At 45.4% G+C, this 115,340-nt stretch overlaps 3 protein-coding genes across 14 annotated transcripts; 2 read left to right on the top strand and 1 right to left on the bottom strand.

Annotated features, from left to right (window-relative positions):
• Window positions 1-11,349: 11,349 nt before the first annotated feature.
• LOC137335751 (sodium-dependent phosphate transporter 1-like) lies at window positions 11,350-30,266 on the bottom strand. 2 transcript variants are annotated; one of them, XM_068001084.1, is made up of 11 exons: window positions 30,141-30,266; window positions 22,055-22,621; window positions 21,638-21,778; window positions 20,831-20,916; window positions 18,852-18,948; window positions 17,656-17,775; window positions 16,086-16,373; window positions 14,443-15,007; window positions 13,478-13,663; window positions 12,503-12,587; window positions 11,350-12,135 (listed from the first exon to the last, which is right to left on the bottom strand). In XM_068001084.1, exons 2-11 carry the CDS (start codon window positions 22,341-22,343, stop codon window positions 11,980-11,982), a joined length of 2,013 nt encoding a protein of 670 aa, XP_067857185.1. In that variant the 5' UTR covers window positions 22,344-22,621; window positions 30,141-30,266; the 3' UTR covers window positions 11,350-11,979. The 2 variants fall into 2 exon arrangements, with proteins under 2 accessions (XP_067857185.1, XP_067857184.1); XM_068001083.1 differs by lacking the exon at window positions 30,141-30,266 and adding an exon at window positions 26,450-26,750.
• LOC137335752 (cytosolic purine 5'-nucleotidase-like) lies at window positions 26,858-94,877 on the top strand. Of its 11 annotated transcripts, none has more exons than XM_068001087.1 (21): window positions 26,858-27,040; window positions 35,794-35,923; window positions 41,557-41,663; window positions 43,141-43,441; window positions 55,183-55,256; window positions 56,048-56,165; window positions 59,721-59,816; window positions 70,366-70,457; window positions 72,639-72,696; window positions 74,142-74,235; window positions 75,442-75,495; window positions 77,958-78,041; window positions 79,094-79,135; window positions 80,342-80,449; window positions 80,787-80,853; window positions 84,300-84,470; window positions 86,874-86,925; window positions 88,329-88,389; window positions 90,727-90,903; window positions 92,678-92,785; window positions 93,267-94,877. In XM_068001087.1, the coding sequence occupies exons 4-21, from the start codon at window positions 43,374-43,376 to the stop codon at window positions 93,348-93,350; spliced, it is 1,608 nt and encodes a 535-aa protein (XP_067857188.1). In that variant the 5' UTR covers window positions 26,858-27,040; window positions 35,794-35,923; window positions 41,557-41,663; window positions 43,141-43,373; the 3' UTR covers window positions 93,351-94,877. The 11 variants fall into 11 exon arrangements, with proteins under 11 accessions (XP_067857188.1, XP_067857187.1, XP_067857189.1 ...); XM_068001088.1 differs by lacking the exons at window positions 26,858-27,040; window positions 41,557-41,663 and adding exons at window positions 27,061-27,206; window positions 27,440-27,640; XM_068001086.1 differs by lacking the exon at window positions 41,557-41,663.
• Window positions 94,878-98,987: 4,110 nt separating this feature from the next.
• LOC137335750 (transmembrane emp24 domain-containing protein 4) lies at window positions 98,988-111,953 on the top strand. Its single transcript, XM_068001082.1, has 5 exons — window positions 98,988-99,220; window positions 102,570-102,670; window positions 105,250-105,375; window positions 106,638-106,784; window positions 109,733-111,953. Exons 1-5 carry the CDS (start codon window positions 99,085-99,087, stop codon window positions 109,880-109,882), a joined length of 660 nt encoding a protein of 219 aa, XP_067857183.1. The 5' UTR covers window positions 98,988-99,084; the 3' UTR covers window positions 109,883-111,953.
• The last annotated feature ends 3,387 nt before the right edge of the window (window positions 111,954-115,340 follow it).

The raw sequence follows: 115,340 nt of genomic DNA, 5'->3' as shown, positions 1-115,340 counted from the left end.
GGCCCGGCCGCCATTTTAGTCGCTTTCCCACCATTTGCGGCCCGGGGTATGTCTTTGGATTTCTCATGTGGCAATTTTCTACACCCAGCCCGTTAAGAATGGCACAAACAATCTGAGTAACATTGTTCATTCCGCAGACCTACCCGGATCAGCTGGAGACTTGTCCTGAGTGCAACAGTAAACATACGAGACAAATCTTTATCGATTGCAATAAGCTTCTTTTTGCCACCACCCTTGACTCCCATGTCTGTCACTGTACTGTCAGGCTACATTTCTGATATGAAATTGAATGTCAGAACTTTCTCCAACTTAAGATTGATAAGAGTTTTGCCGATTTTATTTGCCTCCTGGCAAAATTTCTGCAGTCCTGTCCCTGCCTCTTAATCTCTCTATGTTCCCCCACTTCCCTCTGCTCCAAAATTGGTGGCAAAAGTCATCAGCTCTCTGTGGTATGGTCTGAAATATTCTGCCTAAATTTCTACTTTTCTCCCCATCTGATGACTTCACTCGACATCAACTTCCTTCAGATTGTGCAACATACATTCTTCTCAGTTGATCGCTGTCTTTTGCCTCTTTCATTCCCCTTTGGGGGCAGTGAAAATCTCAGTGCCTTTCAGTTTCTTTGTGTCTTGCAAACCTAACCATTGCCTTTACCCTTGATCCTTTTTCATTTATTAATCCTGTTGGAATCAGCTTTGCTTCTCATTGCATTAAATGTTCAATGCCGAGGGCTACAGATGCTATAGGAAAGATAGAGCAGGAGGTAAGAGAGGAGGGGGAGTTGCGTTCTTGATTAGGGAGAACATCACGGCAGTAGTGAGAGGGGATATATCCGAGGGTTCGCCCACTGAGTCTATATGGGTAGAACTGAAAAATAAGAAGGGAGAGATCACTTTGATAGGATTGTACTACAGACCCCCAAATAGTCAACGGGAAATTGAGGAGCAAATATGTAAGGAGATTACAGACAGCTGCAAGAAAAATAGGGTGGTAATAGTAGGGGACTTTAACTTTCCCAACATTGACTGGGACAGCCATAGCATTAGGGGCTTGGATGGAGAGAAATTTGTTGAGTGTATTCAGGAGGAATTTCTCATTCAGTATGTGGATGGCCCGACTAGAGAGGGGGCAAAACTTGACCTCCTCTTGGGAAATAAGGAAGGGCAGGTGACAGAAGTGTTAGTGAGGGATCACTTTGGGACCAGTGATCATAATTCCATTAGTTTTAAGATAGCTATGGAGAAGGATAGGTCTGGCCCAAAAGTTAAAATTCTAAATTGGGGAAAGGCCAATTTTGATGGTATTAGACAGGAACTTTCAGAAGTTGATTGGGAGAGTCTGTTGGCAGGCAAAGGGACGTCTGGTAAGTGGGAGGCTTTCAAAAGTGTGTTAACCAGGGTTCAGGGTAAGCATATTCCTTATAAAGTGAAGGGCAAGGCTGGTAGAAGTAGGGAACCTTGGATGACTCGGGAGATTGAGGCCCTAGTCAAAAAGAAGAAGGAGGCATATGACATGCATAGGCAGCTGGGATCAAGTGGATCCCTTGAAGAGTATAGAGATTGTCGGAGTAGAGTTAAGAGAGAAATCAGGAGGGCAAAAAGGGGACATGAGATTGCTTTGGCAGATAAGGCAAAGGAGAATCCAAAGAGCTTCTACAAATACATAAAGGGCAAAAGAGTAACTAGGGAGAGAGTAGGGCCTCTTAAGGATCAACAAGGTCATCTATGTGCGGAACCACAAGAGATGGGTGAGATCCTGAATGAATATTTCACATCGGTATTTACGGTTGAGAAAGGCATGGATGTTAGGGAACTTGGGGAAATAAATAGTGATGTCTTGAGGAGTGTACATATTACAGAGAGGGAGGTGCTGGAAGTCTTAACGCGCATCAAGGTAGATAAATCTCCGGGACCTGATGAAATGTATCCCAGGACGTTATGGGAGGTTAGGGAGGAAATTGCGGGTCCCCTCGCAGAGATATTTGAATCATCCACCGCAACAGGTGAGGTGCCTGAAGATTGGAGGGTAGCAAATGTTGTGCCTTTGTTTAAGAAGGGCGGCAGGGAAAAGCCTGGGAACTACAGACCGGTGAGCCTGACATCTGTAGTGGGTAAGTTGTTAGAGGGTATTCTGAGGGACAGGATTTACAGGCATTTGGAGAGGCAGGGACTAATTAGGAACAGTCAGCATGGTTTTGTGAGAGGAAAATCATGTCTCACGAATTTGAGTTTTTTGAAGGGGTAACCAAGAAGATAGATGAGGGCTGTGCAGTAGACGTGGTCTACATGGACTTCAGCAAAGCCTTTGACAAGGTACCGCATGGTAGGTTGTTACATAAGGTTAAATCTCATGGGATCCAAGGTGAGGTAGCCAATTGGCTTGACGACAGAAGACAGAGGGTGGTTGTAGAGGGTTGTTTTTCAAACTGGATGCCTGTGTCCAGCGGTGTGCCTCAGGGATCGGTGCTGGGTCCGCTGTTATTTGTTATTTATATTAATGATTTGGATGAGAATTTAGGAGGCATGGTTAGTAAGTTTGCAGATGACACCAAGATTGGTGGCATTGTGGACAGTGAAGAAGGTTATCTAGGATTGCAACGGGATCTTGATAAATTGGGCCAGTGGACCGATGAATGGCAGATGGAGTTTAATTTAGATAAATGTGAGGTGATGCATTTTGGTAGATCGAATCGGGCCAGGACCTACTCCGTTAATGGTAGGACGTTGGGGAGAGTTAAAGAACAAAGAGATCTAGGAGTACAGGTTCATAGCTCCTTGAAAGTGGAGTCACAGGTGGATAGGGTGGTGAAGAAGGCATTCGGCATGCTTGGTTTCAGTGGTCAGAACATTGAATGCAGGAGTTGGGATGTCTTGTTGAAGTTGTACAGGGCATTGGTGAGGCCACACTTGGAGTACTGTGTACAGTTCTGGTCACCCTATTATAGAAAGGATATTATTAAACTAGAAAGAGTGCAGAAAAGATTTACTAGGATGCTACCGGGACTTGATGGTTTGACTTATAGGGAGAGGTTAGACAGACTGGGACTTTTTTCCCTGGAGAGTAGGAGGTTAAGGGGTGATCTTATAGAAGTCTATAAAATAATGAGGGGCATAGATAAGGTAGATAGTCAAAATCTTTTCCCAAAGGTAGGGGAGTCTATAACGAGGGGGCATAGATTTAAGGTGAGAGGGGAGATATACAAAAGGGTCCAGAGGGGCAATTTTTTCACTCAAAGGGTGGTGAGTGTCTGGAACGAGCTGCCAGAGGCAGTAGTAGAGGTGGGTACAATTTTGTCTTTTAAAAAGCATTTGGACAGTTACATGGGTAAGATGGGTATAGAGGGATATGGGCCAAGTGCAGGAAATTGGGACTAGCTTAGTGGTATAAACTGGGCGACATGGACATGTTGGGCCGAAGGGCCTGTTTCCATGTTGTAACTTCTATGATTCTATGAAAAGCCTTGGTTTATTTTATCAAACACCTTTCTCTTCAACAATTCTTAATTCTCTCAAGCCCAAATTCATCCAAGAGTTCGATACTACATTCTCATCTGGGTGGGGGTGGGAAAGAGAGGCTGTTTTAATACATCTCTAGCAGTCCTGGGCAGCATAGAAGATAAACAAAACATAACTGATAGGCAATTTTTCTTTAACTTCCAATCTCTCTTTTGTAACATTTATGTATCTTATTGATACTTCAAGGATCTGTGCTGCTCTTATGTTTCCTGTTTGCACTTCATTGGCTGTGAAATGCTTTGGGACACCTCAGGTTTTTTGGTGTCTCCCACTGTTTTCAACCTTTGTTGTCTTACAATTTGAACCTTGCTCCTCAACCAAGGTTTCCCAGTGTATATAGGATCAAAAAATAGTGGATGATCTTCCATATTGTGTTCACATTCACCCTGAAAATACAAAGTTTCTCTTCTTTCAGCCTCTGCAGTAGTTCTTGGAGTTTTACACAAGATATGGGCTCATTACACAAGATAAGGGTTTGTGGGGTTGGGGGTAATATATTCGTGCAGATAGGGGATTGGTTAACAGACAGAAAACAGAGTAGGGATAAACGGGTCATTTTCAGGTTGGCGGGCTCTAACTCGGGGGGTGCCGCAAGGATTGGTGCTTGGGCCTCAGCTATTTGCAATCTGTGTTGATGACTCAGATGAAGGGACCAAGTGTAATGTATCCAAGTTTGCTGACGATACAAAGTTAGGTGGAAAAGTAAGCTGTGAGGAGGGCACAAAGAGTCTGCAAAGCGATATAGACAGGTTAAGTGAGTGGGCAAGAAGGTGGCAGCTGGAGTATAATGTGGGGAAATGTGAGGTTATTCACTTTGGTACGAAGAATAGAAAAAGTGTATTTTTTAAATGGTGAGAAACTATTAAATGTTGGCGTTCAGAGATTTGGGTGCCCTCGTACACAGAAACACAAAAAGTTAGCATGCAGGTGCAGCAAGCAATTCGGAAGGCAAATGGCATGTTGGCCTTTATTGCAAGGGGGTTGGAGTACAAGAGTAAGGAAGTCTTGCTACAGTTGTACACGGCTTTGTTGAGACCTCACCTGGAGTACTGTGTAGTTTTGGTCTCCTTATCTAAGGAAGGATATACTTGCCTTAGAGGTGGTGCAACAAAGGTTCACTAGATTGATTCCTTGGATGAGTTTTCCTTAGGAGAGATTAAGTAGAATGGGCCTATACTCTCTGGAGTTTAGAAGAATGAGAGGTGATCTCATTGAAACATAAGATCCTGAGGGGCTTGACAGGGTAGATGCTGAGAGGGATGAGGGACTTTAGTTACATGGATAGACTGGAGAAACTGGGGTTGTTCTCCTTGGAACAGAGACATTTGCGAGGAGATTTGATAGAGATATTCAAAATCATGAAGTGTCTATACAGAGTAGACAGAGAGAAACTGTTCCTATTGGCGGAAGGGTCAAGAACCGGAGGGCATAGATTTCAGGTGATTGGCAAAACAACCAAAGGTGACATGAGGAAAATCTTTTTTACACAGCGAGTGGTTGGATCTGGAATGCACTGCCTGAGGGAGTACAGATTCAATCATGGCCTTCAAAAGGGAACTGGATAAGTATTTGAAAGGAAAAAATTTGCAGGGCCACGGGGATAGGGCGGGGAAGTGGGACTAGCTGGATTCCTCTTGCATAGAGCCGGCACGGTCTCGATGGGCCGAATGGCCTCCTTCCGTGCTGTAACCTTTCTATGATTCGAGGTTGTTTCCCCTGGTTCGAGAGTCTAGAACTAGAGGGCATAGTCTCAGGGTAAGGCGTCAACCATTTAAGACAGATGAGGAGGAATTTCTACTCTCAGAGGTTGTGAATCTTTGGAATTCTCTACCCCAGAGGGCTATGGATGCTCAGTTGTTGAATATGTTCAAGGCTAAGACAGATAGATTTTTGGACTCTGGGGGAATCAAGGGATATGGGGATCAGGCAGGAAAGTGGAGTTGAGGTCGAAGGTCAGCCATGATCTTACTGAATGGCAAAGCAGGCTCGAGGGGCTGTGTGGCCTAATCCTGCTCCTATTTCTTATGTTCTTATGAGTTTTATATTTTAAAACCTGATTATTTGTGGTCATGTTTACTTACCGCCTGCCTCACTGAAAGAACTGGTATAAATCCAAGTAATGCCTTGAGATTACATCATCTATGCTTTGCTACAGAGTTTGAAGTCTTATATGAACAATGTTCCATAAGTTTGGAACAGAATGCCAATGGTGGCTAAACTTATTTCTCCACACTAAGTGAAATTAGGTTGAATTGCAGGTGGCCTTGTGCTTTGGAAATCCATGGCACTGGGAACAGGGTTGATTAACCAAACTTTTCACATTCAGCCATTAAAGGCAGTGTAAGGAGAATCTTCCATCAACTTGGGCTGGAGTTGTTCATAGGTGTCTTCAACTTTCTACATCACCTCGTCTCCTAAGTATAACGCTTACATCTCTTATATTTTGATTTGCTACATGCAATCCAGTTACTCATAGTCTAAAGGAGGCTAATGGATGGTTAGCCAAAACTGGTCTTAAAATTTGTTTGTTGATTGTATCAAGTAAAGCAGGCTATAACGATGAATGCTATGCATATTGTATCTGATGAGAGCTGGATGTGTTCAAATGCATGTCAGCCCAAGATGTGATCATCAACGTGAATAAAGCTGAGGCACGTGGTGATAATCCTTAATTCTGCTCTGCTTAGTAATTGTAAAGTTGTATGTACAACTGATATAAAAGTCTTAATTGTGATTAGTAATTCACATTATAATGCCATTGATTCCTGTGTTATGTGAGTAACCGGTTTTCCACAGTCTGGTGTTTGAATGGAGTGAAGTTGGAGCTAAAATTTTGAGGAAATACAAAACACATTTTCAAGTTTTACCTCAGCAATGAGTTGCTTGCCATTCAATATAATTCACGATTCATATCATGGAAAACTGCTGCTACAATATAACTACAAAATCATCTAATCTTAAAGTCAGAGTTAACCACAAATATAATTCTACAAATTATGTATTCTCTGTGGCATTAACGAAGGATGGAAAATGCAGAAGAGTGCATTCTTGCAAGGTGGTGAAAGTTGGGCCCTGAACATACCTGACTGCGTGAGCATCAGAAAACATTGGATGTACTTAGGGAGAAGTGGGGGAAAAAAGCTGTATTGCTTTAAAAATAAGGCGGGAGTGGAGAAATAAGGAGATTTTCTTTGTAATGGGAACACGTGCAGGTATCCCAAGGTTTGGCTCAGTTATGCAAGCATGATTGGACCTGATTATTGTAAAGGGATGGGGTAAGAAATCAAACTGCAGGTTAAGAGATAAGAGTGGTGAGCACCTGAGTCACATGGTTTCTATTAGTTAATGTGGAATATCAAAGTATGGATAGCTCATTCTTAGGATGTGTATATTAAAATTGAGTTGATAGTATTATCAATAAATATATTAAACTGGGTGAGAAACAAATATTGGCCAATGGGGAAAAAAAAACCAAATGTTGCAATGTGGTTGAAATTTAGTCTTTGTGGGATATTTGCTGATCTATATTCCAGAAAACCAGTGATTAAATTGCTTAGGAATTTAATGTCCTACTTCTATAAATCTTAACCATGTACAAGATGTAATTTCATTTAATGTTTTATTCCACAGTTTAGCTTTTATTTGAGTCGAAAGCTTAAGAAACATGTTTATGACCTACTCAGCTAAGCTGTAATTAACTAAATTAGTATGTGATACACTGACAGACCTGTAATCACACTTATGACAAGTTGCAGTTTGTTTAATTATCCAGTATCAAATTTGCTTAAAGGTCAGTCTAGTTTCTCGAAATATACGCTACTAGTCAGTAATGGTGTGTTGATAAAACTGGTGTACAATTTTACTATAACAATTTACTCCGCAGCAGCATCCAGTAACCGAAGACAGTTCCTGATGAAAATTGTAATGAAGAGAGCATCTTACAATCACAACACACCAAAGCTTTATAGTTGGAGTAATGGGACCACGGCTGTTATCTTGGCAGCGCTGGTTCAAATTCATCCAAGCATTTATATTTTTGTAGACAATTTTTGTTTCTCAGTTATGATCTACTTCTGCTATGCAATATTTGTGGCTGAGGGTAGGCAGTCAGCCAAGTTCCATTTGCTCTCAATGTTTCTCAGCAATGGAACGCAAGAGTAAGCCATAGGCCCATTGAGGCCTCTTTCATCAGCAACGGCAGTTCTTCATTTATTATCTGTGCTGTACAATTCTATGATAATTCTCAAGTCTCCACTCTTCATACCTTCATTTCTCTTTTAAACAGCTCAATTGTCATCTATGCATCCACCCTCACACCTTATGAAGAAAACTTTTTTTTGTATTTACTTTTAAGTGCTTAATTCTAATTTTTAGAACCTTAAAATTAGAATTAAGCACCCCATTCCCTACTTTAAACCCTTCAATATTTCACTCCTGAACCTCAATCTCTGGGAAATAAGGAAGTAAAATAATGAGGCCACGGAAAAGTACAGGAAAGAAGCAAGAGGCTGATGCCTATTATGATAGGACAGTTAGAAAAGATTAAAACAGAATTGAACTTCAGCCTTGGAAAAAAGGCAAGAGGGAGGCACGAATGATACTACAAGACTTGCAAAGAAAAACTTGGAGTTATAAAGTGCCTTTCACAACCACAATGTCCTAAAGCACTTGCCAGCCAATGAAGTACTTTTGAAGTGTAATCACTGTTGCAATTTCGGAAATACACTTGTACTTGTACTAAGTGGAATAGAAAAGTTCACTCCTGAGTACTACCTCAAGTTCAACCACAACTACAGGACAAGGGAAATTGGAACTGGTAAAACAAACATTCAGGACTTAAACCAGAAACAAAGAATGAGAGCATTAGAGGGAAAAACTCTGAACTAATTCAAGAGACAGTTGGACCCGGTGATGTATCCAGGAAATGACAGGCTGAGCGAGCTCACTCACCTGTATTTACTTTTGTGATCCGAGGTATCATTGTTCTGAATTGTTGTTGAGTTCTAAGACGAATCTATCCTTCAAAAGGCAGGTTGCCCAAAAATGCGCACACTAACGCAAATGAGTTCTAACCAGTGCTGTTAAGGATAAGGAAGGAACTATCCTAACAGATTTGTAAATTTAGAGTCAGTAATATGTCTGGCAATTAACTTCATTTATTGTTTCAAAACATTCATCTTATAACTTCATACAGAATAGTACACATTTAGCCTTATGTCTATAACAGGTAGAGAAATTCTAGCATGAAATCGTGAGCGTTGCTTATCCAAAGCTGTTCACAGCACCTGGTCTTGAAGGTAGTCAAAAAAGTTTCTACCGAATGAAACGTTGTATCTCTTTTTATCCTATTTTCTTTAGTTCTTGCTGGCTTCAATTCTACTAGGAGTTTTATGATCCTTAGATTATTGAACAGATTGTTGGACAATTATGGGGGAGCTTAAGTCCTGTCACACCATATCACCACTTCCTAACTTTGCTCCTCCCAAACCATATAGTGTAGTTGTATATGCCTTTGATGTCTTATTCCTTGCACTCTAAAGTATATACTGCAATAATTTCTTTCTTTTACATTCCCCCGTGATAAAAAACCCATGTTGTAGTCTAACAACTGTTTTAGCTCTGTATTATATTAATGCCAACTAGCTTATTTAATAATCTATACGATCAGTTCCATTCGCAACCGCTCAGATAATGAAGCAGTCCTTGCCCGCACGCAAGACCTGGACAACGTCCAGGCTTCGGCTGATAAGTTGCAAGTAACATTCGCACCAGACAAGTGCCAGGCAGTGACCATCTCCAACAAAATTGAGTCTAACCATCTCCCTATGCCATTCAACGGCATTACCATCGCCGAATCCCCCACCATCAACATTCTGGGGGTCACTATTGACGAGAAACTTAACTGAACCAGCCACATAAATACAAGAGCAGGTCAGAGGCTGGGTATACTGCGGTGAGTGACTCACCTCCCGACTCTCCAAATCCTTTCCACCATCGACAAGGCACAAGTCAGGAGCGTGATGGAATACTCTCCAGTTGCCTGGATGAATGCAGCTCCAACAACTCAAGACGCTCAACACCATCCAGGACAAAGCAGCCCGCTTGATTGGCAACCCATTCACCACCCTAAACATTCACTCCCTTCACCACCAGTGCATCATGGCTGCAGTGTGCACCATCTACAGGATGCACTGCATTAACTTGCCAAGGCTTCTTCGATAGCCCCTCCCAAATCAGTGAGCTCTACCACCTAGGACAAGGGCAGCAGGGACATGGGAACACCACCAGCTGCACGTTCCCCTCCAGGTCACACACCATCCCGACTTGGAAATATATCGCCATTCCTTCATCATTGCTGGGTCAAAATCCTGGAACTCCCTAACATCACCGTGGGAAAACATTCAGCACACTGACTGCACCACCACCTCAAGGGCAATTCGGGATGGGTAATAAATACTGGCCTTGCCATGCGATGCCCACATCCCATGAATGAATAATATTTTTAAAAAGTGCCTATCATTATATTTCAATGTCAGCAACATTGAAATTTACCCTCAAAAACCGAAGGAAAAAATAGGGCAGAGTTGTGATTAGTCCCTCTCCTTGTGTGAGGTACTGAGTTAACAGCCAGATAGGAATCCAGCATTGGCCACTTCAACACCATGCAAGTCAGTTTAAAAATATGAATCAACAATTAGACAAAGTAGAAATAAGTCAGACAAATTGAGGATGGGCAGAGAGAGAAAAAAAAACTCACACTTAAATACAATTAAGAGATACGTTTAACAAGATTACAGAATGAGATTATAGATGCCTTTCAGCTCCAGGTATCCCCCCACCCAACCCCCAAATTAATCTGAATGAGCTCCTTGTGGACAACCTATCAAAATATTTCGATTTGCTGCTCACATTCCTAGGGTACAAGAGGAAACTACATCATGCTTCATTGCTGAGATCAGAATGTCAAACTTGTTCCTGCACTCAATTATTTTGATATGTATGGAACCAAAACATGAAGAAACATATAAGCAAGTTGGTTGTGCAGTGTATTGCAGCTCCATGATGTTACTTCTCCACCAAACAGAAAAGTTAGTTAAATCCAGTCCTACAGTGATCTCTCAGGTTGATCTGCAAAGACTTGGAATATCTTAACACCTATTCAGGAAGAGAGGTAGTACAACAGCACCTGAAGTGTAGACACTAAACTCTACCATGCTTCCCATTCGCTTAAAAGGAGGCAGAGTTTCCTCATTTTAGAAAACTTCAACCATATTGAAAGTGTCCTTTTGACCTGGTTGTGGTGTGCGAGTTTTATTTTCCATCATCTTTTATGCTGTCGTCTATTTATATTGTATATGCCTGATGGCAGGGATGTCCAACTTATCACCGCCAGGCCATGTAAATCTGGCTGTCAAAGCCCAGTCAACTCAATTTTGAGCCTGAAGTGTTATCATCTCATTGGCAGATAGATCCAAAATCAAGATTTATTTCAGTAAATTGGGAAATGCAAATTAACTAATCCACAACAAATTTGAAAAAGTGCAGCACAACAGGCCATTCAACCCAACTAATCTATGGCAGTGTTTGTGCTCCACACGAGCCTCCTCCCTACCTACTTCATCTAACCCCAATAAGATCACCTTCTTTTCCTTTCTCCCTCATATGCTTATCTAGCTTCCCTTTAAATGCATCTTTGTCCAGAAGTGTTATTTCCTCCCCACCCTTCCATGAACTTATGGTAAATACAATATACCTTCCTTACATTTTCTGCTCAGGATACTACCTCCACTTTTTGCTTTCATAAATGTTTTAAAAAATACAAAAAACAATAGTGCAAGGCGTGCTAATCTTTAATGAACATTTAACTTCACTTTAATTACAAGGAGTAATTTTCTCTAATTTGTTAGGTTTAAATGGAAATGGAAGACTTAGTAAAATAACTGTGCATGTTTGAATCTTGCACTTGATTGGCCCACTCTTTGGGTAATGTAGAGGTACCAAAGTGGACATGTAAGTGGCTCACCATGTGGCCCAATCAGAATCCTAGTGCTTTCTGCATACTTATTTCAAGTGTTAAATGTCAAAAAGAAGCTCATCCAGCTCATCATTCACAGTGTTAAACAGCAAACCGCCTTCTTAATTTAAAAACATGCAGTAATAAACTCAAACACTATACAGAAAATTTACAATGGTTCTCAAATTGAAAGTATTTAAGCAGCACAAAGCTCAAAACAAAAAAAAAAAGTTAAAAATGAAATTTTACAATTTCTACAGCACACATTCAGCCAAGTTGGACTCCATTTAAACACATACTGATGTTAAAGACTCAAGGGATAGCTTTGACTTTCATAATACAGTTTTCACATTAAACAATCTGAATAAACTGCTCTACTGAAGCACAGGGTCACATCCATAGCAATGCTGCTCTGAAGATAGGTGGTGCTCAGGTAGTTGCTCAGCACATTTACAAGATAGCATACTTGAATAAAGCCATGATGGCAGCACTAATAAGACCAGAGATTGGGACTGTAACGAACCACGCCATGAAGATGTTTCGGAAGAGGCGCCAGTCAACAGCTTTTTTTGCACGCATCCAGCCAACGGCTACAACCGAGCCAACCTGCAGAAGCAAGTGGTAGTGTTAATCAGTGCTTTTGTTAACGTGCAGTTTGACAGATTTCCTTAAGGATGCATTTTATGTACCATGGTAATGGTAGTTTAAGTTTAATCACATAAATTCTATCATGAATATGGTGCCCTATGTGCAGAATGTCATGACCTGGTCTTAAATCCACACCGTATGTCTTAAAATCTACTGTGGTGATAATTGAAACTTGGGACCGTCCCATGCAACCTCTCAACACTAATTCCACACTTCAGAAAAGTCCAAGAACATTGTCTACCATTTAAAAAAAAAAATTATACATTTTGCTTCAAATCCCTGTAGATTTGGAGGCCACAACAGAGATGCAGCTGATGACACTCACCTTGCAGTGTGTTGTACTAACAGGAAGACCAATGTTTGAAGCAATCACTACTGTCAGAGCTGAGGCCAATTCTATACTGAAGCCACTGTAAAAGTAAAAACAAATTGTCATAACACCCATCCACCTACTTAATCATTGGTCCATTCATGTTGGAACAGAATATCCTACTGGCAATTCTTCAACTACATCAAATGCTTTGATATTGGATAATGAATCCAATAATGCTCAGCCAGGTGTTTCTGGTTTGCCAGATGTAGTCACTTCATGCGTGAATATTAGTTAATCCTGCAGAAGATCACAGTGGCAAACAGGACAATGATAAGGGATCAGTGTCTGAAATATTACTGCCTTCATTCCTTTTGTTATGGTAGCTGCAGGGTTACCCAAAGGAATTAACCTGCACCAGGACCACAGCCAGCTTCAACCCACATTTTAGGGGCATGGGCCCACAGCACAAAACAGACAGCTATTGTAAAAAGAAGTCACTCTGGTGCAGGGAGTATACTTCTCAGGCTGTACTAGAGACCTACCTCTGGAAATAGAGCAGAAGGAACTTTACTCTTTACTTAACTATACCTGACCTGGGAGAGCTCAATGCCAATACTGGATTCCTGAAATGGGAAAGTGCCATCTCAATGCCATTGCTCATCTCAAGCACAGTTTAAAAGACAGCTAATCTTGAACTTAACCAAGAAAAAGTTTTAAGCAATTAAACTTCATATTATATCCAGATGTTCAATGTTCATACTCAACAAAAAAAACCTCCCTCAGAGACCAATTATACAATTCTTGGATGAGGAAACAGCCAGATTAAGTTCCAAACCAGGAAGTACCATATGAAAAGGTCACAGATACAATTTCAGCCAATTTATGGGAGCCCATCAACCATACCACACATGAATTTGGATCAGCTCAACTTCAGTATACTCAACACATTCAAATCCGAGCGAACAGTTAAAGAGACTGATTGCTCACCTTGAGGGAGTGATTGGTGTCAGATCCTTGCCCATGGTCTGAATAACTCTCCGCCCCCAGACCCACAGACCAAGACATATTCCCACACCTCCGTACAACAGAAGCCAGATTGGAGTGTCAGCATTCGAATTAACATCTCCCGTGTAGTAAACCATCCACAAAGCAACCAAAGGACCAATTGCATTGCTGAAAAACAAATGAGAGTTTAATGGGCTGTGAAGTAAAGGCAAGTTGAAATGCCCAAGCATTATATAGTTTTACCATGATACATCATTTGTCTTCCCACATAGAATTTATCGTACAGTAGGCCAGCCAATACTAGTTCCACAACTGGAAATGTCTACTTCAATCCCACTTCTTTATATTCATCCTTTTCAAATACTAATCCAATTCCCTTGTAAACATGTTACTTTCTGCCTCAATAACCACTTGGTGATAAACATTCCATGTTCATAGCCCCAAGATGTTTCCAACTTCCCCTTACATTCCACTGGTCATAAATGAGCCCAAACTCCCTCATTACAAATTCACCAACTAGTTGACAATCTTTTACTTTTTGTCTTCCCAAATCCTCAACTTTAAAAACTTCACAGTATCCCTGAACCTCTTGTTTGTAAGAAAAAGCCCCACCATTGAACCCTAAACTATAACCTCTCATTCCAAATATCATTCTCATGAATCTTAGTTGTACGCTGTCCATGCCTCAAATATCCTTCCTACAATAGGGCACCAAAAACAGCAAGCAACAGGTCATCTGGCCTAACCACTAACGTGTACAATTTCATCATTTCCTTGCTTTCACATCATAAATGTTGGGTGTTTTCCTGACAGAAAAAAAAATTATAAAATCCTTAGATAATGAAGGAGTTCCCTACCACATCAAGCAGCCATTTGAAACTGAATGTTCTGAGAACTGAAGACCATATATTAATTTCTGTTGTCAGAAACCAAACAAAACTTCTCACCTGACATCATTGCCACCATGAGCAAAGGAGCCAAAGCAGGCAGTCAGTATCTGCAAGAACTGGAACAGGGTTGAAACCTCAGGTTTTTCCTGCTCACGCCACTCTTCCACAGACCCATCACTGCACTTGCGATCTCTCAATTCAATTTCAAGCTTCACACCTTCATCCTCAGGAGTTTTGTTGGAGTCAGCCATAGCATTACAGTAGCTGCTATAACTATCCTGTCGGATACGTTTCTTCGATTCTAAGCCAGATGCTGTCAGTTTTTCCATTTCCTCAGCTTTTGCTTCCCCTTCTTTGGGTTTGAAGGAATCAAGAGGCATGCCACAGATTGCCATGGTGTAACAGGTGTAGCTGTTGTTTCGACGTAGTGGCCTGCTGTCTGGTTCATTCGAGTCTCCAGCACAGTCGATCATTTTGGCTAAGTGCAACTTGTGAAGAAGTTCTTTGTACAATCCTGAATCCTTGTGTACGGTGTGATAGTGACCACTGTAGCCATTGGTACTCGTCTGGTTACTGATAACCTGGTTGAACTGCACATGGTTGCTTCCAAATTGCAGAGTCCCTAAATCATGTATGAACAGAAAACCATTAAAAGGCATCTGGCAAGCTGCCTCTACTTTACTAATACTATTTTGTTTGTTGCATCAGATGAGCCCACATTCCCTGATCAGAAGCTTAACCACAAGAATTTAGCATATGGGATAAAGCATGCTGCTGGGCAAAATGCTTCAATTTACTGTAAACCAGTTACTGGATAGGATTTCACTGCCTGCTCAGTTCAAAGATGCACAGTAGCCACACCATTCACTAATAAGCTAAACTATTAAATTGGCCAATTGAGTTATTAAAGAAGCGATATAGGCGAGATTCTGAATAGTTCAATACAGTTTACAAGTGGTGAATCAAAGATCAGCAAACAAGTCCCTTTAAATTCTTAGAATTTGAGACATTCTTATCTGAAAGAAAATAAGCAACCTTGCTCCTCAGTGAAATACAATTTCTAAGCATAAGCTTTCAAATCCTGTACCAAATTGAACTTCCAAATGATAAAACACTACCTTTAAGAACTGGTACTTGCTTCAAAGGTCAGTTTGTCACATAAAATGTGATCACATTTGTTACAAAGGCACGAAAATAACCAATTAGGATGTTGAGAACAGCAAATATACACTTTCTCAGTTGGCAATTTCAACGCACAAATGTTTGATATATTCCATTTATGCCTGGCTCAAAGTGTTTTCAACTTGAATATTGTTTGGTGAGAAGACAGCTTTCTTTCTGCAGCTGTTTCTCAATCCCTAAATGCCCCCTGCAAAGAGGAATCCATTTTGACTGTTCTAAAGTGGCTATTAAAGATTATATGTCATTTGGGACCGGTGGCCTAAAATAGGCCTGCGGGGGTTTCTAAGGAACTTACTTGGATGTTAAAGTCCACAATTTAGTTTGGTGAATTTAGTCACCTCTGCCCAAGCTAACTGGCTACCAAGTGAGCAGATGCAAGCCAGCTCACGTGCCTAACTTCCAGTAATCAGGAGCTCTGGGCAAGAACCAGTCACTCACTCAGGAAGTTAGTACATCAACAGTGATATACTAGCTGGCCAACTTCACAGTCTACATTTTCCACACATTTAATATCTTACCATTCATCACATGGTCAATATTGGTTTCTTTCATTTCTCCACTGTCTTTCCCTACATCCTCTGCCGAATCCCCTATAAAAGCAATTCTTCCACTCTGCTTCTCCAAATTCTGCTTGACAGGCAGAACAGCAGAAATCCCATCAGTCACAGGAGTTTTGATTTCAGATGCTGCATCAGTCAGTGGTATCTTCAAATGGGTCTCTTCCAGGTCATCCTTGGGTACTGGGTGGTAATCATCACTCTTCTTATCCAGTGCTGTGCTGTCTAAATGACAGACTTTGATCTCTCCTGTTAAGCACATATGCCAAAAAAGGTCAATGTCATCTTCATCCTTAAATCACAGAACATGAAATGTACACAAGATCAAGTATCAATTTTCCCATTTAACAGACCTTACTGAACCCTTGAATGGAATCATTCTTTGAATTAAGGACTTGGGCAATGGATCATAAAGCCACTTTATAACATTACTGAATATGTACTTTCTTCAATCAAGGAAGCATACAAATTTCACCAGTATAGAACAGTACAGCAGCAATATTGCTGAAAGCAGCCCACTGAAATGGTAAGGTGATGAGAAGCATACAACATTCTGCATATTAACACAGTTTGCAGTCTTGACAGACTAGTTTAAGCAGCATTAAGATGGTCATTGGAATATACATATAGTGCTAGCTTCCTCAACCAAGACATCCCATGCGTCATGCCACTGGTCCAGTTGGAGACAGTGACTGGTCATATTAGGACAATACAAAATTACTATAATTTGGCTTCACACCATACTACTTGCCATCATTCCCTGCAATAAGCTAGCTGTACTGCAGGCTACTTCAATCCAAATGTACATTACTTCCAAGTACTGTCACTCGAAGGCAGTATCTGCTCTTGGATTCACTTTACTCCCAATCAACATTCACCATGTTAGTTTCAGCTAAACTACAAAAAAGTGCAATTAATTATGGCAAATCAAGGAAACCACTTTCAGTCAATAGTGCATGAACAAAGTCCAAATCGAAATAGATATTATCCACCCCCCAAAGTAATGAGCACCACATCAGAAACTCAAGGACAATAAAACAATAGTGAAAGGAACTGCAGTACATGTTATTAACGAGAGCTGCTTCTTACAGCTTCGGTGCATTACGACTTAGCATCTCCAGTTGCCTGAAGAAACCGAAGGCCAGCTTTATAGTTACTTTTCCCAGCTTCTTGGGTGGGGTGGGGAGGGGAGGGGAGGGAAAGAGGAGAAACAGGAGAGGGGGAGACTACATTCAAATCTAGTGCAAAGTTCCCTTCTTCCCTTCGGTGGCCTGGTGACACTTCTTTTCTGATTTCACTTTAACCACAGCAAATTTACATTGTGAATCATAAAAAAAGTTATTTACATTTAGCAATAGATAAGTAAAGGATCCCAGGACATCCCTATTTCAATAAATTTATTAAACAGAAAAAGTGACAATTTATACACCGATCAGATCTTCATATTATCCCACACCTCCAGCATCCTTGCACACTCACCTGAAATCTCACCGTGGCATTTCGAACAGGGAAGTCTCTAAATTTCACTTACTTTCGATTTTTCTCTTCATTCTGGGACAGACGATGAACCAGACGAAGAATACACAGATCAGACCGCTCGCCAATGAAATCAGCACTGTACCCCAGAGTGGAATCCGGTCAAATCCTAGTACTAGGAAGAGAAAACATCCACTTTATAATCACAAGGAACAATGTGCCCTCTAATATATGAGCATCTCTATCCCTCTTTCTTTCCCCTCCCCCCCCCCCCCACCGCCCTCACAACCAAAAAGTAAAAATGTACCAACTGGAAACAAGAAAACTTTTGGGGAAACTAATGGGAATCTCTGGGGATGACAAAAATGAGTGAACTCTACATTTAGAACAATACATAAAACTCAAAATACATGACTATCTAAGGAAGGCTGCCATTTAAAAAGATAGCAGCATAACAAAAACAATGTCAATAACTCCCACCCAGCTTTGGAGTCACTGGAATTTGCTCTCCATAAATTGCCCAAGAATTATAAGGCCAGAGTACACCTCTCCCACTGTTTCATTATTAGGAAGCCAAATATCCAAATCAGGTCTTTATCCATAGTCTTGAACCCAGAAGACATGCGATGGAAAACTATATAAATCTGATGTGGGGACAGAATGTAAAGACTTCCTTTAGAGAGGAAGGCCTTGATTATTCATCACCTCATATATATTGCTCAGACCCAGGCTTAAAATAGTTATTGACATTGTTTTTGTTATGCTGCTATCTTTTTAAATGGCAGCCTTCCTTAGATAGTCATGTATTTTGAGTTTTATGTACGGTTCTAAATGTAGAATTCACTCATTTTTGTCATCCCCAGAGATTCCCATTGAATGAATTTCTACAATGTTCACAGTTCAAGTTTATAATTTTAGTTCACCAGTTGGCATCGCTCTGTTTAAAGCCACTTGCTTTAACAGGGACTGAGTATAACTAGCTTTTTTGAAAATTGAAAGCGAATCAGCCAACAGAAAAAGTGACCACCCACAATTTTTTTTTTATAGGGACTAAGGCCTTCAGAAGGAAAAACAGTTACTGAAATGCACAAATTAATAAGCACAGAGGTGATTTACTCTAGTTTGAAGATTTCTGTAGCCAAATGCCTTCGATGCAACAGAAAGCCTTGATAGAAAAGAATGAACTGAACTTGATAAGATAACTACACAAGGTTTAAAATAAAAGCTCCAATTCAAGAAGGTAGTACTTACAAGGCGCTCCCGTGTACATAATAGAGAAAAGATTGATCGCAATTGTACAGGCATAGAAGACAGGCAGAGCTCGGAGTCCATTTGGCACAGGGTCAGCCTGCAAAACAATGTTAAGTTCAACAAGAAAGAAAACCCTTTAATGGCATTAATTCCACCCCTACCCCCAATCTATATTTTCAGAAACCAGCCTAAAGGAGCACCATCTGTACAACATGCGCTAGTCCCACTTTGTGGCAAGCCTGCAAAGTTAAAGAAGCAACGAAGTAAAAAGCTTAGCTGATTTTCCCTTGGGTCCTGATGCTGTGATTGGCACCAAACTAAGAAGGAGACAGAACAGAGTCTCAAATCCACTGTGCAGATTCTACTACCCATGCCCTTCTGAATCAGACAGTGATCACAGCACCCTTCCCCGAATTGAAAGGCTAGCTGCTGACTGCTAATATCTGCAAACTTAAATTTCAACTCAGCACCTGGCAAGTGCTTTGTTTCAATCAAAGCCAACAGAATGTCTGTCCGATCACATCTAGGTGACCTGTATTTCAAGTTTGAGCTTCCTAGGTCACCAGTTTCCTCAAACTACTAGCTGAAGGCTAAAAATAGCTGCACTGAACCGTCTCGTCATTTAAAGAATACCGGTAACCAAATAATACGGTTTCCTCAGAGTGATGGCAGCTCTTCATTTTACCCAGGTCACCATTCTTCATATGCAAGCCTGGACTCAAAATATTGGCAGGCCCATCACAGGCAAATTAATTACTGTCCCCTTCCAAATTAAGAGACTGGATAGCAATCATAAACAAGAAACTTGAACCCATTATTCCTTTCCTAGTCTGGAGGCTGAGCTCTGTTGTAGCAGCCCTCTCTGCCACCCAAGATATCCCAAATCTCAGGAATGGATTCTGATCTTTATAGTTCAGTACCAGTGTACTAGGATTATAAAAACAGATGAAGGAACTGCATTCCAAGGAGTGAAGCATGGTGCAAGGTCACAAACAAGAACAATTTAAATTGATGAACTGACCTTGCAACGTGCAATACAGTGCAGCTTTCACTAACCCAAGGTTGAATCAGTATTAAAAAAAATTGTTATGCAACTTCAGCAATATCCTAATCAAGCACAATGGAACTGCTCGCCATGGTTTAGTAACTCAACAAGTTATTCCAGAAGTCCAAGTAACCATTTTGTAGCAAGCAAAATTGATATTGCAGCATATTTAACTTCTCCGTGGCATTTAACCAGCAGTGCAAATTAAAGCCTGACGAGAATGGATTGGATAGCTGCCTCCCATCGCTTGTTACAGATGGTGGGCATTTCCCATTCTTATGTGCGGAGCAACAGCATACAATCGGTCAGTTTTACAGGCAATATGGATAGCAATTTATCCAGAAAGAAACACAAGGAATTACTCGCTTAAATATTTCTGCCAGTTTCTCCTCTCCTGAACAACTTCTGTCCCACAACAATCACTCCCCAATACCTCTAGAATTTACTATTTTTCATGAGCCCAGGCGAGTCCCTTCAGGCTACTGAAGTGGGGAAGGCCTTCAGAGCAGAGCTCAATCCTGTCCTCACCTAACATACAATGAACACCCATTGCCCCCCCCCCACCCCTCCAAAACCCCAACCAAGTCTCAGTGGATTGCAATCAGAAGCAAGCATCCGAGGTACCTTTCCACCCTCTAGTTCAGAGTACTGAGGCTAATTGTAACATACCCACTATTACCCTGGGTGCAATAATTGCTCAGTTGAGATTGCTAATTGAACTTCAGGTCTTTACAGCTCAGTTTCATACTGTCCACTACCAACTAAGCCATTAGGGGAACCTGAAGCAACATTTAAGCAGCATGCTAACTTAAGAGAAATGTCCAAGACCAACTGCAATTTTTTTTTTAAAAAATCATTAACTTCAGTGATAGGCTGCCCTAGTCTGACCCAGACCATATTCCTTAATAAGGTGATTCCGATCAGATGCCCTTACCTTGCGTAAAATGAAGAAGCGGACAAAGAAAAAGACAGCAGCAGACATGATCCCAGACAGCAGTGGTGAGATGAACCAGGAAGCCACTGTATTAATTGGAGAATGAAAAGAATGTCAGAACACACACACAGGCCTACAAATTCAGTACAAGCTCACAATGTGTGTTTTGGGTTAGTGGTGTCCGTAGCTGCTGTGGTCACCACATTAAACACCAACAAATTATGTGCAATACACATCAATGTGTCCATATTTCAGTCTGCACATTTGTGATCGTAACAAATGTACTAACAACATAGCAATTTATGTACAATCCTTTCTTTACAAAAAAATGTACCAGTACTCTGTGCCAGATCAATCAAAGAGAGACTTGTGTCCACAATTTCCCCAATAGCATTATTCTATTTTTCAGCCATTTTTCCCTCAGTACCAAATGGGATATTAAATTATATGATCACTAGAATTACACTGAATCTACAGCACAAACACCACAAGGAGACAGCCATAATGGGTGATGTTTTAAAATAAAAACAAACAGAAATAGGAAATACTCTCTTAACCCCAACCCAGAGTTTACGATTAAAATGAAATTCTTCCAGAAGTGTTAGATTTGTAACAAACACTATCACCACCTGCTTTTACAGTTACACAAAATTACCTGGGCCACTAACTTAATGACAATGGATACAGGGCTTGCCTTGGTATTCTGCAATTTTGTTCATTTTTTCCCTTGTGAAAACCATAAAATCAGTGGCCTTGCATGTTTGAACAGCACTGAAAGCATAATCCCAGTTTAAGTTATAAACTCACCAATCTTGAGCAGCTCCAGCCACTTCACACCCTGAGTACCTGTAGCCACCAAACAGAAGCCAATGGTAGCACCCACAATGCAGTGGGTACCTGATATAGGGAGCTTCAAAAATGAAGCCAATAACTGCCAGACAGCAGAACCTGGATAGGACAGACAATTACATCTGATGTCATTATCCACAATCAACTCAAATATACTTTATCAATTACTCCATTTCCAAAATATTGACCAACTAGAATAGCAATTGTCCAGGATACTTCAATTAATTTAAGGGTACTGTGTGCCATGAACTGTCAAGGTGGTTTTAGAAAAACTATTCCCTTCTGTCCAAGGCACCTTGCCACAATCACCACCTTGTCTGTTTTTATACAAAATTACAGTGCAAGATAAATGCAAGTTCAACATTCATTACTTACCAAACATGGCACTGATCGACCCAGCCATTAGCACTTGTTGACTCGAGTTGAACATCTGCACATCAATTATTCCTTTCCGGATGGTCTCACTGACTTTGGCACCCAGCAGCACAGAGCCCACCGTCTCAAAGATTGTTGCTAAGATGCAGGCTTTCTTGAGTGTCAGCACTCCTGAACCAACCGCCGTCCCAAATGAATTGGCAACATCATTGGCTCCCACCGAGAACGCCAGAACAAATGCAATGATGAAACCAACTACAACCATCCATACATACTCATCTAGCGCCATGGTCACTCGAGCTTGTAATGCTTTAGTGGTACGGAATTTAAAAAAATACTATTCACTTAAATATACAAAATGAGGTAACAAAATATCTTGATATGTAATAAATGACTGATTAAATAGAATAAGATTAATATGTACTGCACTCAAGTATTGTGCAGCAGTAATTGCTATCCACTGTGTTTAATAGTCTGTCTTGCACAGTTTTTACAACAGTCAACAATTAGAATGATAGTAGAGAAACCCATTGTGGACACAGCAACAGATTTGGGCTGTTCTTCATCCTGTGGAAAAGCAAAGGGCACAAATTATAAACATGCAGTAATATTGCACAATTACTCAAGTCTTGCCAGAGACCTAAAAGCAATAACTCAATAAATTCCTTGAATCACATTATTTTCTTTCCATCCTCAAGCGCTCAATTTCAGATTCTGTATTATTAAACGGAAATGAAAGTCTACTCGTTAAAAGTGTAGCACAACATTTCACCGTCAGCAGCACAGATCGATCAGTTAAGAGAATTCAAACCAGATAATTGTGTGCATCAATAATTCTTATTTTTAAAAAAGAAATTGATATTGCCCATACACTTTGGCAACAATCAGTTTACTAGAGGTAGTTGTGTAAAGTCCCACTACAATCTTAATTAGAAGACTTCAATTATATTTACATAAAGGAGAAAAAAAAAGCAGAAGACAAAAGCCATCTAACTTGAGCTGTCTTGAGTTGTAATCACTATTAGAATCTAAAAATGATGCGGAGATGCCGGTGATGGACTGGGGTGGACAAATGTAAGGAATCTTACAACACCAGGTTATAGTCCAACAATTTTATTTGAAAATCACAAGCTTTCAGAGATTATCTCCATCAGGTGAGTAGTGAAAGTTTCATGTTTCTAACAGAAACCACTTCCAATTGAGCTCCCCATAACAACCTCTGGGCAAATGCAGCATTCGATGTAATACCAAGCCATAAAAGGTGAGGAACTCCAAAATTTGTTCCTCGATACTTTGCTCTGGGCTGAATTAACTGACATTAGTCACAAATATCGCTGGGACAATTAGCCACAGCACCACTGATGAGAGAGTGAGAGAGAGCACACAGTTGGAGTTCCTGATCACTGCTACTTCTGCTGGAAATACATGTCAGGTGGAAACAGCATTGGACTTGGCTGCGAAAACCCCCACAATCCAATGGCCTGCTGACACACATTGTCTAAACTCACAAAGAATGGCTACCAGGACAAGATACCAGCAGGCTGCCAACACCCACAGAACTACACTCCAGCAAGAACTAGCAGAAAACCCATAGCACCCTCAACTGCAGCAATCCACTCGATAATCTGCTGTCCTGCGAAATGTGTTAGTGGAACGAGAAGCTAATCAGCCTCCCATCTTCCTCCCTCCAAAATGCACAGCTCATCAAAATTCTGCAACATATCTATCCCAAATCTCTGGCCTCCAAAGACCTGCATTCGCTTCCAATCGCCCAAAATTAAAATGATCCATCTACAGTCTTTGCCCTGTTTACATCCTCCAACTCCCACAACTCTCCTTTCTTGACCTGGCCTGTTGTGCACCCCATCTCTTCTCCCACCAATGGGGACCATGGCTTCAGGCATCTAGGGCCACTCTAAAATTCCCCCCCTTAAACTTCTCCACCCCCTAAAACCCATCCTTTTGCCCAAGCCTTTGGCCATCCCTCCCTCATATCTCTGGTTTGGCGTCCCTCTCTCACCACGCCTTGGAAACGCCTTGAGATGTTTTTCACTTCAAAAGCATTTAATACTTTGCCCAACTGCTTATAACACGATCACATTAAAAAGTTAGTATAATAGTTCTATGTAAAGGTTCAAAATATTTACTACTTGGACAAATGAACTCGTGGGAAATAACAGCAAGTCGCATTTATATAACGCTTTCAATGTAGAAAAACAGCGGCGCAATTTTAAGAAATGGATGTTGAGCCAAAGGAGCTTTTAAACATCGTGACCAAATTTCGTGCACAGTTTTGATTGCAACTTGATTCGATTGAAATCAGCGTATTAAATTTTCATGCGATTTCAGCTTTCTCATTTAGCCAAAAATTTACACGCTGGAAACAAAGTTATGCGTAATAATATTGTCGGTAGGGGCTTTGATTAAAAATTCCCCATCTAGTGGAAATCCCGGTCGTTATAATCTTAATCCGATTTGAACGGTACTTAAGACACGGTTGTTTTCAGCAATTCCCTTTTTCAATTTTAAAGCGCCATCCTTTTCGCGCCTCTTTGTAACGTTTGAAATCAGTAAACAGGAAATACATTCCCGCCAGCATAAAATCAAAAGCAAAATACTGCGGATGCTGGAAACAGCAGCACCCGCCAGCATCAAAACGGCCAGTCCATTTAAAACCAATCCCACACAGGGACCCCAGGGCGCATCCCACTTATTTGTCGGGACACTGGTAACTGCCAGCCGATTCCCAATCAGTTCGCAGCTCTCTGCAATCACCGGGCTGGGATCGGTGCATCACCAACACACCGCTCCCCCATTTCCACCATCAACTAGGCTTGCTTCGAAGATACAGGAACGTTCCCCGATCCCATCTTTCCGAAATAAAGTCAGGAAGGCTGGACCGTCCCCCTGAGAGAGCGGAGGCTCATTCCCACAGCTCCCCGCCCACTGCGATGGCTCATCCCGCTAAATCGCAAATGAATGATTTCTATCCCCTCCAGGACCGGCTCTGGGGAGAATGCACAAGCGGCCGATGCTCAATAGACACCGATCCGCCCGCCCGCCCCCCCAATAGACACCGATCCGCCCCGCCCCCCCCAGTCCACCCCCAATAGACGCCCCGCCCCCCCAAGTTCACCCCCAATAGACACCGATCCGCCCCGCCCCCCCCAATAGACACCGATCCGCCCCGCCCCCCCCAAGTCCACTCCCAATAGACACCGATCCGCCCCGCCCCCCCCAAGTCCACTCCCAATAGACACCGATCCGCCCCGCCCCCCCCCCCCAAGTCCACCCTCAATAGACACCGATCCGCCCCCCCCAGTCCACCCCCAATAGACACCGATCCGCCCCGCCCCCTCCAGTCCACCCCCAATAGACACCGATCCGCCCCGCCCCCCCCCCCAAGTCCACCCCCAATAGACACCGATCCGCCCCGCCCCCCCCCCCCAAGTCCACCCCCAATAGACACCGATCCGCCCCCCCCCAGTCCACCCCCAATAGACACCGATCCGCCCCCCCCCAGTCCACCCCCAATAGACACCGATCCGCCCCGCCCCCCCCAGTCCACCCCCAATAGACACCGATCCGCCCCGCCCCCCCCAGTCCACCCCCAATAGACACCGATCCGCCCCCCCCCAGTCCACCCCCAATAGACACCGATCCGCCCCGCCCCCCCCAGTCCACCCCCAATAGACACCGATCCGCCCCGCCCCCCCCAGTCCACCCCCAATAGACACCGATCCGCCCCGCCCCCCCCCAAGTCCACCCTCAATAGACACCGATCCGCCCCCCCCAGTCCACCCCCAATAGACACCGATCCGCCCCGCCCCCCCCAGTCCACCCCCAATAGACACCGATCCGCCCCGCCCCCCCCCAAGTCCACCCCCAATAGACACCGATCCGCCCCCCCCAGTCCACCCCCAATAGACACCGATCCGCCCCCCCCCCAAGTCCACCCCCAATAGACACCGATCCGCCCCCCCCCCAAGTCCACCCCCAATAGACACCGATCCGCCCCCCCCCCAAGTCCACCCCCAATAGACACCGACCCCCCCCCCCCACGTTCCCCGCGCAGGCTCAGTATAGACAGCCCCCCCCCCGTGCCGTGCGCGCGGTCTTACACCCTTCGCGCCTCATTCGGGAGGCAGTCAGGCGGCAACAGCTGCAGTTGTCCGTGCGGCTCCGCTAGCTCCCCCTCGCGCCTGCTGCATCGGGTCTTCCAGGCAGGCGCCTCCTGAATGAATGAGGCCATCACGCCGGATTGTTCCGGAATATGCCGCCGCCGCCGCCACCGCATGCAGAAGGCCCGAAAGCGAGGAGGAAAAAAAAAAGGGGGGTCCCCAAACGCCGAAGGGAAGTAATCCTCATACCGCGGAACGCAAGGGCCGCACTTACCAATTAACGATGCGACTCTAATCGGGTGCGAGGGCAAAGTTCGAGCGGATCGTCCGCGCGGCGAGGGTCAGCCGCGCTCTCCGGTTAGTGCTCCAAACCACTCGGTGACTATACAGCGCTCAACACAACCCCCCCCTCACAGCAACGGATGTCGCCTTGGTGCGAACGGGTACCGGGCTCTCCGGCTTTCGCTCGGTGCGACGTTGGCTCTCGCGCTCTGTATCACGATAATAATTTTAAAAAATTTTAATCCACCGTCCCGGTCACCAGCTGTCCGCCATCTAACGCTCAGCCCCGCCTCGCCGCTTCTTATAGGCGTCGTGACGTCGTGGAACCCGAACGCGCATCGTCACCGCCTTCCGCGCGTGCGAGCCCCGCCCCCCGCCCCCCAGGATCAGCACTGGGTGGGGGGGGGGAAGGCAAGAATGGGTAGTGTTTGCAGCGTAGGGAGCACTGGTAGGAGGCAATAGCGGCAGCATGTGGTGTCGGGCCAGCAGGGAGAGCATGCAACGCTGGGGAGACAATAGTGGCAGCGTTGGGAAGCAGGCAGTGGAGGGGTAGCGCTGGAGGCAGACGAGGGCTGGCTGCAAGGCAAGCACATGCATCTGAATATATTGCGCTTGGTGGCAATGTTTCTTACTTAATATTTATGCTACCTTCAGTTTCAGTTTCTCAGCTGAGCTATCTGGTTATACAGTTATGGAGAAGGATTATTCAACGCAAATGTTTGGCAGCTTGCTTCTAGGTTTTCTGCCAGGTACTTTGTTTCTCTTAAAAAAAGAAATTGCTGGAAATGCACAGCAGTTCAATCAGCAATTATATCAGTTATTGATGTTAGGGGTGTGTAACTGAAAGTATTACTAATCAATGTGTTTACAATTTCAAGAACCTGTCTTTTCTCTTCACAGATACTGACTGGTGTGCATGCATTTTCAACATTTTCGCTTTTGCTATTTTTTTCCTTTTATTGTTGCTTTTTGTTTTACTCAGGATGCCAGCGATGCAGCATTTACTTCCCATCCTGACAACTGAATGGTTTGAGAGTCAACCATGTAGTGTGGGACTGGAGTCACGTGTAAGCCAGCCCGAGTGGGGGTGGCAGGTTCCCATCTCTGTCCTTGTTTGACTTCAGCTGAGTGTCCTAACTATGAATCCTCTCTGCGTCCAGTTTATGTAATCCTCGTTTACGTGGTAAATATAATGTCACAATAGACCAACAGTACTCGAGTTTAAATTCTAGCCCCAAGCATTTTTTTTGTGCAATGTTTAAACAATTATTGTCACTTCAAAGATGTATTACTAATCCATTTGTTCACCCTGTTTAAGTTCCCAACATTTCGCATTCTGTCAGGGAGAAGTTGGGCAGATGACCTGCTCCTGGCCGTCGCACATTCTGCTTTATAACCAGCTATTACATAAACTATCCCTTCTCATCCTTCTCGACCTGTCTGGAGCCTTTGACAGAGTTGACCACACCATTCTCCTCCGATGCCTCTCCTCTGTCGTCCAGCTGGGTGGGACTGCACCTGCCTGGTTCCATTCTTATCTATCCAGTCGTAGCTAGAGAATCACCTGCAATGGCTTCTCTTCCTGCTCCCGCACTGTTACATCTGGAATCCCCCAAGGATCTATCCTTGGCCCCCTCCTAGTTCTCATCTACATGCTTCCCCTCAGCGATATCATCCGAAAACTCAATGTCAGGTTCCACATGTAAGCTGATGTCGCCGACCTCTACCTCATCACCACGTCTCTCAACCTCTCCACTGATTCTCATTTGTCAGACTGCTTGTCCGCGATGAGCAAAAATTTCCTCCAACTAAATATTGGGAAGACTGAAGCCGTTGTCTTTGGTCCCCACCATAAACTCCGTTCCCTAGTCACCAGCTGTATCACTCTCCCTGGCCATTGTCTGAGGCTGAACCAGACCATTCGCAACCTTGGCATTCTATTTGACCCTGAGATGAGCTTCCGACCACATATCTGCTCCATCACCAAGACCGCCTCCTTCCACCTCCGTAACATCGCCCGTCTCCGTCCCTACTTCAACTCGTCTGCTGCTAAAACCCTCATCCATGACTTTGTTACCTCTAGACTTGACTATTCCAAAACTCTCCTGGCTGGCCTCCCATCTTTCACCCTCCATAAACCCATCACCCCCGTGCTCACTGACCTACACTGGCTCCTGGTCTGAGAATGTCTTGATTTTAAAATTCTCATCTTTGTTTTCAAATCCCCCCATGGCCTCGCCCCTCACTATATCTGTAACCTCCTCCAGCCATACAACCCTCCGAGATCTCTGCGCTCCTCCAGTTCTGGCCTCTTGCACATCCCCAATTTTCATTGCTCCACCATTGTCGGCTGTGATTTCAGCTGCCTAGGCCCTAAGCTCTGGAGTTTGCTCGCTAAATCTCTCCCTGCCTCTCTACCTTTTTCTTTTTCCTTTTACGTTGTTAACATTTCATAGTTTTTACATCTGTTTTGTATTTTTACATTATTTTTTCTATGCTATTGTTTTTTTTCCATTTCTTTCTTATAAATGTAAGATTCATGAACATGAGGGCTAACTTGGATGTCATTGGATCCTTGAGCGGAATCAACTGAAATGGGGCGGCATATCAGGTTTAAAGAGAGAAACTGAGGGTTTTTCATTAGTACAGCGAAAGTTAAGAGGAAATCAGAGAGAGATGTTCAAAGTTACAAGAGGTTTCGATAGGCGAAGAGAAAAAAACTGGTCAGGGAGTCAGTAACTAGAGGGTATAAATTTATGATCACCAATGGGATGAGAGGGCAGGGAACTGGGACTAAATGGACATTTCTTTCAGAGATATCTTAATACCTCACCTAACAAAAATCTTATCGATTTCAGTTTTGAAATTTTCAATTGACCCCCAGCAGCAACAGCTTTTTAGGGGAGAATGGGATTGAACAGCTCTGTTTTAAACTGCTCTGGAGACCTGTTCATACTGGGGCAGTATTTACAGGAAACGGAAGGAGCACAGGATGGTAAAGCTCTTGCGGTCTGAACTAGCTTTTAATGTCACTGTTATGTAACTTTCCCAGTGACGATCGGCTTACGTTCAGTGAAGAGAACAAATTTAACCCCTTTAGAACTGAAATGTCATTTGGAATTAGAAATACAAACAGATTTTCAATCGCATTTTTCTTATGTCCACCCCGAAATGGTAAATGGAAAATGTAATTTTGTTTTCCATCCTCCATCTGGCCAGAGATCAACTCCCAGATCCTGCAAACACTGCTGTTTAGCCAGCCAGCAAGTGATGAGCATTAGCGGCCTGGGAGAATTATGCAACTAATCTCTTCATGTCTCTTTCTGCGTGGTGGAGTTCGGCCTCCTTCTGACAGCAGGGGGGATCTCCCTGTGAAGGCACCAACATGGCCCCACTTGTCACTGTCTCAGCTGCATTATTTCGCCAAATGCAGGTTTCACAGGTCAGCAGAAACATCGATCGAGATAGTGGGAGTGCAATGTGCATCTGTGGAACTGTACCCAGCAAGGAGTCAGCACCTTCAGGACTAGGAGGAGGGAGAAAATTATTAGAAGGAGCTTTTAATCTGTAAATCACCCTGGCACTCACCAGGAGACCGTTACACCGCTGCGATGCCTGCTTATTGTGTAAACATCGCACTGCTGTAATAACCACGTCCTTAACTCTCACCCTGCTGTACTTACCATCGTGTAGTTGCCAGGAGAGGACGGTCATATCAAGGAACAAAGTCTGCACTGACAAGGAGCCAAAAGGTGACCGATTGCAGCAGAAGCTTTTCCTCTGGTAATGTTTGCAGTGTGGGGCCCAGTCCTGACTTTGTGGTTCATGTTATGCAAGTGTTCAGTGACAGGCTGTGCAGAGTGGCTTATCTCTGAGTTCCATATGGGCAGCACTGATGTTATTATCAAGTGTGTGAAGTGCTGGCATATCGCATTCCTGGTAAAACTCTTGTTGGAACATAAAGTTCTAGATGCTGCGTCGCTCATAGGTTGACTTTTTGACTAAATTTTCACCAAATTGACACAGGCGATTTACATAATTGAATCCGTAGACTTCAGTCTCAGATGCACACAGCATTGTTGACCTCTCATCATTTTATTATGTAATTTTGTCCTAATTATATAACTTCATAACTTACCATACTGTTACAGTGCTACTGAAGCTCAGTGTGCTAATGTGCTATGTTACTGAGTTGTTTTTGCACAAGAAGGGATGGGAAGGGAAATGAGCAGCTTTTGTCACACCCCATGCAGTGTCCATGGGGAAGGTGAGTTGCCAACCTGTCTGTACTGCTGCAGGAGAACTGAAAGTAGCAAGCAAATCTAACTGGTCGAAGGAGAAGGTGGAGAGGCGGAGAGGTTCAGGGAGGGAATTCCAGAGCTTAGGGCCAAGGTAGCTGAAGGCACGACTGCCAGTGGTGGAGTAATTAAAATCGGGGATGCAAGAATTGGAGGAGCGCAGGGGTCTTGTAGGGGTTGTAGGGCTGGAGGAAGTTACAGAGATAGGGAGGGGCGAGGCCATGGAGGGACTTGGAAACAAGGGTGAGAATTTTAAAATCAAGGCGCTGCTGGACCAGGAGCCAATGTAGGTCAGCGAGCACAGGGGTGATGGGTGAACGGGACTTGGTGGGAGTTGGGATACAGGCAGCAGAGTTTTGGGTGAGCTCAAGTTTATGGAGGGTGGAAGATGGGAGGCCGGCCAAAAAGATTATCAGATGATTTGAATCAAGAGGGATCGACTGCATTTAGTGTCCCCAGTACATATTGACCTAAGGTGGTTAAGCGTATAACATTTTGCATTTTATCTATATTGTCAGGGCTCACGCCCATTTTGGGAGCATCTAAAGGTTCCATGGCCCAAAACGTAGCACATTATACTTGTGTTTGTGAAATGTTTATCGATATTCCCTTTCATCTCTGATGTTCCATTTAAAGCTGAGCTGAAAATGCTGTCAGAATTTAGAGGCAAGGTCTGATAGTAGTTAGTGACATAACGGTGAGCCTGTCAGAGAATTCCCTTGTGCGCACTCATCTTCATAGCTGTCATGGTGTACGATATGCACAGTTCTTTTCCTGTCGAAAGCTTGCGATCATGGCTTCTTCTCCCACAACAGCATTACCCATACAAACAGTATTGCCAGTTGTTTTAAACAGGAATATATCTATCAGACAGCGGTGATCCAGTTTGAAAAGACTTGGAGAGTAAAATTGAGGGAAAAAAATCTACCTGGTAGAAGTTATCCTTAATTGATTCCCTTTTTCCTCTCTTTTTCTCACTGCCCTGAGTGGAGATAGGCCCTTTTGAATATGGAATCACTGCAGGTAATAGCTCCAAAGAAAGAACTGATACTGAAAGTAATGGAGCACAAAACAAATTCCAAAATGCCAATCAGTTGCCATATTTGTAGTACAAGTCATTTTGTTGCAATGTACCATTATCCCAGTGCCGATTGACAAATGGCACCAGTCTTTCAGACTTCAAATCATTTACCTTGCCAGGAAAATTGGGACACCTGAAGAACTTCAGAGCAGGCACGTAACCCTGACCGTATGCATAATTAAGTGAATGTGGTGTAGTGCCATCAGCTCCAGCGTGTGGCACCATCGATGATTTGGTGCGACAATTGAATAGAGTTTGAGGTACTTTGTGCAGTACAAGAGAAATTTAAGACCGCCTGAATTTACATATGTACCAATGGATCTCCTGTGTTTTTGCCTGTGGTGAAAAATATGACTGTTCATGAAAATTGAAGTTCATTGTAAAAATTGGGCTTTTGCTGGTTTCTTTTTTTCTTCCCCCCCCACCCCCACTGTTTTTAAGTTTGCGATTTATTCTTTGATTTTTATTGAAGCTTTCTTCACGATTTTTAATTTAGCTCGTTCAGTTTATTTGCTTTGTCTTTTCATTTTATTTCTATTCTCTGGTTGCGGATCTGGCTCACTGCAAAACATTGTTTTAAGCCCATCGTTACTGGCAGTGAATGGGAGTGGTGATGCTGCAAGAGGTAGCGCTCAACAACTAGAGCTGAAGCTTGGTGGGTGGGAGCGAAAGAGATGGCGATCAGCTTGTGCCGCAGCAAAGCAATCGACGTAGGAAGAGAATGCAGCAGGAGCTGGTGCCCAGTCGTCATCTGACATGAGCAGCGAGAACTGAGACTTTAAAGGGAGGGGGTTGGAAGCTGGTCCAGGGAGGCTGAAGCAAAGCTGGGGATGATGAACAGTAACAATCATTAAGAGAACAAGATCCATACAGGTCTTCTGTGTTGACGCTTATTGAGCTGTTCATTATTCGCTGTACAGTTCAAAGCAATAGGGAAGGAAAGAAAGGAGGGGGGTGGCAGTATTGATCAAAGAAACTATGATAGCACTGGAAAGGGATGATGTAGTTGAGGGGTCAAAGACCGAATCTATTTGGTTCGAATTAAGGAATAATAGAGGAGCTTTACATTACTATTGACCACTAAATAATGGAAGGAGATAGAGGAGCAAACTTGCAGGGAAATTACAGAAAGATGCAAACGCCATAGAGTACTGATGATGGGGGACTTCAATTATCCCAATATAGCCTGGGACAGTAATGGTGTCAAGGGGAAAGAGGGGGAGGAATTCCTGAAATGTGAACAAGTGGACTTTTTTGATCAGTGTGTTTCCAGCTCAACAAGGAAGGAAGCACTGCTCAAACTAGTTCTGGGGAATGAAGTGGGGCCAGTGGAGCATGTTTCATTGGGGCAGCATTTGGGGAACAGTGATCAAGATATAATCAGGTTTAAAATAGTTATGGAAAAGGACAAGGAACAATCAAGCGTAAAAATACTTAACTGGAGGAGGGCTAATTTCAGTGAGTTAAAAAAGGATCTTGCCCAGGTGGATTGAAATCAAAAAATGGTAGACAAAACAGTAATTGAACAATGGGAGGCCTTCAAGGAGGAGATGATTCGGGTACAGAGTAGACACATTCCCAGGGGGGAAAGGAAGGGCATCTAAAGCTAAAGCTGCTTGGATGACTAAAGATATAGAGATTAAAATGAAACAGAAAAAGGAGGCTTATGACGAATGTAAGGCTCATAATACAGTAGAACCAAGCTGAATACAGTAAGTAAAGAGGAGACCTAAAAAAAGAAATGAGGGGCAAAGAGAGAGTATGAGAATAGATTGGTGACTAACATAAAAGGGAACCAAAAAATCTTTTATAAACATATAAATAGTAAAAGAGTAGTGAAAGGAAGGATGGGGCCGATTGGGGACAAAAAAGGAGATCTTCTTGTGGAGGCAGAGGGCATGGCTGAGGTACTAAATGAATACTTTGCATTGGTCTTCACTGAAGAAGAGGATGCTGCCAACATAGCAGTAATGGAGGAAGTACTACCGATATTGGATAGGATAAAAATAGATAAAGAGGAGGTACTTAAAAGATTGGTGCGACTCAATGTAGAAAAGTCACCCGGTCCAGATGGGATGCATCCTAGGCTACTGAGGGAAGTAAGGGTGGAAATTGTGGAGGCTCTGGCCATAATCTTACAATTCTCCTTGCATATGGGGGCGGTGCCAGAGGATTGGAGGATTGCAAATGTTACACCCCTATTCAAAAAAGGGGAGAGGGATAAACCTGGCAATTACAGGCCAGTCATGCTAACGTTGGTGGTGGGGAAACTTTTAGAGATAATAATTCAAGACAAAATTAATTGGCACTTGGAAAAGTCTGGGCTAATAAATGAAAGTCAGCATGGATTTGTTAAAGGAAAATCGTGTTTGACTAACTTGTTTGAGTTCTTTGATGAAGTAACGGAGAGGGTTAATAAGGGTAGTGTGGTTGATGTGTATATGGACTTTGAAAAGGCATTTGATAAAGTACCACGTAGAAAAATTATTAGAGGATTAAAGGGACAGTGGCTGCGTGGATACGAAATTGGCTAAGGGACAAAAAGCAGAGAGGAGTGGTGAACGGTTGTATTTCAGACTGGAGGGAAGTATACAGTGGTGTCCCACAGGGGTCGCTATTAGGACCATAGCTCTTTTTGATATATGTTAATGACTTGAACTTGGGTATAGAGGGTATAATTTCAAAGTTTGCAGATGGCACGAAACTCAGAAATGTAGTAAACAATGTGGACGACAGTAGCAGACTTCAGGAGGACGTTGACAGACTGGTGAAATGGGCAGACATGTGCCAGATGAAATTTAACATGGAGAAGTGTAAAGTGATACATTTTGGTCGGAAAAATGAGGGGAGGCAATATAAACTAAATGGTACAATTTTGAAGGGGATGCAGGAACAGAGACCTGGGTGTGTGTACACAAATCTTTGAAGGTGGCAGGACAAGTTGAGAAGGCTGTTAAAAAAGCATATGGGATCCTGGGCTTTATTAATAGATGCAGAGTGTACAAAAGCAAGGAAGTTATGCTAAACCTTCATAAAACACTGGTTAGGCCTTAGCTGGAGTATTGTGTTCAATTGTGGACACCCCACTTTGGGAAGGATGTCAAGGCCTTAGAGAGGGTGCAGAAGAGATTTACTCGAAGGACTTCAGTTATGTGAAGAGACTGGAGAATCTGGGATTGTTCTCCTTAGAGCAGAGAAGGTGAAGGAAATTTGATAGAGGTGTTCAGAGCAGTTTTGATAGAGTAAATAAGGAGAAACTGTTTCCAGTGGCGGAGGGTTGGTAACCAGTGGACACAGATTTAAGGTGATTGGCAAAAGAACCAGAGGTGACATGAGGAATCACTTTTTTATGGAGCGACTTGTTATGATCTGGAATGAACTCCCTGAAAGGGTGGTGGAAGCAGACTCAATAGTAACTTTCAAAAGGTAATTGGACAAATACTTGAAGGGGAAACAGGCCTATGGGGAAAGAGCGGTGGATTGGGACTAATTGGATAGCCCTTTCAAAGAGCTGGCACAGGCACGATGGGCCGAAAGGCCTCCTTCTTCTGTGCTGTACCATACTAAATGAAAAAAATTGTAGAGTCAATTGTACATTTCATAATCTTGCTATCGTTGATACTGGTGATTATGTGATCAGCGTAGATAGCATTGGAATAGAAACGAGATGTGTGTCAGCTTTTTGATTGTGTTAATTTAGGGTTGTTGTGAATGTTGCTGATGTCTGTGGCTCTGAGAGAGTTTGAATCCTTTCTGTGGTGGTACTTTCATCGAAGGAAGAATTTCCATTTGCAGGATCTGTGCTACATTTCTTCAGTCTGCTGTCTGACTGAGAAGGTGTGTTAAAGGTTTGTTTATTGGCTGATTCTCGCACTGTGTGGAACAGACTTCTTCAGAAACTGGCTGTTCTTATTTATTTTATAGTCCACCAGTTTCAAATTATTTTCTCCTTTTTAGGCTTCCTTGTGGGCACTTACTGTTTCCAATTCCGAGGGCGCATATGAAGCTGCCTGCCTCCACTCCTTTTGAACAGCCTGGTCTGAAGAGTGTGAAAGTGACTGAGGTGATGTTCGATCCTTGATGACAGGTGAGATTGGGAATGTGCTAGGTTGGATATCGAGCACAAACTTGTGTGTCCTCCCCCTCCCACCACACTGTTACGGGAAACCGTCATGTTTCCCCATTCCTTTAAGTCAGATTGTCTGTCTCTCCGATCTTACTATGAGCTCTGTACAGATATTCTCACTGTGAAAAGGATATGCATGCAAATTGATTATAGGCATCTATGACAATTATTTTTTCTAAACTACTTGTTAGTGTCTATATTGTAAATACAGTTTCCTTACACAGAGGTCAGGGATAACAGATGGCAAAAATGTCAGGAGATTACATTATAATCAAGGGGTTACAGACTAAAAGGTAGTCAAGGGGTTTGAATGGTGTACATATAGAGAGAGGGGTTGGTGTGAGGGTGTGTCTGAGAATTGGGGCTACAGTGTTAGCAGACTCCTCTCTGTCTCCCTACTTGTGTCCAGCGAAGCTCCATGCTGGCAGCAAAGCCCTGTGAAATTCCATCAGTAATATATCTGGGAGTTGCTGTTTGGAAATTAATGGAGAGATTTGGATGGTTTACATATAGAGTTATACAGTAGTGGATACCATTACATTCGTGTAAATTCAATTAATGTATAGATTTATGTGGATACAATATAAGCTTCCTGGTTTTATTTCCTGTTAAATTGGTGCTCCCATATGTTTTTCAACAAATGTCAAGAACTAAATCATGAATTGACCACATTTTATACAGTGAGCTGGACATTAAAACAAAATCATAGAATGGTTACGGCACAGAAGGAGGCCATTCAGCCCATCAAACCTGCGCCAGCTCTCTAAGAGCAATCCAGCTAGTCCCACTTCCCTGCTCTTTCCCCGAAGCTCTGCAAATTTTTCTTCTTCAGGTACCTATCTAATTCTTTTTTGAAAGCCACAATTGACCCTGCTTCCACCACCCTTTCAGGCAGTGCATTCCAGATCCTAACCACTCGCTGCGTAAAAAAGTTTTTCCTCATGTCGCCTTTGGTTCTTTTGCCAGTCACCTTAAACCTGTGCCCTCTGGTTTGCGACCCTTCCGCCAATGGGAACAGTTTCTCTTTATTTACTTTGTCTAGACCCCTCATGATTTTGAACACTTCTATCAAATCTCCTCTCAACCTTCTCTGCTCTGAGGAGAACAACCCCAGCTTCTCCAGTCTATCCACGTAACTGAAGTCCCTCATTCTAGTAAATCTTTTCTGCACCCTCTCTAAGGCCTTCACATCCTTCCTAGAGTGCGGTGCCCAGAATTGGACACAATACTCCAATTGTGACCGAACCAGTGTTTTATCAAGGTTCAACATAACATCCTCGCTTTTGTACTCTATGCCTCTATTTATAAAGCCCAGGATCCCATATGCTTTCTTAACCGCTTTCTCAACCTGTCCTGCCACCTTCAATGACCTGTGTACATATACCCCCAGGTGTCCCCGTTCCTGCATCCTCTTTAGTTTATATTGTCTCTCCTCGTTCTTCCTCCCAAAATGTATCACCTCACACTTCTCTGCGTTAAATTTCATCTGTCACGTGTCCGCCCATTCCACCAACCTGTCTGCGTCCTCTTCAAGTCTATCACTATCCTCCTCACTGTTTATACACTTCCAAGTGTCATCTGCAAATTTTGAAAAGTGTGTCAATTGTTGAGGACACGTTTGTCTGTACAGTGACTTCACGTAAAAATTGGTCAGTGAGTTCCTGTAAGATGAGTGGTTTAGTCTTTTACGTAAATTCCTGTGTAGAAGAAAATGTTAAATTCCGAAAAGAAAACATTCTTATCTAGTCAGACAGAATCTGATCAGCCTGAGCCTGGTCTGTTAATCACAGCACTCATATGACCTGCTTTTTATTTTGTACTTTTATGACATGGTGTATCCACTGGGTGGCAGCAGATCACACAAACTTCTGAGAAGGCAGAAAGATGATGGGAAATCAGGATACTGGGGTGCAAAAATTGGAATGTGCAGACTGCAGGGCCTAAACTGCCTCTGAATGTGCAGTTATGGGAGTTTAACTGTGTATGTGTGAGAGTTTAGCTGGCTGTGTTACTGCTCCTGTGAAACAGACTAACTGCCTGTCTAAATTTCATTATTCACTTCAACTATGTAGTCCTGAAATTTCACATCTACAGCTTTATTGTCGATGTTAGCCTTAATATGGTTACCAAAGAAACAATTGTATTTTATCTACGTGGGTGCATCAGTCCCATAATGTGTGAATTTTTGTATTAAAATAAAATATAATTGTATTGGGCTCTCAGAGACCTCCTCTGCCATTCACACAGTCACATAATGAAGAATTCCTTTCTCTGTTCTCTCCCTCAGTCTTTTCTTTCAGTTTGTCAGTCTGTGCCTTGATGTAGAATCAGTTTGTTGTTCAGCATCTTCCTTCTCTCCCTCACTGTCTGTCTGTCTGTCTGTGTGTCTCTCTCTCCACCGCCCCCCCCACCCCCGTCTCGCACTCTGCGCAGTTAAATTGCAGTGTGTAATTAGGTCAGACTCCAAACTCGCTTATCAGTCAGAAAGCATCACGTCATTGAGCAAGGTCACAACATCAGTGCAGCAGTAATCCTGTACGATTAAAAATGTTCCCAGAGTGAGGGCAGTGGGAAAGAAGCAAGATCTGAATCAATATGAACGCAGCTTTTTTCAGCAAGTACATGAATAAAAGGCAGTTTGAAATCTCAGCTGTGCTTTGTATGACCTGTACATATTGCTACCCCAATATCTGTGCTTGTAACTGCTTCTCTGCATTGATTGTTGCCTTGGTTCCAGTTGCCATTTTGTTTAAAATGGAAAGGTTACACTTGTCCATGAGTCATTGCACCCGTAGGATTACTGCTACTACAATAACAGCAACTTTCATTTATAGAGAACTTTTAACGTCGTAAAACGAGCCAAAGAAGGAGATATTGGGTCGGGCGACTAAAAGCTTGGACGGTGAGGAGGGTCTTAAAGGAGAGAGTGGGAGAGAGGTTTGGGGAGGGAATTCCAGAGCTTAGGGCCGAGACGGCTGAAGGCACGACCACCAATAATGGGGGGAAGGAAGTGGGGGAGGGACAAGAGCCCACAGTTGGAGGAATGCAGAGTTCCCTGGAGGGTTGCAGGGCTGGAGGTTTTTTTTTCAAAAAATATACTTTCTTCATAAAATTTGCAGCAATACATACAATACAGTTGTCATATCACATTCCAAACGTACACAATACAGATCATACAATTTGCAGGTTACATGAAGTACAGTTCAATGAACACATTGGACATAATTGCAGTTCATGACACTCTTGGGTGCCTCATTGCATTACACTCAATACAGATTATTGATAACAGGTATGTTACAGATTTTTTACAGGTTCAATTAGAATTTTACATTCTGCTCGAGGGGGTTTTTCCCTGATTGCAGCCCCTCTGTATACATTGGCGGGAAGGCTCCAAACGGTTGCCTTTCCCCACAGATCCTTTGCGGCGGCCGCACCCGTCCTCAGTGCGTCCCTGAGCACGTAGTTCTGGACCTTGGAATGTGCCAGTCTGCAACACTCGGTCGAGGACAGCTCCTTGTGCTGGAAGACCAGCAAGTTTCGGGCAGACCAAAGGGCGTCTTTCACCGAGTTGATGGTCTTCCAGCAGCAGCCGATGTCCGTCTCGGTGTGCGTCCCCGGGAACAGCCCGTAGAGCACAGAATCCTGTGTTACAGAACAGCTCGGGACGAACCTGGACAGATACCACTGCATCTCTCTCCAGACCTTCTTTGCAAAGGCACATTCCAGAAGGAGGTGGCTGACGGTCTCGTCTCCAGTGCAGCCTCCTCGGGGACAGCGCGCAGTGGCGCTGAGAGCCCGGGAGTGCATGAAGGATCTGACGGGAAGGGCCCTTCTCCCCACCAGCCAAGCTAGGTCTTGGTGCTTGTTTAACAGCTCTGGCGATGAGGCGTTCTGCCAAATGACATTGACAGTCTGCTCGGGGAACCAACCGACAGGATCCACCATCTCCTTTTCCCGCAGGGTCTCGAGGACGTTACGTGCGGACCACTTGCTGATCGCCTTGTGGTCAAAGGTGTTTTTCTGCACAAACTTTTCCACGAAGGACAGGTGGGGCGGAACGGTCCAACTGGACGGAGCGTTCCGTGGCAGCGTGGCCAGGCCCATCCTCCTCAACACCGGGGATAGGTAGAACCTCAGCACGTAGTGACACTTTGTGTTTGCGTACCGAGGGTCTATGCACAGCTTGATGCAGCCGCACACAAGGGTGGCCATCAGGATGAGGGCCACGTTGGGCACGCCTTTCCCCCCTCTCTCTGGAGATTTGTACATCGTGACCCTGCGGACACGGTCCATTTTTGATCTCCAGACAAAGCGGAAGATGGCTCGGGTGACTGTCGCGGCGCACGAGGTTGGTGAGGGGCGAAGCCATGGAGGGATTTGAACAGATGAGAATTATAAAATTGAGGTGCACTGGACACAGAAACAAGGATGAACATGTATGTATGAATGGGGTGTATTTTTGTGAATATCTACTGTCCTTCAGCAAGTTTGCCCCTCAGCGATCTGCCTTGCCTCCCTCCTCCCTGCCTTCAAAAACCTCTTTAAGGCACTTCTCGTCTGCTTGTGCTGCTTCCTTGGCCCTCTTCTCCCTTTTTGCCCTCACTGTCCACTCTCTATCCAGCATCCTGTAGCGCACAGTGAGACATCTCTGCACTGAAGTATTGAAGAGCCCAGTTTAAGCTGCCCAGTCAGTCTGTGTGTCATTGCATCCACAAGAGAATCAGTTAACTTTATCAAATGAAGAGTGTAAAATATATCCATCTTTGACGGCTGAAGGCATGACCGCCAATAGTGGGGGGGAAGGAAGTGGGGGAGGGACTGCTTGAAGTTTAGTGCTATGTGGAGTCAGGCTGCAATAGCAGTAGCTGGAGAGGCTGATGAGATGTCACAATCTCAACAGTGATTGCAAGGATTTGGAACAATGAGGTTGATTGTAACTCTACCCGCCTGCTGGAAACCTGGCGAGTGGGCAGTTAAAATCACCCAGGTTACTTACCCGTCCTAAAGCCACCGGGAACTGACTGTTCCCGATTGTAATCTGCTCTACTGAGTAGATGGCAAGGGCACCCGCCCAAAGCCAGTGGGATCTTTCTTTACACATGCATGGCAGGTTCCGATGGGCGTCACTGTTTTTGGCTGCAGAGTTCAGTATTCCAATGGTTTTGTTGACCACTGGTCCAGATTGATTGGACGTATAAGTGACTCCTCAAACACTTTCAACTTCATTCTTACCGATTTCAACACCACTTATGTCACCTGTTTTCAGATACTTTACATCAGACCATACACATTTCATTGGTCATTGTTCTGCCCACTCACATATTTTGTCCAACTCGTTTTGGAGTTCCTGAGCTGCCTTCTCAGATTCATTAGCCTCTCCTAGTTTGCTATCGTCTGAAAATGTACCCAATTTCCCTTGAAATTCTGACGCCAAGTATGGTTGTGGACTGGTGGCAGCTTGCTGGGGAGCAGGCTGTGCGTCGCCCCCAGACTCAAACGATGATGACAAATGTACCAGCACGTACAGAAATTTGACATAATATCTCATGAAGCCTTGAAGCTGTAAATGTTTGTCGTCTTTTGTCTCCTCTAAGCTTTTATCGTCTTCTTAATGAATGCGTTGAGTAAGCAACACCTCGACACAGCTTGTTCGTTTACTGGAGGAAACATACAAACAAAGCTTCATTTCGCTCTCTTTTAGGTAAAGTTATGGTCAATATAATCAGATTTGAAGAGAAAAGATATGACTTGTCCTGACTTTTAAATTAAGAACACTAATAGTTCTGCATTCCATTGTTCCCCCAGAAGAGTTTACTTTCCAGCTCTGATCACATTACTGAAGTGCTCCTATTATTGAGATAAACACGTAGCAAGTAGCTGTCTTTAGAGAAATGTGGAGGACAACACAACAGTTGGTAGCAAAAAAAAAATCACCAAGTGCCCAGTTGGGTAGATGTCATGGAGCTAATTTTGTTGCCACCAATATGTATTTCAGACATCGAGACACCTATCAAACTGGTTCAGCTTTGAACTGGAAGTTATCCCCAGCACCTTTTTTTAAAATTCGTTCACAGGATGTGGGCGTCGCTGGCGAGGCCGGCATTTATTGCCCAATCCTAATTGCCCTCGAGAAGGTGGTGGGTGAGCCGCCTTCTTGAACCGCTGCAGTCCGTGTGGTGACGGTTCTCCCACCTGTCTGTTCCTTGCGAAATGTTGGGCAGTTTGTGACCGATGATGTGAATGAAAAGTCTTAGGCACTGAGGGATCTATACAATTTTTGGCTGATACTCTGAATCTGGAGCCGGAGGTGATAATGCCTTGTCCACCAGTTTGCTTCTATTTATCCCCTGCTTGTTATCCCAAAGAGCAACTGAGATACAAGGTCCAGGTTCAGACTAAGACCAAGCAGTGTCTGCACTTTGCATCAGATGACGTCAGTGAGACAATGTGGAGGTGTTAATTAGAGGGAAGCACACTCACTGAGTGTGGATTGGCAAATTGGGGGTGTTGAATGATGCTGCCTGCTGGATTTTTTTGACTAGGACTTGACTATTAGGGACCATGGGCGGCCCATATTAAAGATACCAAGAATATAAAGAGTGGGGCCCCACCCATCGCTCAGCTGTTTAAGGCACTGAGTATTGAGTCATCAGTCCTAGGTTAATGCCAAGTTAGCTTATCTTAACCGACGATGTTACAAATGGCCTGAGTATCCCTGCGGAGGGAGGAGAAAACTGGTGAGGGTTCCTGTTCCTGATTGCCATCCAGCGACCTCTGCCAGATGTGGTCACATCGTTTGCCAACATTCACCATTCCAGCTCACACATGAATCATAGCGACTTGGATGATGTGCCACAGGACAATTAACGAGTGTACCCTAGAAAGAATTCCATGCTTTCAGGAGAAGCAGAGGGAGAAATGAGGGAGTTATGGGCTATGGGAAGGAGGGATTTTTGTTTTTAAGAGAAATATGTACAAATAAAAACAAGGATCTATCAAATACAGCAGTGTATTTAAAACAGAATTAATGAGCCAAGTGTTTGTGTTTACTGAGAGTTGTCTTGTTTCAACTCCAGTGAACAGTAACTGTTCTGAGTGGCTCCACAGGAATCAAAAGACTAATGTTTAGTTAGAGAGCTATTCAGCTGATATCACAATTGTTTTTTTGGTTCTGTCAGGGAGCTCCATAAGGAGCGCTGGATGTTGATATCTCCACCATCTGTACGTACCAGCCAGGGCCATGATTGACATTGTGAAGCAGCCCCTGCTGAGTTTTGCTGTGTTCACAGCTCACCAGTAAAACTCAGCCAGTACCACTTCAGAAAATGAATTTCAGCGCTCCGTCAGCAAGCAGGAATGAAAGCTGCTCCAGATGTTCCTTCCGCCGGATGTGCTCGCTGAGGTCAGCTAAATGCTTGTACTTTCACAAAGGATGGGATGGATGGGTGAGAAGGCTGCAGTGAAAGGTTCACCTCACAGGTAACAAGCTATTTAAGGAGCACGAGCCCAGCCACATGGACCCCGGACGGGTTAATCCTGCAGATCAGCTGGCAGGAATTATAAACCATTTTCCTCACTCCCCGTCACTTCAGTTGTCAGCCCTCCCAACGGGTCTGCTTCATGAGGACTAAGGCAGGAGCTGGTCATGGTTCCTCTGCTCAAAGTGATCTTTGATGTCAGAGCCAACAGATTTCTACACCGGGTGGGAGATGAGAATGCAGTCACTGTGGGCTTTGGTCCACCCTCACAAGTGCTGCCTGTCTTATTTAGTGTTTATGATGAATATTGGTTTATTTTTGGCGGATCTACTGTCTCATTTTGTGGTAATCTGTGCAAGAGTGTTGGGCATGGGCAGAGAGTCCCAAATAAAAACAGCAATAGCTGGAAATGTACACGAGTCAGTCAAGATCTGAAGGAGGGAGAGGGAGAGGGCGAGGGTAGCCCCCCTCCATCAGAACACATGGGCAGAGAGCTTCTCTGCAATAACCAGAGGTGAGCTCAGGCAAAGTGCTGGCCGCTGACCAGTCACTCTTTATTTATTGTTTTTGCAGTGTTGCTTCACTAATCCTTTGAATGGTGCGTGGTTTGTAAAAGCACTCGGCAGAGCAACTTAATGCGATTTGAACAACTTTATGCAATATAAGCTGCCTCTGCGGAAAATTTACTGCAATCTGTTAAATATTGGTGAATTGTCCTGCAAATCAGCTAAAACTCTGATTCGTTTGTAAGCGGATTTGCCTGTATTTTACATTTAAACACACACAGTCTCGTTTGTGCCGAAGAATTTTTTTTTTTGGTTTATCCTGAACCTGCCTGTTTGAACCACAGATCAGTGCATGTTTTTAAAAGTACTCGCTGCGGATACAATGATCATCATTGGAAAATTGTGGTGTGAGGGATTGTGCTGCACAGCATGTTGATAAGCAGGCCTCTTCTCTGGAGGTAAAATGAAGGACTGTTTATGTTGTGACGATTGTGTGACAAATAAATGGCCCGGCAACTATCTCCACTCCGCAAACCCTTCCTGGGAATGGGGAAAAAAAACTTGCACAATGTCACAAAACCCTCGCATGGTCTGGGCACTCGAACAAAACCCAAATCCAATTATGTGCAGGAGTTTTCATTGCTCTCCACCCTCAGGCATCTTAAGTACAGGAAAACCTGTTTAACACACATCACAAACGAACCTTCCAATTTATACTTGTGATCATAAATACTTTACCTAGTTCTTAATTTGTGCAGCATAGAAACTGATGTGGGAAAACAAATCTCCGGGTTCCTTCATTTGATTGCCTGTTAGAATTGGACAAGCTATTTGATGGTCTTTGTTTCACCCATTTCCCTTAAATGGGCTCAGATCTTAGACCCCCCCACTGCCCCCCTGAAGCCCGTTCTACATATTCATTCCAGCATTCAGTGCCGAGAGAATGGGCAAAGGAGAATGATGTTCTGAGTGTGTCCCAGCTGTAGAACATGAGGAACCTCATGAGATGCTATGTTTTATTTGCAGTGAGTCCTCCTGGTAAATGTTGGGGCTTAGCCCTACACTTTATGAGAAGTGCCATAGAATGTTTTGCATCTTCCAGGAAAGGCAGATGTGACCGTGGCTTACTGTTTGATCTGAAGACCGATGCCTGTGACATGCAGTGCACCCCTCGCACTGTTCTGATTGTCACTTTCAGGGATGAGCTTAAATTGTTTGAGTCAGGTCTAATCTCATAATCCCCTGATCCACACTAGCAACTGATCAGAACAAATAGATAATCGAGCAACCTCAAACTGATGACAGCACTTTACTAGGAATGTAGTTTAAAAGTATTTAGCGCTGTTTCTGCTGGAGAAAACTTTATTCTCCAATACTCTCCATACCATTTAAAAAACTTCTCTTAGTGAAATGAAGGAACCTGGAGAAACTGGTGTAAAATATTATTTTACTATATCAGTTTCTGTGCTGCACTAATTAAGAACTGGATGAAGTATTTATGATAAGTATAAAATGGAAGGCTTGTTTGTGACCTATTAAACAGATTTTCCTGTACTTAAGATGCCTGAGGTTTGCTGAAGTGGAGAGGTATGAAAACATCTGCAGATAATTGAATTTGGGTTTTGTTTGTGTGCTCGCCCATGGGAGCGTTTTGTGACATTGTGCAAGTTTCTTTCCAGACTTGGGAAGGGTTTGCGGAGCGGAGATAGTTGCCGTTATTTATTTGTCACACAATCATCAGGAGGTCGCCAAGGGTTTCTTCGACCTTACTGCAGCAGCTGCTGAAACGTGCTGAGCTCCCTGTCACAGCAAGCACACAGCTCCAGTGATAAACTGGAGCCTCTCAGCTGGGCTCGACTGATAGTGTATCACGAATGAAGAACTGGAAGTGAATTGACTAATTTCTCCTTGAGCGGTGAGTCGACTGGCTTGATTCTCCAGCTCTCTCCACACGGTGTTACACAAGAACCTTACACTGCAACAAGTTAGAACGACAGTGATGAGTATGGGAAGTGTACCAGGCGAATGCTCAGGGCAGAGCAATCAGCACTCACCTCACGAGAACCACATCAACTTCCGAAGTGCAGGGGATTGTCATCATGTTGATTATCGACAACTGAAAAGAGACTATCACCACAGGTAAAAAAAAACCATTCACAGATACTTCGTAGAGTTATGGTTGTTCAGAGCCAAAGCATAGAGCGTCATTGTACAAATCCAATAGGTTCAGACATTTTCGCTAGAAATTTAAACATATTTGTATTAAAATTATGAGCTGTTTGAAAAATAGGATAGGATTCTGCTGGCATCTGACACCAGCAACAATCTTATTTCACTTAAATACTCTGGACTCTCCTAAATAGAAAACCTGCAAACTACCTATCCAGCTTCAGTACGTGAACTGCGGAAGTATAATAGCGCTCTCAACTCTTAAAGCACTTCACAGGTAGAGATGCACGTCAGCTCATCAATTATTGCTTATCACTGTTTATTTAGTAAAAGTCACAATATTGTACGGAAACGTAGTCAAAGCAGGCGCTGTTCAGGGTTCTGCTGAAAGGCTTGGTGAATCAGATTTCTTACTGCGACACAAAACGCACTCCTGGATTTAGTTTACAATGCAGCAGAGTTGCCTTTTGCCCCCAGGGTAAAGCATTACTTTGCTTGGCTCAGACTTCCAAACACGTCACAGCTTTCCCATTTATTTTGTACCTTTTAACACTCAGTAGCAGGAACGACCGATACCATACGGAATGCTCTGTGTCAAATGTACTTGGAGAGAAGTTAGTGAAACAGAAATTAAAGATGTGTAGACATGAACCATCTGGAAGGTACAGACTGAGTGACATTCATTTTATTTCATTTAAATCATAGAGAATCAAATAATGGGACAACACAAAATATGTTAACCTGGCTTTGGGAAATATAAACCACATAAAAAACTGCAAAATGTGCTTAATTGTTCACTAAATAACTATACAGCCATCTTTAAATCTCTGAAAAGAACAGTAAGCTGCAGAATCTACAGTCAATTGAGGAAGGGAATTCCACATCATCACGGCTTGAATACGAAAAGAAGATGCCTTTGCTGCACGCTTTTGTGTGTGTTCAATTTATTCTTCCCGTCAGGTTGTGAATGGTAAGAAATGGCAAAGACGGCTGTCATTTTGCTCCAAAGAATTCAACTAAGAATGCTTCCCTGTGGAAACAATTCAGTGGCATTTTCTATTTTTGCCTGACGTGGCGTTCTGTTTGCCTCAGGCACAGTGTCGTTTCTGAGGTTACTTAAAATGATCAGCGTGTATTTTTATATTTCAGCTTTGATGAGCTGGTTTCAATCTAGTTTCCCAGCCTACTCTCCCTGTGTGGGACACTGCTCTTTACTGAGCTTCCTTTAGCTCCCTGGTACAACACTCCCAACAATATCCTTCAGCCCGTGGTCTGACTGTGCAACAGCACAGCTATCAGGGTCACTACCCAGGGGTCTCATCAACCCCCCGACACTGTTATCAGGGCCGCTATCCAGCAAACCCCTTGACACAGTTATCAGGGCCTCCACCCAGGGGTCTGACCACACACTGATTTTTTTATTTTTGTTACCAGTCCTCCGAGTGGCCTCACCACAAGCTAGAGCTGTTTTATGGGGACCTCCTCCCAACAGCCTGACCACACGCTGATGCTCTGTTATTAGAGACTTATCCCAGCAGCACACTGCTGCTCCACTATGACTCGACACACTGGCGAACAGATCAGAGCATTTCAGGCAGGTCAGGTAGATTTAAGTAACAGTCCAGAAAGCACTTTTGGTTGTGGGATAAATGCTTGGGCCACTAAGCACATATTTCGGAAGATTTTTTGTCTGATTATGCCTCAAGCACCTTGGGCATTTTTCTACATGAAGGTGCTGGATAAATTTTCTATATAAATGCGAGTTGCAGTTGAGTTTTCATCCCCATTGAGTTTGGATTGTGTTACTGATAGGCAAGTTTAATCAGCGAGTATCACTGAATAACAAAAAGATGCAAGCATCGGGGTTCAGTGTAGTTTTTCCCCCTTGTTTTATAAATATTTTCCCCTGAAAGTGCTGATTCTTGCTGGGGTATGGCTTGTTTGGGTGCTGGATATGTTCCAGTGCTTTGTCTAAATGCCCATTCTTCATGTGTGCGCTCAGTCAGTGAGGCTCAGGCTCTCTGATTCTCCTCCCCGCCCCCTGCTGATTTTCATTTGGTGTATCTGGGTCAGTGAAGGAGTGGGGTGAAGGTGCTTGGGGATGTGCCCTTCTCGCTCCTGCCTTTTTGCGCTAACCCACCATTTCCCCAGTGCCCGGGTTGGCAGTGAAGAATGTGCCCGGCTGTATCTTCCCAATTTGTCTAACGTTGGCAGACAACCACCCTGTGTAGGCTGGCCTCTGTAAATCGGAAAGCACTCTTCTGATTCCGGTGTGTGCAGGTACGACCAAGGCGTCCAGCATTTTCCTGACAACAGTGGGGCTCCGATTTCTCCTTTTTGGCATCTGTGCTCAGCGAGCGTGGCCTTGCACAGGCTCAAGAACAGCCCGGTAAATTTTCTGCAGGCAGCACAGGCTGACTGCGACCCCATGGGGCACCATAGCTGAGGGGCCTGCTTCCTCTACTTAAATAACCCCGAGGCGGAAAGGTCAGAGGTGCAGACCTTCCAGGTACAGATGGGTCAAGGACTCATTGGATAAAGTTGCTGAGCGATTTGAGGAGCCAATTCCATTTGTAACTTGAATTGCAGTGCCACTTCCACTGCATGGAACAGGTTGGTGTTGGCAGAGGACATCGTTTTCAATGGGAAATTACACAAGAAGATCAGAGAAGGATCAAACCCCGGAACCCATTCCCATCGGGAGAAAAACTTGTTTCCAGATAATAATTTAAAATGGTTTTACTTTCAGCGAGAACAAATATAGATTGCGTTGCAAGTAATTCAGTAACTTGTGCAAAGCGCTGGAACCTCCTGCAGCTGAGTCCTTGGATCTGCAGGTACATTCCCTGAATTTCCGGACAGGATAAAGCTCAGTGAGCAGGTGCCAACCCAGTATTCAGGCTCGCAGGTTAATGTCCACTTTACACAGATAACATTACAACTGACTGTTCTCATTTTTCAGATTCACAGATCAGCATTCAAATAGCTTCCATGAACTGCTCAGAGATTTATCATGCAGTCTTACATTACGTCACCAACTTAAACTGGCAAAAATGAATTACGAACCATAATTTTCCAAAATTCTCTGGCAACGGGAATCAAGACTGAGACCGGTACATACAGTATTCACACTGGGTCAGGACTGAGACTGGTACATACAGTACCCACACTGGGTCAGGACTGAGACCGGTACATACAGTATTCACACTGGGACAGGACTGAGACCGGTACATACATCACCCACACTGGGTCAGGACTGGGACTGGTACATACATCACCCACACTGGGTCAGGACTGAGACCGGTGCATACATCACCCACACTGGGACAGGACTGGGACTGGTACATACATCACCCACACTGGGTCAGGACTGAGACTGGTACATACAGTACTCACACTGGGTCAGGACTGAGACCGGTACATACAGTATTCACACTGGGACTGGTACATACAGTATGCACACTGGGTCAGGACTGAGACCGGTGCATACATCACCCACACTGGGACAGGACTGGGACTGGTACATACATCACCCACACTGGGACAGGACTGGGACTGGTACATACAGTATGCACACTGGGTCAGGACTGAGACCGGTGCATACATCACCCACACTGGGACAGGACTGGGACTGGTACATACACCACCCACACTGGGTCAGGACTGGGACTGGTACATACATCACCCACACTGGGACAGGACTGGGACTGGTACATACATCACCCACACTGGGACAGGACTGGGACTGGTACATACAGTATGCACACTGGGTCAGGACTGAGACCGGTGCATACATCACCCACACTGGGACAGGACTGGGACTGGTACATACAGTATGCACACTGGGTCAGGACTGAGACCGGTACATACATCACCCACACTGGGTCAGGACTGGGACTGGTACATACATCACCCACATTGGGACAGGACTGGGACTGGTACATACAGTATGCACACTGGGTCAGGACTGAGACCGGTGCATACATCACCCACACTGGGACAGGACTGGGACTGGTACATACATCACCCACACTGGGTCAGGACTGGGACTGGTACATACATCACCCACACTGGGTCAGGACTGGGACTGGTACATACATCACCCACATTGGGACAGGACTGGGACTGGTACATACAGTATGCACACTGGGTCAGGACTGAGACCGGTATATACAGTATGCACACTGGGTCAGGACTGGGACTGGTACATACATCACCCACACTGGGACAGGACTGGGACTGGTACATACATCACCCACACTGGGACAGGACTGGGACTGGTACATACAGTATGCACACTGGGTCAGGACTGAGACCGGTGCATACATCACCCACACTGGGACAGGACTGGGACTGGTACATACATCACCCACACTGGGACAGGACTGGGACTGGTACATACAGTATGCACACTGGGTCAGGACTGAGACCGGTGCATACATCACCCACACTGGGACAGGACTGAGACCGGTACATACATCACCCACACTGGGTCAGGACTGAGACCGGTACATACATCACCCACACTGGGACAGGACTGAGACCGGTACATACATCACCCACACTGGGACAGGACTGAGACCGGTACATACATCACCCACACTGGGTCAGGACTGGGACTGGTACATACAGTATGCACACTGGGTCAGGACTGAGACCGGTACGTACATCACCCACACTGGGACAGGACTGAGACCGGTACATACAGTATGCACACTGGGACAGGACTGAGACCGGTACATACATCACCCACACTGGGACAGGACTGAGACCGGTACATACAGTATGCACACTGGGACAGGACTGAGACCGGTACATACATCACCCACACTGGGTCAGGACTGAGACCGGTACATACAGTATGCACACTGGGACAGGACTGAGACCGGTACATACATCACCCACACTGGGTCAGGACTGAGACCGGTACATACAGTATGCACACTGGGTCAGGACTGAGACTGGTACATACATCACCCACACTGGGACAGGACTGGGACTGGTACATACATCACCCACACTGGGTCAGGACTGAGACCGGTACATACAGTACTCACACTGGGTCAGGACTGGGACTGGTACATACAGTATTCACACTGGGACAGGACTAGGACTGGTGCATACATCACCCACACTGGGACAGGACTGAGACTGGTACATACATCATCCACACTGGGACAGGACTGAGACTGGTACATACAGTATGCACACTGGGTCAGGACTGAGACCGGTACATACAGTATGCACACTGGGACAGGACTGAGACCGGTATATACAGTACCCACACTGGGTCAGGACTGAGACCGGTACATACATCACCCACACTGGGACAGGACTGAGACCGGTACATACAGTATGCACACTGGGACAGGACTGAGACCGGTACATACAGTATGCACACTGGGACAGGACTGAGACCGGTACATACATCACCCACACTGGGTCAGGACTGAGACTGGTACGTACAGTACCCACACTGGGTCAGGACTGAGACCGGTACGTACAGTATTCACACTGGGACAGGACTGAGACCGGTACATACAGTATGCACACTGGGACAGGACTGAGACCGGTACATACATCACCCACACTGGGACAGGACTGAGACTGGTACATACAGTATGCACACTGGGTCAGGACTGAGACCGGTACATACAGTATGCACACTGGGACAGGACTGTGACCGGTATATACAGTACCCACACTGGGTCAGGACTGAGACCGGTACGTACAGTATTCACACTGGGACAGGACTGAGACCGGTACATACAGTATGCACACTGGGACATGACTGAGACCGGTACATACATCACCCACACTGGGACAGGACTGAGACTGGTATATACAGTATGCACACTGGGTCAGGACTGAGACCGGTACATACAGTATGCACACTGGGACAGGACTGAGACCGGTACATACAGTATGCACACTGGGACAGGACTGAGACCGGTACATACAGTATGCACACTGGGACAGGACTGAGACCGGTACATACATCACCCACACTGGGTCAGGACTGAGACCGGTACATACATCACCCACACTGGGTCAGGACTGAGACTGGTACGTACAGTACCCACACTGGGTCAGGACTGAGACCGGTACGTACAGTATTCACACTGGGACAGGACTGAGACCGGTACATACAGTATGCACACTGGGACAGGACTGAGACCGGTACACACATCACCCACACTGGGTCAGGACTGAGACCGGTACGTACAGTATTCACACTGGGACAGGACTGAGACTGGTACATACATCACCCACACTGGGACAGGACTGAGACCGGTACATACAGTATGCACACTGGGTCAGGACTGAGACCGGTACATACATCACCCACACTGGGTCAGGACTGGGACTGGTACATACAGTATGCACACTGGGTCAGGACTGAGACCGGTACATACATCACCCACACTGGGTCAGGACTGAGACCGGTACATACATCACCCACACTGGGACAGGACTGAGACCGGTACATACAGTATGCACACTGGGACAGGACTGAGACCGGTACATACATCACCCACACTGGGTCAGGACTGAGACCGGTACATACAGTATGCACACTGGGACAGGACTGAGACCGGTACATACATCACCCACACTGGGTCAGGACTGAGACCGGTACATACAGTATGCACACTGGGTCAGGACTGAGACTGGTACATACATCACCCACACTGGGACAGGACTGGGACTGGTACATACATCACCCACACTGGGTCAGGACTGAGACCGGTACATACAGTACTCACACTGGGTCAGGACTGGGACTGGTACATACAGTATTCACACTGGGACAGGACTAGGACTGGTGCATACATCACCCACACTGGGACAGGACTGAGACTGGTACATACATCACCCACACTGGGTCAGGACTGAGACTGGTACATACATCACCCACACTGGGACAGGACTGAGACTGGTACATACAGTATGCACACTGGGTCAGGACTGAGACCGGTACATACAGTATGCACACTGGGACAGGACTGAGACCGGTATATACAGTACCCACACTGGGTCAGGACTGAGACCGGTACATACATCACCCACACTGGGACAGGACTGAGACCGGTACATACAGTATGCACACTGGGACAGGACTGAGACCGGTACATACAGTATGCACACTGGGACAGGACTGAGACCGGTACATACATCACCCACACTGGGTCAGGACTGAGACTGGTACGTACAGTACCCACACTGGGTCAGGACTGAGACCGGTACGTACAGTATTCACACTGGGACAGGACTGAGACCGGTACATACAGTATGCACACTGGGACAGGACTGAGACCGGTACATACATCACCCACACTGGGACAGGACTGAGACTGGTACATACAGTATGCACACTGGGTCAGGACTGAGACCGGTACATACAGTATGCACACTGGGACAGGACTGAGACCGGTATATACAGTACCCACACTGGGTCAGGACTGAGACCGGTACATACATCACTCACACTGGGACAGGACTGAGACTGGTACATACAGTATGCACACTGGGACAGGACTGAGACCGGTACATACAGTATGCACACTGGGACAGGACTGAGACCGGTACATACAGTATGCACACTGGGACAGGACTGAGACCGGTACATACATCACCCACACTGGGTCAGGACTGAGACCGGTACATACATCACCCACACTGGGTCAGGACTGAGACTGGTACGTACAGTACCCACACTGGGTCAGGACTGAGACCGGTACGTACAGTATTCACACTGGGACAGGACTGAGACCGGTACATACAGTATGCACACTGGGACAGGACTGAGACCGGTACATACATCACCCACACTGGGTCAGGACTGAGACCGGTACGTACAGTATTCACACTGGGACAGGACTGAGACTGGTACATACAGTACCCACACTGGGTCAGGACTGAGACCGGTACATACATCACCCACACTGGGTCAGGACTGAGACCGGTACGTACAGTACCCACACTGGGTCAGGACTGAGACCGGTACGTACAGTATTCACACTGGGACAGGACTGAGACCGGTACATACAGTATGCACACTGGGACAGGACTGAGACCGGTATATACAGTACCCACACTGGGTCAGGACTGAGACCGGTACGTACAGTATGCACACTGGGTCAGGACTGAGACCGGTACGTACAGTATGCACACTGGGTCAGGACTGAGACCGGTACGTACAGTATGCACACTGGGACAGGACTGAGACCGGTACGTACAGTATGCACACTGGGTCAGGACTGAGACCGGTACGTACAGTATGCACACTGGGTCAGGACTGAGACCGGTACGTACAGTATGCACACTGGGACAGGACTGAGACCGGTACGTACAGTATGCACACTGGGACAGGACTGAGACCGGTACGTACAGTATGCACACTGGGACAGGACTGAGACCGGTACGTACAGTATGCACACTGGGTCAGGACTGAGACCGGTACATACAGTATGCACACTGGGACAGGACTGAGACCGGTATATACAGTACCCACACTGGGTCAGGACTGAGACCGGTACATACAGTATGCACACTGGGTCAGGACTGAGACCGGTACGTACAGTATGCACACTGGGTCAGGACTGAGACCGGTACGTACAGTATGCACACTGGGACAGGACTGAGACCGGTACGTACAGTATGCACACTGGGTCAGGACTGAGACCGGTACGTACAGTACCCACACTGGGATATTTAAAGTTATTTTACTCCCAGTCTCAATTTTTTACCTGTTTTCAATCTAGCTCCCCATCCTTTTAGTTCTCTTATCTGCCATGGACTGTTCCCCAATACAATATTAAAGGCAGGCAGCCTACTCTCAAACCAGTTACATGGTAATTCTCAAGACCAATTCGGAATGGCTCGCTCTCTTTACTCCGAGCTGACTTTTGACAGAACACCTGAGATCAGCATAGCCTTTGTTGGGAGCATGTCCTGCCACTAAGGAACATTGTGTTGAAAATACTGGGCCCTATGCCATGGTGCCACCTTTTTTCCTATTTGTGTAAGAAGTTCAAAATTGTATGTTTTTGTGTTTGATCGGCAGGGTGTTTGTGAACAGGAGTCTGGCACTTGAGAAGATTAAGTGTTTTGGATTTGACTTGGACTACACTCTGGCAGGTAAGAACCATTTAGTTTTCCTGCCTTTAACACTACCAGTTAAACTTAGTGGCGTATTGGGTGAAGGCAGGACCCATGATAGCAATGAGCTACGCAGACCAGAAGGTCCCAGGTTCGAACCCCGATCTGTGCTGAGTTAGTTAATCTCAGCCAGAGCCGCAGTAAGGGCACAATAATTGACTTCAGTTACCTGGGTTATGGAGAGGAGAAATCAATCCGGGTTCCTGCTCCTGATTGTTGTACAGTGACTCTTGCTGGAAAATGCCTGAACAGACATAGGGGTAAGGATATCGGTTGGGCCTCAAGGTCTGATGCCCCTCAAGGTCGAATATCCTGCTCACGTAATCTGTCTTGGCTCAAACATGAATACAGGCCACTTTGGTAAGGTAACAGAGGGGAACTTATCTGTACCCCAACAAGAATCAGTATATTCAGGAGAGGAAAATTAGCACAAAAACTGAATGTTTTAAAAGAAAAAGCCTGTTAGTGTCTGCAAAATAATTCATTGCCACTTACAGGAACGTGAAAAAGATAAGTAGGTACTGTTCGTGGTTACAATATTTTTAAATAATTACATAATATACAAAGATAAATACATCCTGGCTATGGGCTTTAACAAAAATTAGCTGCTTTAATTTCAAAGTAAATGACTTACAAGAGGACAGCTTAAAAAAAATGAGAAGAAACACTTCACTGAATCATGTTGATTGTGTTTTTCATTGCATTGATCTTGTCTAATGATCTATGAATGCTAATGCTGTGTAATACTGAAGTGTGCTTCTGTTGTACAGTCTACAGATCTCCTGACTATGAAGATCTGGGGTTTCAACTGATGATAAATTACTTGGTTTCGATTGGATATCCACAGGAATTACTCCTCTACACATATGACCCCACTTTCCCAACCAGGTAAAACCAGTTTAGTGATATACCTCGACTAAGGAGATAGTTTTACTCAGTGCTCATTCCTTGCAAGGCTATTACTTGTCTGTGGTTACTCCTAGGGAGAAACTAATGTTCAAATGGGGATGGGATATTCTGGTCTGTCATTTGGGGTTTGCTCTGTTATGTCTATGGAGGGGGTGGTACTCTGCTTCTCTTATTGGGATTACTCTGCAGTGTCAGAGAGAGATCGATCTGTAATCTGAAAAGGTTCCACATTTGAAGCTTTTAAGTAAGGTAGAAGCTCATGGTAGTCCTGGTAAATGATATGAGATAGGGTGCTGCTAGTAATGCTATGAAATTTACTGAGGACACCAAGTTATGTGGTCAGGGGTTCAGTGATGAGATGGAAAGTATTTACATCAACCTGGAGAAATCCTGCAATGAAAAATGGAGTTTAATGTGGAGAATCATATATTATTGTGCAGCTTCGCCCCAATAAAAAGGTTACGGGAGGATCTGATAGTGGTTTTCAAATTTCTGAAAGTTTTTGATAGGCTTCATGGTGGAAGGATGTTGCCATTAATTGTGAAATTGGTAACAAGGGGATATAGACTCAGGATTATTGCTAGAAGAATGAAGAGGAAGTTGGAAGAAATATTTTAACGTAGAGGGGTATTAGAACATGGAGTGCCTTCCACAAATGGCTGTTGAGACAATAAATTTATTAAAAAGGGAATTGGATAAGTATTTGAAAAGGAAGAATATAGAAGAATGCGGGGAGTGGGATTAGAGTAGACAGCTCCTGTTCAAGAGCTATCACCAGCTTGGGAATGATGGGCTGAATGGCCTCCTTTTGGATTGTTGATTCTGTAAGTGCTTTGCATGAATTTATCTGTGGTCCATTTTCTGGGGCTGCACAAGTGAATACATGCACGCAAGGAGTTAGAGGAGTTCTGCGATGGTTACGCTTGTGTATGGTTATTCATTAATGTGACACTGGCACCCAGAATAGGAGCATGATGAGCCCACGTTCAGAGGATACCTTTCATTCAGAGTGGAGGTCAAATCAGGAGTGCTTGGTGCAACTTTGTTTGTTTAGCTGTCCAAGAGTAACCTCAGTAACGTAACCATGTCCAGCATGAACCCTTCTCTTATCTGTTACACTATAATAGTGCAAACAGAGGCCTGAACACACATTAAGGGCTTAATACAAATGCCAGCATTTCCAAAGCATGAACACTTTTTTTCTGAGTAGCATGTTGAGTTCAATGACTGTAACTGTAACTTGGATTTTTTTTTAAGCCTAATAAAATTAACTGTCTGATTAGCAATGATTAAAAGAAAACCCAGTTGAGTTCAACTTGGTGAACCATCTTCTGATTGTTCTTAATCAAACAGATAAATATTGATATGCCCAGCTCAGCGATGTATTAGAACAAATATTATGACTAAGAATGAAAGAAGTCAATACCAGATCAATTCTAGACAAAAATCCTTTCTAGGCCTTTACTGAAGAATTGAATTTCACAGTATCAAGTGGTAATTTATATCTTGTGTTACGTTACATAAAATACCAAATGCAATGCATAATCGACAACAAGCCCAACTTGACCCTTCATCCGTGCATCATATCAAACCCCTGAATTTCCCAGATTATCACATTGTCACACTGTGTACTCCCTGCCTTTGACTACCAGTAAAAATTGTTAATTTGGAGGTAAATTTGTGAAATTTGAATAACTGGGTATAGACATCAAAGTTATTTCATGACGGTTATTTTGTTAACTCGAAATGGACTGCCTGCCTGTTTCTGAAAACGAACCGATGAGGAAATCACTTATATGGGGGGAAAAGGTGATCATCAATGTGGATCTGTGTTCTTTGTGAGCTTAGCTAAAGGCATATGTACTGTTAAGATGGGTGGTTGTACACTTACTAGTGAAGAGGATGTGGCATTTGAGAATTGTACAGGCTGTACTGTTGACAAAGGTGCTGGTATTTCCACAATATACAATCTCCCATACAAATTGCTTGCATGGCATGAAGTACATGGTATGGCATATACATAGCAGCACTTCTACGAAATACACTGTATTGAATGTACGCAGAATACTTGGGAGAGTTAAATACTATACAGTGATTATAAAGCACTTTATCAAGTTGAAACGTTTGAAAGCAGTTCACACTATGAATTCCTTTTGAAGAGCAGCAATAATTGTGTAAGTCGATTCAGCAGCCGTTGCTAATGCCGTTGGGTTTTTTCATGCTTGATCTCACGCTGAGCGATCGCCACTGACTCTAACCTGAATCCCCACTCAACCTAAGCCTCGGGCCCTTGTCAGCACCTTCCCTGCAGTCTTGCCATGCCAGAATCTGACTCGGGGTCTGGCTTCAACCCCAGCTTGCATGCTTCTAAGCTCCACACATCCCAACCCTGACTTAGCTTTGTACCCTCTCTCCACATCCATTGCAGCTACATCTGACCCAATCCACATCGGTCTAGTCCTGGCCTCTGTTTGGAATATCAACCAATCTGATATTTTTATTGGCTTGAAATTATGAAAATTGTTCTGACTATTATCCATTTTTAAAACAACTCTCTATTTCATTAACAAGTCCTGGAAATATTGCCTTCCCTGCCCGATCTTTTCTTGCCACAGGATGAATTGTTGGGTGGCACGTCACCGTCTTTCCATCTTTGCCCTTTTTATTACGTGCAATTTTCATCTGACCAATACATTTAGGGTCTGCTAAACAACTTTGTCAACTTTGTTAATTTTATGGACTTCAATAGCTCAGGCCTTTCAGCAGCTTTCCATGATGGATATTTTTGATGGTGTGACAACGAGTGGACTTTTCACATGAATGTGGGATTTAAAGCACAGATGGGACCTACACTCAACCTACCTGCTGTTGCTGACTCCTCTACCAGAGCGTTTTAGCTGATGCTCAGTTGCAAAGGTCCAGTTATTAAAGTGGTAAATCTGAATAAAGTCAACTGCTCATTGGCTTGGTTATATTCTGTGGGAAAGTTAAGAAGAAGTGAAGGGGAAATGAGGAGAAATGTTTTCACACAGAGGGTTGTTAAGATCTGGAACGCACTACCTGAAAGCGCAGTGGAATCAGATTCCGTAGCAACTTCCAAAAGGGAATTGGACATGTACTTGAAGAGGACTAATTTGCAGGGTTATGGGGAAAAAGCTGGGATGTGGGACTGAATTGGACAGCTCTTTCAAAATGCTGGCATAGGCACGACGGGCTGAATGGCCTCCTTCTGTGCTGTAAGATTTCATGATTCGAAGTAAATCAGAAAGCATAGATTCCATCTCAGGGTAACTGAGTGTTTGCCCGAGGCGCCTTCTAAAAATAGGGTGCTAAATCCTTGGAGCTTTACAGTCTGCATTTAGTGAGAGACAGTTTGAGAAACGATAGTGGAATGTGGAAACTAAAATACATGACCAGAAAAAGTGATCTGACCCTCAATTAACTGCCACTTGTGGTGTGAATCAATCACCTTCTTTTGTCTGTATGCATCTTACGACAAGCCTCCATTTTAACCTGTTTCTTTTTATTTTGCAGGGGGTTAGTGTTTGATACTCTGTATGGAAACCTCCTGAAAGTGGACTCTCATGGAAACATCTTGGTGTGTGCTCACGGCTTCAGCTTCCTCAAGGGGTACGTCTCACTTTTTCAATTTTCTGTAGCAGATCATTAGTGTGACGGGATTTTCAATTCTCATGGTTCTGTGACTTCAGTTGCACAGTAAGTCAGTCGTCCATTGCAGCCTGAACTGCTGAATTGAGCTTTTATCATTCCACACAGATTGGAGGGGTTTCTCCTTCTGAGCATGGCTGGGGTCGATGTACACACAAAGCTGCTTGCTGACTGGAGAGGTCTGGAACAACCCTTTTTCTCGGTATCCAGTATTGTAGCTGTACAAACATGGAGACGATCAATGGACACAAAGGTCTAAAGTAGGTGCTGCAGCCCTTGATTGGGGCGGGTAGTGGAGGGGTGCGCTCAAGAAGGCCGTTTGAGGCTGTCTGGGGGAAGGGGTGCGGGGTTGGGCTGCAGTCCGTAGGATTGAAGGGTGGGACATGTTCTGCAGACGTGGGATAGGGCTGCAATGGTCTGTGGTAGTGGAGGTTGGTCCCTACCCTGGAGGAACTGAGGTTTCCTGAACATAAGAAATGGGAGCAGGAGTAGGCCATATGGCCCCTCGAGCCTGCTCCGCCTTTAATCAGATCATGGCTGATCTTCGACCTCGACTCCGCTTTCCTGCCCAATCCCCATATTTGATTCCCCAAAAGTCCAAAAATCTATCTCGCCCTGCCTTGAATATACTCAACGACTGAGCATCCACAGCCCTCTGGGGTAGAGAATTCCAAAGATTCACAACCCTTTGAGTGAAGAAATTCCTCCTCATCTCAGTCTTTAATGGCCCACCCCTTATCCTGCGACTATGCCCCCCAGTTCTAAATTCTCCAGCCAGGGGAAACAACCTCTCAGCATCTACCCTGTCAAGCCCCCTCAGAATCTTATATGTTTCAATGAGATCACCTCTCATTCTTCTAAACTTCAGAGAGTATAGGTCCATTTTACTCAATCTCTCCTCATAGGACAACCCTCTCATCCCAGGAATTAATCTGGTGAACCTTCGTTGCACTGCCTCTCAAGCAAGTATATCCTTCCTTAGATAAGGAGAGCAAAACTGTACACAGTACACCAGGTGAGGTTTCACCAAAGCCCTATACAATTGTAGTAAGACTTCCTTACTCTTGTACTCCAACTTGTACTCCTGTGAAACATGAGGCAGTCTGTAAAAGCATGGAGTGCTTACACAGGGGTGCTGACGAGAAATGTTCAGTGTTGTGAAACATGTCAAAGGAATATATGTTGTAGGGAGTGAAGTGTTGCAATGCTGGATTCTTCACCTTTAAACACAGAAATGTTTGGCAGGCACAGCTGCCGATGCCACTCCAGTAATAGTGAGAAGATCAAAGGAAATATTATTCCAATTCCACCAACCCTTGCTTTCTGAATATTCTTTTACATCACTCGTCCAGAGAAAGGAGTCTCAGCATTTATGCAGAAATCAAGTGTGCTATCGGACATGCTTTACCAACAGACACAGACAGTTGTGAAAAGAATAGATTTGCTGTATCCTTTGATCAGTGATCAACTGAATTAGCATCATTTTTGAGATTGACTAATCTTACCGCCCACTTTGTGCCCAGTAGAAAATGGCTTTTGGGTGGTATGGGTACAATTTGCAGTGTAAGCTCCAAAAGGCACCTATAAGGGTTTCAGGGGGGGCGGGCTGAGTTTGGGGTTTAGGTGGAGATGGTAAGAATAGACTGTGTGGGATTTAAAGTTGAACTTGGAGTCGAACAAGACGCTGAGGCTGCACACAGTCTGGTTCAGCCTGAACGAGCGGCCGGGGAGGGAGATTTATTCAGTGAAAAAGGAGCAAAGTTCATGGTAGGGACTGAAAATGATGGCATTGGCATTCCCAATGTTGAGCTGGAAGCAACTTGTGGCTCATCCATGGTCTGATGTTGGACAAGCAATGTGATAGTGTGGTTGAGGGCTGTGGGGCGAGTTTCTGTCAATGCCAGGATGTCAGTAGGTTTGACCATGATGAGATTGTGAATGGCAATGGGTTTGTTTGCAAGGAAACAAGCATTCTGGAGGACAGTATGGAGAGGGATGGTATTGTAGATTTGCTGGTGGGGTGGGGACTGCATCGTAGGGGATGAGTGACATAGGGAGGAGATTGGAAAAGTTAACCCCCAAGCAGGGTGCTGGGTGAGATGGTTGTTGGGAGCAGAGAATGGGGCAATTGGGCCTGCTGCTCTGGGAGAGCAAATGACCGGTGCCAAAGAATACTAAGGGAGGTGTAGAGGAATGCATTGTACTCATTTAAGAAGAACATATCTACATTCTCCATTTAGTGAATTATCTGTCAGTGTGTGGTCAGCTTACACATGTACTTCAATGACAGCCAGCTTTAACTCTCCACCACCACCCTTCATTCCATGACTGTTGTGCTGACCAGTTGCATGTCTGACATCAAGTTACGATTGAGCCGGAATTTCCTCTAGCTCAAAATTGGCGGAACCAAAGTTATCCTGTTTGGCTCCCACCAAAAACTTTACACCTTATTCCCGAAATCCATCCCCCTTCCCATCTGCTCAATGAAGCTGAATTCAACAGTACACAATCAGCGTTTTCTGTTTGACCCTCAAATGAGCTTCAAACCCTTCAGTTGGTCCATTACCAAGACTGCCTACTTCCACCTTTTGTAATATCAACTGCTTCTGAAACCCTCCTTCAGGCCTCCAGGCTTGACGTTTCCACCACTGCCCTTACTGGCTCCATTTACATAAACTCCCAACTCCTCAGAGCCCCACTGGCCATGTCTTATCCCATTCAATTCTTCCCCCCCCCCTGTCCTCGCTCACCTTCAATGGCTCCCTGAATTCCAGCATGTTGACTTCCAAACCTTCAGACTGGTTTGCAAATTCCTCCATGGCCTCACTCCACCCTACCTTTGCAGCCTCCACCAGTCTCACTTCCTTGTACACTTCCTCCACTCTTCTCACTCTGGTCGACTTCCACTTTCAGGCATCATGCCCTGCACGCTGGAATTTTCTTTCTAAACCTTTCGCCTTGTTACTTTCGAAACCCTCCTCAAAACCCACCTGTTCAACTACACCTTCAGTCACCTATAACTCCCCTCACAACGCCTGCTTGGTTTCCAGTCCCCCTTTTGAAGCACCTCGGGATAGTTTGGGCCATTAAAGGTGCTGTATCAGTTTTAGGGTTGCTGTATAAGGGTGTATCAGACTTCAGTTGACTTTCTTCCACGGCCCCAGTTTTAACTCTGGGCCAGTTTTGGGCAGGTGGGTAGTGGTGTGAGTTAGAAACTCGCCTGCTGCTCCAGATTTTAACTCCCAGGCCTCATTCAAATCCCACCGGTCGATATCCCACCGTTCCGGGCGGGGAGCGACGGAAAATCGCACGGCCTGGAGACCACTCGCTGAGACCAGGTAAGTGGCAGGATTGGCTGCTGGGGCTGTCCTGTTATGGGGGTTGGGGGGGGTCTTGCAATTGGGAAGGGAGGTGGGAGCCCACCGTAAAGGAGCAGAAGTATAAAAAAAGTTTTAAAACTTATCTTTTTGGATATTTTCTGGGATGGCCTGGTGGTAAACACTGTCTTCCTGCTCAGATCGACAAATTATTTTTTTTATTGGTTCATTGGATGTGGGCGTCGCTGGCGAGGCCGGCATTTATTGCCCACCCCTAATTGCCCTTGAGAAGGTGGTGGTGAGCCGCCTTCTTGAACCGATCCAGTCTGTGTGGTGAAGGTTCTCCCACAGTGCTGTTAGGTAGGGAATTCCAGGATTTTGACCCAGCGACGATGAAGGAACGGCGATATATTTCCAAGTCGGGATGGTGTGTGACTTGGAGGGGAACATGCAGGTGGTGTTGTTCCCATGTGCCTGCTGCTCTTGTCCTTCTAGGTGGTAGAGGTCGCGGGTTTGGGAGGGGCTGTTCAAGAAGCCTTGGCGAGTTGCTGCAGTTCATCCTGTGGATGGTACACACTGCAGCCACTGTACGCCGGTGGTGAAGGGAGTGAATGTTTAGGGTGGTGGATGGGGTGCCAATCAAGCGGGCTGCTTTGTCCTGGATGGTGTCAAGCTTCTTGAGTGTTGTTGGAGCTGCACTCATCCAGGCAAGTGTATGCACATGTTAAAAAGGACCCCGCCAGCATTGGGTGGCTGTCAGTTGAGCAGGTTGAAATTGTGATCAATAGACTCCAGGGCAGGTAAGTAACCTGGGCGATTTTAACTGCCCACCTACCTAGATTCCGCCAGGTGGATGGGATTAAAATCCCTGCCTCCCCCCCAATATTTCTTATTTTCCCAATCAGTTGGTTGATTTGCAAATCAGAAGTTCTCTTTACCAAACAGAAGCCTCTGATGACATTTAGCCTTAATCCTTTGGTATAAATAGCTGGTTCTTAAGCTCTGGGTCTGAGATTCTTCACATAGCTGTGGCTTAAGTGAACTGCATTATGTCATAAACTGGTCTTGTCCCTTGCTGTTCAACTCGGTGGTCACAGGCCTCTCTTGTGCCTTTAATACTTTCAAAGCAAGTAGAGATCAAAAGAATTAGCTGCGATCAACAGGAAGGAATGCAGCAAAATAAGACGTAGGATAAAACCCTGCAAGGCACCGCTGCATTTGGGCTATTCTCAGCCATTGTCTCATCACTTGGGGGTAAATCGGTTATAGGCTACAAATAGCCAGCAGCTTCTTAGTGCAGCAAACACAGTTAAGAATTGTTTGAAATGAATGAGAAAAAAAACATGCATCATGGAGATTTCAACAGTGCTTGGGCTGCTCTGGGAGACAGGAATGTCACCGATGCAGGTTCTTCAAAGAGGATGGTTCAGACCATGTCTTAAAGAATGTTCCCACCATTAAGCATTTGACAGGCTTTGGAATGAGAGCTGGTTCGTGTCTTAGGTCAGTGGCCCATGTATGACAGCCAGATCTCAGGTGCACCTGACAGGCCACTGTTTCACTCATTAGATACGAGAAATCATTTGAACACTCTGTAGATCTCTAACATTCAGGATAATAATGTACAATCGGAATTTTATTCAACCAGGGAACACCTTTCATTTGTACAATCCAGGCAAGTGTGTGGGTGTGGGCGGGGGGTTGCGAGGTGTAAGTGCGGGGTGTGGGCACAGGGTGTGGTCGCAGGTTATGGGTACGGGTTGTGGTTGCGGGGTGCAGGCGCAGGGTGCTGGATGCAGATTGTAGCTCAGTCTGCGACCTCCCGGGTAAGATTGCAGTGCACCTCATCATCAAGCTGCCTTGTATCTCTGGGAACATTCCTCCTGTAAAAAATGTACAGCAGTAATTGGACTGAATGTTTTAATACACTGCAGTCACAAAAGACAGTGGTGCGGTGTTAGCATGCACTGGAGCATCAAAAGGCTGTGCCCCAGATTAAGACACAGGCTCACAAAGCCTGTTTATTTTTTTATATATCTCAGCAGCAATATCAGGGAAACCCCTAAGCACTTCTGCTCCTTCTGGCCCCACAAGGAAAGTCAAACAAAAGTGAAAAGACTCACCCTTTTTGGGCTCCGTCTGGCCCCGACTCCTCTTCCTGCTCGATTGGCCTGGTGTGAAACCCACAATAGCTTCCATGCTCAGGCCTCTGGTTAAAATGGGCCCCAATGACATCATCGGTTTCGGGCAGGTGTCTCTCTTACCTGCTCAGAAGAGCAGGTTAAGATCACGGGAACCCACGATCCGGAGGGCAGCGGGACCTCGGTGGTTATTCCCCACGGGCGATTTTAACCGCCTACCCGCCCAGTCTTTCGCCGGGCAGGCAGGCAGGATTAAAATCGCACCTTCAGAGTGAAAGTCACTCCGTGCTGCGTGTGTGCACTTCCAGTTCCACACTGGCAGGCGTGGGAAGCCCAGGAGCAGCTTGCCTGCTTCTTACCATCCACAACGTCAATAAGCTGAGAAGTTCACAGGAGAGCAGGGAAACTGCAAAATAAAATGAAAGAGAAATTCTGTTTGGACTCGGTAAAGTTGTAGTCTGAGTTTATCCAGTATTTGGAAGATTTCAATAAAATGTCGGAGTGTGATCTCTTTCCGAGAACTTGTGTCAGTATTGTAGCAGTGCTTTTAACACTTGTATATTTATATCTGCGTACTCTGGTCCCAAATCCTTGATGACAAGGCAGCAGCTATTGTTGAAATGCAGTGAGTGACACAACAAACAACTGGGTAATGTGGAGTGTCGCACCAGTTGCTCACATAGCAGAATGCTGAGAAAGGCACTTCAAAAGGAAATGTGCAAAATGTGTTTAATCTCAACCTAGAATGAGACTGACTTATGTTTCTTGGAAAATTATAAGAGTTTATTTACTGCACTCCTCCTCTGTCCTCCTCCTAGTGTGGCTGCTGGTCTCAGATGAGCATGTGGCAGGTGGCGCAGGCTTCAGTGTAATCTTCACCAAGGTTGTTCTCATGTCAGAACAACAGAAAGTGAAGTAAGGTTCTGTTCTTTGTTCACTGGCCACTCAGGGTTGGGCCGAGAATGGATTTAAATGAATTGTAGCATCATACCAATCTGCAAGAACGTAAACTAGGGATACAGCACTGTAGGGAAGCTGCTTCTCCCAGTCTAGTGCTCACAACGTCAACAGCCAATCCTCTCCTCGGGTACTGTTTTGCTCCCTTCCTTTTCAAAACTCTGGTTAACATCCATTCCTTAGACAACCCACCCTTGACCCCTCTCCAACAGCCACCTCCAGCTCCAACCTCTCCATCTTTTCTCAAACATGGCATTGCCACTCAGCGCTGTGTCCAGCTCTCCCACCATCCTGTTCCGATCTCTTCAGTCTGGTTTTCACCCTGTCTGCAGCCAAAGTCACCCCAGTCACGATCATCATGGGTACCCCTTGTGAGTGCGACCACAGTACCTTATCCCTCCTCACTCTCCCTGACCTCTGCACAGCCTTTGTTAAAGTTGACCACTCCATCCTTCTCCACTGCCTCTCCTCTGCAGTCTGTCTCCATGGGGCCACCTTTCATACCTATCTCAGCAGAGCCAGAGCATCTCTTGCAATGCCTTCTCTTCCCTTGCCATTTCCAGCGTGTTCCAAGTTTCCATCCTTGGCCCCCTCCAATTCCTCATCTACATACTGCCTCTTGGCAACATTATCTATAAACATGGGTTCAGCTTCCACATGTATGCTGACAACACCCAACTTCACCTCTCTACCATGGGCGGTGCTGCCCGACTGCTTCACTGACTTCAAGTTGCGGATGATGCAGAACTTTCTGCATCCCAGCCATGGCAACAACAAAGCCGTTGTGTTCAGCCACTGCCAGAAACTTTGCAAATCAAGTCTGATCTCAGTCCCCTTTTTGCTGCTCACTCAAGTTGAACCCAACTTGGTGTCCTGTTTGACCTTGAGTTCAAACAATACCTCCAGTCCGTCTGCCTACTTCTATCTCTGAAATATCGCCTGCCTCTATACCTATCTTCCCCCCACCCTACCACTGGTGCTGAAACCAATCATGCATGCATGCCTTCATCACCCCAAGGGTTAACTTCTCCAACGCTTTCCTTGCTGGCCACCTGAGGCACCCTCTACATGAACTCCAAATTACCCTGAACTCCACTCCACGCATCACCTATCATGCCTGTCCTTGCCCACCTCCTTTTAGCTTCCTCTCTCCCCTGCCCGCCCCCCCACCCCGTGCATTAATTTCATTGTTTACAAACCAGTGCATGGCCTCACCCCACATTAGTTCCACAACCTTCTCCAGCCATGCGTCCCTCCTGGTTGCATCTGCACATTGCCCTCCATCTGTTCCACCACGAGGGAGTAGAGTCTTCAGCCATCTTGCCTCCACACTGTAGAATTTTCTTCCCAAAGCTCTTCAGTTTGTGACTGTTTTGCCCCATTTTCAAAATATTTCCGACTATTCCTTTGGCAACCTCCCCTGATTCTACTCCTACTCCTGCTCAAGTCCATTGTATGAAGTATATATAAGACATTTCACCACATTAAAGGTGCTGTATGAGTGGGGTTAGTATTACATATGAGTGCTCCCCCATGTTGCACTGTGGGATTAAAATTGGACATGGGTATCCCTCTCCCCATTGGACTGTGTGATCAATATTATGCATGAAGATTCCCTACTGTAGAAATACTGCCCAGGCAAATCCCAAGAACAAAAATTTAAAAATTACAACATGGAAACTGGCCATTCGGGATAATCAGTCCATGCTGGTGTTTATCCTCCAGACGAGCAGTCGTCCTAATCCCACAAGCTGCTCTGTTTCCATATCCTTCAATCACCTACCTCTAACCTATTCTCAAATGAAGACGATCCCTGGTAGTGCATTCCACAGCCTCACAATCCTCTGTGTAAAAAGCCCTCTTCTGTTCCCTGTCCTAAATCTCTTGCATTTAATGTTATATCTATGGCCCCCGTTCATCAGTCATCCTCAATCACTGGAAACAATAGGGGTAATTTGAACTTTTGGCAATGGTGTAAAATGGAAGCTAACGGATTAGCCGCCCATTATAAACTCAGTCAATGGAAAGGATTATCAGACGGGGTGCACAATGGACAGCTAATCCGAAGTCTCCCATTATAAACCCTGTCAGTGGAAAAGATTATCAGACAGGGTGCACAATGGACAGCTAATCCGAAGTCTCCCATTATAAACCCCGTCAATGGAAAGGATTATCAGACGGGGTGCACAATGGACAGCTAATCCGAAGTCTCCCATTATAAACCCCGTCAATGGAAAGGATTATCAGACAGGGTGCACAATGGACAGCTAATCCGATGTCTCCCATTATAAACCCCGTCAATGGAAAGGATTATCAGACGGGGTGCACAATGGACGGCTAATCCGAAGTCTCCCATTATAAACCCCGTCAATGGAAAAGATTATCAGACGGGGTGCACAATGGGCGGCTAATCCGAAGTCTCCCATTATAAACCCCGTCAATGGAAAAGATTATCAGACGGGGTGCACAATGGACAGCTAATCCGATGTCTCCCATTATAAACCCCGTCAATGGAAAGGATTATCGGACGGGGTGCACAATGGACAGCTAATCCGATGTCTCCCATTATAAACCCCGTCAATGGAAAGGATTATCGGACAGGGTGCACAATGGACGGCTAATCCGATGTCTCCCATTATAAACCCCGTCAATGGAAAGGATTATCGGACGGGGTGCACAATGGACAGCTAATCCGAAGTCTCCCATTATAAACCCCATAGTGTTCAGTTCCATTCGCAACCCCTCAGATAATGAAGCAGTCCGAGCCCGCATGCAGCAAGACCTGGACAACATCCAGGCTTGGGCTCATAAGTGGCAAGTAACATTCGCGCCAGATAAGTGCCAGGCAATGACCATCTCCAACAAGAGAAACTCTAACCACCTCCCCTTGACATTCAACAGCAATACCATCGCCGAATCACCCACCATCAACATCCTGGGGGTCACCATTGACCAGAAACTGAACTGGACCAGCCATATAAATACTGTGGCTATGAGAGCAGGTCAGAGGCTGGGTGTTCTGCGGCGAGTGACTCACCTCCTGACTCCCCAAAGCCTTTCCACCATCTACAAGGCACAAGTCAGGAGTGTGATGGAATACTCTCCACTTGCCTGGATGAGTGCAGCTCCAACAACACTCAAGAAGCTCGACACCATCCAAGATAAAGCAGCCCACTTGATTGGCACCCCATCCATCACCCTAAACATTCACTCCCTTCACCACCGGCGCACTGTGGCTGCAGTGTGTACCATCCACAGGATGCACTGCAGCAACTCGCCAAGGCTTCTTCGACAGCACCTCCCAAACCCGCGACCTCTGCCACCTAGAAGGACAAGAGCAGCAGGCACATGGGAACAACACCACCTGCACGTTCCCCTCCAAGTCACACACCATCCCGACTTGGAAATATATCGCTGTTCCTTCATCGTCGCTGGGTCAAAATCCTGGAACTCCCTTCCTAACAGCACTGTGGGAGAACCGTCACCACACGGACTGCAGCGGTTCAAGAAGGCGGCTCACCACCACCTTCTCGAGGGCAATTAGGGATGGGCAATAAATGCTGGCCTTGCCAGCGACGCCCACATCCCGTGAACGAATAAAAAAAAAAAAAAAAAAAACCCCGTCACTGGAAAGGATTATCGGACGGGGTGCACAATGGACAGCTAATCCGATGTCTCCCATTATAAACCCCGTCAATGGAAAGGATTATCAGACGGGGTGCACAATGGACGGCTAATCCGAAGTCTCCCATTATAAACCCCGTCACTGGAAAGGATTATCGGACAGGGTGCACAATGGGCGGCTAATCTGATGTCTCCCATTATAAACCCCGTCACTGGAAAGGATTATCGGACGGGGTGCACAATGGGCGGCTAATCTGATGTCGCCCGTTTTTTACACCATCGCTGAAAGATAACATTACCCCCAGTTTGTTTCCATCTGCACTGTTACATCCTTTCATAACACCTCTCTCAAATCACTCTTCTTTTGCCATGACTGTTGCAAGAAGAATCTATAGTGTTGAGTTGAACAGTTCTGTTGAGTTATCTCATTCGAAACTTTCCTGTAACCTCTACGTCATTGTGTTCCATCAGAGCAGAGATTCTTGAGAAGTACCCCAGCAAGTTTATCCAAAGAGACGACATGGAACGCTTTTACATCCTCAACACCCTCTTTAACTTGGCTGGTAGGTTGGAACACTTCCTACATGCCCCAAGGTACAATGTTCTGTTTGCAGTGTCACCTAACTGGATGAAACCTGTTGGTCTGAGCCTACTAGGAGGTACCTCTCCCACTGTCAGGGGCAGACAATTGTAGGCAACGTACCTGTGATTTTTTTGATACACGGTGACATCTCCCTATGGGAGCGGACTCCGAAGATTTACCCCATTGTGTACACTAGAGTTTCAGATCCGCAGAACTGAGTTAGGCTGGTGGTGGCGACAGCTGCAGCTTTGGGTGCAGTCAGCTTCTATTGACTAGTTCTGTGTTGTATTCCTTCCACGTGCAGCCTTTCCTGTTTGCATTGTTGGTGTTTTTGTCTTTTTTTTGTTCAGTTACAATATTTCAGCCTTTTTCAGTTCTCCAATAAAACTTGGAGCAGCCATTTAACTTTCCTCACTGAAGGAGGCCAGTTGTGTTCAGTCCAATATGCACAGACTGGCAGAAAATAAATGTTCTGTTAGCATTGTCACCTTACAGCAGTGTCAGCCGAGACTCCGTTGGTGGCACTCTTGCCTCTGAGTCAGAAGGTTGAGGGTTCAAGTCCCACTCCAGAGACTTGAGCACAATCTCAGTTGACACTGCAGTGCTGAGGGAGTGCTGCACTGCTGGAGATACTGTTTTTTGGATGAGACATTTAACCGAGGTCCTGTTTGCCTCTCAGGTGGATGTAAAAGATCCTAAACCTTTGAAAGAGCAGGGGAGTTCTCCAGGAGTCCTGGCCAATATTTATCCCTCAACCAACATTACAAAAACAGCTTAATTGGTCATTTCTCTCATTGCAGTTTGTGGGACCTTGCTGTGTACAAATTGGCTGCCACATCTCCCTACATTACAACGGTGACCACACTTTGAAAGTAATTTATTAGCTGTGAAGTGCTTTGGGATGTTGTGAGGTCATGAAAAGTGCTATATAAATGCAAGTCTTTCTTTCTTTCTTTCTAAAGATCGCCTGCAGTTATTATTTTCTCTATTACTTTGGACAAAACTCAGACGCATAATCCAAGATTGTTAAAAATGAACTCACACAATTATGAAATATAATCAAATTTAAAGAATGTATTTTAGGGGTTTTTAGTGTTCACAAATAAACACCAAATCAGAATTTTTCAATTTTTGGAATGGAGGGAGAGGGCTGGTTGTCAATTTCACCCAAAACCAAAAAAGGCAACTTGCACGACAGATAGAAAGTCTTTGAATAACTTTGTAACCTGAGCTTTTGCACTTGTGGGTGTTGGGCTTCATAGTTAAATAGGCCGCTGACACTCACTGTCGAGACTCACACATGAAGAGTGCAATGTACCAAACTTTTGCTGCCATCTGCAGACTGTATCCCAGCAATAGTCGTCTCTTTCAGGAGAGGAAAGGGACAAACGTTTTTAATACATTTGTTCTATACGCACAAATGACGAGGCATGGGGCAGACCAGAGAAACTGTGCAGCTGTTGCGGTACAGTCGATTTTTGCAACATCTGGCACGTGGACTAATGCAAGAGTGACCGCTTCTGCACTTGCCAGTTTGTTAAAGCCAGTTCACAGGCTGAGGAATGCAGTCGTGGAAAACACCAGCCAGTGTCTTCAGTGGCAATTGCAAACCCGGTGCGGAAGCTTTGGTTTGCAATCGCCAATGTAACTGGAATTTACGGCCTGAACTTGGTGAGCTTTCTCAGTCCCAGAATGGATCATGTCTGCAATAATCTAAATCATCTGTTAATGTGGAGAGCATAGTTGCAATAACTGCTTGGTAAGGGTAAACTCCTTTGCTTTTTGTGCCTGTAGTGGGGAATGACCGCTAGGATTATTAAAACATAAGAGATAGGAGCAGGAGTAGGCCATTCGGCCCTTCGAGTTTGCCCCGCCATTCAGCGAAATCATGGCTGATCTGGTTCCGGCCTCAACTCCACTTTCCCGCCTGTTCCCCATATCCTTTGACTCTCTTGCTGATCAAAAATTTGTCTAACTCAGCCTTGAATATATTCAATGACTCTACCTCCACCGCTCTTTGGGGCAAAGAATTCCAAAGATTCACAATCCTCTGAGAGAAGAAATTTCTCCTCATCTCCGTCTTAATTATTGTTTGTTGAAGGCTGTAATAAACATTGCAGGATTATTGCACTGTTTCATACTTGGATTGTTTCTGTTGCAGAAACCTACCTCTATGCCTGTCTTGTGGATTTCTTCATCAAGTGCTCCAAATACACCAGGTAACAGTGCAGACGACCATGCATACAGCCCATTTAGCATTTTGCTTTTTATTACTTAAACCTGTGAATGGAAGGAGTTGTAGGAAATTGGCTTCACTATGTTAATGACATCAATTCTTCAGCATTATTTGTTTCATTTGATTGCCAAGATTTTGCAGCACCCAAAACAACACAGCAAACCTTGGTCACTGTCGGAACTCAAGCTGCCCCTCAAACCTTTTGTTTAAATCCAGCCCAGAGAGGGGATGCAGGACTGCCTCTTTGTGACGGGACTGGCTGCTGCATTGGGTAACTACTGGTCTCTAACATCCGGAACTTGAGCTGAAATCCATCCCAGATGGCAGTACTCAGACTGGACATTCGCTGTTTGAAGAATTGCGAGAATGACCCTGGGGCTCCCACTCAATGCACTGCTACAACTCTGTGTTTTACATTCCCACCATTCCACCCTCTCCTCCTGTTCCTCATCTCTACATTGTTTCTCAGCGACATTATCTGCAACCATGCAGTCAATTTTCAACTGTAGGATGATGATCCCCTGCTCTTGCTCTCCAGCACGATCCTTAATTCCAAGATTGTCACTGTGCTGTCTGATTGCCTGTCCAACACGATTGATGAACCAGAACTTTCAGCAGTTCAACACCATCTTGTTCACATCCTGCCCATGATCCCATCCTTCTCCCTGGACGCTTGCTCAAGCTCAATCTAACGGTGCGCTGTCTTGGTGTCCCGCTCAACCTGATCTTGGACCAATCCATCACCAAGACTGCCAACTTCCAAAATATTGCCCATCACCTTCACTACCTCACTGCTACTGGAACCCTCATTCATGTCTTTGTCACCTCGAGACCAGTTTCTCAAGATCCACTCGACACAAACCCGAACTCGCCCAGAACTCCACGTTCTGTCCAATACAAAGTCACTGTCGCCTCCCTGATCTTCAGTGCGACTTCAAAATCCTCCACTTCTCCAAGGCCTCGCTGCTCCCTGCCTCTGAAATTTCCTCCAGCCCGGCATCTCTGCTCACACCCTCCACTTCTCCGACTCTAATGTGTGTGTATCCTTGTCCCGACACCCTACCGTCGGTGGTGGAGCTTTCATCCATCGTGCTCCTACACTCGAGAACCCACTCCCCAGATCCTTCGCTCCATCTCTCTTCCCCATCTTCAAAAACTTCCTTAAAACCTGTTGCCAACTGCACTTTTGATCCTTAATTTCCCTCCCACTCTGTTTATGACCATCCCCAAACTCTGAAGCGCCCTGGAACAGTTTGCTATGTTAAGGGAACTAAATAAATGTAAGTTGCTGTTGTTGAGATTGGTTTAATGCACAGGGAATAAGGAGTCAGATATGGTGGTTTTGAAAAGAACAGTCAGTGATGAATAAAATATCTCAATTTACAAATATGACACTGATTCTAATGTTTTGCTCTGTTTCTCCCCTAGATGTGAGACGGGCTTTAAAAGTGGTGACCTCTTCATGTCGTATCGGAACATGTTCCAGGATGTGCGGGATACAATGGATTTCGTGCATGATTCTGTAGGATTCCCTCCCGTTCATAATCTTGTTTATTTTGAGCATGTTGTTCTGACATTGAAGTTTTATTGCACAAATGAAGCATATTTGCAGTGGTGATACGAACGAGAGCCTCATTATAACACAGTATGACTATTAGGTCTTGTCGTAAGGAATATGTGGCGATGGATAATATTGCATCTACAGATGTGATTCCTAAGCTCTGTCCCCTGCTATCTAGCCCCAGGATGACTGATTTTCCTTTATTTATCTCTTTCTCTACTATTTGTCTATCTCTCATTCTTTCTCCATTTCTTTGTTACTGGCATGTTTTCTATCTATCCATCTATCTTTCTCTATGTCTCTCTATACCCACCTCTACCTCATGCTCTGTGTGTCTCTTACTGTTCATCTCTGTCTATCTATCTCTATCTATTGCTGTACATGTATCTATCTATCTGTGTAACGCTAACCCCCTCTCTGTCTCTCCTTGCTGTCATTTTTTGTTTCTCTGTATCTCTGTCTGGTCACTCTGTCTCTAACTCTTTGTCTGTCTGTCATTCTCATCGTCTCTCACTTTCTCTGTCTGTCTCTATCTGTGTCTCTTTTTCTATCTGTCTCGCTCTCTCTCCCTCTCCACGTCTCTATCTCTCCCCCTGCCCGCCCTCCCTATCTGAATATTGAACCATTATGTTACCAATTCTGCAATGTTGTATCGTTCAAGTACAGTGTGCCCCCTACTGGTAAATCAGTGCATGCACATGCCACTATCTGAAACATGCAGGCGTTTTCTTCCAATTGTTAGGGCTGATTTTTCAGTGGTGGGGGGGGGGGGGTTTATTCCTGAGCACCCCCACCTCATTTTCCTGTGTTTGCCAGTCAGGCACCCATTTTACGTGAGCCCAGAAGAAGTGGGTTTTAGGCACTGCACTGGGCCCCTCTATGAACAGAAGGGCAGGAAGCAAAGACCAGGGACCCAGCATCCTTGGACAGCAAGCACATGAGCCATTATGGCAGCCTTTCCTTCCCCGGTGTTCGACCTCGCAAGGGGTGAACCTGTCCCGGGGCACAGTGGAGCAATGCAAATGACCTGAACCCACAAATCCATGTGGGTTTGGGTCAGGTCAGACACAGTGTCGACAGCCCCTGCTTCAGGGAGTTGAGGCAGTTTTGAACCATGACCTGGTTTGTTGAAATTTATTGGAGGTTGTTTCATGTTTTTCTTTGTAGGGGACTTTGAAGAAGAAAACGCTGGGGGATCTGGAAAAGTACGTGTTTAAGGACGTGAGTAGAAAATTTGCGGCTTTTCAGACGTGAGCACGCTCACGGTTTTTGGGAACTCATAGATGATAGTCCTGTTCTTGGGTGTGTCTGGGTTGCCAACCCTCCAGGAAAGATTAATCTCCTGGACACTGCTGCAAGCAACCCAGGAGAAAAATCTTGGGGCGTTAAAATAAATTGTATGTTTTTTACATTTACTTTGAACACTTTTGTTCATTCGTTATAAAGATATTCGAGATGGGGGGTGGGGGGGAAGAATGTTTGACTGGGTGGGGTGGGAGGACATGTGATGAAATCCCCAGGAATATGTCCGACCAGAGTTGGCAACCCAAGGCATGCCTTGCACATGCCTTAATCATCTTCCTGCTGTCATGTACAAATGGAAAGTTTGCAGGGAAGTGGCATTGAGATTTTTTTGGGCGCGAGGAGGGAATTGACCAATTTGCTTATGCTAAAACAAATAGTTGCTCCTTCCTTATTCCTGGTACTCTGGCACGGGTCAGGCGTACCGACTCCCAGTACAGCTAATTCTAATCAGCCTCCCCACCGTCACTGCTGATCCTTGTCATACCATACCGTTAAAGAAAGGTTTTGTTTTCGGCCCACCTGTTTGTCTTTTGCTTTGTGAATAAGCTTAAGTTTGCAAAGGAAAAGAGCTGATAAATATAGTCTGTGTCTCAGCAGCTGCACATTCTTCCATTAGCATAAGCCCAGATTTCCAAGGGCAGCCACAGAAGTGTCTCCGTTGATGATGCTTTGAGTATTGAGCTTGTGACTGAGCCAGAGTCCCAATCCTGTGACTCAGTCCGCGATACATTAGAAGCACACTAAGCTCTGCTGTTGTCAGTTTCTCCCCATTGCCAATCCAGACTGTGTCTCTGCAGCTTCCTCCAAGGAGGGTTGAGGGACACCTGATGATCACTTGACCCTCCCGCTTGATCACAAAGACAGGTCAACCCCCTACAGCAGAGGTGGCTATGGAGAAAAGGGAGGATTTACAAAAACAAATGATAAAAATAGAAGCTGCTTGAACAATCCACCTTGTTCAGTGGGAGATGTTAAAACTGAGTAGCCAGGTGGTGAAGGATAGACTACTAAAGCCTGGTCTTCAGTTGTTTCCAAGCCTTTATTCATAGAGATTCCCCTTACATGCACACCATACCCTAGCTACGCTCTCCTATAAAAAGGATACGAGACTCCCCAATTGATACCCACCACCTGTATACAATTAACACTCATTGATATAAAGAGATAGGGATTAATTGTCATCTCAGGCATGTGAGGAGCATGTGAATGTCGGAAATGAGATCAGCTACCAAGTGCAGTCAACATTCACTGAAAGGAAAGCACCTTCCACAATCGACATACCGAGTCAGTCAAGCCGTTACCATCCCTTTTGGTCTGAGATTTGTGCATGTAATTTGTTGTTAGCGTGGTTCAAAGTGATTTTACTGTCTCTGTTATTCTGCAAACATAGAAGTGATCTGCTAAAGTTATAGTTGTAAATTTGCAGGATGTCCTGATACAATTGTCAGGTTGCAACCTGCTCAGTCACGGTTACAAACTGCACAAATGCTGCCGCCAAGCTGCAAACTGCACTGTTGCTTTGGCAGGACACGTGTATCGTTTAAACTGCAAAAATAAAAGGAAAGTCATCCGAGTGGTGCGCTGGTATCATGATGGTCATTGTTTCCCTGTGGCCCTCGTACTACATCAAATGTGCTTTCCATTCAAGGAATTGAAATCCTACCAGGTAGGTGATGTTACTTTCAGCGACTCACCAAAGATACCTGCCCAGACTGTAACTCATGGGCTCCATCACTGACTCTGCAGGTTGTAACCTGGTAATTGTTAAAAGGAGGCCTGCAAATTTACAACCACAGACCACTTTTACCTCATTGAAATTCCAAGCTGGCTCCTCTGGGCCAAAAAGGAGCATATTTAGGTTGTACACGGTGCTGAGGGAATTAAGTGCTTAACTGGTTTCCAAGAGCTTGACAAAGAGTGACATCGAAATTAGAACACAAAATGGGCCGTTCAACCCAACCAATCGATGTTGGTGTTTTTCCTCCACGCATGCAGTAGTCCTAATCCCATGTGCCCGTTCTGTTTTCATATCCCTTTATTCCTCTCTCCTTCAACCATCTATCTAACCTATTCATAACCATTGACACTGTTTGTTTCAAGCACGAGCTCTGATGGTGCATTCCACAATCTTATAACTCTCTGTGTGTAAAAAAAAAAGTTTTTTCCTGTTTCTCTGTCCTAAATCTCATACATTTAATTTATTTCTGTGTCCCTTTGTTCGAGACCCACCCCCTCACTAACCACTGGAAATACTCTGCTTGTATCTGCTCTGTCCCATAATGCCGTCATAATTTGCAACACCTCCATCAAAACGACCCATGATCTCCTCCATTCTAACGAAAACAACTGTGATGTGACTGACTGTTGTTTCTCTGTAGCCTCGATTGCCTCTGCTCCTCAGTCGAATGAAAGAGGTGGGAAAAGTTTTCCTTGCTACCAACAGTGATTACTCCTACACGGATGTAAGTGTACAATTTCATTTCAAGGAAATCTGAAATAAGCAGAGGAAATGCTGTAAGTACACAGCAGGTCAATCAGCACCTGTAACGAGAAATGACGGCTTAATGCTTCGGAGGTTACACCCAAAACATTGTCATTTCTCTTTACAGATGCTGACCGACCTGCTATGTATTGTTTTTATTTCAAATTTCCAACACGTGGAGTTTTTCTCTTTTTTTATTCAGGGATATCTGCCCATTTCGCAGTTGCCTCCTTAGTGCAGAACACAAGTTGAACCCTGGAACATTAGGAACAGGGGTAGGCCATTCAGCCCCTTGAACCTGCTCCGCCATTCAATTAGATCATGGCTGATCGGCACCTCAATTCCATTTACCCTGGAACCTTCCGGTCTGTTTGGTGCACAACAGACTGGATTAACTCATTGAGCTATGGAGGGAGTTCATTGGTGTTTATATATTGGTATTTACCAAACTTTTATGCTTCAAAATATTGAAAATAAATATATTAGTTCTTTTAGCCTGTAAAATCGAGTCCGAGTTTAATATCTGCCATTCTGAAGTGTGCATATTGGTGAATTGTGAGATCGTGTTTATCAGTTCAGTGAGCACATTATCACAAGTAGGGAAATTGCATCAAGCAACTCTGCAGGGGTAAATTACTGTAAAGATACAGCTTTATGGATTGTCGGGGACAAGGTCCACCCATGGGAACTGGTGCAGAACTGTTGAAAGAGAAAGCGATTTTATCAAGTATACCAAATTCTGACAACTCCACAAGCAAACAGCCTCTCAGCACTTGCAGTTGAGGTTCACACAGAAAGAATACCCACTGGGAACTGGAGGGCACTGGGAACAGGAGGGCACTGGCACCCATGGGCTACACCGAGCAAGAGTCAGTGCCTTTGAGAGTAGAGGGAAGAAAATTAAAAGGCATTCATTTAAGTGTGTTCATAGTGGATGAGGCAAACCTGGTGGTCTCTCTGTAATCTGCATAGTTGTGACGTGTGACCTGTGACATGTCGATGCTCAATCTCATTATCTTTTTTTTTCTACAGGCAATAATGAAATACCTGTTTGACTTCCCTCATGGGCCGAAGGTAAAGTTTCAAATCAATGCATCATATGTCACACAGACTGAGCAGGCATGCAAGAATCTAAGACCAGTCTGCACACAAAACACAGTGGATGGTAGTGCAGATGGTTAACAATGAGTATACATGAAACAGACCCCCACCTCCTCCCCTTGCCATCTGTTACAATGGGGCAAGAAAAATATCCATTTTCAACCAGAACTAGAATGATAAAGGGGCTGTGTTCTAAATGGAGGAGGTAGAAATGATGTATAGCATTACCGATCACCTCTGACCCCACGGACTTACTATTTATTCATCTTAGTTTGAGTCCCAGCAGCACAGCAATTAAAAGGTAAACGGCCCCATGTATACTTGGTCTACTAGTGCAGTCAAAGATCAGGCACATTGTGTGAATCTGAAAGGCCCTGAGTGTCAGAACATTTAAAAAAAACCACAACCTTCCAACAATATTGAATCAGTAACACTTTCATTTCCCTCCTCAGCACCTCCCCCCTCAGCCGAAGGGAGGAGAAATGGTGTCAGCTGCTGCTTTCTGCAAATTGTTCCCCTGCTGAGCCGGGGGGCAGAGGGGAAACGGCAGATAATATCCGGGCCTGCTGCCTGCAGTGCCCTCTTGAGTTTCAATTCACGCAGGGTAAATAAGGAAACAAAATGTCTTACGTCCCCCCTCCTCGCCTTCAAGTTCTGAGTTCTTTGCTCTTGGAATAAATTGGAAATAACCCGGTTGTATATGTTCTTGGTTAGCTGGGTCCTTGATGCGTTAATAATGAAAACTCTGAGTTCGGATGTTGTGCCTTTAAGCCGGTTATATAGCACCTTTAACATGGTAAAACGTCCCCTGGCGCTTCACAGGAGCAGCTTCACACAAAATTTGACACCGAGCCACGTGAGGAGATATTAGGACAGTTTGAAAGAGGTAGGTTTTAAGGAGCGTTTTAAAGGAGGAGAGAGAGGCGGAGGTTTAGGGAGGGAATTCCAGAGCTTAGGGCCATGGCAGCTGAATGGAGATGCGCAACAGCCCAGAATTGGAGGAATGCAGAGATCTCGGAGGGTTGCAGGGCTGGAGGAGGTTTCAGCTGGAGGCGTGAGTCCACGGAGAGATTTGAACACAAGGATGAGAATTTTGAAATGGTGGCGTTGCCGGACCGGGAGCCAGTGTAGGTTGACGAGCACTCTGAAGTCTGACGTTTTCCTGATTTTCTTTTCCAGCCAGGTACTGCGCATCGCTCTTGGCGTTCCTACTTTGACCTGATTGTGGTCGACACACGAAAACCTCTTTTCTTTGCAGAAGGGACCGTTGTCAGACAGGTTGACACTGTGAGTAATTGAGGCCTGTTTGAGTGACAATGACGGAGTTAGGTGTGAAACAGAAAAGGTCACAGTTCTCTTCCTGCTGCTTCAGGGCAGCGATTTCTTGCTGCTGCCTGGGTCTCACTTGTATCATACGGGCTAGCATGTGCTGCAAAGTCTGTTCTGCAGAAGATTCTTGTGCTTAGTGCAATATTCTGTCCTTATTCCAGAGATTACAAGCACAGCATAAATAAACTACGTGCATTTTCGCAATAAACTGTCGTATTTCAAAGTTTTCTCTTTGTTTTCAGCCGAATGGTGCAGAATATTTATTTAGTTATGTTTTTATCTCATTATAATATAGGAATCTGGGAAGCTTCGGATTGGCACTTACACGGGCACTCTGCAACACGGTATGGTTTTCTCTGGAGGTGAGTCCCCAGGTGCCATCAGTTTGACTCTTAGACAATCGCATATGTTCTTTCTGCAGAATAATGAATGCCTTGCACGTGAGGGAAAAGAGGAAAACACTTCTAACTCTGCAGGCTGCTGCAGTTGGAATTAATTATTAAAATATGTTTTTTTTATTCGTTCGTGGGATGTGGGCGTCGCTGGCGAGGCCGGCATTTATTGCCCATCCCTAATTGCCCTCGAGAAGGTGGCGGTGAGCCGCCTTCTTGAACCGCTGCAGTCCGTGTGGTGACGGTTCTCCCACAGTGCTGTTAGGAAGGGAGTTCCAGGATTTTGACCCAACGACGATGAAGGAACGGCGATATATTTCCAAGTCGGGATGGTGTGTGACTTGGAGGGGAACGTGCAGGTGGTGTTGTTCCCATGTACCTGCTGCCCTTGTCCTTCTAGGTGGTTGAGGTCGCGGGTTTGGGAGGTGCTGTCGAAGAAGCCTTGGCGAGTTGCTGCAGTGCATCCTGTGGATGGTACACACTGCAGCCACTGTGCGCCGGTGGTGAAGGGAGTGAATGTTTAGGGTGGTGGATGGGGTGCCAATCAAGCGGGCTGCTTTGTCCTGGATGGTGTCGAGCTTCTTGAGTGTTGTTGGAGCTGCACTCATCCAGGCAAGTGGAGAGTATTCCATCACACTCGTGACTTGTGCCTTGTAGATGGTGGAAAGGCTTTGGGGAGTCAGGAGGTGAGTCACTCAAATACTCGAATAACCCCTGCTGACCTCCAGTCACGTAACTGAACTGAGGGAATGCCACTTTGCATATTTACTGTCTTCTGGATGAGACGTTTGACCGAGGCCCCACCCAATGGATGTAAAGGATCCCTTGGTACTATTCCAAGGGTGTGAGTGCAACATGGGCTCTGATATTTTCCCTCCCTGAAGGGAAACACCTTGAGCTTATGCGATGTCTGACACACATGAACCCCTCCCTCTATTAGCATGTTGGAAGTCTTTAAATCAAGCTATTGAGAAATCCACACGGATAATTTCTGTTTGCCTGATACAGAGTGCACACTCTCTCCACATAGGGACCTAGCCCACTCACCCAAGTCTGGAGAGCCTAGGCTAACCCAACAAGTGTGCACAGGGGTACTACTGGAATTTTAAAAAGATAGTGTACTGGTAAGCTTCCCACTGTTTACCCAGCTAGAACTACCTTACTCATTAGGGCACTGGCTTGCAAGATTATCTGGAGCCCAGTGGGAAGAATGCCAGCCCACAGTGATGGGTCTACACCTCCAGTTACCATTCGTGAGATACCCAGTCTGGCTGGTCAATCTTCAGCACGGCCCTGGAGTAAAGCAGATCTGCCTAGGCCAGATTACAGAGTCTGCCGTAGAGATTGACTTGGTGCTTATCTTCCATCACCAGGTGTATCATCTTGGAGCCACCTTGAATTCAAAGATACCCAACTTATCCCCCTCACTCCCTCCCTCCCATCAGAGAGAACAGTAACTAGTTGGTTGTTAGACAACTGACAAGCACACGTTTGATCCTTTGCTACATAGAGAGCAGGTACCCAGTGCTCCTCACAAGCAGCACAACTCAACGTAAATTGTATACATTGGGGGTGCCTGTCATCGGGAATTCATGGTTTGCAGACTGGAGAAAGGAAGAACTTGCAGTTATATAACTCTTTTTGCATCTTCAGGACATCCCAAAACACTTCACAGCCAATGAATTATTTATGAAGTGTAGTCATTTTCTTCAGCAGGCAAATGTGGCAGCCAATTTGTGCACAGCAAGATTCCGCAAACAGAGGTTGAGATCAATTACCAGACAATTTGTTCTGGCAGTTGGTTGAGGGATAAATGTTGGCCAGGACGCGGGGAGAACTCCTTGATCTTCTTCAAGCTGTGCCATGGGATCTTTTACATCCACCTGATGGGGTTTTGGTTTTGTTGGCCAGGGGACAGTTTAATGGGGGTGAAATTGGTCTTGGTGATAGCGCAAAACGGGCAGTTGTGAATCGGCCGCCCGTTTTACATCCCTCCCAATTTTGTTTTCCATTGAAGTCAACGGAAAAGAGAATTGTCAGATTGTAAAACGGGCGGTCGATTCACAATCGCGTGTTTTGCGCTTCCACCGAGACCAATTTCACTTCCAGCGTCTCATCCAAAAGATGACACCTGTGGGGAGAGCGATGATATCAATTAGTGACATTGGGCAGAGCACCAGACAGTTGCCTTGAAATTCTGCAGGGTTTCTCCCAGTCCCTCTCCGTAACTTCGGCAGAACCCCCAGAGAAACGCAGTAAATAGCCGCTTTCAGCTGTCCGCAGCATTTCTCTGGGGTTTTTGCCAGTGTCCAGCCAAAGTTATGGTCGGAGACTGGGAGAACCCCTGCAGAATTTCAGGGCCAGTATCTTAAGTTAGAAATGCTGGGTCCACACCAACAGGGGTGGGCACTGCACTGTGGTTCATAAGAACATAAGGACTTTTAGGAACAAGAAAAGGACAGCAGACCCAACAAGCCCATCCCTTTTCATAGATCAACCCCATCTCCCTCCTACTCACCATATCCTACACTCTCTTCTCTCTCTAAAGACACACGCAATTGTCTCTTGAACCCAGAGTCCTTCCCTGGTAACTTATTTCACAATTTGATTGCCCAACAGCTGAAAAATTCTGCTTGACTTTCTTTCTTCCTTTTAATATCCTGATAATTAACTTGTGCCCCTAGGATTTGAACCCTTCACCACAGTGAACAATTCCCCCAGATCAACTGACCCTTCATAATCTTCATTAAATCATCTGTAAGTCTCTTGTATTTTTCCAAAGCACACAACCCAATTGCCATAACCTTTCCTAATACCTTAAATTTCTAATATCCAGAATCCTCTTTGTTGCCTCTATAACCACACAGAGTCCCACTGCCACGCAGACTGTACAGACTCTGTTGCTAGCTGGGAGCCAGAGACTCCTGCAGGTGATTACGTGGGGTCTGCACACAGGTCAGCTGCCTGTCCTATCAGCTGAAGAATGGTGTGTGGCAATGGGAATAACCAAAAAGGGACAAGAAGAGAGAATAACGATCAGTTGGGGACAAGGACATAAGATTAGATGCAAGAGATCTATGATAGCGAGCAGGAAAAAGGTTTTTACGTAGAGGTTCATGAGGCTGTGGAATGCACGAGTGATTGAAGCAGAGACCATGCCAACATTTAAAGAATGGGCTAGATATGTGGTTTAAGAAAAGGGGGATAAAGGGATTTGAGAACAGAACAGATACATGGGATTAGACCCAATGCTTATGTGGAGGAGAAACACCAACATGGATGGGTTGGGCCAAACGGCCTGTTTCTGTGGTGTAATGTCTGTTCATAGAGGTTTGTAGTTTAATGTGTAGCCTGTCATTTACCAAGCCTTCGGCACAATAAGCTAACTAAAGATCCTCCTGTTAATGCTGTCCTAGGGTCTTCGGATATGATCTGTGACCTGCTGGGAGCGAAGGGTAAAGATATTCTGTACATTGGAGATCACATCTTTGGAGACATCCTCAAATCCAAGAAGCGGCAGGGCTGGAGGACATTCCTGATTGTACCCGAACTGGCACATGAGCTGCAGGTCTGGACAGAGAAGAGCGGTAAGTTGAAGCTAAGTTGGACTGGAGCTGCTTCTAACTTTCCTTTCCACCATTCTAACTTTCCTTTCCACCATTCTAACTTTCCGTTCCACCATTCTAATTTCATAAGAAGGTCGATTGATCGAAACCATCTTATATGGGCCAAAGGCAGGTATCTGGAGTTAGATCACAGATCAGCCATGATCTTATCAAATGGCGGAGCAGGCACGAGGGGCTGAATGGCCTACTCCTGTTCCTATGTACCAACTTTCACTTCTGTGTCCTGAATTTTAATCCAGCCCAGGACGCCCACTGTAAGGATTCTATAAGAAGTGAATTTGGGCAGACTAAATACAGTTTCCAGTGAGCATGAACCCTCTCAAGGCTAAAGGGTGCAGACTTGAGGCGACCTGGCACACAACTGGTTTAATCATCCATCATCAGATCAGGCTGGATCACATCAAGCAGCACAGGCCTCACTCTCCTCTACCAAAACCATTCACAAGTCCAAGATCATCCTGGGGAGCGAAGATAATCTCTGGCTTCTTTTCTCCACTACAAACCATCTCCCCTCCTCCCCTCCAACAACAATTGCAAGAAGCTCATGTACTTCTCTGTCACAAAGGTTGAGACCATCTCCCCGCCTCCCCTTGCTCACCAAGCCAAACTTCTTCTCCCCCCGCCCAAACCAGGCTCATCCCTGCTCCAGCCCTGAACCCACCTCTTTCTCTAGTTTCTCTCCCATCTGCCCTCTCCGAAATCACCTTGTCCATAATTCTCACTTCCTGCTCCCTTGACCCTAGTTTCGCTAAACAGCTGACGAACCATCTTCCCTTTCTGGTCTCCATGCTAGCTGACATTGTAAATGATTCCCTTTCCTTAGATAATGTCCCCCTCCCTTTAAAAACTACCATGATCACTCCCTCCTCAAAAACCCACCCTTGACTCCTCTTGTCCTTGCAAACTGCTACCCCGCCTCCAACTCTCAGTCCTCTCAAAAGTTCTGTACCCATCTTTTCCACAATTCTATGTTTGAATCTTTTCAATCAGCTTTCCATCGCTAGCACAGCACCGAAATGGTCCTAACCAAAGTCATAAATGTCAACTCTCTGTGACTAACCATGGTTCATGATCCCTCCTCATCCTCTTTTGCCTCTGACACGGTCGACCACATCATCCTTCTCCAATACCTTTCCACTGTTGTCCAACTCAGTGGGATTGCCCTCGCAACCTATCCGATTATAGCCAGAGCGTTCCAGCCATGGCTTCTCTTCCCGCTCCCACACAGTCACCTCTGGAGTTCCCCAAGGATCTGTTCTTGGCCCCCTCCTTTTCCTCATTGACATGTCAGTTTCCACATGTACGTCAACAACACCTCGCTCTACCTCTCCACCGTCTCTCTCTTTCAGCCTGCACCACAAAATCCGTACCCTCGTCACTGATTCCATCTCCATCCCCAGCCATTGTGTCAGGCTGAACCAGACTATTAACAATCTCGGTATCCTATTCGACTCCAAGCTGAGCGTTTGGCCCCCATATCCTCTCCGTCACAAACACCACCTACTTCCGCATCCATAACCCCACCCACATCCGACCCTGCCTCAGTCCATCTGCTGCTGAATCCCTCGTCCATGCCTTTGTCACCTCCAGACTCGACTATTCCAATACCCTCCCATTCTCCATAGAAACATAGAAAATAGGAGCAAGAGTAGGCCATTCAAAATGATCATGGCTGATCGTCCAACTCAGTACCCTGTTCCCACTTTTTCCCCATATCCCTTGATCCCTTTAGCATTAAGAAGAAAGACGGCGCCTCCGATAGTGCAGCACTCCCTCAACACTACACTGGAGTGTCAGCCTGGATTATGTGCTCAAGTCTCTGGAGTGGTACTTGAACCCACGACCTCTGTAAACCAGCTCATCCAAAGCTCTGCTGCTCTTATCCTATTCCACATCAAGTCCCTTAATGTCTCCAATTTAAAATTCTCATCTTTGCATTTAAATCTCTTCGTGGCCTTGCCCCTCCTCATCTCGTCAGCTTCCTCCACCTGAACCCCCTGCAGGCCTTGACTGTCTGACCTTTTGTGCATCTCCAGTTCCCTTCGCCTCTCAATTGCCAGCCGTGCTTTCAGCCACCTTGGTTCCATGCTCTGGAATTCCCTCCCTAAACCCCTCCACCTCTTCAACAACCTCTCCTTCTTTTAGACCATCCTTAAAACCCACTTCTTTGACCAAGCTTATAATCAACCCTCCTAATTTCTCCTTCTATGGCTTAGCATCCATTTCTTCTCTGATTCGGTCTCTGTGAACATCTTGGGATGATTTTCTACAGTAAAGGCACTACGTAAATATAACTTGTTGTTGTGTGATTTTGAGCGGTGTGACATTAAGCAGTATCTTACCCTGTGCTGTGCTTTCTTGCAGCTCTTTTTGAAGAACTTAGTAACCTTGATATATTTCTGGCTGAACTTTACAAGTGAGCAAACAATCAAGTGATGAATTGCTGCTGGATTTGGGAGCTTGGACCTGTTTTCATTATGAACAGATCACTTTACTCTGCAAAAGTACAAGATGGCAACATTTCAGAACAGTGAACTGAATCCTGAGTGACAGGCTAGGAGTTTGCACTTCAGAGAGTGACTAAAATTCGGGGTCAACTAGCCCACAGCAATCTGGCCTGGAATGGGCTGGCCCAGAGCAGCCGTGACCACGGTCTGAAAGTGGTTGTCTGCCTTTTAGGTTTAAGAATGCAACTGAAAACTGAGCAGTAAAGGGTAAAAGATGAACATACGTCAGTAGGAGTAAAGATGCACTCTTGAAAGTGTGTTCTTGCCCAATAGGTTGTGAGCAAGTTCTTATCCAACTCGGGAATCGGACGTACAATTTCAAAATTTGCAGACAACACCAAATTGGGGGATATAATTAATACCGAGGAGGACTGCGACAAAATACAGGAAGACATTAGTTAACCTATTGAACGGGCGTGTCATTGGTAAATGAATTTCAATATAGATAAGTGTAGGGTATTACGTTTTGGTAGGAAGAATAAGGGAGCCACATACTGCTTGGATAATAAGGGTCTAAATGGGGTGGAGGAGCAGAGCGATGTGGAGGTCCAGTTATACAGATATACAAATATTAAAAGTAGCGACGCAGGTTAATAAGGCCATTGGGATAGAATTGAAAAGCAGAGAAGATATGTTCAACGTGTATAGAACCTTGGTTAGACTTGGAGTACCGTGAACAGTTCTGGTCTTCATATCATAAAAAGGATATAGAGGCACTGGAGAAGGTGCAAAAAAGATTTACGAGGATGATATCAGAACTGAGAGGTTATATCTGTCAGGAAAGACTGAGCAGGCTGGGGCTCTTGTCTCTAGAAAAGAGAAGACTGAGAGGTGACCTGATCGAGGTCTTTCTGATCATGAAAGGGTTTGATAATGTAGACGTAGAGAAGATGTTTCCAATTGCGGGGAAGACCAAAACTCGGGGCCATAAATATAAGATAATCACTAATAAATCCAGTAGGGAATTCAGAAGAAACTTCTTTACCCAGAGAGTGGCTAGAATGTGGAACTCACCACCATAAGGAGTAGTTGAGCGAAGCTAGATGAGGGGAAGCTGGATAAACACATGAGGGGAAGCTTGATAAACACATGAGGGAGAAAAGAATAGAAGGTTACGCTGATAGGATTAGATGAAGAAGCCTGAGAGGAGGCTCGTGTGGAGCATAAAGACCAGCATGGACAAAGTTGGACCGAATGGCCTGTTTTTGTGCTGTACATTCTATGTAAGCTGTGCTGACAAACTGTAGTGTGTGTAAGGTTAGGATGGTGCTGGCTCCATTAGCCCTTACCTTAAGATTTGTTTCTGTTTCAGGAATCTGGACAGCGGCAGCAGTGAACGCCCCAATATCACCTCAATTCAGAAACAAATAAAGGTATGAGGAGCAGCTCCAACTGGCTATTAAATGACAGAAGCTTATAACATAGGAACTGCTCAAATAGTCAACCCGCAGACAAGGGATTGGGTGAAATTTGTGATTCTCTGATAGAAAAAGTCACCTATGATGTTGACTCTGCGTGACCGTCACTCAGGGAAAAAAACAAACATAAGGGCCAATTTTCCCGCTGCCTTCCTATGGGTTGTGATCTTAACCTGCTCTTCTGAGCAGGCGAAAGGGACGCCCACCGGAAGGCAGCGGGGTCCTTCTTCAAATATGTTGGATAGGGATACGTCCTATCGACTCCATAGTCTCTCCATCGCCAAGATAGCCTACTTCCACCTTCGTAACATTGCCTGTTTCTGCTCCTTCCTCAGCCCATCAGCTGTTGAAACCCTCATCCCTGCCTGTATTACCTCTCGACTCGTCTATTCCAATGCTCTCCTGGCTGGCCTCCCACCTTGCACCCTCCGTAAACTTGAGCTCATCCAAAACTCTGCTGCCCGTATCCTAACTCGCACCAAGTGCCGTTCACCCATCACCCCTGTGCTCGCTGACCTACATTGGTTTCCGGTCCAGCAATGCCTCGATTTTAAAATTCTCATCCTTGTTTTCAAATCTCTCCATAGCCTCACCCCTCCCTATCTCTGTAACCTCCTCCAGCCCTACAACCCTGTAAGACCTCTGCGCTCCTCCAATTCTGACCTATTGCGCATCCCCGATTTTAATCGCTCCACCATTGGCGGCCGTGCCTTCAGCTGCGCAGGCCCTAAGCTCTGGAATTCCCTCCCTAACCCTCTCTGCCTCTCTACCTCTCTCTCCTCCTTTAAGATGCTCCTTAAATCTTTGACCAAGATTTTGGTCACCTGTCCTAATATCTGCTTATGTGGCTCGGTGTCAAATTTTATTTGATAATCGCTCCTGTGAAGCGCCTTGGGGACGTTAAAGGTGCTGTATAAATGCAAGTTGTTGTTGAACGACCCCTTAATGTCACTGATATGATCAGAACTGTACACAGTACTCCAGCTATAGCCTGATCACAGCACTGTACAGCTTCAACATGACTTCTGGGGATCTGGACACAACTGACTGATAATAAAGTTGACTTGGTTTATTGCCACCTGACACCCTATAGCTCTGGTGAGCAGTGAGCCAGTTTGCAACAAACAGAGGTTTTCAAGATCACAAAAGTGAAAGACTGTTTCCACTGATCAATTAATCAGTAACAAGGGGACACAGACTCAGGATTTTGTACCCAAATCAGGCTCTCGTTAGCCATGTGTTCACATACCTGGACTTACAATGTGTCCCCAGTTGGTATCACTGTTTTGAGTTAAATTATTGAGACCATGTATAACAACAACATTAATTGGGGATGTGCAAGGGGCAAGAATTGGAGGAGCGCAGAGATCTCGGAGGGTTGAGGGCCTGGAGGAGGTTACAGAGATAGGGAGGGGCGAGGCCATGGAGGGATTTGAAAACCAAGGATGAGAATTTTAAAATCGAGGCATTCCTGGACCGGGAGCCAACGTAGGTCGACGAGCACAGAGTGATGGGTGAACGGGACTTGGGGTGAGTTAGGATACTGGCAGCAGAGTTTTGGTTGAGCTCAAGTTTATGGAGGGTGGAAGATGGGAGGCCAGCCTGGAGAGCATTGGAATAGTCAAGTACACAGGTAACAAAAGGCATGGATGAGGGTTTCAGCAGCAGATGAGTTGAGGCAGGGACGGAAATGAGCGATGTTACAGAGGTGGGAGTAGGGTGTCTTGGTGACGGAGTGGGTAGGTTGTCGGAAGCTCATCTCAGGGTCAAATGGGATGGCAAGGTTGCAACAACAAGGCTGATTCCCTGGAGTCAGAGGCAAGAGCAAAAAGGAACAACTTGACAAGCTAAGACTTTTGAAGTCAAAAAGAGATCTCTCAGAGGAGGTCATACAGAGGTCTATACGATGCTGAATGGGATAAAGAAGGTTAAACCCAGAACAAGATTTTCAAATGCGGAAAGGAAGGCTCAGTTTCAGGGCTGTGAAGGGAAAGTTTAAATCAGACGCCAGGAAGAATTTCTTCACAACAGCTGGAATGGGTTGCCTGGAAGGATAGTTGAGTCCAGAACTATGGATTCATTTTCGGAAGCAACAAGACGTTGCAATCGGAAGATGGTAAGGCTGGTATTCTGGGAGGATAGGATCAAAAGGGGCTGAAAGGCCTCCTTCATACAGACCATTGTGCGATCTTGTGGGAGGTTGGGTGGTGTTTTTGAGGTAATGTTCTGAGGGGAGGTGGGGTGCGTTTTTTGTACCTGTAATTTTGTCTTTATTTTTTCACATGATTCCAGGTAGTGACCCACACGATGGACATGTGCTACGGAAAGATGGGAAGTTTGTTAAGATGTGGCTCCAGGCAGACACTCTTTGCCAGTCAGCTGATGCGCTATGCTGACCTGTACGCTGCCTCTTATATAAATCTCCTTTATTACCCTTTCAGCTACCTGTTCCGAGCACCCCCTGTCCTGGTAAGTCATGCATTGTCTCAGCGTGTTCGTTAAAAGATCAATGGCTGGAGACTTGAGGTTAAAAGGAACATGAAGGAACATTCATTGGACCAATACCCCATCTGACTGTGGTTGTAAGCTTCTCCATACGTTACTTTCTCAACAACAACCAATGCCTTTTGCACAAGTGGAGTGATACCCTGTCCAGAGTGCTGAGATTGCCCAGGAGAACGATTCTCGGCCATTGAGAGGCTGCAGGCTCACTGTGTATAATACATCTCATTCTCTTTGGAGGTTGCAAGCTTAAGAGTTACTGTTGCTGCCACTGAATCCAGGATAAGTGCCACCTGCTTATCACTAATTTCAGTCAGTGATGTGAGGCTGTCAGTTCCTGGATGAATGGGCCTGTTAAGAATAGCAGTTCCTTCTCTTGGTCTAACTTGTGATGCAGAATCTTGCATTAATTGGTCTGTCAGAGTCTCCACTGTCGTGCTACTCTCAGAGTTATTCTAGTCCTTGTTCCTATGGTGAGGTAATCAGATGTCATTCAGTATTTGATATTTACTGTTCTAACTTCTTGTATTTTTTGAATTAATAAAAAAAAAAGCAAAATGCCCCCCTCTTCCCCTGATCATCTCCAGAGATTTTGCAGACCTGTCTATTACACTGATGGGCATCCTGACACCCACAATTAGATGCAATCTGATCTTGTTGGTGTCCCTTCACTCATTCCTTTGCACGTATGACTTAAATTTTCTTTTCAAGTTTGGTATCAACTATAATAATAACAATACACCACCCTTTGTATTTTTCTCCTATTTTCCTGAAGGCGCTGACTCTTGCTGGGGTACAGATTGGCTGGCACTGGAAGCTCTTCAGTATCTCACTCAATGTAGTCATTCTTCATGTGAGCCTAGGCAGTGTCAGCAGGTTGTGTCACTGTCTGGGATATGGCCGCTGAACCTGATCCGTTCCTCACCCAACCATCAAACCCCCACACACTTTTCAGCAGGGTCACAGTGTAGTGACCAGGAGCTGATCCTTCCTACCCCAGGGGCACTGAGGCCAATGATTCTGTGTCTTCTTCTCTGATTCTATCCCAGTTGCGATCATCAAACTCAGCACATACTGAGATCTTCACAATTGTATGATTTATTTATGCATTAACTTTACCAAATGAACTACTGGGGAAAACCAAGACATTGGGGCAAATTTTAACCCCACGAACGGGTGGGAAGGGAAAAGTTTCAAAAAGGTAAAACCCAACCCCAACCCACCCACTTCGGGTTTTAATGGAGACGGGTCGCGGGGCGGTCAGTAAAATCTTTTAAGGAGGCTGCGGGCCTCCATTTTAATAGGTTTTTTATTTTTAACTCCTGGGGGCCAGGATTCCCAGGCCTTCAGCCTCACGCCACGTAAAAGGAGACGAGAAGGCCCGGATCAACATGGAAGTGCCTTTCTTGCACTGCTGGTGGGCCAGGAGGAGCACACGCGATTGGCCGACTTCCCCCCCCGCCAATGACCAATCCCCCCCCCACCCCCGATCTAACACTTAGCTGCTGGCGTTCGCTCCCTGGCTGCTCTCCCGTCCGACTGAGATGAGAAATCCATCCACCGCCCCCCCCCCCCAACTCTCCCCAGCTCCCCATTAAAATTTACCCCATCATATTTAATGGACATTTATGTATTAAGCTAAAAGAATCTTCAGTACTTGTGGAGTGGGACCTGCTGCCTAAGATCTCCGAAGTTCATGGTGTGTCTTCATTGATTACTGAAGGATCCTGTCCTTTTACAGATGCCCCATGAATCGACGGTTGAACACGCCCCACTCGATATCAGTGATTCGGAATCTTTCCTACAGAATCAAACCAACCACATCCAGCCAGTCAAGGGCAACCTTCAGGTCAGTCAGTGCTCGGTGTCAGCCGACCTCCTCTCTCTCTCTCCCCCACCCCACCCCACCCCACCCCAGTGTCATCTTCCAACCATCCCCACAGGGTATCAGTGTCAGCCTCGCTCCTCCCCTCCCTGACAAAGGGTGGGGTCAGTGCTGGTTTTACCTTCCCCCACAGGGCACCCTAGCTTGTCCTCCATAGAGGTTTAGTATTGGTCTCGCTTTCTGCTACAGGGGGTCAGCTTTGGCCATGGTCCTCCTCCAAAAAGGGACAGGTTCAGTGTCAATCTTGCCCCTTTTCTTCCCTCACTTCCTCGCCCCCCACACAGGGAGGGCAGTGTCAGTCTCGCCCTCCATCCATGGAGGTGAGTGTGTGGGCCTTACACTCCCCCATTAGGTTCGTATTTATTACCTTTTATATTTTTCAGTGTTTTCTCAGTGTCAAATTGGAGGATGTTAAGAACAAAATTTCTCTTTCCCCAATATTTAGAGTTCTCGTCACCGTTACGAAACCTATACAAGCATGGAGGAGGAAGGGATAAACAGATTGCAATTTCCTGGCAGTGCTCATTAATCAGTCCATTTGGTTTTGGGAAACATTCCCGGATTTTCAACGGTGCCTCCAATAACAACAAACATACTGTTAGCTGGGGGAATGTTCCTCAGCCAGTGGGAGCGTTGATTCTCAACTTTGTTTACAGCCGATAAACTTACTCTCTGTGACTCAGTGATCTTTTTGGTCTGAGAGTGTTCACATTACTACCAATGACAGACTGACCAAAGTGCTGTTCCACAAGCCTGTACACAGGCAACCTTTAATGGCAATAAGGATTTGAAGAAAACGTATACTGGAAAATTATAATCGGGATTGGGTTCTAATAATTGAGCAATTCAGTCCGTATTCACACTATATCGAACAGGCTTCACCAAGTGCACGAATGTCGAGACTGAACTTCTCAGGAGTTGTCCCTCATTTACAAATTGTACTAGTTCAAACCCCCGAACTTGATGAACATTTTCACATCCAGTAATCAGGGCTCTTTCCCCTAGAGATAATACATTTATGCTATTAGAATCGTAGAATCTTACAGCACAGGAGGCGGCCATTCGGCCCATCGTGCCTGTGCCGGCTCTTTTAAAGAGCTGTCCAATTTAGTCCCGTATCCCAGCTTTTTCCCCGTAACCCTACAAATTAGTCCTTTTCAAATACATGTCCAATAGCCTTTTGAAAGTTCCTGTGCAATCTGCTTTCCACCACTCTTTCAGGTGGTGCACTCCAGATCTTAACAAACCTCTGTGGAAAAAAATCTCTCCTTATTTCTCCTCTGGTTGTTTTGCCAATTATTACATTCCCCCCACATGCCTGAAACCTGTTGCATCATGCAGCACCTTCAGGAAAGGAAAGGAAAGGAAAGCAGAGAAAAAGTTGGAAGAGGAAATAGGAATTTCGGAGAAGCAGGAAAAGAATTGGAACATGAGCACTCCTTTCAACTGTAAAAGCCCTTTTCTGGAACCTGTATGGGTGATGGTGGCTGTATTAGATGTTTGGAGAATATATCTCCTTCCCTCTCCTCCCTCCCCTAGAAACCTGCAGTTATATTTCTAACAGTACACATAAATATTCTGACGTGATTGAACACAGGCAGAACACAACACGGCTTCAGTAGATCAGTGAATCGAGTGCATCACATCAATGGCTTCCTCTGAAAACTAGTTTCAATGAGAGTTCCAGGCTTTAAACAACTTGTAAAAGCTCTGAACCAGTATCATCCAGCACTGGATATCTCATCAAATCATCTGCTCAGAAAACAGATTCCAAAGAGACTATTTCCTGGAGCAACAAATGTGTTTTGAGCGATGATGTTATACCGTGTGCATGCTGTGAATATTGGTGCAGAGCTTCCTGGAGTTTCTGTTTACAATATGTAAGACAATGGTTTGGAGATTAAGTAACAAAGATTGATGCTTTGCTGACTGTTTGTGTGTTATTGGAACTTCTGATATTTCATTATGCTTTATATATATATACAAAAAAAAAGAAAAATGTTTGAACTTTATCTTTGGGATCTTTTTTCACTTAAAAACATTAAAATCTTTCAAAATAATTTGAATGTTTTCGATCTCAATGATATTCAACTTTATTCAAATTCAAATAAATCGATGCAAAAACAGACCGGTGATCATTTCATTGTATTGCACAGATCGAGGTTACATTGGAACAGGAGTCGGCCATTCAGCCCCTCAGGCCTGTTCTGCCATTCAATTAGATCATGGATGATCTGTAACTCGACTCCTTAATTATATTATTAAGGTTACATTGTAATCTTAACATGTTGGCTTTTTTGTGTGTAATTGGATTACAACTGAGACAAATGTAACGAAGACCAGTGTCTCTCAGAATTGTGGTTCTGGTACCAAAAAAGGATTTGCAGAAATTGTACTGGGTACCAAAGTTACACCGAGCCTGATTCATGCTCCAGCTACCCTGCTTCGACAAACGATGGTTAACTCTACATTTGTACTTCTGTAAAAGGGTAATGTCCATTAAACAATGTAATCTAGGAGAGTTCTTCAGTGGGAAGTGGTGTGTGAAGCTTCAGTGCTGCCATTCTGTGCAGATATTTTGGATTGATACAGAAGGTTGAGGTGGAGCTCCACCACTCCTTGTGTAAATGTGGAGGCAGCTAAAGCAGCTACTCTCATTGCAGCCTATTTTCATACTGGCAGGAGTTAAGGCCCCTTCTGACTCTTTTGTGATGGTATTTGCATAAATTTCTAATATATATTCTAATCCAAGGCATGCCAGCAGTAAGTGAAGCTGTCCAGTCATCGTACGATAGAAGTTGCTATGAAAGTAGCTTTGTGATCAGAAAAAAGGTCAGTGTGCTCAAAAAAGCAGCACGGCAAATTCACATAGCATTCAGTAAACCTGACTGGAGATGAGGCCATGGTCAAGAGTTCGGCAGTATTCAAATCTCCCCAATTCATGTGCCCAAGAGGGAGGCTTGGGAGAAAGCCGTAGAGGGTGAATGGAATTTACAGGAAAAAAGAATCTTGGTGGAGGCCTTGAAACAGCCAAATGTGAAGAAAATCACAAAGGAGAAAGCTGAATTAAAGAACAACCACAGAGCAGCAACAATCTCAATTGTGCAGTGTGGCACTACCACCGTACACACTGGGATAGATTAAGAACAGATCTAGCAGCTCAAAACTGGGCATCTATGAGGCGCTGTGGGCCTTTAGCAGCAGCAGAATTGTATTCCACCACAATCTGTAACCTCATGGCCCGGCAGATCCCTCACTCCTCCATCACTATCAAACCAGATGACCAACCCTGGTTGAATGAGGAGTGTGGAACATGCCAGAACCAGCACCAGTCGTACCTGAAAATGAGGTGCCAACTTGGTGAAGCTACAACACAGCACTACATAAATGCTGAACAGTGGAAGCAGCATGCTATAGGCAGGTAATCAGTCAGGAGTGTGATGGGATACTCTGCACTAGCCTGGATGGGTGCAGTTTGAAGAACACTCAAGAAGTTCAACAGCAGCCAGGACAAAGCAATTCGCTTAATCAGCACTCCACCCAACAGTTCATACATCCACTCCTTGCACCACGGGTGTGCTGTGGCTGCAGAATGTACTATGTACAGGATGCACTGCAGCAAGTCCTCAAGGCTTCTTCAGAAGCTCCTCCCAAACCCACGACCTCCACCACCTGGAAGCAAAGGGGAACAGATGCAGGGGATCATCATTACCTCCACGTTCCCCTCCAAGTCATACACCGTCCTGACTTGGACATATACCGTCATTCCTTCACCATTGCTGAGTCAAAATCCTGGAGCTCCCTACCTTACAGTATTGTGGGAATACTTTCACCAACTGGACTGCAGCGGTTCGAGAAGACGTCTCACCACCACCTTCTCAAGGGCAATTAGGGATGGGCAATAAATGCCAGTCTTGCCAGCGATGCCTATATTTTGAGAATGAAAAATTGCAGAAATTTAGAAGGTGGCATTTCCATTCAGCTTGGAGTGTTCTTAGGGAGGCATGATGTGATTGGGAGAGCCTCCACTGCTGCCTGGGAAGTTATGCTCTGTGGAAGGTATTGCATAATAACAACGTTGGGGCCTCTTAATAGAAAGTGCTAATGGTGGCTATTTATCTATCATAGGGTCATTTCTCCCGGGAGCTCTGAATTCAGGGTTGGCCAGATTAGGTGTTTCCTCAGCCTTCTCTTTTCTAGAGAAAAAAGCCCCAGCCTGTGCAACCTTTCCTGTTAAGTATATCCTCTCAGTTCTGGTATCATCCTTGTGAATCTTTTTTGCACCTTCTCCAATGCCTCGACATCCTTTTTATAATATGGGGACCAGAATTGTGCACAGTACTCCAAGTGTGGTCTAACCAAGGTTCGATACAAGTTTAACATAACTTCTCTGCTTTTCAATTCTATCCCTCTAGAAATGAACCCCAGTGATTGGTTTGCCTTTTTTATGGCCTTATTAACCTGCGTCGCTACTTTGTGATTTGTGCATCTGTACCCTGAGATCTCTTAGTTCCTCTATCCCATTTAGATTCTTATTATCCAAGTAGTAAGTGCCCCCCTCATTCTTCCTACCAAAATGCACCACCTTACACTTATCTATATTGAAATTCATTTGCTAATTACATGCCCATTCTGCAAGTTTATTAATGTCTTCTTGTATTTTGATGCATACTTCCTCTGTATTAACTACTCCCCCCAATTTGGTGTCGTTGGCAAATTTTGAAATTGTACTTCCGATTCCCGGTCCAAATCGTTCATGTAAATTGTGAACAACAGTAGTCCCAGCACCAATGCCTGTGGAACACCACTCTCCACCTTTTGCCTGTCTGAGTAGCTACCCGTTACCTATACTCTCTGTTTTCTGTTTTGTAGCCAGCTTGCTATTCATTCTGTTAACTGTCTCCTGACTCCATATGCTCCAACCTTCGTCACAATGCAGTACCTTATGCCTTTTGAAAATCCAAATATATTACATCTACTATATTACCCTTGTCTACTTGATGTTACTTCTTCAAAGAATTCATTAAGGTTGGTGAAAATATATAAAGAGTACTCTGAATTAGTGCTGAGTACTCTTTATATATTTTCATTTTCTCGATGTTTTTCTATTATATCTTTGAGTAAAGATTCCATTATCTTTCCTACCACCGACATTAAGCTGGACTTGTTCTATCTCCCTTTTTAAATATAGGAATAACATTAGCTGTCTGCCAGTCCCCTGGTACTATTCCCTTTTCTAATGAATTTTTATATATAATAGATTTCTCTTTGCTATCGTTTCCCTAACTTCTCTTAATATGTGCAGATGCAAACCATCCGGACCGGGGTTTAATCCATTCTTTTCTATAAGTTTATCAATTATCATTCCTATTTCTGTCTTTATATCTTTTTTGATCTTTTCTAATGTCATGCCCACCATGTTAATCTCCCTGGTAAATACTGAGGCAAAGTAACTAATTAATATTTCCACCAGCTTGCTGTCACTATCTGTGAGTTTATCTTGTGCATCCCTTGGTGGCCCTTTCCCTGTCTCCTTTAACATCGATGTAGTGCATCCAATGTACAGCACAGAAACAGGTCATTCACCCCAACAGGTCGATGGTGGTGTTTATGCTCCACAGGAGCCTCCTCCTCCCACCCTCCTTCATCTAACCCAGCCAGCATATCCTTGGATTCCTGTCGCCTTTGTGTTTGTCTCGCTTTCCCTTGAATGCATCTCTGCTATTCACCTCAACCACTCCTTGTGGGAACGAGTTCCACATTCTAACCACTCTCTGGGTCAAGAAGTTTCTCCTGAATTCCCCAATGGATTTATTAGTGACTATCTTATATTTATGGACTGGGAGCATTCTGTACTAACTCCTGCTCACCTATCATCCCCATTCCCTTCCCCACTGCTTTTGGAATCCTCAACCATGTATTTTATCCACGGGAGCTCTGAAGCTCATTAGAAGGGCAGCAAAACCTTAACGTTTCAGCATGACGCATGCGCAGCGTGCAGTTGTCCCAGTGTGGATAACGCATGCGCAGCGTGCAGTTGTCCCAGAGTGGATAACGCATGCGCAGCGTGCAGTTGTCCCGGGGGGGGGGTTGGATAACGCATGCGCATGCGCATTCTGGTCGTCGCCTTGCGAGATGAAGCATGCGCAGTGAAGTCCCGGCGAACGCGTGTGTGCTGCCCGTTGCCGGATGACGCAAACACAACCACCGCGTCCTGGTTTCGGGGCGCACGCGCAGTGAGGGGGTTCCGGGCAGCTGTCGGGATGCGGCGGAGCGGCACCGTTTTGTCAGTGTGGCTGAGCGTTCAGCTGGGCCTCGCGCACGGAATCTACTTCCATATCGGGGAGACCGAGAAAAAATGTTTCATCGAGGAGATCCCTGATGAGACCATGGTGATCGGTGAGTCGCTCGGCCCGAGGCCGGACGCGCCCGGCGGCACAGCGTCATTAACTGGGACATCACCCCCTTCAGGAGGCTTGGAAAGCCCGGGAGAGCGAGCGCGCGACCTGCCGGCGGGAGCTGGGCATCGTGCACCCTGCTGGTGGGCACTGGGTACTGTGCCTCCTACTGACGGGCACTGGCATCGTACCCCTACTGGCGGGCACTGGCATCGTACCCCTACTGGCGGGCACTGGGTACTGTGCCTCCTACTGACGGGCACTGGCATCGTACCCCTACTGGTGGGCACTGGCATCGTACCCCTACTGGTGGGCACTGGCATCGTGCACCCTGCTGGTGGGCACTGGGTACTGTGCCTCCTACTGACGGGCACTGGCATCGTACCCCTACTGGTGGGCACTGGCATCGTACCCCTACTGGCGGGCACTGGCATCGTACCCCTACTGGCGGGCACTGGCATCGTACCCCTACTGGCGGGCACTGGCATCGTACCCCTACTGGCGGGCACTGGCATCGTACCCCTACTGGCGGGCACTGGCATCGTACCCCTACTGGCGGGCACTGGGTACTGTGCCTCCTACTGGCGGGCACTGGGTACTGTGCCTCCTACTGACGGGCACTGGCATCGTACCCCTACTGGCGGGCACTGGGTACTGTGCCTCCTACTGACGGGCACTGGCATCGTACCCCTACTGGCGGGCACTGGGTACTGTGCCTCCTACTGGCGGGCACTGGCATCGTACCCCTACTGGTGGGCACTGGCATCGTACCCCTACTGGTGGGCACTGGCATCGTACCCCTACTGGCGGGCACTGGGTACTGTGCCTCCTACTGGTGGGCACTGGCATCGTGCACCCTGCTGGCGGGCACTGGGTACTGTGCCTCCTACTGGCGGGCACTGGCATCGTACCCCTACTGGCGGGCACTGGGTACTGTGCCTCCTACTGGCGGGCACTGGCATCGTACCCCTACTGGCGGGCACTGGGTACTGTGCCTCCTACTGGCGGGCACTGGCATCATGCACCCTGCTGGCGGGCACTGGGTACTGTGCCTCCTACTGGCGGGCACTGGCATCGTACCCCTACTGGCGGGCACTGGGTACTGTGCCTCCTACTGGCGGGCACTGGGTACTGTGCCTCCTACTGGCGGGCACTGGCATCGTACCCCTACTGGCGGGCACTGGGTACTGTGCCTCCTACTGGCGGGCACTGGGTACTGTGCCTCCTACTGGTGGGCACTGGCATCGTACCCCTACTGGCGGGCACTGGGTACTGTGCCTCCTACTGACGGGCACTGGCATCGTACCCCTACTGGTGGGTACTGGGAACTGTGCCTCCTACTGGCGGGCACTGGGTACTGTGCCTCCTACTGGCGGGCACTGGCATCGTACCCCTACTGGCGGGCACTGGGAACTGTGCCTCCTACTGGCGGGCACTGGGTACTGTGCCTCCTACTGGCGGGCACTGGGTACCGTGCCCTCTACTGGCGGGCACTGGGTACTGTGCCTCCTACTGGCGGGAACTGGGCATCGTGCCCCTACTGGCGGGCACTGGGAACTGTGCCTCCTACTGGCAGGCACTGGCATCGTACCCCTACTGGCGGGCACTGGGTACTGTGCCTCCTACTGGCGGGCACTGGGCATCGTGCCCCTACTGGCGGGCACTGGGAACTGTGCCTCCTACTGGCGGGCACTGGGTACTGTGCTCGTTTTTAATTTTACCATTAAGCACAAGGGCTCCACTGCTCGTTCATAGTTGGCCTTTTCAGTCCGATCAGCTTGTTGATGAAAGACCCAGAATACATTGAAGTCTTTGTTGTAACAGTCACTGTCTCATGTTGACCAGGATCAGAACAAGAAGACCAAAAGTGTGCAGCCCCATACATCTGCACAAGCTTATTATTATAAACCATTTAACTGGCACCTTTAATTACAAATACAGTTCTTTAAATGTTTAGCCCAGGTCACTGGATTTTTTTTTGTAGTTTTTAATCTATTTTAATATAATGAAAACAGTCCATGTCCTGTCCATGACACCATCCTTTTCTGCCGCACTTAATTATCGGCAAATTTAGTTTAAGCACATTTCATGAACTTCTTTGGATTATATGCAAATTTCTTCCAACAATCTTTTTAAACAGTGTTGTTTAATAGAAATCATTAACTAGCCATGGGTGTGGCCACATCACTTTAGCTACATGCACTACTTTTAGTAGAAGAAGCCTTATACACACGCACACAATCTAGGCAAATGTACTTCACATGTATATTTACTTAACAAACATCTGCCACCATTTAGTAACCAAGGAAGTAAAGCACTCACAAACCGCAACCAATTTAAAGTGGTTGTCAGCTACCAAAATCCCATAAAGAAATATTAAGAATACAGTATTTGATGATTTTAAAGAATGACATACACTCAGTCTCCGCTGAAAGATTTTGAATTTATATCGTGCATTCACAACCTCAGAACGTGCCAAAGCGCTCCACAGTCAATGAGTTACATTTAAAGTGCAGTCACTGTTGTTATGTGGGCAAACGCAGAAGCCAATTGGTGCACAAGGTGCCACATACAGCAGCAAGATGCATGACCAATTAATCTATTTCGGTGGTGTTGGTTGAGGGATGAATATTGGCCAGGTCACCCAGAGGACTCCCTGTTCTTCTTCAAAAAAGTGCTGGGAATCTTTTACTTCCACCTTGACAGGTATTTGAAAGACAGTGCAGCAGTCCTTTAGTATTGTGCTGAAGTGTTTGCCTGGATTTATGTGGCCCTGGAGTGAAGGTTGAATCTGGGACCTTGTGACTCAGAGGCGAAGGTGCTACCACCGAGCCAAGCAGTGTTTGATTATTGAAACACAGAGGCAGCCACCTGAGAAAATATCACCAGGGAATGACTGTCGTCTACAATCACACCTTAATGGTTTTTAGTGGATATAAATACCAGTCAATTTAACTGGTCCAAGTTCTATAAACTGTGTAGCCTTCTGACAGTCCCACTAGGTAACACTCAACATATCCACATCAGCAGTTTGCACTGATGTAACAGAAGCCTGATCTTGATTGTCAAGTTGGCTGATTAATGACATCCTGAGTGTTCCTGTTTATTTTTATTGCATCCACACAATAAACCCATCCTGTATCACCTGTCAATGAGTAACTTTTTGCAGGTTGGGTGATGTTATTGATTGTTAGGTAGTGAGTAAAAACAGAACTCTCTTAAATTGTGACCCCAGACAGCAACCCTTGTTGCTCCTCAGGTGCATCCCCCGTGCCCCCATCTTGGCACGTATCTTGAAACAGTCTTCTGCGGCCAGTGAGAGTAATTCCTTTTTGAAATGTTTAACCCAGGTAATTACCGGACTCAGCTGTGGGATAAGCAGTCGGAATCTTTTCTGCCCTCCACTCCAGGGTTGGGGATGCACGTGGAAGTGCGAGATCCTGACATGAAGGTGAGGTACAACCAGGACTTGTGGTGTGCAGGTCAGAGGTGAAAATGAATGCTGGAAAGTAATACGGGCGAATGCTAGAGTTGTCCTTGTTGGAGGGAATAATGTTCAAGTAATGTGTGGAAGTGATTTTAATTAGACATTGTACAATGTTTACCTCGCTTGTGTACCTTAGCATGTTGTGTGACTCCTGTTTTGATCTGGCAGTGACTGCAGTGGTAAAGCAGTGTTGTTTACAGGGCGTGGAGATTAAGTGGGAAGTCACCTATCTCTGATCTGATGGGCTCCAGTGCGAGAGCATTGACTCCCATGTTGGATGTGTTGGTGCTGAATCCCAGTCTGTTGAATCCCAACCCCAGATTCCCGTATCTCTGAGCTAGGCTGTTACGGTGATTCGCTATCAATTACCTGGCTCTGCCAAACAAAACATCAAACAATCCACAACATCCTGCCTTTGAATGTTGGGCCAGGCACAGGTGGTTGTTGCACAGTAGACGAGATTTCAGATTTTAAACTGAAGAATGAGAACTTGAAAGTGATTTATATGACGCAGAGTATATTGGCAATGCATGATTTACAGTGCACTGCTTCTTCCATCTCTTGTGTGGTGGTTCCTACATTACTAAAGCACCTTTCAATATGGAGCCACATTGTCGAAGCACTGCCGGAGAAATATCCCACATAGAAATCTTTTACAAAAGGGGTTGGATCGATTCAAAGTAATTGGAGCAGAGCTCCACTGATGGGTACATAAGAACACAAGAAATAGGAGCAGGAGTTGGCCATCCGGCCCCTCGAGCCAGCTCTGCCATTCAGTAAGATCATGGCTGATCTTCAACTTCAACTCCACTTTCCCGCCTGATCCCCATATCCCTTGATTCCTCTAGAGTCCAAAAATCTATCTATCTCAGTCTTGAACATATTCAATGGCTCAGCATCCACAGCCCTCTGAGGTAGAGAATTCCAAAGATTCATCAACCCTCTGAGTGAAGAAATTCCTCCCCATCTCAGTCTTAAATGGCCGATCCCTTATCCTGAGACTGTGCCCCCTCGTTCTAGACTCTCCAGCCAGGAGAAACCACCTCTCAGCATCTATCCTGTCAAGCCCCCTCAAAATCTTCTATGTTTCAATGAGATCACCTCTCATTCTTCTAAACTCCAGAGAGTATAGGCCCATTCTACTCAATCTCTTCTCAAAGGACAACGCTGTCATCCTAGGAATCAATCTAGTGAACCTTCAATGCACCGCCTCTAAGGCAAGTATATCCTTCCTTAGATAAGGAGACCAAAACTGCACACAGTACTCCAGGTGAGGTCTCCACAAAGCCCTATACAATTGTAGTAAGACTTCCTTCCTCTTGTACTCCAACCCCCCTGCAATAAAGGCCAACATGCTATTTGCTTTCCTAATTGCTTGCTGTACCTGCATGCTAACTTTTTGTGTTTCTTTAACGAGGACACACAAATCTCCCTGAACACCAACATTTAATAGTTTCTCACCATTTAAAAAATATTCTGTTTTTCTATTCTTCCTACCAAAGTGAATAACCTCACATTTCTCCATATTATACTCCATCTGCCACCTTCTTGCCCACTCGCCCAACCTGTCTATATCCTTTTGCTGACTCTTTGTGTCCTCCTCACAGCTTACTTTCCCACCTAGCTTTGTATTGTCAGCAAACTTGGATACATTACATTTAAATCATCAATATAGATTGTAAATAGCTGAGGCCCAAGCACTGATCTTTGTGGCACTCCACTAGTTACAGCCTGCCAACCTGAGAATGACCCGTTTATCCCTACTCTCTGTTTTCCGTCCATTAGCCAATTCTCTATCCATGCTAATATATTACCCCCAACCCCATGAGCCCTTATCTTGCGTAACAACCTTTTATGTGGCACCTTATCGAATGCCTTTTGAAAATCCAAACATACCACATCCACTGGTTCCCCTTTATCTACCCTGTTACATCCTCAAAAAACTCTAATAGATTTGTCAAACATGATTTCCCTTTCATAAAACCATGTTGACTCTGCCGAATCATATCATGATTTTCTAAGTACCTTGTTACCACTTCCTTAATAATGGTAAATGTGCTGACCGTAATGATACTGGGTCACACAGATCAGAAAAGTCCAGGTCCGTGCTGAGTTGGCTGATCTCAGATGGGATGGCAGTAGAAGGATAGCAATTGGCCTCAATGCCATTGGTTTAGGGAGAGGAAAGTTAGCCGGGGCCTGCTCCTGATCTCTATCTGGTGACCGTGAAAGTGCCTATGAGCAGATGAGGTCGGGGTCTGTGGTGATGCCCCTGTGGTAAAATAGCCTGTTAACATGTGGAACCATACCCCAGAAAGAGTCAGTACCTTAAGGGGAGGAGGGAAGCAGAATACTAACTGAACATCATTTAGCTGTGTTAAAATAAAGTTATTCTCAGATTTGAAAACACAAGAGCACATGAACTCTGTTCTCTTCCCGCAGACAGCTGCTGGTTTGATCATGTTTTGCGTTAGATTGAATGATGAGTTTGAGCATTTTTGTACCTTTTTGACCATAGACTGACTCTTTCTTTCAATTTACAGATTATCTTGTCCCGACAGTACGGCGCTGAGGGACGATTCACCTTCACATCACACACTCCGGGTGAGCATCAGATCTGCCTGCACTCCAACTCCACAAAGATGTCACTGTTTGCAGGTGGCAAGCTGGTAAGAGTTGGGCATTAGGTACATTGGTGCAATTTAATTTTAGAGCAGCCCTTCTGAGAAAATTCAGTTGCTGGTGGTGTTTCTGCCCTGTTGCATTTTATCTCAATGGGAAGCTGAAAACTGTACATTGTATGGAATAGAATGTGTTGCCCACTTTCGGCTCCGATTCCCGATAGCTGCTTGCTGGACCAGGTTGAACACCTGCAGCCCTGTTCTGATCCTATCTTCCTCCATGAGGTTGCATTGATTCTTAAGCCTGTTGTGAATAGTTTTTTTTTCCTGCTGGTTGGTATCTGTTCACCCATCCCACTGAGAGATTCATCACATTGTCCTTTACACAAAGTCTATACGAGCCCCTGAAAATATATTCAGTAATTACATTGATATAACGTTATAAATAACCTCTCTGTCAAGGGCAACTAATCCTGTGTACATTATTAACACTAGCCAGCTAACTGGCTGTAGGACCGGAACTGATATCAACATCTACATTTTTGTTAAGTCAGGGCTACAGAACCAATGTAGGTGGATGGAGTTAAGATACAGATTAGCCATGATCTAATTGAATGGCAGAACAGGCTCGAGGGGCTGAATGGCCTACTCCTGTTCCCATGTACATGCACTCTTACACACAACAAGCTCCATGCTTTTTACTAAGTGTTTCCAGCATAGTTTCTATTTTGATTCTTGCCAGTAATTTTTTTTCTTCATGAACCTGACTTCCTTCAGCTGCTAGTCTCATTGTTTCGTAGGAGGCACAAACTCCTTCAGTATTTTCGTGACCCATGTACCATGGCTCTGCATTTGAATGCACCATGTGGTATGCTACTGAACCATGCAGACCAGGAACCAACCAAGTTCCATCCACAGTGGTGCCACACCACTGATTTCAACCAGGGTAACAGTTAATATGCCACAATTGCCTTCACTGATACTAGGTTGGGGAGTGGAATATTCTGCTCCGAATCACAATCCCTGGTGCAAAATTCCCATGTGAGGACTGAGTCAGGCTCAGCTGTGATGCCCCCGTGGTTGAATACCCTGCTGACACACATTGTCTCACCTCATAATTGACGATTGACACTTGTGCAAGGTATCAGCGTGGCTGGCGGTATCCATGGATCAGTACCTCGTCACAAGCGATTATCTTCAGGGAAGGCAGGTTGGGTGGGATTACTATGTGTCATTATTGAAGTGCGACATTAAATGCATATCTCCAGCGAACTCCTCTCTCTCTCTCTCTCTCTCTCTTTTTGGTTTAGCGGGTGCACCTTGACATCCAAGTGGGGGAACATGCCAACAATTACCCGGAGATCGCTGCGAAGGATAAACTGACGGAACTGCAGCTGCGAGTCCGACAGCTGCTGGACCAGGTTGAACAGATTCAGAAAGAACAGAACTACCAGAGGGTGAGTAGGCAGTATTGCAATGCCCCAAGAACCCAAAGCTGCAGCAGCCCCCTTTCACAATATACAGAGATAGTTTTCTGGAATGGTCTGGTGGAAAATCAGAGAGATGAACATCACAGTGTGATCATAAACATATTGCATCAGGTGATGTCTGTGGCAGGAGTGAGAGACTGGAATCTCCAACTATTTCAGCAGCCTTTGCCTGGACCTTCAACTCCAAGACTGAGAGAGTTCAGTAAATATATTTCAGAAGCAGACTGCAGGTTAACAAGGCCATTTAAAAAATGCAAACCAAGCAGTGGGGTTCATTACTAGAGGGATAGAATTGAAAAGCAGAGAAGTTATGTTAAACTTGTATGGAACCTTGGTTAGTCCACACATGGAGTACTGTGCACAGTTCTAGTCTCCATACTATAGAAAAGATATAGAGGCAAAAAAGATTCACGACGATGATATCAGAACTGAGAAGATATACTTATCAGAAAAAGTTGAACAGGCTGGGGCTCTTTTCTCTAGAAAAGAGGCTGAGGGGTGACCGAATACGAACAATGACGGACAGGAAAAGACCCTGTGGTCCATCCAGCCTGTGCCACACAATTGTGATACCTTGTGTTATCACAATATATACACTCCCCGCTCGACACCATGTCATCTGCTCGGAGAGGCGAAAAACCTGATTAAAAACCCAGGCCAATTTGGGGGGAAAATATCTGGGAAATTCCTCTCTGACCCCTTTGGCGATCAAAACTAGTCCAGGAGATCACTCTGGCCCTGATAATTCTATGCATTAATTTACCTACCTTTTGTAAGAGGTGATCTCCGCCCCAGCCAGAAACAGGTCCAGCTCTCACTTGAAGGAACTCAGTGAATCGGCGTCCACCGCACGAGCAGGCAGCCTGTTCCAGACATCCACTATTCTCTGGGGAAAGAACCATCTCCTGACATCTAAACTCGATCTGGCCTTAAAATTGTGACCCCTGGTCCTCCCTAACGTATTTACTTGTAACACAATCTATTCCTTTCATCATCCTATAAACCTCAATCAGCTCACCCCGAAGTCTACGCCTTTCTAAAATGTAGAGTGCCAGTTCTTTGAGCCTATCGTGATAACTAAGATGCTTTATGCTGGGAATTAGTCTACTGGCCCTCCCACTGCACCCTTTCCAAAGCCTCAATATCACCCATCATGTGAAGAGACCAAAACTGCATACACTATTCCAAATGAGGCCTGACCACGGTCTTGTACAAGGACAAAATAGTATGCTTTGTCTTACAGCCATTTGTCCTATAAATGCACCCCCCGATCCCCTATTTGCTCCAGATATCACTTCATAGCATTGCTCATGAACCTTTAGAGACCTGTGCACTAGAACGCCCAGATCTCTTTCTTTCTGCACCTGCTTTAATGCTTTTCCCTGAAGGGTGTATGTATGTTGAGCATTTGCCCTGCCCACATGCATAACACTGCACCTATCCAAATTGAACATCATTTGCCAGTCACGAGCCCCCCAGCACCTCAAGATTTGCCTGCAGCAACCGAGCATCGTCTACAGTCCTGACACTCGCACATATCTTATTATCATCTGCAATCTTGCAGATCGTACCCCCAATACCTACATCTAGATCATTAATAAAAATAGCAAAGAGCAATGGTCCCAACACTGATCCCTGCGGGACACCATTGGTGACCAGTCTCCAAACAGATCCAAATCCAACTATGACTACTTTCTGCCTATGTCCTTCCAGCCAGTTCTCAATCCAGCTCAATACATTACCACTAACACTGAAGGCTTCGATCTTGTGGAGAAGCCTCTTGTGCGGTAACTTGTTGAAAGCTTTTAAGAAGCGTAAGTAGACAATGTCTACTGGGCTTCCCTCATTCACCACCTTGGTGACTTTTTCAAAAAATATAATCACATTTTTTTGAAGCCATGTTGGGTGTCCCCAGTATGTCCCTCTCTATCCAAGTAATCATATATTATATCTCGTGTGCTCATGTGGAGCATCAGCCGGCATGGATCAGTTCGGCCGAATGGCCTGTTTCTGTACTGTAAACTCCATGTAGCTATGCAAGTAGAAACATGTGTTGATGCAGCATTGCAGTGGCTATTAAATGTGACATACGTGTTGAGATTAGTTGGGTGTGTTCAGTGCAGTTTCTACCTGGTACAGGGTGCCTTAAAAAATGTAAATTCTTCAACTTTCTTCACATCACATGCTTTACTGATGTCTTGTGTTATGACTGGGTCTGAGACTGATCTGAAGAATCCATTCAACCCAGCTGCCATTCCCTGATTTTGTATAATAGTTCCACCAAACTTAAAGGGGGCTACCTCTGTTTCATGCACAGTTTCCACCAGGCCTGGATGTTTGTAAATATCCAGTTCTTAATTATTGCAGCGAAGAGTTATTTTTCAGATCACTAATATGTGCAGCATTTTTAAACTCAGTTGTATTTTCTTCCCCAATTTTCTCCTCTCCTATCCTGAAGACTGTTGTTCCACAGGCATCGGCAGGCATCCAGTATCTCACCCTGGTGGCCATTCTTCATCTGTGAGCCGTACAGTGTGTGTTGGCAAGCTGTTCGACTGTGGAGGGCATCACGCTCAATCTTACAGTGGTGTTACTGGATACTGGTTAGGAGTCGGAACCCTGGCAGATTTCCCCCTCCTGGCCCAGAGGCCAATTTGTGGTGACCCCAACAACAAATGGAAACATAGAAACACCAGGCCCTCGGCATTTACCCTCCACTATATTACCTGCTGCCCCAGCTGAGATCAGCAAAACTCAGCACAGACTGGCAATTGAATCTGGGACTTTCTGGTTTGTTTCACTCAGTGACCTTGTCAGCTGAGCCTTGTTCTTGTCCAATTGATTGTTTCTACACTTGCGCCGTAAAATGTTCCGAGCTGATTTTAATTTTTTTTGTCTGTTTTCACTTCAAACAGTACAGGGAGGAGCGATTCCGCCTGACGAGCGAAAGTACGAATCAACGTGTCCTGTGGTGGTCGATCGCACAGACGTTTATTCTGATCCTAACCGGAATCTGGCAAATGAAGCACCTGAAGAGCTTCTTTGAGGCTAAGAAACTGGTGTAGACGTCTGTCAGCCATCATCGTCGCAAGAACACGACAAGAAACTCAAACCCTGTCCTCACTGACTCGCAATGTAATGTGACTTTATACACGCGGTACTTGAAGCTCTCCTAGAAATTAAAGGAAGCGATGGTTTGGTTACTGATTCTATAATAACGGTCACATCAGTGAGAATGTTGTGGCACAGTTAGTGAAGGGGGTCCCTGGTGTGTCTGCAAAAATGTTAGTTCATAGTTAGCCTGCAATTGCTGATTGAAGATGGAAGCTTCCTTTTAAAGAGATTGTGTTCCTGATTATCATGTATTTTAGATCTGTGAAAAGTCACAACAAATCTTTCTGTAGAACTTGACTGTCTCAAAGGGTTCTTTGCATTTTATTTTGCAAAATTTTCATAAAACGCTGCCTGTTGGGGTTCCGAAATGTGCAGCATTACTGGCAGATCATCCTGCCTTTAGTGGGGACCCGGATAGTGTTTCCCCTTCAGTTCTTAAATTTTATTTCTCAGTGATTCTGGCTAAATTCTCATCATTTCTTGAAAACCAACAAAACTGCAGAAGCAAATGCAAAAATTTCCTTCTGGTTTTAAAGAAATTGATGAAAAATATTGAAGGGGGGGAACTTTTCACAGCCACTCCCGAAAAGGAAACCCTTGAACCCAAATTTGTTTGCTCAGTGGGGAGCCTCTGATCCTCCTCTACAGATGATTTGTCTCTATTTCGAAGGAGGATTGCACGGTGAAGGCTTGGGATCGGTGATTAGTTAGGCTTATTTTGGGAACTGTCAGCTGTGTGTGTGTGTACTGAGTGTCGAAGGGAATGGGAAAGAATGCACATCTCATTGTGTCTTCTCCCTCTTTAAGTGACCTTTCTTGTGTTGTCCAAGGGGCCTGTTTAATTTCTCTTCTAAGGCAGCGTTACCGAGGATTCAAAAGCAAAAATGAAAGGGCCAATTTTAACTCCCGTGCGGACGGGGCCCGAGGCAGACGGCAAGCCGTCCGGACCTCTGCAGTGTGAGACCTGGGAGATTTTAATTCCTGGGACTCAGCTGCACAGGCACCACCAGTCTCCCGCCTGAACCAGCTGGGAAGTGCAAGCTGGCTGGCTTGCAGGAGCGGGATGTCGGGTGGCAGGAGGCCGGAGTCAGGGACCGGAAAGAGCAGTCTCCAACAATTAGGTGGGGGACTCGTCGGGGGCGGGGGGCGGTTTCGGGGTCAGGTTAGTGGGGGGGGAAGAGAAGCTGGGCCTGTGGTTTCCTTGTGGGGCCCGGAGGAACTCTCCTGTTCCTCCTGGCCCATAGGGAAACGAAAACAAAAATTGTCAACTGACCTTTCCGGGCCTCTTCTGGCCTCTGCTCCTCTTCCCATCAATTGGCCTGTGCGGGAACCTTTCCGTTAGCCTTGCTGCAGCGTCTTCCCCCCCCTGCACGCATGCCTCGGGTTAAAATAGCAATCAGGACCCGAATACACCATCGGAGCCTGTTCTGCATATTTAAAGAAGGACCCCACTGCCTTCCGGTGGCCTCTCACCTGCCGAAAAGAGCAGATTAAAATTGCAACCCGCAGCGGAAGGCAGTGGGATCGGTGCGGGTAAGTCGATGAGGCCTGTTTAACTGCCCACCAGCTCGGTTTCCGCTGTGCAGGCAGGGGTTAAAATCGGCCCTTAGTCTCCTTATTGCCATCTGTCATATTTCAATAAGATCTATCCATTTGAGTAACGTTGAGCAGCGATTGGCCTGTGAATTCCGCGGTTTGCCAACATTTGTCATGTGCTGTCCCCTGTCTAGTTGCAGACTGTTGTATGGAGCTCCGATGTTGCTGTTATGTAATGAATGCACTACGTTAAGAAACTTTGGTGTGAATGTAGAGGTTCATGCATGGACGGAGGAAGCTGCTACACTGGAAACATATTTCAGGCATCCTGTATCCTGAGAACTTGCTGCTGGTTTTGGTCAGCCTTGGTTTGTCCCATTCTCCTGTTCCACACACTGGCCGTTAAGGCACATCTTATTGCATCATTGGAATAGGGGAAAGTTATCAAAATTTAAAATAAATTTCTTAAACAATATTATTTTAAAACATGCCTGCGTGACATTGCTTGACTAAGGTACTTTTTAGTTGTGATTATTCATGCCAAGAACATCGCCTCAAGATTACTGTTGTCGATATTAACAGAAATTTAATGCATGCGTGCATTTTTCGGTCTGCTATTTCAATGGCGACGTTGATCTGTTTATTTTAAATGACGCATGCCTCTGTTGATATAGCAGACTCATTGGGCCCGATATTACCATGGTGGCAGGTTCGCGGTGGGGGGTCGACCACGCGCCCGGTGAAATCAGTCTGCCCCGCGCGCAATCGCAGGCTGATTGGATCCACTTACCTGTTGTTCCGGGTTCCCCACTGATGAGCTGTGCGGCGGGCGTACTGCGCATGCGCAGTAAGGTCTGTCAGCTGGAGGAGCTCTATTTAAAGGGGCAGTCCTCCACTGACTGATGCTGCAAGAAATAGGAAAAATTACAGCATGGAGCAGCCCAGGGGGAAGGCTGCCCCCAGGTTTAATGATGCCTCACTCCAGCTCTTATTGGATGGGGTGAGGAGGAGGGGGAGGACAGAGATCCTCCCCCTGGTGGGCGGGAGGAAGCGGCCTGCCTCTGCCACCAAGAAGGCCTGGCTCAAGGTGGCAGAGGAGGTCACCTGCACCACCAACATATCGCCCACCTGCATACAGTGCAGGAGGCGCTGCAATGACCTAAGTAGGTCAGCCAAAGTGAGTACACTTACTCATTCCCCTACACTCCGTCTGCCACATCACCGCCCCCACCCCACATCTCCTTCTGCACTGCCAACACTACTCTGTCACATCACTCCTCACACCTTCATCTTCATCTTACCTGCACTTGACGATCTGGATTCTTTCCCCTCAGTCTGGTTCAGTAAAAACTGAAGTCGAATACATTCGAAAGTTCATCACAACTTTAATAGCAGGGTTCTTAGTCTGCAGCATTGATTTGGACTCCTGATAGAGTCCCTCTATGCTGGCAGAGCAAGAACAAAAACATACAGAAATCCACACGTTTTTATACAAATCAATAGGGTTGGAACATACTTAACGAGGGTCAACACCAATCATAAGCCGGGCACAGGTTGCCATGCGAGGTTACATTATTTCCGGCCAATCATAAATCGTCCATGTGCTGATCATGCTGCTGTTAGACATAAAAGGGGATACTTCCTCACCTTCCAACTTGGAATGTTCTTCCCTGTTCCTTCTGTTCCTTATCTCCCAACCTGGAATGTCTTTCAACTTTGGCTAAGCTCGTTACCTATATTGATCTGCCATAAACATGGAGACATTCAGACCAGTCCTTGAATTACATCAAAGACTCTACATTGCTAAGACCATGCAAACCTGCTGACTACGCAAACATATGGCCCAGCAGGAGGCCAGGCCACCTGTACCAATCTCAGTTACTAACTAATTAACCCTTTCTAACCATTTTGCATTCTGCTTCTTTGCCACGTAGGCATTTTAATATTTTACTGAAAACTGACCACGTAGGGATTCTCACACTTACTCACCTCGCCAGTACTCATCCCACCACTACCAGTCAACCCAATCCTCATACAATCTCATGGCTTATCTCATACTCACCCTCTCATGCATCTCTTTCACGGTCAGCCTCACTCAACCTGCCACTATCTGTGCAGCAGCCACAGGGCATGCATCACATATGCGCAGTAGGAAGCGTAAGGCAAACGTGTCATGAGCATGAAGGGGATGCACAAGGGTGTTTGAGGGTTTGTCATGGTTTTTACATATATTGAATTTCTGATCAACTTACATCACATATTATATTGGCATCACTACTTTTTTTTAAATTCGTTCATGGGATGTGGGTGTCGCTGGCAAGGCCAGCATTTATTGCCCATCCCTAATTGCCCTCGAGAAGGTGGTGGTGAGCCGCCTTCTTGAACTGCTGCAGTCCGTGTGGTGACGGTTCTCCCACAGTGCTGTTAGGAAGGGAGTTCCAGGATTTTGACCCAGCGACAATGAAGGAACGGCGATATATTTCCAAGTCGGGATGGTGTGTGACTTGGAGGGGAACGTGCATGTGGTGTTGTTCCCATGCGCTTGCTGCTCTTGTCCTTCTAGGTGGTAGAGGTCGCGGGTTTGGGAGGTGCTGTCGAAGAAGCCTTGGCGAGTTGCTGCAGTGCATCCTGTGGATGGTGCACACTGCAGCCACAGTGCGCCGGTGGTGAAGGGAGTGAATGTTTAGGGTGGTGGATGGGGTGCCAATCAAGCGGGCTGCTTTATCTTGGATGGTGTCGAGCTTCTTGAGTGTTGTTGGAGCTGCACTCATCCAGGCAAGTGGAGAGTATTCCATCACACTCCTGACTTGTGCCTTGTAGATGGTGGAAAGGCTTTGGGGAGTCAGGAGGTGAGTCACTCGCCGCAGAATACCAGCCTCTGACCTGCTCTCGTAGCCACAGTATTTATATGGCTGGTCCAGTTCAGTTTCTGGTCAATGGTGACCCCCAGGATGTTGATGGTGGGGGATTCGGCGATGGTAATGCCGTTGAATGTCAAGGGGAGGTGGTTAGACTCTCTCTTGTTGGAGATGGTCATTGCCTGGCACTTATCTGGCGCGAATGTTACTTGCCACTTATGAGCCCAAGCCTGGATGTTGTCCAGGTCTTGCTGCATGCGGGCTCGGACTGCTTCATTATCTGAGGGGTTGCGAATGGAACTGAACACTGTGCAGTCATCAGCGAACATCCCCATTTCTGACCTTATGATGGAGGGAAGGTCATTGATGAAGCAGCTGAAGATGGTTGGGCCGAGGACACTGCCCTGAGGAACTCCTGCAGCAATGCCCTGGGGCTGAGATGATTGGCCTCCAACAACCACTACCATCTTCCTTTGTGCTAGGTATGACTCCAGCCACTGGAGAGTTTTCCCCCTGATTCCTATGAACTTCAATTTTACTCGGGCTCCTTGGTGCCACATTCGGTCAAATGCTGCCTTGATGTCAAGGGCAGTCACTCTCACCTCACCTCTGGAATTCAGCTCTTTTGTCCATGTTTGGACCAAGGCTGTAATGAGGTCTGGAGCCGAGTGGTCCTGGCGGAACCCAAACTGAGCATCGGTGAGCAGGTTATTGGTGAGTAAGTGCCGCTTGATAGCACTGTCGACGACACCTTCCATCACTTTGCTGATGATTGAGAGTAGACTGATGGGGCGGTAATTGGCCGGATTGGATTTGTCCTGCTTTTTGTGGACAGGACATACCTGGGCAATTTTCCACATTGTCGGGTAGATGCCAGTGTTGTAGCTGTACTGAAACAGCTTGGCTAGAGGCGCAGCTAGTTCTGGAGCACAAGTCTTCAGCACTACAGCTGGGATGTTGTCGGGGCCCATAGCCTTTGCTGTATCCAGTGCACTCAGCCGTTTCTTGATATCAC

Source organism: Heptranchias perlo, chromosome 20 (assembly GCF_035084215.1).
Source record: "Heptranchias perlo isolate sHepPer1 chromosome 20, sHepPer1.hap1, whole genome shotgun sequence".
NCBI lineage: Eukaryota > Metazoa > Chordata > Chondrichthyes > Hexanchiformes > Hexanchidae > Heptranchias > Heptranchias perlo.
Note: the sequence above shows the minus strand (reverse complement) of the source record. Positions and strands in the feature narration are given on the sequence as shown.

What these genes read in the sequence shown, in the direction of transcription:
- LOC137335752 (XM_068001085.1), top strand. Translation starts at nt 45,946, where the DNA reads ATGAGTATGGGAAGTGTACCAGGCGAATGCTCAGGGCAGAGCAATCAG. An exon ending in TTGTCAGACAGGTTGACACT is followed by an intron (nt 80,450 to 80,786) that starts GTGAGTAATTGA and finishes ATTATAATATAG; the next exon opens with GAATCTGGGAAGCTTCGGAT. An exon ending in TCCGAGCACCCCCTGTCCTG is followed by an intron (nt 90,904 to 92,677) that starts GTAAGTCATGCA and finishes GTCCTTTTACAG; the next exon opens with ATGCCCCATGAATCGACGGT.
- LOC137335751 (XM_068001084.1), bottom strand. Translation starts at nt 22,343, where the DNA reads ATGGCGCTAGATGAGTATGTATGGATGGTTGTAGTTGGTTTCATCATT. An exon ending in GCTGGAGCTGCTCAAGATTG is followed by an intron (nt 20,917 to 21,637) that starts GTGAGTTTATAA and finishes CAATTAATACAG; the next exon opens with TGGCTTCCTGGTTCATCTCA. An exon ending in GCTTCTTCATTTTACGCAAG is followed by an intron (nt 18,949 to 20,830) that starts GTAAGGGCATCT and finishes ATTGTTTTGCAG; the next exon opens with GCTGACCCTGTGCCAAATGG.
- LOC137335750 (XM_068001082.1), top strand. Translation starts at nt 99,085, where the DNA reads ATGCGGCGGAGCGGCACCGTTTTGTCAGTGTGGCTGAGCGTTCAGCTG. An exon ending in TGTTTGCAGGTGGCAAGCTG is followed by an intron (nt 105,376 to 106,637) that starts GTAAGAGTTGGG and finishes TTTTTGGTTTAG; the next exon opens with CGGGTGCACCTTGACATCCA. An exon ending in AAGAACAGAACTACCAGAGG is followed by an intron (nt 106,785 to 109,732) that starts GTGAGTAGGCAG and finishes CACTTCAAACAG; the next exon opens with TACAGGGAGGAGCGATTCCG.